The sequence below is a fragment of the Cynocephalus volans genome, chromosome 8, assembly GCF_027409185.1.
Source record: "Cynocephalus volans isolate mCynVol1 chromosome 8, mCynVol1.pri, whole genome shotgun sequence".
Taxonomy (NCBI): domain Eukaryota; kingdom Metazoa; phylum Chordata; class Mammalia; order Dermoptera; family Cynocephalidae; genus Cynocephalus; species Cynocephalus volans.
In genome coordinates, this window is record NC_084467.1 from 131581653 (window position 1) to 131725831 (window position 144179).

The window sequence follows — 144179 nt, forward strand, 5'->3', positions numbered from 1 at the left end:
CCACTCCTTTGTCCTCTGTTCCTTGTTCTCTTGCTTTTCATCTGCTCCCTCCCCTACTCTTGCCCCCTCCTGCGCTCAGATAGCTATCAGCTAACCCCCAGTAGCACAGTAGGGCTCTTACTTTGCCCAGGGCATTTTCTTAAGGCAATAAGTTGCTTTAGGGAACCAGGTTAGTGAAATTTCAGGCCATAACATTGCTGTGGAGGTATTTGAGATTGAAGGCTAGTTTTCAACATTTTTTAACTTCTGCCAAATTAACACATACCCAGTACTAACAACACCTACTGCAAAGCATTTTCTGCCCATTTTATAATTTGTCCTTCTGTGAAGTAGAAAGGAGTTATTCTTGATCCCATTTTATAGATAAGGACACTAAGCTCCAGAAAGGCAAAAAGGCCCTAGGGCACATTACCAGTACATAAGTGGCAAAAATGGTTTGGCCACATAGGCTTTTTGACGTCAACTCCCATGATCTTTCCTCTGTTCCTCAGTCTCAAGGTATGCTCTTCTTGAGTATTTTAGGGATCTACCCTACATTTTGGCATGACTAAAGCTGTTAACTGAGTCTCTTTCATAGGCATAAGATACAATTGATTCACTTCAGCTCACATCAATTTTTTTGGGATCCATACAGAGTTCTGTACTAAATACTGGGAATAGAAATGGAAAACCCAGCATCTGAACTCCAAGAGCTCACAGGTCAGGGAATTCTCTTTTCAGTAGTGCCTTCCCAGTTTCTTTTCAATCCCCTCCAGCCATGTGGAAGGAAAGCAAGCCAAGCTAGAGGTCTCACCTCCTTAAAGTGGCTTGGTCTTAGAAGAGAAATAAATGGTTCTAGAAATCTGGTGATAGGCTGCCGCCAGACCCTCATAGCAGAGGCACTTTTTGAGCTGCTTCTGTGGCTCTTGGTCTGGAAGAAGACCTGTGGTGAAAATGTCATGATGAAGAGCAGAACCTCACTAGATTCTCTTGAGCCAGACCTGTCTGTCTGGCAAGAGAAGCAAATGTGAGGGCCACTGATGCCAATCACACTTGCATGCTGACCATCTCCTGATTCCAGAAGACCTTTACAACTGACATGATGTAACAGAGATCTACTCTGGTGACTACATTTCCCTCACACAAAACTGGACCAAGTAGCCTGACAGGCATGGCTAGGACAATAGGAAAGAAAAATCAACCTTGCAACTTCTCTGAAAGAGCTGGAAGTCAAAATGGCATCCATTCTCTTTCCAGTGTCCTGGATTGCTTGCTTCGGAGGATGGGTTGGGGAAAGGGGCTTAGCCGTGGGTGTGCTTCCCTGCCATATCTCAAGGCCTCAGTAGATTTCTTTCTTGGACAACCATTTATTTTTCCCTTTTGCTCCATTTATTTTCTTGTGACACAATTAACAGTTTTTCTTGGCTGGAAGTCTGGTTAAACCCTTTGCTTTCCTGATGTCATGGAGCACTCTTTCAGGCATGTGACTGATACCCACATTCTCCTGGGGAGCATGGGTGGTGATATTGGCCTTTCTTGCTCAGCTAACCAGAATCCTGGACTGGAGCATCATTCTAGGCAGAATTTGGGAAAAAAAATCTTTCCTTCCTTTTATCTTTAACGCCTAACTTACCCTTGATCTCTTTCGTTTAAGAATCTTTTAGAACATATGAGATGGTGAGGTATTTGGGGATCTTAAACAATCAATACAATTTATTACTGCCCATCAGGTGAAGCAACAGAGCCAAAGGTCTAATTTACAAGTGACTCTTGATGTGAAACCTAATTGATTCCTGGAGAGACATGACAATTGGAACCATTGTAAGACAAACTCATTTTCTGTAAGCACCATCTTACAAATTCCACTCCCTACCTTGGAATCTAATCTTATACCACAAAAACACGCAGAGTAAGTCCAACAAAATGAACTAAAATAAAACACAGATATAAGATTTTCAAATATTTATAAACTATATAAAAAGAAATCCTGTAGAAAACTATAACAATTTTCCATTTGGGAGATTCTTTTGTCTCTTGGACTGAAACGGACTGGCTGAAGCTTCTTAAAATGTGGCTTCCATGAGTCTGGCTTGAAGTAATTTTTTTTCTGTGATAAATCTCCTTTTAACAGTTGTTCTTGACTGAAGGTGATTTTGCCTCCCACGGGAAATTTGGTAAAGTCTGAAAACATTTTTGGTTGTTATAACTTTGAGGTGGTGGTGTCCTACTGGAATTTAGTGGGTAGAGGCCAGAGAGGTTGCTAAATATTCTACAATGCACAGGACAGTTCCCCACAACAAAGGATTATCTGACCGAAATGTCAATAGTACTGTTGTATTGAAATTCTGCTCTATAGCAAGCATGGGCATTTCAAACTGAGTTAAAATTCAGGTCGTTTCTTTGAGGGGAAAACTAAGGGTTGCAAACTAGATTTTCAAGAATATCTTTCAGAGTCTTTAAGTGGTGCATGATGGGGGTTGGGGTGGGATGGAGAGGAGGTAGTTTTCTATTAGCTTCTTTAATGATCTCTTGCTCTTCCACGTCAATAAGTCAACTGAGTTTCCTGTAACAGCAATCCAGGTTGTCATTGCTCCCGATTGTTTCGATGTAGCTTTGGTTGTAAATACAAGTTTTGGTTATCACTCAGTGGGTTTTATTTATGGGGAAAAAAATCATAAAAATTGAATGTGGCTCACAAATCAAGCCAGGTATTGCCTGCATACAGACATAATATACATTCCCACATCGTTCTCACTGTTTTTCTTGGGTTGTTAAATTTCCTGTACAGCTAGCATATTGAATTTTCATAATTGCTACTGCATTTCTTGTCATTTATACTCGTTTCCCAGAAACCTGTAAATAGCTTATTGTTTGTCATGAAGAACAGACCCAAAGCTCTCGCACAAGCTATGAATGAGTGGTTAGCAGCGATCTCTGATGACAGCAATTTTTATTTAAAGCATTAAAGGACATCAACATCTGAAAGGGCCAGCACCTTTTTGGATGCTCCCACCCGCCCCTCCCCCCCGGAGGATTCTATAGTAATCAGTCCTTTGAAGAGGTTCTGTTAGTTTTTTCAGATTCAAGCAGATCCTTAATTGCCATTTTTCCTACTGTTTGAAATGTGTCTGAGTTTAAAAAAATATTGTAAATATTGAAGTGACAACACTTATCTTCATTAACTGAGTTCTTTTACTTTAAATCTTTTTCTAGTTCCTCATGAACATATGAACGTAAGTTTGGAAATTTTATTTTAATCTGTTTTAAAACCTTTGGAGCTAGGGTCCTTACATATGTGTGAAATGTCTGGATTGGAGAGTATGAAGTTTGTTAAAAATGGGTGGAAAAGGAAAGAGGCAAAAAGGGAATAAATATCTGGCCCATGGGCCGTAGGTTGCTCAATCCCAGTTCTAGAATATGACTTCCCCACCAGCAGGAATGCCTACGGGAAAGGAGCCATATCCGTTTTGTTTACAACCTTGCAACTGTGTGATGGTTAATTTTATGTGTCAATTTGGCTGCGCCACAGGGTGCCCAGATTAAACACTATCTCTGGTGTGTGTTTGTGAGGGTATTTCTGGACGAGACTGGCATTTGAATTGGTGGACTGAGTAAAGCAGATTGCTTTCCCAATGTGGGTGGGCATCTTCTAATCCACTGAGAACCCGAGAAGAGCAAAAAGGCTGAGGAAGCAGGAATTTGCCCCTTTTTTTCTTCTTGCCTGCCTGTTAAGCTGGAACATCGGTCTTCTCCTGGCCTTGGACTTAGATTTACAATATCGACTACCCTAGCTCTCAGGTCTTCGGACTGGGACTGAATTACACCACTGGCTTTCGTGGGTCTCCAGCTTGCAGACTTGTGGAACTTCTTAGCCTCCATCAGCATGTGAGCCAATTCCTCACGATAAATATCTATCTCTCTGTGTATCTATCTATATTGATATCTATTTATTTATTGATATCTTATTGGTTCTGTTTCTCTGGAAAACACTGACTAATACAAACTGATATCAAACAAAGTTCCTGACACATAGTCTGCATTTAATAAGTGTATGGTGAGGGAATAAATAAAATAATACCTTTTCACTGGAAAAAAAAAAAAAATGAGGGAGAGACCAATCTCTTCAAGGGAGGGTAGGCAGGCCTTTTATCTTTTTGTACATCCAGAGTCAGCATCAGGTCTGATATACAGTAGCTGCTCATTGAATGTGACTGATGAGAAACAGGAGGCACATTTACACGTGGATTTATGAGTCCAATGCATAATCTTTTTGTAATTCCTTGAAAGCCTGGGCGATGGGGTGCATGTACATGTCACATGAGAGGAAAGACACAGGCCTGGAGGGCCCTACTTTTGTGGCGATGTCTTATTGCTGACTGGCAAAGTGGTCACTGCAGAAGCCTATGTCCCCAGGGCCACTGGGGGCATTATGGGAAAGAAGACACTGCTGGGTAATTGCACTGATTACTAACGCTGCTAACATTTCTCTTGCTTAATAACCCACTTTTAATTTTACCCGTGGCAGTTCTTCGTTCTCACAACACAGCAATAATTAAATCCGTGTTCAGATGGTTGTAAATGTGCCCAGAGGTCTTAGGCAATGGGTGAATTATGCTCATTTAAGTTAGAACATAATGCTAGCATTCAGCCATCTCAGGAATAAATACTAATCACTGAAGTTCCTTTAAGTTCCACTGTATCCCTTTAGTTTCTGTTTCCCAACTAACAAGCAGGACAAGATTCAGGTGACAGGTTTTTATCTTGATATTACAACAGTCACTCCTCCCAACCATAATCCCAAGGTTTAGATTTCCAGGGTGGCTTATTCAAAACGGGACCAGGACATGTGTCTGTTTTTAAAGGGCCTCCCTTGTCTGACATTCCAGAAATCTGTTTTTTAGGAAATGAGAAAAAAAGGAGGAAATGAGGTACAGGGGACGAGCTAAGAAAAGTGTCCCTCCCATCCCCTTCATGTAGGGCACCTTCAATGGTGGATTGTCATGTGGCCGAGGCTGGGACTTTGTCCCTGTTGCTTACTTGGCCTCAGGGTTGTAAAGAAGCCTGCTGGTGTCTAGAAAAGACTAGGAGGAATGAACATTTTTCTGATTTGTGTTCAGGACTGGGATTCTGTCCTTTCTTTAAAGCACTCACTATTTCTCCCTGTTGACAGGGAACGTGGAGAAAGTTCTCTCCTTGGCCTTAGGATTTCACATGGCCCGGCCTGTCTCAGGCTGCTCGTGCAGAGCTTTATCATCAACCCCCTCACAGGGCCCGGGGAGCCAGGCAAACGTAAATAGTTTGCCAGCCCTGGCCCTGCACCCCATGCTGCTTCACGCCCCACTCTAGTTTATGCTGTTCCCGCCTCACCTTCCCCCTGGGATCAGGATCGTTCCTATTGTCAGAAGACCTGGCCAGGCCGGCCCCCTCTAGGCAGGCTCCTGAAAACCCCCTCTCCGCTCCAGCAGGGGAAAGAAGTTTATGGGTTTATGACACTCGCCCCACTCTGTTACTCAGTTTTCTCTGTACTTTCTGGCCATGTGTCCTTGTGGAACTAAACTGGATACATGTCTCCCTCATGACCCTCCTCTTGGGGCTGTTCCCGGGCTGAAGTCTTACCTAATGTCACCTGGATGTTGTAGTTGATCTTGCCTTGTGCACCTGGCCCATTTTCAAGAGACAGAAAGGAAATAAGTTTTCCCAGATGACCAAGTCTGAGGGGCAGGTGGTCACGGGAGCCACCATCAGAGTGAATGAGTTGGAGCTGGCTCGAGCAAGAGCCGGAGGACATGGCAGGGTAGCACACGGGCTGCCAGGCCCAGCAGGCCTCCGCCAGCACCCACAGATGGCGCTAGAGCCTTGGAGATCTGGCTGCCACGGGGCACTCCAGGGTGGAGGGAGCCAGAAGAGGAGGAGGGAGGCAGTGAGTCACTGTTTTTGTGGTTGATCAAGGACTCAAAACCATAGACAAGACCAGTCCCGGTGACGCTGGGGCAGCAGAGGCTGCCACTCACTGGTGACCTTTCATAATGGTAAAAGCAAAGGGTGAGATGAAGAACTCAAAGTGGGTGGGGGATAGAAAGGAGAGAGAGACAGAGAGAGAGAGACAGAGAGAGAGAGAGAGAGAAGAGGAGGAGGAGGAGCAGGTGGCAAGAGCATGGAGGGGAGCACTGAGGGGGTAGACACCGGGAGACACAATGAGAGAACAAAACTGGGTGGACAAAGGACAGAGGGAGCGGGGCCATGAGGAATAGGAAGAGCCTGCAGAAAGAGTGACACAGAGGAGACATTTGGGCAGAAGTGGCTTGATAAACACTAAGGAGACGAGGCCCAGAGAAAAGAAGACGGGCCAGCGGTTAGGAAAGCCGTGCCTCCGTGACGCCCACAGGACTCAGAAGACGCACATCATTCCTTCAGGATCTTTTATTAACGTATAGAAAATGTGTTTAAAAAAGGAACTATACAGAGGCTAAAAGCAACCAGGACTAAAAATACTAGTTAACAATGGTTAACAAGCAGAGGTTCCAGTCTTTGAGCTACAGTGCCATGAAAGGATGGGGGAAGCTGGCTCTTCCTGTCCCTTCCTCTGTTTTGTCATCTTTTGGTGTATTAAAGTGCACATCACCTGAGGAGCATGCACTCCCTTTTTTCTTCTTCTGTCCAGTCTTTCTTTTAAGTAAGCACTTTTTCAAGCACATTGTAGCTACAAAGTCAATAATTGGTCTTTGTTATTTTGACCTGAAAAGGCTGTTAAAGGTTAAAATGATAAACTCAGATGTGGAGGGACTGGAGGATTTGGTGTTTATGAATTCTCAGAAGAACAATCTAGAGACCACCAGGGGGGGGGGGTTTCAGCTGCCGGAGCCCCAGGTAATGACTCCTTCATAGTGACTTGTGTAGGGCACCTGGGAATTCCTATGATCCTGGAGAGTATTTGGGGTTGGAATAATTGGGAGTGTGTGTGGGAGAGAGAATGACAGGAAGGAGGAGCCCATGTATTAACAAGAATAGTCTCATACAGATGCTGAACATTTAGCCTGTGAGAGCAGGGTGTGAGTCTAGACCTCAGAGGGGGGATGGATGGGAAAGGGGCTGCTACAGGAGCACTGAGTAGACTGCATGTTTGCAGGCATCTTGGTGTCTGCTGCATCTAACATATAGGTATCCCCAAGCAGCCCCCATACTGGAAGGTGACCATAAAAAGCAGAGTTCTCTCCTGGGGAGATCTATTCCTTTCTATATAAACAACGTTTAATTAAGGGAAAGGAGTATACTTCAGCAGTTTTTGGTCTGGCAGCTAAAACTACCAAGTTACCAGGTACTGATTTCCTTCTAAATTCCCCAAAGAGGCAAAGAGAGCTGAGATTGTAGCCAACTGTCCTCTGAGCCCTCCATCCCCACTCCTGGGCACATGCGGTAGGTAAGCCATGGGGAAAAGAAACCAGGGGGAAAAAAAGATTAATTTCTCTCCTGCCTTCTTCTGGCCTCATTCCTCAAAAATTCTCACTGATGTGCCCCTACACGGAACCACAAAAGTATGTGCACTCAGGGAGTCTGGAGGAAGTATTCCAAATCAGTCTGTAGCCTGCTGGCTTTAGCCTGAAAATTCATGAGATTTCTGCATTCAATACTGTCTGTACTGGTTTAAATACATTAATGCTATAACCCTTTCTTCCAAGTTCTAGAAGAAAATTGATGGTCCAGGAACACATTCTATGTTGATTCTGTGGTTTTTCCCTCCCCAATCCTGGCTACACTGCCTGCTGCAGTTTGAGATGAATGACACTGGAATATCTCACTCTTCTAATGTTGAGAGAGAGAGTAGCTGTTACGTTCCCAAAGGAGTGGGGGAGTGGCGTGGGGGAAATTGTGCTTGTGTCCTGGTCCCTATCGTCCCCTCCAAACCCACTGTGGACCCTCTCCTTCACCTCTCAAATTGAAAAAGAAAGAAAATGAGCTGCCAGGATGTTTCTTACTCCTCTGATGGTGAGGTTGAGAGTCCCTGGAGTATGTGACAATTAAAGTGCAAGAATTCTCTTTTCTTAAAAGACAGAAGAGAGAAGAAATGGCATCAGAAGCCCATTTGTGAGAATATTAGTAAACTCCAAGATGGGGGCCGCTCGACTAAATAAATTCAAAATAGAAAAATCAAGGGCTTTAGAAATAGACAGAGAGGTTCAGACGATGGCTGTAAGTAGTAGCTGTGTGATTCTGGGCATGTTATTTAACCTTCCTTTGCCTCCTCTCCCTCTTCTGTAAGTGTTTAAACTTGACTCAGGCTTGTGGTGAGGATTTAATAAAGTAATATTTGTAAAGCCTTTAGCACAGTATCTGGTAAATAGTAGGCGTACGATAAGTGCTATTTCTCTTCATTTGGGGAGAGACAAATTAAAAAGCCTATACCAGACTTAATTTCAGCTCTCCTACTAATTTTTTTTTTTTTTGCAACTGGCTGGTACAAGGATCAAACCCTGGACCTTGGTGTTCTCAGCACCACGCTCTATCTAACCAACTGAGCTAACTGGCCAGCCCTCAACTCTGTTACTAATCGGCCATGTGAACTTGGGCAAGTTGCCTGACCTTTTTCTGCCTCCGTTTCCTCGAGAGGAAATGAAAGGATTGGATTAGATGATCTGGCTCTGAAGGTGTGCTCCCAACGTTTGCCTGTTGGAGACAGTGTTGAGCATATTAGTGTTCAATGATGGGATGTTAACAAGCAATACAGGGTCTCCCTCGGGGCTGCTAAATCAGTGATGGGAAGACATCAACAGTTCTTATCCATATGTTTACCTCCTGGTCATGCATCTGGACCCAAACCCTCTCTTGTGGCTTAGGTGTTCCAGGCCTGTTGGGTGTGTGGGTTGCTTCTCAGAGGAAGACGCTGCCTGACCTCAGCCCATGGTGCCCAGTGAGCCAATGCCAGTACCTGGGAGAGCTGATCACGAGGCTGAAAGGGTTAAACGTTTCTGAACTGGAAATTGAACATTAACCCAGCCTCACCACCCAGACAATAAAGAGCTGTTTTATTAAGTTAGCAAAGGAGGCTGAGTTTGCCGGAGGAACAAGGGCTGTGTTATCTGGATGCTCTGCAATAGCTTTATGAAGCTTGGGGAGGGAGGGAGGATTTCCTGTTTGGAGAAAATGCAACACTGTCCAAAGACGGTGAGGTTTGCCAAGGACATTTGGACAATAAAGTGCTGCAGGTGCAATGAAGTCATATTCCAGGCAAGGGGTGACCTTGAAAAATTAATCAGAATGCTGGAGATGACAAATCAGGCGTGTGACTGCTGGTGAAGAAAATGTGAGATCCAGGCAGGATTGGTTGAGCAAGGAAAGAAAGCCCTCTGTTTCTCGTTTCCTGTGCAGTGACAGGCCTTCTGTGCCTTAGTTTCCCCTCAAGTGAGGTGGATGAACTGACAGGAGTTCTAGTGGAAGGTAGGAGGCCAGAACTTGAGAAGCCAGTGCTGGCAACTCTACCATGGCCTCTCACACCTGGTCTCTGCATTTTTAGTGTGAGGCCATCTGTAGAAAGCTGGCTTTTAATCTCCAATGATCCAGAAGCTTTTTTAAAATTTAATTTTTTTCTTCTGCCCAGTGGCTCTCAAAGCTTGAAGAACACAGACTGGCATAAACAAATCCAGCGTGGATACAATTAGAATGAACCAGAGCAATTGTTTCAAAGTGGACCTGAACTTACACCATCACGTCGTCTTAAAGCATACTAGCGTTGTTTTCCCTACTTACTTTTGCAAGTTTCCATTTGGTGAGTGCTCATTTGGCCTAGTAGTGTCAAAATGCTCCAGTGTTGTTGAGAGCAAACTTTATTGCATGTGTGTCATGTTGGGGTATGGAAGAAGTGAAGGTTTGGGAGGGCATTAAGCCGAAGATCTTCAGAGATGTGGTCGAAGGACCCTGCAGTATAGCCAATGAGAGGCAACAGGCACAATCCAGAAGTGAACCCTGTGACTCACCTTTCCTCAGAGGGTGGAACCTCTCTGTCTTTATTACCTGGGTGGAAACAGACCATCCAAGGGAGTTAGGCAGGGCTGAGTGTGCAGCTCCTGGTATCGGGATGAGAGGCAGACTTCTGAACGTCACAGATCCACCCCATTCCTCTGAGTCCCAAGACTTTTCTTGAAGTCTTGGCAAGTTTGAGGCGAGTGAAAACAAATGATTCCACCTTCACTAAAGTGAAGTTTGTATCTTCCAGAGGTTCCTTGTCAAATTGTTAAGAGTGAACAGTGAGATGCAAGTCGAGGTGGAAAATGCTCCCACCCCCACCCCTGCCCTGCACCCTTGGAGAGAAAGAAATGGAACTAAGGAATTAGATTGAATTCTGGTGATAGCAAAGCAAACAGTAGAAAAGCACATATACTGGTAAATGGCTCCACCTTTCCTGAAATTCCGGGTGGAGGTCAAAACAAATAATTTCATGCCCCATGAATATTTGCAAATCCAGGTCAGCAGCTAGTCTATTTCAACACCCTCAGCTTGGTGCATCCAGTGTTCTTACAGGTTCCATTTTTTTCTCCAGAGGAAAGGACAAAGAGGAATTCATAAACTCTTTCTCAACTAATGCTTTTAAAAGAGCTCTTTGAAAAGATTCCATAATGACCTTTTGTTCCTTAATGTACAGCTCTGTTCTGGGATTAATTAGATTTTTAAAAGTAAAAATGTGATGGGGAGAGTTTGGCTTGGCATTGAGCTCATGGGCAACCTTGGTCCTTCAGGTTTGTCTTTGAAATAACAGGTTGCTGATTGGTTCCCAGGTGGAAGAATCAGGGTGTCAGGTGTCTTACTTTATGAGTAGTGGAGTAAGGGAGTACTCACTGTCCTCAACCCCCATGATGCTGCGTTATGTAGCGTTTCAAGAGGCGGCTGGGTGTTGTCAGCATCACCTAGTGGTCACACTTTGTCAGTCCCCCTCCACGGTTAAATCTGGTCTATGGTGGAGGGGGGCGGGGGGGCAGCAGTTTCCCACAGATGTGTCATCCCTGCCACCCCCTCTTCACACCTGACTCCTTCACCTTCCAGAAATAACCCTGGAGAGTGTTAGTTTCATCTATTGGAAACTATCTTTGTATGACGGGAAATGCAAAAAGAAGAAACTGCCTGGATCTTGGGCCTAGGCAGTGAGTCTGCTGTGGTCAGTGGTAGTTGTTTTTGTTTCTGGTATAGATGCATATCCTGACGTGTCTGCCATGAAACAGCCTTCTGGGCGGCATCCACTTCTATTCATTTTGAGCCCCTCGAGGGAAGCCTTGGTGTGCTTGGGGGGTGCTTTGTGAGTATTGATTAATGGATCCACCTTTAGGGCAAGCACACGTGCTTGGAGGACCGGGATAAGCCAGGAAGGTTAAGGAGCTTCCAGTCAAATCGACCACAGGCCTGGGGAAGAGAGTGGGGCACAGAGTCTTTTAACAATGGTGAAGACCCTAGGAAAATCATTCTACTTAATAAAAAGAAATCCTTTTATAGAGGGTTGGGTGAGCTGATCTTTAAAGTCCCTTTCTTGCTTTAAAATTCTTTAAAATGAATCTAGGCAATGCTGCTGATACTATTTATAAAAATATTCCATAGGGTAAAATGGTTCCAGTAAAAGATAGGTTTTGGTTTCCACTGATGTTTTTTGACTTTCACCTGAATTGATGGCACTGTACTCTTTTTCCGTTTCAGTTCCCTTGATGAAGTGGGCTGTACTGGCATTTCCCAGGTCCCCGGGCTCCACTTTTATAAACAAAATGAGTTCAGCCTCTTATTTTGCATTCTCTTTTCTGCGATGTGTGTGTGTATGTGTGTGTGTTTTACTTATGACTTCTGAATCTTCCCTCCCTGCCTTCCTTCCTTCCTTCCTTCTTGTACTTAAAACTCGGCTCCTGGTGAATTTGCATTACTTAATTGTGTTCTCTCAACAATGCCAAATTCAACTCAGATTTTCAGGCCACAGCAAGCACTATTGACTGTCAAAACAGAAAGGAAAGTTACAAATCTTTTTAGTCTAATCTCTCATCCAACAGGTGAGGAAACAGAGGGCCAGAGGTGAAACAACCGTCTGTGTCATGTAGCTAACACAATGGCAGGAGATGGCCCATACCTCAGTCCCCAAGTTCCTCGTTCGGTGAGCTTCTAACTATCCATTGATGTCCCACTCTCCAACTAAATCTTATCTAATTTATAGCCTTCTTGAAAGAATTTATTTCCGTTTCTTCCTCCTCCTAGTTTTTTGAAGCCCATGCTGAATTGAGAAATGAAAATACCAGCTGCATTTTTCAGCACTGGGTATGTCAGTCACATCCACACCATGGCAGTGGACGAGGCCTCGGAAGCTGCTAGAAGGAGAGTGCCCACAGCAAATGGCAGGCTGACTTCATCCTCATAGCATTAGAGGTGTGGTCATCGGCTCAAGGGACTGTCCCTTCCTGGTTATCAAAGTTCGGTTAGAGTGTGGATGTTTCCATTAGAAAATTGCCAACTCTCAGGCTCATTCAGTGACTGGCTAGAAAAGGTATAAGATGCCATAGTTTGACAAACATGGGCTTTACAAAAAACATAACTGGGGCCTTAGAACAGGAGAGGAAAAGGAGATGGCTGCTGAGGGATGGGTCATGGATTTGGGCAAATGCTGCAGGATGGTTGCAGCTGACATTTGATCCAGAGAAGAATTTGAAAGGTCATGACTTCTAGAACCTTCAGCTCTCATGGGCTTAAAAATCCAGTCATGCTGGTGAAGACATCACATCTCAGGAAATGGGAGGTAGGCCCACAGTCCTTCCTACGTACCTCCAGATGTTTAGATGCAATTTCCTCTGACACTTTTCATTTTTTCTCTCAAAGGCAGAATAATAAAAGATGACAGAGAAAAGCTTCTCATGATCTCACCTCATTAAAGAGGTCATTTTTGTTTCCTATAGTACCACAAAAGAGGACAACCCCCGTCCCTCAAAAAAAAAAATTTCACCTTTTCCCAGTGATTATCGGTCAGGGCAATGGCTTGCTGGTCATATAACTTGCGTTTCTGACTCTTATTAAGCAACCCACACTAAGGAGAGCTTGGCTGAAGACAGATATGAGACCTTCAATTTGCAAGTCAGAAGAAAAAAATCCATGACAAATAGAACTGGAGATACAGAAAATGGAACTAGGTGAGATCTGTTTCTCATGGGACTGGTAATCTCTAAGGCAGGTGCCCTGATTTCTACTACTTCTGTCCTTCCCTCAATGCCTGATCCCAAAGTCCTGAAAACAATAGTCTCCCACCTCCCACCTCCAAAGTTAGTTACTGTCTGTCTGACCTGAGGGCAGGGCAACAGTTTGTGACTCACAGGGACACAGCCTCTGTGCAACCCAGGCCGGGAGCCTGCTACACCTTGGACTAGATTCCAAAACACTGGGTGGGCTTCCAGGGTTGTGGCGTCTAAGATAGGATGAAACTAGGCAAAGGACCGATTGCAGCTGGAAAAGAGCCTCTACTCTTAAAAGATAGCAGGACACTTGGCCGGCAAGAGCAAGAGTGTTAGAAGATGAAAATCTTTGGCCCATTAAAAAGGACTTGGGTTGTTGGGACAGGGTGCGGCTGACCTGTTTCCTCTAAAGAGGAGTTGTTGGCAAAGCTCTCTTGTTGAGGCTTCTTCTCTGGGCTGGCGTGAGAACCTGGCCATGACCAGATTACAAATACCAGGAAGGTGAAGGGCATCTCAGAAGGAGGGCAGAAAAAGAAGGTGTGTGCCTGTCACCACAACGGTCTGCACTCCACAACTTGCTTTTGAATTGGTCTTTAAGAAAACTTCCCGCATTTCCTCCGTGGTGGGAAAGGAGGGGAAGGTTAAGGATGACTGGGTAGGAGGGAGACGCAGACCGAGGGCCGGGCTCCAGGGCAGCAGAAACCATGAGCAGATGATGGTCGACTGATTCCTGCCACACCCCCACTTCCTTCAAATACTCGTAATATGTTGCAAAGCACATTACTACTTCCCTCCCCCCAGATTCATATTATGAAATACAAACAAATGACAGAAAAGATCGGCTGGCTGGCAGCCTCCCACTGCTCAGAACGGTAAGGATCGCCGTTTCCTCCCCGCCGTGAGACGGTGGCTGTAGGGGCGCATCTTCATTTCCACAAAGGGGATGGAGAACTCGTGGCCCTTCCAGTGGTACCAGTTGATCCCCTGGACATGAGAAAGACAAGCATATCAGATCGCCCTTGCCCTCCGAAAGAGCGCCCACTTGAAGAGAGAGGCGGGACTGATGGGAGCAGGGAATCCAAGATGGGGATTTAGCTATTTCCCATGAACGTGAAGCTCTGTGGTTAAGTTTCCAACAAGGCAAAAGGAGCAGAGTCTCTTTCCAGCTTTCCCCTTACACACGCCTATGGCCTGGCTCTTTTCTGGGAACATGTGGCAGGTCATTCCTATTGCCAGCTTTGTTTTAGGCTTTCAGGAGTTGCATGCACCTGTAGATGGCGGTGAATTTCAAAATCCCAATAGTGTGGAAGAATTTTGGAGAGAATGACTGTGTTTGACTGCTCACTCTCCATGAAAGACTCAGATGGTTTTCACCTAGGATGACCAGCCATCTGGTTTGCCCAGAACTAAGGCATTTCCCTGGATGTGGGTCTTTCAGTGCTAAAACTGGGAAAGTCCCAGTTGGTGCAGCTGGTCTCCCTAACACCCAGCCAAACCTGTAGACATGTAGTCTCTGATGGGGGAACATAGACCAGTTTACACTGGTATTTCTCTTATCTCTCTCTGGCACCCTTCTTAGAGTGAAGTTGAGCCTGTGACACTGTCCCCAGAATCGATAATCTCTTCATGAGCTCTGCCAGATGAGGAATTGAAATGGGACTTGACTGAGCATCAAGAGATTCTCCGGGTGAGTTCTGGCTCCTGGGTCAGATGCTTTGCTTTCTTCCTCTGGCTTCTGCTCTGTCCTGTCTTTATCCCTGTGCCTGCATTACTTTTCTCTTTATGACAGTTCTTTCTCAAGACTCTAAGTATTTCTTTTTAAAAGGAAAATGTAAGACTCGCATGTGCATTTAAAACACAAAGCAAAGGGACCATGGTTCCGTAGCTCTGGGCCATTCAGGAGTGGCCGGCCTCACCTACCTGACTGTGCCTGGACTCCCCATATTTCCCGTTGAGGTTGGTCCGGTGGCAGTTCTTATACCACCAAGCTCCCATGTATGACATGGCACAGTTGGTAACTGCAACATCATTGTCTCTGTCCTTGGTGGAGAAAGGGCGTCCCTGATGATAGCTGAGGGAGTCCCCTGCAAAAAAGGTACGTTTGTGAGACTGCCCCATTTGTCACTCTTTTATCAGGATTTTCTGGACATTCAACTCACTTGCAGTAAACCTGGCCTCCACTTATGGAACCTTCCACTTACCTCTCCCGTTTCCCTCCTGTTTCCACCCCGTTCCTTAGCCTGGCTGTGCAGAACTCTTACTCTGCCTAACCCCTGGGGCCAAGTACTTCCATGCTGCTCTCCCATTTCCTCATCCCCTGAGCTTTTGCTGAGAACTCTGTCCACACAGCCCCACCTCATGGCCTGTCTGCTTGCTCCAGGCCTGCAAGGGGACGTAGAACACCTGGGGTCCCTTTGTCTCAGAGGAGACAGTGCTGAGCCATGGCCACTTGGACCATGCTGAGTCACACTGTGCAGCCTCAGCTGGGGCTTCTCCTTGGGTCACCAGTCCTGGTCAGACCACCCCCAAAACCCATGTCCAGAACTTAGTGCCACATGTGGAGAGGGACCTTAACGAACTAGAGTTCCTGTCTTAGGAAACAGGATGGTGAAAAAATCAAAACCGTGGCAGAAGAAAAGTGGTGGGAAAACGGCTGCATTTTGGAGAAGAGCAGGCTTGAAGGATCTTTGATCACTGTCCCTAATTTTTAACATTTCCACCTTCTTTCACCCTAAGCCACATTCATATCCTTTATCTTAAAAATTCCTGGACTAATCCTGCTCTCTAGTGACCCTTTCTTTCAGCATCAGTTCCTTGATTCTGCTGTCTCTCCCCACATTTCTATCCTCTCGCCCCTGCTTATCCCTCTGTAATCCTCACCTTGTCCTTGTTACTCTCCTGGAACAATTCTTTCCAGCTCCATGCCGATGGGGCTGGCCGCTGTCTCAGACACGCTCCCCACATTGGTCTTTCTGTCCTCCCCAAACCTACTCTCCCTCCCCATTTCTGTCTCCTATCACCACCTCATTTTTCAACACATTAACTAAGACCTGGTTTTCTCTCTCGAACCACGGTCCAGATTTATACCTTTCTCTTAATCGCAGCATTAGTCAAGGCTCCTATTATCTCCTATCAGGATTAATGCAGCAGCCCCTGGCTGGCCTCTGCATTCCTCACTCAGGTTTACTTTATCCTGTTTATGGCTGTCACGCTGGTCTTCCTAAAGCCCCACTTCCATTATGCCATCAGGACTTACAGTGGCTCCCCACTGCCCACCGTGTTAAGACTGAATTCCTCTGCTCCCTCGGTTTCAAAGCTGTCCAGGGCCTGGCTCCAGCCCCTCCACCAGTCTTCTTTCTATTCCCCCTGAACTTACACTCTGCCCTGGTCAGCCAGGCCCTTCCACATCAGCCGGGCCCTTCCAGCCTTTCCTTCCTCCGCAGTGACTGCTCCTTCCGTGGCTCCTCTTCCAGAATCTGTTTTCCTCACCATCGGGATCCCTTCAAATGCTGCTGCCTTCATGAAGCCTTCCTCCACTCTCCAGAACCCCCTCCCCTGAACGCCCCTTAAACTGGGAATGAGAACCATTTACTGTGGGGTGAGTTACTTCCTAAGTGTTCCTTTTAAAACTAGATGTTTAGTTCTTGCAGAGGCTGTGTTGTATGCATCTTTTGCGTCTCTACCATTTGCCCCATAAACCTTTAAAAGTTGCTCACAACCTCTTATTGATAACCTGATTTGGAATTTTCAGTCCTCATCCAAGTGGAGTCCCCAGGGAGAGACTTGGATGTTTGCAGCCTTGAGAAAGGGGGAGCAGGAGAAGGGACTGAATTTGGATTGGAGGCCCTTGGGATGGACTGTTGCTACAAGTAGTGCTAATAAAAATGAGTAACAATTAGAGATAAAGGCCACAGGTTTCAGGTAATGTTAAATGCCAAAAAGAGAGGGGATGGGCCTTTCTTCCCTGGCAAACTTCTGGTCTAGAAGGAACATCCATTGATTGTGTGGAGTTACCTAGAGAGAGGGGCAGCCTCAGCTTTTCCTGCTTTTGAAGATGATGAACTAAATACTCGAGGTGAGGAATCAGACCATAATTAATTTATGATGATCAGCTCAACATTGTCAGTATTTGTCTCTGAAATGTGAGTTGGAATGCAGTCCAAAAACTCTGTTCTTTCTGGGGCCCGGCAGGGAGATGGAGCTGGAACAGAGGAGGCAGGGGCTGGGCTCACGGTGGACAGATGAAAGCACAGGCTTGGAGCGGGACGGAGAGGAGGGAGGAAGGGAGACATGTAAGGAAGTGGGAGGGCTCACTTGTCTTCCTGTAGGAGAGGTAGGAATGGCTTTTCTATAGGCATAATTCTAATTTTAGGGAGTGAATAGCATCAGGTTATTTTTGAAATGATTTAGTCTGACATCTTGTTTAATACGCTCCATTTCAATGGCTATTTTATGTCCAAAGTGTGGCAAATTGGACCTTTTGTTGAGATACTTCAGGCTGGTCTGATTGCCATTGGGAATGATCTCAAATATGAACAATAACAAAAGAAAGCGCGTCTTCTCTTTGGAGTAAAAATACCTGGCTGAGCAGAGTAGTAATTGAACAGATGCAGTAATTGGAAGGGCACATCTTGATGCTCTTGTTAATTTCAAGAGGCATAAAAATGTTGCTAAAATTATATACCAGCATTTAGCCCTAAAATTAGAGTTAATGAAAGGGCCAATAATTCCGTGTACCAAACAGTTGAATATTTGGCAAAACAGGTTTTTATGAAATGTGTTAGGACAGAACACAGGAAACAGATTGGCAAAGCCCAAGGAGCAGGCTGGATGTTATGTTCAGATAAAACTATTAATACCACAGATCTTACAGAGATGGTTGTTCTGCTTAGTAGAAATGCCATAAAAATCTATACAGAAAACCTGACCATGTATGTAGTTCTCGTGGAGGAATGAAAAGAAATGTGGCCAGTGAGGACCACTCACTGGTGTCATTTGCTCCTGGATGTGATGTTGTGATGACTGCTGATGGCCAGGGCAGGGGGTGAAAGGGCTGGGGCATCTCAGAGAATGGTGGATCTATATTATTTTTGTTAGTTCAAAGATGGTTTTCCTAGATGTCATTGCAGGGGAAATTTCTACATGGATAATAAGTGATTCTGCTCTCACTGGATAAGAGCCCATATTGATTACTCTAGACAAGAAAAGCAATCCTATGCTCTCACATTGCACTTTTTATTTTTTTTAACTTAAAAGCATTTTCACGGCATTTATCACTTTTTTTCTTGGCTAGTCTGTGAAGCAGGGCAAGCATTATTATTATTATTTTCCAGATGAGGAAACTGAAGTCCTGGGAAATTGATTTCAGGTCACCTGAGTGGCTGGGGAGAGCCAGGACCAGAGCGACCCCGCCACTCGGCCTTCCTCACTGGCTAGAGGGAATTCACGAGGGGCCCCGTCCTGCTGCACGCCCGCTGCCCGGGGTCACCCAGGGGCCATAGGTACCTGCAGTGCCATTGTAGCTTCCCAGGCGGAGTTTGTACAGGCTTCTGCTGTCCTCCACAGAGAATCTGTCGTAGGAAGCAAAGGCGGCCTCCTGGCCATCCCGCATATCCACACGCAGCTCATAGCGGCCCTGGGACGTGATCCTGTGTATGTTGTCCAGCCCTGTGGAGAAGAGCGGACCATGCCCTGAGTCTGGCCCCAGCAGCCTTGGAAATGGGAGGAAAAATGCGACTGTGACCATGAAACAGATGTTATGGGGAAGGAGAGGGGTATCCAGATGGTGTTTGTCTTCAGCCCTCCCCAGGTTGTTGTCAAATAGACCCTGCCAGAGTCTGAATTTCCTCCTGCAAGGAGGTCAGCCCAGGTGTGCTGATGCGTTTCCACTACAGACAGCTCAGGGGGCAGGGTCCTAACATCCAGTGCTGACCCAGTAATTGACAAGCCCTGAGCCTCAGGATTCCTGGCCCTGTCCCCTGCCACTTTCTACACCCAACCACGGTATTGGAAGAAAATGATAAGAGGCATTCCACGGGTATGAGTCCTTTGGTGTGAGTGCTGAGAAACCAGAGGTAGAGGTGCTGCTCAGAGGAGTTCAGGGTGTCCGGGATACCTGGATATCCCAGCACCTACTAGCAGCCTGCAGAGGGGGCTCTGTCCACCTTTTATTACACTGCCCCTGCTGTTCTCAGCCCCAGGCCTCCTGGGGCTCCCGTGGCCAGGTCAGACACTGTTGTTCTCTGCCTCCTGACTCAGTTCCTTTCTCTCTAATCTCCCTGCTACATCTTGCTCTGCTACCTCTTCACTGGTCTTTCTGGCCCATTATCCCCACTCACCTGCGCTCTCCTTGGTCTCTGAGCTTTCTAGGCCTTGGTCTAATAGATTCTCGTAAAGTGAAAACCCCTGTAAGTGCAGAGTTTAGGTGAAGTGCAGATCCCTCTTGGTGATATTTTCTCATATATATTTTCCTGTCTGTTTGACCTGGTTGGCTTTGCCCCGGGACCCTCAGATTGTGACCAACCTGACCACACCCCAAACCTCTCGCCTTACATTGCTGGTGACCTCTGAGTCCTCCTGATTTCTATCTGCTCGTTGAACTGGGGTTCTCTTGCTTTGCTATGACATCTAACATCTATCTGAGTATGCCATGATTTAGAATCAAAGAATTGCAGAGATGGAAGGAAATTTAGAGATTACTGAGGCCAGCCTCTTTTTTTTGTGGAAGAGGAAGATGAAGTCCCGAGAGGTGAAATGATTGGCCTGAGGTCACCCAGATCTTTTGGCTTTCCTATCCCATCTGAGATTTGAAGCTTTACCTTGATTATAAGTAGAAGGCTGTTTGACTGCTGTTCGCAGAATTGCTGACCCACAACCTCCCCCAGATGTGTGCTTGCGCAGATGTAGTGGATGCTGGTGGTGCCATGCCCCGAAGCCCTTAGGTGGACCCATCTCCAGCGGCTGGAAGTGTTGGCTGCTCGCAACTCACAGCTGCTTTCTTCTTGGATAATTAATTGCCCTTGACCAAATGGGAGTCACTTCATCCTGGAAGCTACGCTCTCCCTCCCCCATGCCTTTGGGCAGACCTCCATCAATGACTGATGAGGAGGGTACAAAAGCAAAGCCTCCTTGCCCCAGTGGGGACAAACTCTGAGCAGCAAATCATGATCCAGAGCTTCCCTGGGATCAGACTGAAGGAGTCTCTAGACAAGACCATGTTTTTGCAGTTTCCCCTGATCTATCCTGCTTCCCCCATTTCTCTTCTCTTCAGAGAATTCCCCAACAAATCACTTGAACAAGAATCCCTGTCTCAGGCTCTACCTCTGGAGAACCCAACTTAGGACATAAGCCATGGGTCACAGTGTACCCCCAACCTGTGTATTGCTGCCAGATTACACATCACCTCTATCCAAGAGCCCTCAATGTTCCTATTAGCTGTATCATCAAGTCAAGACTTCTCTTCCCTACTTTTAAGTTCCATAATGTGCCTTCCCTTCAACCCATCTAGCCTCATTTTCTTCTTTCCCTGACGTGCACCTTTCCTCTGGTTGGATGGATTTCTTCCTGGTCCTGAGTTTGCCTGTATCAAAAGGATTCCTGCCTTTTCTTTTTTCTTGTCTCCTTTCTTCCTTTATTCTTCCAACTCATCCCTCAATGCCTTCTCCATGAAGCTGATCTCTTCCTTCTCTGAGTATCTGTGGCCTCCTTACAAAGGTTAATACGATGTTTCCCAGTGTGCAATGGCATCTCTGAGGATATGGGAAGTACTGTAGGAATAAGGTACCAAATAACCTTGGACATACAGGGAGAAAGGTATTTCCAAATTCTGTCACAGTCTTTCTTAATAGATGAAGGAGAAACCTTACCCCGATATTAACCTTAGCTTTTGGTCTCAGTTTGGTTCTAGTACTTGTGGTGTGTTTAACCTTTCTAATCTCCGTTTTTAACAGCATCACCAGCAGCAGCAACAACAGACTTAGAGTTCCTGTATTGAATGATATTAATATTGTTTTCGTTGCCTTTATTTTCAAGCCTTCCTTTTATTTACGGCACAGGATAATTGGCTTTCCATTTTTGGCAATGCTATAAAGTTTCTTTAAAAATAGAATTAATTCAATGAAGTATAGTATATGTTTGACTTCTGTCCCAACGTTTTTATATGGTCTTAACCTTGTGTATTCATTACTCACATTGACAAACACAGATCTGGGTATCTAATAGGTACTCAATGCGCTCTTTTCATTGATTGATTGATCTCGGTACTTTAGGCACCTCCTATTCCCCAGGCACTGTAATGGGTAATGGCAGTAAAAGATGAATATGATATGGTCTCATCCTTAAAAAAATCTCACACAGTATAGTCAAGAGAGATAGAAGGTAAAATGGACACTATGATCTGGGCCACAAAAGAGGGAGTGGTCAATTCTCCCTCGGGCAATGGGTGAGAAAAATGGTTAGGACAGGTTCTGTGGAGGAAGAGGTGTTTAGCTGGATCTTTGAATATACACAGACGGGCCCCACAGTGTATGGGGAAGGGGGCATTGGTTGAGAGTGCTCCCTGCAGAGGAAACATCAGTGATTCTGATGTTTGGAGTCTGGGGTTGGGAAGGCGTGGGGGAAAGAGCAGGTGAGGTATCCGTGGTAGAGAGCCGGCTCTGGGGTAGCTCAGAGAGGGCCCTGTACCTGAGCAGAGGTGTTTGGCCTTCTGGTGGTAAGGAAGAGTCACTGAAAAGTTTTACAAAGGGAGTTAACCCCTGCTCAGATGTGGGGTATAAGGAAGATCACCCCAGTGGCCGTGTGGACAATGGGGTGCTCCTGGAGGCAGGGAGGCCAGTTTGGGAGGCTGTTATCTGGGCATCCAGGAGAAGATGGTGAGGCCTGGATGAGACGATGGTAGGGGAGACAAAGAGGAGACCACACATGTGGAACAGGATGAGCTGCTGTTCCCTCTGCCTCCTTCTCTCAAACCCTGTGAAAACCTGACCCAGAGGGAGATGTGGGTAGGAATGAATGGACTGCTTTCTGGGATTGGCACCACCACCAGCTGCCTGGCCTGGGTGTGTGTTTACCTTCTCACCCCAGCTTGTTCTCAGTCTGTACCTCCTGCTTGTGTCACACCTCTAGGAAATTGCCAGTCACCTCTAATGCCACTTTAGTTTTTTTCCCTCCCTTTCCAAGTCAGGTAATAATATTCTCCAAAGAACTATGCGGAGTGACCGGCCTCATTCCTCTGCTGACCTGCAGCCTGGCTGCCCGGCTTCTGCTGTGCTCCTTGGCTCCTCCCCCACCACACAGCTCACTCCCATTGTAGTGGCCTCCTGTCGAGGCCCATCAGCATAAGAGACTATTAATGAGGATGGGAAGAGACACAGCAAAGAGGAAAGCACCACAATAAGATAAAAACAGATCAATATCAGAGCCACACAGAACAAGAGGTACTGAAAGCAATTCACAAGCTGTCCACTGCTCCACAGAGGCAGGCTTCCTGATAATCCCAGATGGACACAGAAAAGAGAGAGATGGACAAAAAGCCAGAGCAGCGCACCGAGGGAAAGCAAAAAGGACGAGTTACCCAGCCAAAACTCATCCTCCAGGTTCCCGAAGCCAACACGGTAATCAGTCCATTTCCGGAAAAAATCAGTTTGGCCATTCTGCCGCCTCTGAAATACCTGTGAAGAGAAAGGGGGAGAAATGAGGAGATGCTAAGGAAAATAAACTGTAATGAGTAAGATTGATGTAACTGGGTTTTGTATCTGCAATGACAAAGATGCCCAGATAAGGAATATTTCAGAACAGATCTCGATATTTACACAGCAATTTTTGTAGGAGATACTCAGAGCCCTTCTCTAATAGTCTGGGGTGCGATGTTGGCACCAACTGGCACCCCTGCAATGTAGAAAGGATTCAGGATACATATCAAATCCCCAAGTAGTCAGGAGAAAGAGACCTGGCTCTTAAATTAATCTTTCGCACGGCAGAGTGCAGTAGAAAGCATAGGACCAATTTCAAATCAGCGAGTAACTGTCCCTCTCCTATTGCAGGCAAAGCAACTGCGTATCGTTCACTTTCAGAGCTGTTTAAGTGCTAATTTCATTTAACCTCAGACACATCAGCCTCAGCTTCAATTTCCAATTATGCTTTAAGAAGGAGGCACAAATATGTCAGAAATATAAAAAAAAATGTCTCCCAAGAGTAGCTGTTACGAGCACAGCCACCATTTAACCTGTTTTGCACCATGAAAAAGCCAGCACTGTGTGTTAGCTGCACTAGAGCGGGAGACTGCAGGAGGGTGGAGGGGCTGAGTTTCCAACCCGCACTGATTCAGATGATGCTGGATGTTTTAGGGCCAAGCTGTGGCAACTCTCCCATCTGCACAGTAGCCTGCGTTGAGGTGGGGCCATCTGTGAAGCTACCCTTTTTCTTCCACTCTGAACTGCCCTATCAGGCATGGGAGGCACTGATGCTCCCTGAGAGCTGTGGCAGCTCTGAGAAGAACAAGGATGGAGTCAGGCGTGGCCTTGGTAACTAGAGGTGGCTCTCCATGTTCTGCCCTCATCAGCTCTCCCAATGCAATCCCCAGTAGAAGTATCCTAATCACCTCACCACAGAGAGGCTCACCTCCTCCTGCAGAGGTGCCCCTCCTCCACTGCTTTCTTATAGCTGCAGTCCTCCGCAGGCAAGATCCCTGGGTCTGCCTGAGCCACTACTGCCTTTCTCCAGCACCCTCTTGCACAATTCCTCACACAGGGAGCAGGGGAGGAGGCAGTAATCCTGGAGTCCCTTCACTGGGCCAGGCCTTAATCTTCTTATTCCTTTCTCTGCCTGGACAAACTTGTGATTGGGCTGCTGAACGAGGGTCCTGAGGGCCGTGAAGAGCCCCAGGATGGACATGTAGGGGGTGGATGAAAGGATGGTCAGGAGGATGGTGAAGTTTGGGTGGACGGTGCTGAGCTTGGTGGACTGGAACACTAGGATATTGGCATGCAAGGAGAGCAGCCGCATCTACTTACAATCCAGCCGCCCCCGTCGGTGGTCATGTCACAGTACACTTGCAACTTCCGGCTTAGCTCCCCATTGAGGAAGATAGTGTAAACCCCACTCAGAGAGTCTCCATTCATCAAGTGCTGGGCACAGTCTTGAGGATGAGGGAACACCCGGCCCCCTGCACAGGATAAGAGGCAATTTACAGAAAGGATCCATATTCTCTCTATGCGTAAAGGCCCCTTGCATCAGAGAAGGTTTTAGAGGGCCTCATGGTGCTTCACCAAGAGCTGTAAGAAATCCTCAAAGAATCTCAGACAGTGTGTGGGTATGAGAACTCTGCATCAGCTTGCTTTCCCCTTCATCAACTGATGTTGGACTTATGAGACCATATATAGTTTTACAGGATCTGAGCACCAAAGAGCTGCACTCATGGTCTGGCTCCTCCACTTATCTATTTATTTGACTTTAGGCAAATAGCCTGAGTTCCTTGGGCATCAGTTTTCTTATCAATGAAACGGGATAATAAAAATCTCCCCCGTTGCAGGGTGAAGATGTGTTAAGGCAGTTAGTGGTTGGTTACTCAAGTAATTACAGATGTACAAGCCAAAATAAATCACTGAAGGGTTGACCTTTCAAAAGGATGAGAGGCATCTAAGCAAAATCTTCTGTCATCTTCACAGCAGCCAACAAGGAATGCTCAAACAAGCTCAGCATTAGCAAGAAGGTAGATATCTATTCCCTGTACAGAATAATCTCCTGATTGGACTAAACAATCAAAGGGCCATATTTTACAGTTCAGTTTAAGTTTAAGGAGAGGGCAGGGGAAGTAAATTGCAGCTCATCTTTCAGAGAGAACAGCCCAATTTGTAGAACAATATCTAATTAGATGAAAGAGAAGCTTAAATCATGTGTCTTGAAGAGCTTAGCTTCAGGGAAAATTTTAATGCTTAACCCACAAGCCAAGAGGCAGGCAAGAAGAGAGCCCACAGGAGGAGCTCTTCTGGACTGCAGGAGTTGATAGAGCAAGGTGGAGGCAGAGCTTGCCACGTGAGGAAGGGTGGTTTGGGTGCTCTGGAAATAGAATGACCTTCTGAGGGTTGGAGTGGTTCTGCATCCTTGGACTGCCACAGTCCTGAAGAGAGGCTGGGGAGGGACTGCACACGTCAGTCACCATAGTGTAGCCTAGTGGCAGAACCAGTACACTACAGGTGTGATGTAGTGTCACTTGGAATGCCTGCTCGTGGGTCACATGAGGAAGGTGACATAGCAGCCTCATTGAAATCCCTGGTCATCTACGACCCTGTCCAGATCCTCAGTGAAGCATCCTGGGTTAGGAAGAGGTTGTGGAGTTCGGTAGACTTTATGCAAGGCCCCTCTACGGATGTGTTAACTCCTCCTAGCACAGTACTGTCCTTCAGCTTGCTGTCACACCATGGTCACGGGGGCACCCATTTAAGGTAGTTTAGAACAAAGGCATTGCCTACTTCAGGCATGGTTGCCCCAGGGAATAAAAATGTATTTCTATAGAACTTGTACTTTGCAAAGTGTATTTTTATTTCCATTTAATCCTTGCAAAAAACTTAAGGCAGATTGGTATAGATCAAATTACAGAGAAGGAAACTGCTCTCAGAAAGACCACATGACTTACTCAAGCCACTTGAACTCAAGATTTCAGACCCCAAGTGCAAAGTACTCTTGGCACTCTACTAACACAGGAAATACATGAATGCTGTGGTTTACTGGAGCTCTACATCTATCCATACAGCAAAGGATAAATTAGTATCTGTATTTATCTTATAAGCATATAAAACCCCCAAGTTAAAGTTACCTCAAAAAGTTCTACGTTTGGGCCGAGCCCGTGGCGCACTCGGTAGAGTGCTGCGCTGGGAGCGCGGCGACGCTCCCGCCGCGGGTTTGGATCCTATATAGGAATGACCGGTGCACTCACTGGCTGAGTGCCGGTCACGAAAAAATGACAAAAAAAAAAAAAAAAAAGTTCTACGTTCAAAATGAAAGAAAAAAAGAAAAACAAAAAACAGTTCTATGTTCAAGTTAAATATCTTTACCCCCCTCCCCAAACTTATTTCCTTAATAGCTGCAGAAACGCTGTTAACCTTCATCTCCAGCATGTCCCAGAACTCTTTGAAGTTCTTGACCTACCTATTCCTAGTGGTTACAATTACATATCAGGGGATAGGCATGTGTTGCCTCTGTCCCCTCTCCCTGCTGCTTTTATTTCCTACTATTACTTCCTGGCATCTAGGCCATTCCTGACTTGGTCTCTAGAGCAACCAGCCTGTCGGCTTTCCTTTCTCCCCTCTTCTCTCACTGTCTGTTTCTCATTTTAGACGATCAGCACATAATTATCTAGGTCTTCAGTTCACTCCTACCTTATGCACTAACAGCCTTTTCTCCTGAAGAACAGTTTCTTCATTAAATCAACTCAGATTCTTAACCCCAAATTTCTTCCCAATATCCAGCAAAACTTCTCCCCCCAAACCAAACCTCAAAACAACCTCATACAAATATACATATAAAATCAAACCAAATTTCGGAATAGGGAAATAAATGATCTTACACAGGCTTCCTTACCTTGATAATGTAGACTATTTAGTATTTATACTTTTAAAGGACTTAAACATATTAGTTGCTTTACAGCTAGACCTGCTATAAACAAATATAGTAAACTGAAATGTCTTTTGGAAAAGGGAAGTTTTAAATATCTGAATGACTGTCATAAACAAGATATATTCATTTTTTTTTTAATGTCAAAAAATGAAAATAAAATCAACCTAAGAAAAAAGTGTTGTCTAAGGGATGCCGAAAGGTTGGATGGGATAAAGAGCCCATATTGTGCCCTGGGAGAGGAAGGACCACGCTTTCTTCTTCCAGGCCCGCAGCATCGAGCCAGTTGGTGGAGACATTCACTAAACATGCATGAGGCTGATGCTTGGGTGCTGGGGGCACTTGCCTTACCCCTGATAAAGTGAAAGGCCATCCGGTTGTTTATAGATTCCATGGACTGTTATTGAGCCTGTGGCATTCATAGAAAGACCATCAACAAGCATTTTGCTTGTGCAGACTATCAGAGGCAGCACCCTGGGATTTTCACATTGGGGGCCCTAGGAGAAGACATGACATTCACCATGTAGCCAATCCTCTCCAACCCACTGCAGCCTTCAACACTGCCAGAGTTTTGCCTTACCTCCACCAGTCCTTGATCAAATTATTATTCCTTTTCACCAGATGAGAAAAAGCAGAGGTTTACAAATAGTTCTCACACCAGGGACTTTATAAAAATTCAGATTTCTGGGTTTCATGGCATGTCTACTGAATCAGAGTGTCAGGGTGGGTCCTGGGAGTCAGTGTTTTACCAAGGTTCCTCAAATGAGTCTGAAGACAGCTGGACTTGAACTCCACCATTTGTCTGGCATATTTTCCTCTTCTCCTCGGAGAGGCCAAGAGGTGGAATTGGTAACTAGACAGTACCCCAAGAAGACCTGTGGTCTTTCTCTGCCTAGATCCATATGGTTTGGTGGATAAATAGACTGAATGTCTGTGTGTCTCTCTCAATCTCTGTCTATGTATGTGCCTTGCTCTTTCCCTTTCCTTCTCTCTCTCTCTTTCCCAGTAGATATGTACTGAGTGGGCTGGTCCCAAGATTTAGGTTGGATAGGATGGGAAGGAGATGGGATAAGAGATTCTATTTGGCCTTGCATTTAAGCCTTGTGTTCCAGTTTTTATCACTTTGTTCTGCTTGGGGGGTTGTTGGACTTTGGCTTGCATAATAACAAAGAACACACTGATTCCTGTTCTGAAAGAAAATAAAATCAACCTAAGAAAAAAAGTTTTCAGTGTGCAGGTGCTGGAGTTTCACACATTATAGAAGATTGCCAGGTCAGGTTTCAGGCTTTCTTAGATCGCTGGATCACTATTTAATATGATCAAAAAGTCACTTTTAATTCTAACATAGATCATCCCAGTAATTTTTCCCAAGGCAGAAATTTTAGGACCAAGAACAAAACTAGAAGCCTTTTCTTCCCTTTGGTGCAGTAACCAGAGTGTGGCCTGACAAAGAAGGATTATTTTTTTTAAGCACAAGCTGTGGGGATTACCAAGTTAAAAGGAAAGCAACGCCAAGTGATCAGTACACTGAAATGTCTCCTGGTTAAGTGTTTCTGGATGTAATTGTGAGATCAACAGGACAGGGCAGTTACTGGAAGAATTGCTCCAAAATTGGCTTGTGTTGGACATCGGAGGCTGCATGCTGAGTGGAGTGGAGCCAGCTACATACGTGCCACGCTGCACGATCAGACATCACCCGGCTGGGTGGGCGTGGAAGAGGAGGCTTTGACCCTGTGCTGCCCTGACTTGTTTTGGATCCTTGAGTGCAGTCTTTAAAATGCTCAAATTCAATAGCTCTGGAGAGCGTCTGTCCACTGCCCTCTCCTATGGCCTCAGCATCAAACTGAAGCCAGGAAGTCAGCATTTCCCTCTGAGGACAGCCTCAGCAGGTTCCTCTATAAATGCAGAGCAAAGTGTGTTGTTCCATAGAGGCATAAGTGACCACCTCTGGCTACAGCATTTAGATTTGTTTTTCCAGAAGTATGTTCAGCTTTCCACCATTCCCCCTTGTCAGCATTAATGACCCACATTTGCAAAGTACCTGGCTAACCTGTGGGGAGCAGTCTGAGTCCCTGGACAGGGCAAGGTTACCTGTTCAGCCCATATAGGCTGTTGAACCTACCACCTTAGCCTCCCCACAGCATCTTCCAATTCATTTGCCTGTTTATTCTCTTGTGTATTCATTCAATAAACACACAGGGAGTGTCTGCTGGGTTCTAAATACTGGGCTAAGGGATGGGAATATAAAGAAGAAAAAGACACAGTCCTGCCTTTCAGATTGCTCACACTCTGATAGGAAAATAGGCAAGTAAAATCTCGAGGCTAAGTGCTCTGGGAAGGAGATTAAACACAGAGAGCTATCAAAACATGGATGTGGGCATGCAACGAAGTCTGGGGCTGGCAAAAGTGTGGTGAGAAGTGGGGGTCGGGATAGAGCAAGGGTTGGCAAGTGTTAATTAGAAAGGACTTCTTATTTTAGAATCTGGTGTAGAAGTTAGGCACAAATTGGAGAAAGGTTGGAGAAGGGTGTTCCAGGCTTGTGCAAAAGCATGGCTCATTTGGGGAACTGAACGTTTAGCAGGAGACAAAGCAAAAAGTGGGTTGGATTGATGATGGAGAACCCTGAGGAGGTAAGCAGGGACTGGATCATGCCACATAAGGACTTGGACCTACTGCTGAAGGCCACAGGCTGAAGGGTCCATTGATGAACTTTAAGCTCAGTTGCTTAAAAAGATCATTCTCACTGCAGTGTGGAGAATGGATTAGATGGAGATGAGACAGGAGTTGGGACCCCATTCAGGAGATAGTAGTGGGATCCCGGGAGGAGCAGTGAGAACAGCCTTTAAGGAAGCAATGGGAGCAGAGAAGCAACGGAGCAATAGACAGGTTTGATTTGTTCATCCTAAGCAGAGCTGCTGAGGAAGGTCCTGAAGCTCTGTAGACCACCTGCCTTCTCCCCAAGGGCAAGAGCAATAGGCATCCAAATCTTCCCTTCAAAGATCAGCTCAACGTATCCTAATAGTAGAGAAATGTTCTGACATAATTTGTCTTATTATTCCTCGGGTTCACTTATAGCAAAAGACCCAATTTCAAGGCAGGTTAGGTTGATCACAGACTGGCTCCCCTCTGTGTCTCTTGATTCAATATGGCAAGGAACAGGTTGGGTCGTAATAATGTCTTCCTGCTGCCTTCTCCATACTTTAACCATGTAAATGTGATTCAATCCCATCCTATCTCTCACTTGCCCAAAACCCTCCAATGGCTTCTTCACTGCAATTAGAATAAAATCCAAAATCCGTACCATGGCCTACAAAGCCCAGCTCTGTCTTGCACTCTTCCTCCTTTCCCATCGGCTTTCTTTTAACAGATTGAACATGCTGGACTCATTCCCCCCTTGAGGTATAGTAATTACTCTTTCATAGGCCTGGAATGCTCTTCTTTGTGTGATTCACACTCAGCATTCAAGTCCTGGCTCACATGTCTCAGTTCAAAGAGAAGCCTTTCCTGACCAGGAGACCAGGGTCTGGGACTGGAGGAGGCAGTGACAATCAGGGAAGGTCTCCTACTATAGGAGCTGTCCTAGAAGTTAGCTCTTCACACCTGTCCCGATTCTATTACTCCGTTTATTTTTTTAAAAACAATATCGCTACTTGAAATTGCCTCATTTCTGTTTTGTTGGCTTATTCCCCACTGCACTATGTGAGCACTATATCCCTCCTCTATGATTATGAAAAGAGAAATCAAAATTAGATTTTCTGAAAACCTTTGGGACAACACAATTTAACATGGGCCAGATCAAATCCTATACATAGCGATGTATAAGGTCCTTCTGTAACACTCACAATATCATCTTACAACCTATGGCAGGTTGTATTACTACTATTTGACAAAATTCAATGCCTCCCTGTAGGAGGATCACACATCCCCATCGTACTGAATAGTACAAACCACTCTATGTAAACAAATTCAACAACTTAGATGAAGTGAACCAATTCCTTGAAAATCACCATCTCCCCAAAAGTCACCCAATATGAGATGGGATGGGCTGAATAGTACAACAGCTACTTTTAAAAATTGGATTTGTAGTTAAAAAACCTCTGGAAAAAAAAAATCTCCAGGCCCAGGTGGATTTACTGGTAAATGCTGCCAAGAATTTAAAGAGGAAATGTCACCAACTTTACACAATCTCTTCCAGGACAGGAAATTTCCCAACTCATTCAATGAGGCCAGCATACAAATATCAGAAAAAACAGTACAATAAAAGAGAAAGGATGGGTTGCAAGAAAGTTTTGAAATTCTATTCTTGCTTCTTCTCTGTATTGCCACGGGGTAATCATTACCTACTCCTTCACATGTATTTGGTCTTTCTCTAATGCATACATTACCAGTCAGAGGAGCTGGTAATCCCAAAGAAACATCACAATCATAGGCCAGAATATCCATTCACTGAAGAGTAAGACTACTGTGAAAGAAAGACCACAAACAGTGTGACATCGATCACCTGATGCACACTTATTGGAATAGAATTTAAATTAAGCATGATAACTTTATGTAAGGAGGTAAGAAAAATGTTAACAATACGAAAATGAACAAGAAATCGAAGACTTAAGTAGGAATATTAGTTAATAGATAATATAATCGTTTAAAGTAAGAATACAGTAGATAAAATGAATAAAGGATTTAGATACAGCTAAAAAATAAATAAATGAATTGGAAGATCTGATTGAAGAACGCTCTGAGCAGATAAAAGAAAAGGATAAAGAGAAAAAACATAAGAAAAAGCTAAGAGATTCGGAGAATAGAATGTACATTCTAACATCTAGTTAATAGAAGTCCTAAAAAAAAAGAAAAGAAAAAAGAGGAAATGCTTAAATAAATAATGAAGATAAATGTCTCACAATTAAAGATAAAGCACCTTACATTTAAATGGCTCATAGAGTATCAAACTGGAGATTAAGTGATAAATGAACCCCAAGACATATAATGAAGTGTAAGACTGCCAAAAAGAAAGAAAAACATTCTAAAAGCTTCTAGAAAGAGCAAGTCACCCTCCAAAGAACAAGATTCAGATTGACATGAGACTTCTCAATGGCAACACTGCATATAAGAAAACAATGGAATAACATTTTAAAATATGACAGAAACAAATATCTGTATTTAGTATTTTACATCTGATCAAATTGTATTTCAAATGTAAGGGTATGATAAAGAAAAACTTTCTCAGGCATATGAGATTTCAGAAGGTTTGCCTTACAAAATGTGTTACTAAAAATTTAAAGTAATTATACAAATAAGCAGAATGACAAATCCTAGAGATACAAAAAGTAAGGGTGATTAACTACTTTATTTTTGTGTTAAATAAAAAGCTGTAATTAAAGAAGAGAAAAACAAAAAGTCTATCCATAACAATCCGGAGCCAAAATCTAGACAGAGTTTGTCTGGGTGGAGGTGAGGGCTAGGGAGTGCAGAAAAGTCCAGAGGAATTTGAGAACAAGCTCAGGTAGTTGGGATATTACAAAAAAGGTACAGTATTGATACATTTAAGAAATCGATAGGGACAAACAAACATGAATATGGATCTGAAATCTAAAAGCTGGTACTTTGAAAATATAAATAAGAGATATATCACTGTCAGGACGGATTAAGAAATAGAGAAGATAAAAAATAAAATGAAAAGGGAAAACAACTACAGATGCAGTAGAGATTAAAAACATAAAAAGTCTTTTGAAGAATTTTATGCTACTAAATTCAAATCTCAGATGATACGAATTAATTCCTAGAACGTTATAAAGGGCCAAAACTGGTGCAAGAAGAAATCAAGAACTTGGATAGTTCATTTTAAAAACTTAGATTAAACATCTCCCATTCCAAAAACAAACAAACAAAACAACAAGAAAACATGCCCATGTAGTTTTAGTGATGAGTTCTGTCCAAAATAAGTTCTTAAAAAAAAAGAAAGAAAAAAAGAAAGTGAAAGCTGTCTAACCCTTTTTAAAAAGTTAAATGAGGTTAGTGAAACATGGATTTCCAAACCCAGTAAGGAGGTATATGCAAGAAAAATCTGTGCAGGTCAATTTCATTTATGATTTGTAGATGTGAAAAGTCTAAACAATAACTAACCAAGTCTAACAGTGCATTGAAAATCATATTCAAGTAAAGTTTCTCCAAGAATTGTAAATAAATGTTTCAAAAAAATCTGTCAGTATAATTTACCTCATTAATAAGCTAAAGAATAAAAATCATGTCATTAACTAAATTGGTGTAGTAAAAACTATTTAACAAAGTTTAACAACAAAGTTTATTACGAAAACTCTTAACTTGGAATAGAAGAAATATTTGTAACTTAATAAATATTTTGAACCTCAAATCTAAGCAAACAATGTTCTTGCTCATTTTAGGTTAGCCAATTATATATTTTCTTTATTTTAGAAAAATTAAATAGCTATTTTTTTAATCTAAAAGAGGTTTAAAAAAAGGAAGATTTATCAAAGACGAAGCTTTAGTGGCATTCTCCTTGGGAACAGAAACAAGTCAAGGCTACCTGATATCACTGCGTGTCCTGTATAATATATATATGGAAATAAAAATAAAATAAAATATATAAGGTTCTGAAGTATAGAAATGTCATTATTTGTTAGCTTGTGTGATGGTTAATTTTATGTATCAGCTTGATTGAGCCACAGTGCCCAGATATTTGGTCAAACATTATCCTGGATGTATCTGTGAGGGTGTTTTTGGATAAAATTAACATTTCTTTGGGTGAGAGGAGGACTGCTAGTCAGTACAGGGGTCTGAACTCTTGACCTTGGTGTTACAAGGTCACTCTAACCAACTGCGCTAACTGGGCAGCCCTAAAACTGTCATTATTTGTAGGTTATATAAAACATTTACCTAAAAATATTAACAGAAACAATAGATAATTAGAATTAATAAGAGTTCAGCAGGATTGCTAGATACTGAGTCAATATAAAAAAATCAATAATATTTTTCTGCATCAGCAGTAATCAACTAGAAAATATTTTTGTAAAATTAAGTGGAAGTCTCAAAGCAATAAAAAAAAATTATAAAATGTTCAGAAAATAGCCAAGAACATAAAGAATGCTACAGGAAAAACTTTAAAACTCTACTAATAAAAGTAAGAATGACTTGAGTAAGTGAAGATATATTATATGCTTTTAGAAGGGGTGGCTTAGTATTATAAAGAAGTCAGTTCTCCCCAAATTAATTTTAAATTTATTGCAATTCCTATCTAAACTTAAGTTGAAATTTCTTTTGGGGAACTTGATAAACTAAGATGGCTATGGAAAAATAAAGGTCATCAAATGGCTAAGCCAACTTTGAAAAAGAAGAAACATGTTCTATAATATATTAAGGTATTAATATTAAGATATTAAGCTATAGACATAAAAAAAATGTAGTGTTTGTAAAAGAACAGATAAAGAGACCATGGAGTAGAACAGGGAGTTCAGAAGTCAGAGACAGATCATGTACATAGGGAACTTAATGTACAATAAACCACCATAAATCAATGGAGAACAGATGTATTGTTTAGTAAATTATGTTGGAAAAACTGGCTCACTATAGAAAGAAAAATGAAACTGCCTCCCTACCTAATGCCACATATAAAATAGACTAAATATAAAAAATAAGTCTAAAAAGTTAACAGAAGAATGCAATGAAGAATAGATTTTGGTCTCCAGGCAGAGAAAGACTTCTTAAGAAAGACTTCAAAAGCTCAAATAGTAATAGCTAATACTTACATAGTACTAGAACCCTGACAGAAAGAATGGACAAACTATATGAACAGGCAATTTATAGAAAAAGGAAACTCAAAGGCTAACACACGTATGAAGAAATGTTTAAACTCAAACTCATTATTATTTAAAGGATGCAACTAGAACAATGAAATATCCATTATATCTAAGCTATTGTCAAAAATTACAAAACTGGACATGTCGAGTCATTAGGAATGATGCATGTCCTTAGGAATAGGAGCCCTCATGTACTGTTGGAGGTAGTGCAGACCACTACAACCATACGGGAGAGCAGTGCTTAGTTAAATAATATAAACACATAGCCTATGACATAGCAATCCTCTTTTGGATGTATATCCCAAAGACTTGCCTCATTGATCCATAAGTGGACAGGTACAAGGCATATCTGCAGCACCATTTATGGTGGTGGGAGGTTGGAGACAATCTGATGTCCATCTTTGGGAAAATGGAGAGATAAAAGTGATGGGTACATGCCATGAAGTATTTTGCAACAGTTAGAAGCAAAAGACTACATATATGCATAACAACATGGATGGGTATAAAAAAACAGTGCTGAGTAAACATATGAGAATAGGGAATGAGTTATGTGACCCAATACCATTTACATACATTCAAAATATCTATACTCAAGACCATTTTACAAGAACATGTTTTTCAAAAACATGCAAACAAAAGGATACAAATTTAACACATCAGAATGGTTGCATATGGAAGGCGGAAGAAGAGATGGGAGTAAAAGGGCATAAATGAATAAATACAGGAAGAGACCTTGTTGGAGACTGATGTTGGTAATATGCAATAAACTGGGCAGTATGATTAATTCATACTTCTGATCTGACACCCATCCATTCATTCTGGAGAAGCATGAGCATGCCTTGTTCAAATGATATGATTGGCACCCTACTTCCTTCTCCACAGCCAGGTCCCAAAGAAAGGAGAAGGTGGACCTCTCCTGTTAGGGGTTTGCTTGTTGCAACGAAGCAAGAACTCCAGTTGTTTCTAAGTAGTGAAGCAGAGAGAAGTTCCATCAGCTTCCCACATTGTTGAGCTGGGGGGTTGTGTGGTGTATATAAGGGCAGGTAGCAGAGAATTGTGATCACCCATCAGGTTTTCCTTCCCACTGGAATATCTGATAACTATGTGGAATTCCATGATCCACCATCTGTTGTCCCAGAGTCTAGGGTTTGCTGATCTTCATTAATTTTCACAACCTCAGAAACTGAAGTTTGTGTTAGAGTAGACTCCAGAGCTTTCCCTAAAAGCCCCACAGAGCAGCTCTGCCTGGGTGTGGGATAGCAGGGACTGGAGCAAAGGTAATAAAAGAAAACGTCTCATACCCATCCCTGGGTACCTCTGCAAATGATTGTCTTCATTTAACCTCAAGGTCAAGACAACCTATTTTATAGTGTTCACTGTCTCTGAGGACAAGTTTTAGCGACAGCCTTGTTTGCTTTTTATAGTATTAAAAGAGACAATGAAACCTGCCTCTCAGACGATCACTCACCAAGTCACTGTTGCTCTGCGGGGAATATTTGTTTCCTCATTTATATTCATGTCTCTAAAAGACAAGTAGACCTTGGATGAAATTTCAGGCGACAGTAAATTATAAATAATGTATCCATATTTTTTCTCTTCCATACTACTTGTATTTAATTCCCCTCAGATTCTGTGCAAACATCAGAGACAAGCGGACAGGAAGCTATTAACGTGATAGGAAGAATGAAACGGGCTTATGTTGTGTGTCAGGAACACAACGAGGGAGGACATCTTGATCAAAAGAGGTTTGAGAGGTCTTGTAGCGGCCAGTTCTTTCGTTTTCTCTCTTTTTTATTTTTATGATTTTTTGATGTCTTAACTCTTTCCCAGACCATTAGGTAGGCATCTGCTTGAAATGAATGTCTTATCTTGGTCCCCCCAGGGCAAGGTGAAGGTTGGATGAAAGATGTCAGTGGATGAAGACCACTGTGGGGCCAAACTTTAAGCTCTGTTGTTCCATCAGAAGAGGCATAGAAAACACTCAGAAGGATCAGCTGAGATCAGCCCTTCCTAAGAATAGCATGCTGCTAAGTGGAAAACTCAGGTACTGTCAATGAAGTTGGAAAAGACGCTGGTTGCTAAAAAGAAATTAGCCGCTAAATCCATCTGCCCTGGTTTGCCTTCACAAAGGAGGCTTCCAGCAACCCTCAGACTTTGACAGGAGCAATTCATGTCTGTGCAGTCCAGACTGGCAGGACTCCAATCCCGCACGTAACTGAAGATACGGCTGTTTCCGTCCCTTCTTGGTAATATATCCATCCCCACACTTAGGAAGCTGATGCCCTTGTAGTCTCTTCCTCCTTAATAAAATGTGCTTGTCAGGGGTAGAAAGTTGTGGGGAGGGGGTGGCACAGCAATGAAGACTCATTAATATTAACATGCAAATGACTATGTAGCTTAGTGTAATTTATTCAGGGAAATTTGCATTGGGGTGGCAGACAGAGCCTGAAATTAGAGGGATTTGGGGCACTGTACTCTGCAGACTGTACCTCTTTGCCTGTGCCATCCCTGCGAGGGGTGTCAAGGATCTTCTTCTCTTTCAGCTTTGCTTCACCAGAGACCCCTCTTCTATGCTCTGTAGTTGGGATTTAACTATTCAATTCCACCAAGCACCAACTGAATCCTACCAATTAAATTATCTCATGTCTGCTATGTACCAGGCTTTGTGCAAGCTAATTTCACATGCATTATTTCTGCTCAAGAATTTTTCATGCTGCAACCAGTCAATTCAGTGGCTTCTGATAAACCTCTTAGACAAAGCCAACAGGCTCTGCATCAGTGACTTACATTTAAATTTGAGCTTTCCAATAAGACTCTGAAAAAGTTTCCAAACATGGACACATCTTTGCCATGTACTATGGTGGTAGTGGCTAGTCCTTCTCTGGTACCCCAAACTCTATATGGAGCAGCTTGGTAAGTAACTATACTTATTGCACGGGAAATTGGGCTCTTCAGTTTTCTCCTTTCTGAGTTGGTATTGGTCATGCCCCAAGAGCCCAGCGCCAACTGGATTCTTGTAAAAAGAAACAACCTAAATACATCCTGATGATTCCCTGCACTGTCCACCAAACAAAGCCAATATCCTGCCCTCCTCTCCAGATGTCCACATGAGTTATTAACCTTCTGCCTATTTGATCCTACTGACCCCACAGCTGGATTTGAAATCCCTGATCTAAACTATTGCCCACCCCTTGGTGCAGCTGCATCTGTGCAGGGCAATGATAGGCACAGACACTGGTACACCTTTCCAGCCCAGGTGGGTCTGGAGCGAGGCACAGCTGCAAGATACAGCACGACTTCAGGCATATTGTCATACTGCACACAACCATTAGCTGTGGCATCACCACAGGGGGAAGTAAACGTTTATCCTACACTGAGCAAGCATTGAAACCCAGGCATTCTGGGGATAAAATGACTAGCTTAGGCCCAATAAATATGCACATTTGGAGCTCTGTTTAAGTGTCTGTCATCTGTGTCCTTTTTATGAGATAGAAATTCTTAATTCAGTGGAAAGCTCCAACCCATGAGTCTTTAAGAGGTAGCTTGGAAATGGGGACCATGCATGACCATTTAATTAACCTGTGAATGTGCAGGGAAGGGCTTGAACAAGAAGAGGGTGACACTTTAGTTCTGAGTAAGACACCTTTGAAAGAGCGTGGAGGATGAGCATAATTGACTTTAGCCCCATAAAAGAGATCAAGTGTCCTCTAAGTTCCACTTGACACGTCTTGGATTCATGTCTTCGTTGTGTGACCAAGGTTTATTTTTATTAAAAAAAAAAAAAAACATTTGTTTTTCTGATTAATGTACTCACTGAAGACACTTTGAGATATGGAAAAATATAAAAAAGAAGGGGAAAGAGGACTCATTCACAATCTCACTACTCTATAGAGCCACTGGGGACATTTGGGTGTATCTGATTGGTGTCTTACTTTGTCACTCAGTGGGGAGGGCACGTGGGTGGGGTTGGGGGACTTTTCATCACCTCTCTGGGAATGGAGGGACAGGCTCTGGAGCATGGACAGGAACCCATCATCCCGGTGCTATGAGGTGGCAGGCAGACATGCGGCTAAGGATAAAAGACGTGCTTCCACTGGCCCCACACATGTGCACACCCACACCCCAGGATGTGGGGCAGGGAGAGAATCCAAAGTCTGGGCTGGGCAGTCTCACATCACAGACTGTAGAGAGACAACGTGGGAGGTGGCAGAGAGGAACGTTAACAGCGCAGACCCCAGAGCTGGAACATCTGGGTTCAAATCCCAGCTCTCCCAAGGAACAGCTATGGGATTTGGGGTGTTACTTCACCTCTCTGTGGTCCAATTTCCTTATCTGTAAAAATATAGAGAAAGTAGTACATACCACATAGGCTGTAGTGAGGATTAAATTAGACAGTACCTGTAATGCAGTTGGAACAGTGCCTGTCAGAGGGCATTCAAAGGTTAGGTATGAGTATTAAGTTATTTGCTGTCATAAACATTAGGACACTTTTATTCCTTAAGAACATTTCCCAAATATCTTCTGCTAACTTAAGTGAGGGAAGACAAGAGGAATAGCTGGATCTAGAAGTAGAAGACCTTGGCTCAAGTTCTGACCCCCGCCACTTACTAGCCATGTGAGTCTTTGATTTCCATGTGCCTCAGTTTTATCATCTGCGAAATGGGGATCCTAAGGCCTTCCTCACCTGTTGTTATAAGGACTGAATTGAGATCACAGAGCTTTGGGTAGGAGAAGAGTAGTAAACTTAATAATGAAAGTTTACTACTGCTACTTTGACTAGGTAAATCTCTGATTACAGGCAGCAGAGGAAGGAGGGAGAGAAGGGATTTTCTGCTGGAAAAACCCTCACAGAAAATCTGAACAAGAAGGAAACTGATGTCTTTATTTGGTGCACGTAGTTGGTCCAGATGGACTGGGGATTTGCGCTGCTGGTTCCTGTGGTTGCCTCAGTGGTGAAAGGTTTCCTAACAGGGCCTTGGGAAGGGGGAAGGAAGGAGGAGGCTGCTGAGTTTCTTTGATAGGCTCCTCCCAGGCGGTGTCTCAGCAGAGGCTGCTGAGGAGCCAAACGTCGCACAGGGGACAAGGAGGCCTCAAAGTGGCCGTAACTCCCTCACCTGTGGTGAAGGTAGTGGAGGTGATGCTGCTCCACGAGGCGTCCTGGGCTGCCTGCAGCAGCACCGTGTAGTCCGTGTTCTCTGACAGCCCCTCCAATCGGATCCAGGTGTCCTCTGCATCCACAATCAGCTCCTGCGAAATGAGCAGGGGAAGGGAGGGGGGAAGGGAGTGACCGGCTCACAATACGGGCAAGTGTGGGAGGAAGTCCAAATCCCACGGCCAGCTAGGTCAGCACTGCAGTGGCCATTGTCGTCCTCTCCATCCCCCAGTAGGAAGAAAACCGTGCCCACAAGCAGAGAGGACAGCTTCCGCATGAGATTTAGGCTGTTCCTATCTCACAAATGCACACTGGGATAAATTTAGGTACCCAGATTACCGAATCCAGTGGTTTTCAGATTGCACTGGTCTTGCGGAGGGCAGTGGAAGAATCTGAGGGAGCAGGATCCCAGGCCTCCCTACTCCCATCACACAGACTAGCTCTGCTTATATCTATTCCATTTGGCTTCTACATATGATTGCACATTGAAAAAGGAATCCACTGCTAAAAAAATTTGAAAACCCAGTGCTCTAGATGGATTGTTTTGACTGATCACATAAAACAAAAATGTGTCGTCTCTTTACTGTAGGCTATATAGATGTAGCCTTTATAATGCTCATCAAGAAGTATAAAAGCCTGTTGAATTTGGTATCCAGCTCATGATTGCTTGGCCTTGCTAGTGAAAAATCATTCCAATACTATGTATTTGGAAGATTCCAGTGTGCTTTGCCTCATCATATTAGAAGCGTCACCACAACCTAGTGAAGTTGCAGGGGCAGACACCCCCATCATTGAGAAGGAGGAACAGAGGCTCAGAGAGGGCTATTGCTTTGCCTCAACTTGTATAGAGAGTAGTAGTAGAGACAGGACTAGGACCCAGATCTTCTGGCTTGCAGGCGAGAGCTCTCTCCTCACCAGCAGGCTGTGCATCCATGATCGGAAACCTAGTTTGTTCCCTGTAGATTTGTTCCCCTCCCTCCAAATTCCACTGGTCAGTTTCCACTTGGCCTCACTTCAGAGAAATGGTCTTTCCTCTTTTCAGCAAAATCTCACCTTGCGGCTTCCATCAGCTGATTTGTAGGTCAAGACATAGTTCTCAATCTCTGCCCTGGGAGCCAGCCAGGAGATCAAGGCACTTTGTCTGGTGACTTCACTGGCTGTCAGGTTTGCAGGAGGGTCCAGCACTGCAAAGAGGAGAAAATGCCAGGATGTGCCTGTCTCTCCAGCTCTTCCCTGCTTGATTTTAGACATGAGTATCTACTCGCCCACTTCTGTGGTCTCAGGGCTGCTCACGTGCTGACCCCAGTTCTGGTTTGGACAGGAACACAAAGGGAGCTCTTGGGTCAGAAAATCATTATTCAGTGCTATGATCATACTTGCAGCTATTCCCTGCTTCTTTCACCTGGGCCTCTGGGCCTGGGAGTCTGACCCTCTATGTCTGGGACCCTGGCCTTATTAAACCTGCATGTCTGCAAATTCACTCTTGAACTTATAACATTCCCACATTTTACCTTTGTCTACTGTTCTGGTCATGACACCACCCAGCAGCCCTCTTCCCTAGATCCAGCATTTTAATATCCATCAGACTTTTCTGGGCCAGATGAATTCCAAGTACTGGCCTCTCTTAGCTCTGATTCTACTGCTGTCACCCAGACCCAGGGTGAGAGCAGAAAATAGACATGTGTCTGCTGGCCAGGAGCCACAGCTCACTTTCACTGGATTTGGGCTGCAGGCAACCAAAATAAGAACAGCTCATAGCTGCACTGTCCAAAGCCTATAGACTATAATCTAGTCTACCACATGGAAACTGATCATTTCTAAGGATCCACAAAGCCTCCAGGTATATCAGGTGTGTAGATCACCATGTACTCACAGGTAGAGAAGTTGGTGCTGATGGTGCCACTGGTGAGAGGCCCACTGGTGGTATACATGGTGACAGTATAGTGAGTACTGGGAAGCAGGTCAACAAGCTGGAATTCCTCACTGATTCCATCAACCAGGATGGTCTCTCCAGCAACTGAAATCAGATGAATATGAATAAGGATTGAATAAGACTACTCAACTTAGGAAAGACCTACCAAATCCAAAGACATTTCACAAGGATTTAATACTGAAGAATTTTGGAAAAAGCCTATTACAGGTTATCTAGCTTAGCATTTTATTCTAAACAAGGATCCCTTTCATCTCTTTTTACATTTTAATTGAGAAAAACAGTCCTTATATAAAGGCCAAATTGTTTTCTCTAGAACTTCTGCTCGGGTCGCTGGAGTTACAAAGAATAAGCTGAATCCTTTGTCTGCACTTTTCTTCCTACAATCTTTCCTAATCAAGTCCTCTGTCCTCTAAATGAGAAAATTTAGCTCCCACCTCCCATTACATTTACGTGACTACTCTAAAACCTTAGTGAGCCTGGATGCTTTTCTCTGGACAGGTAACAGTTTATCAGTGTTCCTGCTGAAATGCAAAACTCAGAAGAGAATTGAGAATGACAATTGAGATGCACTGACCAATGCGAAAAACAGGGTCAGCCTCTGCTTCTATTTCTGCTATTTATATTAATCCATTAGGTATTGGGACAGCCGTGTGATATTGTTGTCAAGTGCTGAGATTATTACTAATCAATGACGTTGTTTATAACCTTCCCAACCCTTCCCCCCAAAAAATCCCAGCTGATTTTTTGCACCCATGGGCAGAGCTGTGCGTTTATTTGTACTGTGTTTTGCCTTGTTGATTAAGTTTTGGACCACTGTTTCAGCTTATTAAAATATTTTTTCATTTGGATTTTATCAATCACAGTTTTGTTTTATACACAAATTGGGTAAGCATGTCTTCTCTGAATTCATTCAAGCTGTTGACAAAACTGTTCATTAAATCAGGGCCAAGCCCTCTGTTGGGCAATTAGTGTACTTCTGAATCATCCAGCATTTAACAAAGTTTATCGGGTACATCTCCAAACTAGGTAGGGCATGAGATTTCAAGTTTCTTGTGGTCTAAAGGCATAGAAAGGCATATGAACAAGTTAAAACCCAAACTCATTCTTTGGAAGAGCATGCATAGGACTCCGTCTTTTCAATATCCACCTTTGCACATCCTGCCGCCGTCTGTGCTCCAGCTGTACCAAACTGTGTCACCTCCTCATGCTCCACATGCTCTGTCTCACCTCTCAGATGCACTCAGCCTGCTCTTTTTCTTGGAGTTCCCTTCCTTCTCCTCTTCGCTTTCTTTCACTTTATCTAAGAGCTTCTTCCTTTCTTCCCCTTCACACCCTGACCCCAAATCATAGTGGCCTTTTGAATGAGTCCCACAGTCTTCTGTGCTTGTCTGAATGATGACACTGCTCACCCTGAGTTGTAACTATCTACTTCTCTGCATCACCACTGGAAATGAGTTCCATGAAGAGAAGAACTCATGTTTTGTTTCCAGATCCTTACAGCCTCGTAGAGTATATGGCCTATGAGTGGGCATCAAAAGTATTGGTTGAGTGGGCCGACCCTGTGGCGCACTCGGGAGAGTGCAGTGCTTGGGAGCGCAGCGGCGTTCCTGCCGCGGGTTCGGATCCTACATAGGGATGGCCGGTGCGCTCACTGGCTGAGCGCGGTGCAGGCAACACTGAGCCAAGGGTTGCGATCCCCTTCTCGGTCACAAAAAGGACAAAAAAAAAAAAGTATTGGTTGAGTGAATGAAGTTAATTGCTGTGATGGGGCTGGGTGAGGTGCATCTGACCGCCTTGGGGGAATACGGGACGCTTTGACAGAGGAGATAGTGTGGAAACTAAGACTTGAAGGATGGGTTTTGTAGGCAGACAAGTGGGGAGAGAATTTCCTGGTGGAGGAAACAGCATGTGCAAATTCATGGAGGCTTGAGAAAGCATGGTGAGAGTTAAGAAATGCAGAATCATGTTCTGCATGGAGGGGTGGTGGTTGAGATGAATTGCACATGCACACAGATGATGATATCCACTCCTTGAGGAGGGTCATTCAATTGCACAGTTCCAGCTAATTAGAAATATGATCCATCATGTATTTTCCATCTTAACTAAAGACTAAGGGAGAGTTAGTCTTTTCTAATGCATTGCTGAAATGTGTTAGCAGATTTGCCAAAAAAAAAAAAAAAAAAAAGGATATAGAGTGGTTTTGATAAAATTTATTCTCAGTGAACCTGTGCTCATATGTAGTAATCACTAATTCCTTTTCCAGTTTGTTTAATAGTCTGTTTAGTTTTTACTTTCTTAAGCTTTGACAGTAAGATTATTTCTCTGCAGCTTACAGAATTGGCTTTCTCTGCCATTTCTGAAAATCAAGACATCTGTCTGCCTTTTGTCTTATATCTTTGTTCTCTGGGTTCCTGAATATAACCCACAACAATTCTGTGATCACATGTTTAATTTAGTCAGGGAAATAGTTTTCTCAAACCTAGAGATGTGGAGTATTCAACACTATTTTGCTTTTGGCTTCTCTATTCAACTTCAAATAGCATAAGGTGAACAAGCATGATGGAGACATTGGAATTTGAAATTACATGTTGATTCAACCTTTTGGGCTAGATATGTGTAAAGAAGACCACACACACTGTAAGACATCAGGAGTGTGAACCCTTTGTCACCTGTTATCGTGTACTATTTGCTCCAAGATTGGGCCTATGACTTCAGTGTTTTTCTTACACTGTAAATAGCCATAAAAATCTACTTTCTAGTCTTTAACATTTGGGGGCATGTCTAGCACAATCTGAGTTTTGACTTCCTAGTACTGTTTCTCTGTTCTTGTATTTTCTCTTGGTTATGTGCCTTTTTTGCACCTTTCAGGTTTGGCTTTCACGATTCCTATAACTGATCCAGTTTGTAGAGTTTGGGGATAGCATGAGGGCTTTATAGTATAACTGAAGCAGGAAAATTGCTAGTTTTTCCCTCAGATTGACAAAATGTTCTGTTTCTTCACTTCCATACTGCTCTGCAGCCCCAGTCCCCACCATCCCCACCTGCCTGATGCACAGGCCTGCAGACGCCCACCTGCCAAGTGTGTGAGAATAATGACGTAGTTCTCAACTTCACCCACGGGCGCCTTCCACTGTAACATGGCTTCTGTTGGAGTGATGTTGGTAGCAGTCAGATCCACAGGGTTGTCCATGGCTGAAACAGAACAGGAGAAAATCAGTTAAAGGTAGGAGGATCTGCAGGAGGGAAGAGCAGAGAACTATCTCAGAAGTTGCACTCATGATGCACGTCTGCTGCTATGCTGGACGAAATCATGACATAAGAGGAGGTCTCTTCCCTTTCTCCCCTTCCAGTTCCACCAGCCCCTGCCTCTTCTCTCTTTCCTCCTTCCTCTGAAGTATCCATCTTTTCCTGATGGCCCCATCTCTTCCTTTTAATTCATTCATTAACTACTTATGTGCAGAGCACTGTGTCGGGGGCTATGGGGGATTTCAAAGTATGGCTGCTGTGTTTTAGACATTTAAATCTAGATGGAGAAACTAAGAACACACGGAAATTGTTATAATCCTTTAGTTAATGAGATCATCATGCTTCCCAGGCTATTTGCACTTTCATAAATGTAAAGTTGTGCCTTGGGGAAAGATCTCTGTTGATGCATGTCAGGAAGAGTGGTGGCAGCCCCATGAGGGCAGGGGTATTCCCAGTGCTGAGAACTTAAAAAGTCCTCAGTCAGCACTTGTGGAATGACTGCATGGGACTCAGGTTGCCTCTACAGTCCTATCTGATTATTGAATTCTTGCCTCACTATGAACAAGGCTCCTTCAGGATTGAGTCCTGGGTATTCTTTTTTTTGCATTAAGAGTCAAGGGGGGCCAGCCCCGTGGCTCACTTGGGAGAGTGCAGCACTGGTAGCACCGAGGCCACGGGTTCAGATCCTATATAGGGATGGCTGGTGCGTTCACTGGCTGACAACACTGTGCCGAGGGTTGCGATCCCCTTGCCGGTGGGGGGAAAAAAAAGAGTCAAGGGGATTCTTACAGGCTTAGGGGGGCCAAGAGTGCCTGTCGGGGGAATAGAGTTTGGTTGTCATATAACCATCTTCCCATTCTTACTTGTCCATGCTCTAAGCCTTCACTTTATTTACCATGCTTCCCTTCCATAAAGTCGGGATTTATTTTAGAAATGAATGGATGCTATTGCCACAGTTTGTCAGCTCAACCTAAGCATCGTGCAATTTACTTGTGGGAACCAAGATCTTCTGCTGACCTGACTCTGTTCTCCAGCTGAAGGGTTATTTTGTTTGCCTATGTCCTTCATCAAACAGCAACAAACAGAAAATATTTTTATAATTTTAAAATTTGAATTGTATCCATAATCTGTTCTTTCAAAGAGTTCTTCAAATGCAGTCCTTATGAAACCACAATTGTCTTGATCTCTCTGAGACGTGTGTGGTACCATGAGATGGGCATGAACTTCTGAAGGAGTCCTCATTTCCAGAAGCTGCAAATCACAGACCTCAAGTTAAACAACAAAATAAGACACGTCTGGGGGCAATCTAGTTATTGGACATTGCCAAAGTAGATCTGCCTAAACCTGAAGGAGAGCAGCTCGGGTTGGTGCACCACTGAATATCTGCTTTAGAGGTACCTGCTGCTTATGACTAAGAGCCCGAGGAATGAGCTTTTGACTTGAGTTGCTGCTCTTTTTTACCTTGGGGGAAAGAGGCTATTGAAATCCATTTCATTGTCCTCAATGAGAAAAAGCCTAATTTCCTTAACATGAATTTCTAGGACTTCCAGGAAGGTGGAAAGGGGGCTTCTTTTGGCTCATTGGACATCACTTCTTGTCAACATTTGTTGATATTTTAATGGTCACAGATAATTTGGTGGATAGGGCAAGAATGAATAAGAAAATATGGCTAGGTTATCCACAGTCACAGGCCTGGAAGGAGACTAGGGAAGATTAGACTATCTTGTGCTGTCTTTAGAAGAACTTTGTTTCTGAACGAATATTTCTTTGGCCATTGCCTTAGAGATGCTGTTTCTGAGCTTGTGGAAACCTCTACAAAAGCAGCGAGGAATCCCAAGCTACATTTTCCTCATTCAGAAAATACAATTCTCCAGGGAAATTAACCTTGGGAAATCCACGTGTTCTCCTAATGAAGCAGGCTGGATGTTTTCCCACGTGCTGTGGGAATGACGGTTTAACTAGGAGTTTGGTCTGGGAATTGAGCACAGAAAACTTTGGCTGTGCCTTCTAGTGACTTTCACAGCAAATCTTTGCTAGTTCTGCATGGTGGGCTGGCTGAGGGGCCAGCAACAGAGGGCCAGTGGAGGTACTGAAGGAGCCCTGTCCTCAGGCCCATCCAGGGGGCTTGTGTTCCAGAGAAAAGCCATGGGATTTGGACTTCCCTCTCCCACTTTCCCATACTGTGAGCCGGTCACTCCCTTCCACCTCCCTTCCCCTGCTCATTATGCAGGAGCTGATTGTGGATGCAGAGGACACCTGCATCCGATTGGAGGGGCTGTCAGAAAACACAGACTACACGGTGCTCCTGCAGGTGGCCCAGGACTCCTCATGGGGCAGCATCACCTCCACTACCTTCACCACAGTGAGGGATTTACTGCCACTTTGAGGCCTCCTTGTCCCTGGAGCATAAAGCAAGAGTAAATGCAGCTACTTGGTGATTTCTGGCCATATATGATGAAGAATTTCATGACCCCAATTTCATGTTACTGGAATAACAATGTTTTTCTTGTCTTAGGTTAAGCATCTTTCTCTGAGTCCTTTTAAAAATCAGATGGAATGATTCAGATGTCTGTTCTGGAATTCACTGCCATCATGTGTCTTTGAAAGGGCCCTTTTCATATTGGAAGTCCCATGAAAATTTCTAACCTAAACCAGCAAGCCTCCTAGAGGGTGACTCTTTAAACTCCTAGTATTAGAAAGGAATATGAGGGACAGAGCGGGGAGAAATGGTTAAGTGCCCTGCATGACACAGTGTGTCGGAGGAGCACCCAGGAACGGAGGCTCAGAGCCTGGAACTGGTGTCCTCTGTGTAAGGCATGACATCACTCTTTGCCTCTTCTCTTTGCTGAAGGTCCTCAGGCGGGTTCTGAGCTGACGCACAGCAGGGACACATGCCTACCTGTGTGCACGAGAGTGCAGATGCGCTCGCTCTCTTCCCTGCCCCGCACGCTGTTGAGGCTGATTTCGTATTCAGTAGCTGGGTACAGCCTGGTGATGGTGAATTCTGTCACAGTGTTGGGCACCACTGAGCTGTCCAGCCGACCCACTAAGGGAGAGCAAATTTCACAGTTAAAGTTCAGTGGCTCTCTCAATGTGGTCCATGTAGAGCCTACAAAGGAGCTCCCGATGGCACTTTGTCTTGAAGCATGGATGGACATGGGACTCAGCACTCACGGGGAGAAAAGATAAATGGTTGTGAGCTGGGAATGTTGGAGTTTGAAGAGACCTTGCATGCTGATCCCACCCCTGCATTTTATGGGCTCCCTGGAGCAAAGACCATTGAAATATGTATTAGGTGATTTTTTAACACGCTAGTCTTCTCTGAGGCAATTACATCAAGGCGGTGTAGAGGTCTTGGCTACAAAGAGTGGTCTGTGCAGCCCAGAGACAGGATAGCGTGAAAAGCTGTCCTACCCCCTCACTGGAAGTGAGTGTCCCCTCTGCTTCATTAACAATGCCACATGCACCAGCAAGAACTGGCAGGATGTAGGCGAGGTCTCAGCCAACTTCCTCTGACTCATAAGTTGGCTGGAGTGGCAGAAACAGGACCACGTCATTGTGGTTCCCTCCAAGGCTCCATCTGGCTCTTCTGGGTCTTTAGCCATCCCCCCAATTCTGGTCTTGGACTTTATTCTCTTGGGAAAGTACACATGACCCTGGCTCTTAGCTGATCCTTTTAGGGCTCTGTTCTCACTACACGCCTAGATAATAGTGACTAGTTCCCTCTGCTGGTGAAGGGCCTGCTTTCTGGGTGAATGGGATCAGACCCTTTTTGAGAGGAGTTGGTGACTGCACCAGGGGTTTCTTGGCTACTCCTCACCAACTCACTCTCATTCTGATGGAGCATGCCATGGAGGGGCGCAGGGAAGGGAACGCAGACAGGGGCTGATTCCTGTGGGATACGCTAGTTCTTCCATACTAATCTTCACCTGCTCCAAATACCATTCATCTTTGACAAATCAACTTCATTACCTTGGGTGGGTCGATATGATACTCGGTAGTAATCAAAAGATGCAACAGGAGGGCTCCAGGAGACCATCACTGAGTCCTTGGTCACATTGCTAATTGTGATGTCTTTAGGAGGATCAATTCCTATGAGGATCCAGGCGGTTGTGGGAAAAAGACAGAAAGCACAGTGTGAAAAAGGAATTCCCATCCCTGGTTTTATGTTGAGCAAGAGCCAGTGGTGTTTCAGAGGCAGAACAGGCCTTGCTGAGTAACACGGCATCCTTAAAACCATGGTCAGGCTGATGTCTCACCTGCAACCTTGTAGGTGTGGCCAAGGCTGTGTTCATGGAGAACATTTTAACAATATGAAGCCAAGCTGGCAAGGTCTGTGCCTGTGCTGCAAATATTATCTATCTGAAGCACAACTAGAAACTTTTCTCTTAGTTTGTATGTTTTGTTTCAGAGTAACATAGTCATTTTCTCTGGGGAAACTTCTCTTGTACAAACCCAAGTCTCCCTCTGTCTCTTATTTTTAGCAGCTACCTTTGGTTCAATTTGGGAAAACTGCCTGTTGACTATAGAGGGATGTCAGAGCACAAGTCCAGAACAAATCCACTTTCCTAAATTGTATTTCATTTGTGCTGTATGCTTTTTTTTTTTGACAGCTAGGGGATTGCAGGGTTGAGTCAGCTGAGTGTTGTAACCACTTTTCCAGTTTGTGAATTCTTGTCAATATGAAGGAAAGTACTCAAATGCATATGTCCTCATCCACGTGTACCTGATATTTGGGATTATACTGGGGAATGATGAGATGGGAATGATTCACCTCATCGCAGAGGGCCTGTGTTTTCCAAATGTGCAAATCAACCCTATTCTATGAGTGCTAGTCACCACGTGGGTGCATGCTAGTAAAGTGTGATTCTGAGGAAGCATCATTTGCACTGGTGACCTTGCTGGGCAGTCAAGAGGTGGCTCTCCAGAACAGAAGCAGGTGTCTCCTCACTCTAGAGGGCTTCCTCCTGGAGACAAGATTTCTCCAGGGCTTTCTTCTAGGGCCTGGACGAATGCATTCAAGCCTTCCATATGGAAATTTTGGGTCTGTCCTACCTTCCAAATGGAAGTTTCCCACCTCGTGATCTTGTGCAGCACTCGAAGAAGTAGCTGTTTCAGAACAGCTCACTGACCCTCTCTAGCCATAGAGGCGATGCCTTACTCTTTGGGTGTTTCTCTTTTTAAATTTCATTGACTTGTCAAAGGCTACTGAGAACCCCATTCACCACCTGCTGTCAAGTTCTCCAGGCTCACCTGTGGTGATGGAGCCTACGATGGGCTCAGAGGTCACTGTGCCGTGGACAGCCACCAGGTTCACAATGTACTCAGTGGCGGGCTGCAGGCCCATCAGGACAGCATGCCTCTTGGTGGCATCCAGGGAAACCTCCATCATCTCTTCCTCTTCATCCCGGGGGCTGTAGTTCAGAATGAGTCTGTCTGCCGGGGGCGATGGGTCACTCCAGGTGATGTTCACACTGGAGGAGGTCACATGAGAAAAGTGCAAATGGGAGATGGGGCGGAAGCCTGCAAAGCAGAGATGGATGGTTCTGAAACACGTGTGGGGTGGTGGGGCCACTGGGCTAGAAGGGCCACCTGACTGATGGGATCTGTTCTCCTTGCTAATAAGGGCTACACCTTCACCCGCTAACCCACAGCTTCCACCTACTCACTCTCCAGGCCTGTCCATGTTCTTTTTTCCAAGCCATCTACTGAAAAAGGAATTCTGGTAAAACCAGAGATACCTCTGGGGGTTATTCATAATACTGACCCAGGATTTAAAGGCTCTCTCCTGGAAGGAATTGAACATAATCCCATGGATCCTCTGAATGCCCACTGATTTAGCGCAAGCCGAATCAGAACCATGTCCAGGCTCTGGGAAACCAGACATGAACGTTCAGGCATGCAGCAGCCTTGCTCACCTCTCCTCTCTACTTCCAACCATTCCCTGTTGATGTACTCATTCATTTTTCTCTCTCTTCTTTTTCTACCCATCTCTTCTTTCTCTTTTCTCTGAAGGAAATGGGGCTTTGCAAAAGTGGGTTGTCTGAATGACCTTCTCCTGCTGAAAACCACTGATCCCTGCATTGGGCTGGGCTCCCTATCACCCTGGTACCTGTGAAGGCATCCACAGTGGACTCCAGGCTCTGCTGCCGACCCCTCTCTGCGGTGATGGAAATGATGTACTCTGCCCCAGGCTCGAGATCTGTCAGAGTGTATGAGGTCCTGTCCCTGGGCACAGTGACTTCTGAGGCGATCCCAGAGGATGGGGTGAAAGTAATTCGGTAGTGGTCAATGGGGCCAGTGGCTTTGGTCCAGATGAGGGAGATGGAAGTTTCTGAGGAGGCTGTCACCATGAGGTCTCGGGGACTGTCAAGCTCTGTGGATCAACATAAGCAGTTTTATACAGGTTCCTCAGGAGGGCCAGTGTTTCTGAGCTATCAGCAGGCCTGCTGACCATGAGCATTAGCCTGTTATGGCTGACACTGATCCAGGGGCTTGGCAGGCAGACAGACAATTTGCAGAAAGGCGTTATGAGCTCTGATACTCCTGGAGGACATCCACCTCTGGGACAAAGGTGGCTGCTGATTTTCAAGCTCCCCATATTCATTTTCTCCCAGGCTCTCTCAGTAGGCCAACCAGGGCAAAACAGGAGCCACCATTAGATAGGGATATACGTTTCCTGGCAACAGCACTGCCCCGCCTCCCTCCCTCCCCCATCCCTGAGGTTGTTCTGACTTGGCCTAAACGTGGGTGTGCAGGCAAACAGATCTGAGGACTTCTGAAGACCCTTTTCCATCTGGCTCTCTAGAGAGGTTGTCTATGCTAGATTGAACCTTGGGACTGGAATTGGTCCAATATCCTCAGCCCAACCTAGGCTGTTTGTTATCTAAGATACTGGAGTGACTTTGAAATTTACACAGGGTTTGGAAGCAAAACTGTTGGATCCAGGGCAGCAAGAGTCCCAAATGGACTTTTATACTGCCCTTGGATTTAATGAGTTGTTCCAAAGTCTAGAAGTCTACTCCAGTGGCCTTTTTGAGGGCTTCTGTGGTACAGAGTAAGGGACACCCCATTCTGCCTGCTGTAGGATGGTCTGGATAGAAAAATGGCCTGTTATGGCACCAACCTATTTGGGATTTTCCACCTCTGCTTTGCACAGATCAGATCTGGGCAGTCCTTCAGACCATGGGAGACCAAGCACAGATCTACGGGGACGAAGGTGAAACTCCATCCTGCATGTCACATGTCAGAGGTTAGTTATAGGGTGGAGGTTGTTGCTAGGCTGATAGTTGTCACCAGAGACCTGTGAACTGGGGGGCATTGCCTTCTGACTAATCCTTGCCAGGACAGTCCTCCGTGGCTCCTCAGGCTTACAGGCTAACCGGGTCTTCTTCCTCACCCATCCTCTTACTCACCAGTCCTGGCATTCATGGTGGCTGGCACGCTTTGCTGTGAGTTCATGACGGCAGATATTCCAATTCCATACTCGGTGCCAGGTACCAGATCTATCAGTAGATGCAAAACCAGGCATTAGTGTGTGTGTGTTGGGGGTGTGGAAGGCTGAAAGGAGGGAAGAGAGTGGGCTTAGACTCTTGTTCAGATCTCATGTTTGGTCTTCCCAGAACCCCCTCCTAATTTTACCTATGAGGAAATCCCAGTTCCACTACTGAGGAAACCCATACAACGTCAATAGGAAGATCCAGCTGGTGCAGACCTTCCCTCTTGCTGCCTGTTGCCCTGGGAAGGCAGTGAGGCTACCCTTGTCAGTGACCTTTAGAGGTGCTCACCTGTGGAAGGTGTCCCTGTGTGCTTAGAGTCTCGGGTTGGCTAGAACCAGTGAAGGGGTTTCTTGTTAAATTGTGAATTGGGGGAGTGTGTAACCAAGAGGGACCGTGTAGACATGGGCCTTTAAAGCATTTCTTGAACGCTGTGTATGAGGACCAAATTACACCTTTTATAGATAGGAGCTGAGGCCATATGGGGACTCCTGGGTCCCTTCTAGAGAGCAACCATAGATGAACTTTTTCTCTGAGCACAGGGCTGTCAAGCCTTTAACGTGGTGGCATACAGAAGCCCTGTTGCTGTGGGTTCCCCAGCGAAGTAATTCAGGCCTCAGTGTAGTTAAAGCTATGGATCCAATTTTAGGATGACTTCTGGGGAACTCTGGGAGGATGGAAGAAATGCAAAAACTGTCCAACTAAAGGGTGTAAACCTCTCTGGGGAAATTCTTTTGGGGCTGAATACAAAGGATCATGAGAGGCTCCCAGAATGTCCGAAATTCTCTAAAGTTTCTGCTTACCCTATTCCATGTTCATTTTCGGACTAACTGGTTTGACTGGTGTCTTAGTTTTCTATTGCTGCTGTGACAACTTAACCACAACTTAGTGGCTTACAACAACACGAATTTATTATCTTACAATTCAGGAGGTCTGAGGTCTAAAATGGGTCAGCAGGGTTGCATTCCTTCTGGAAGCTCTAGGGGAGAATCCGTTTCTTTGCCTTTTCTGGCTTCTAGAGGCTGCCTGCGTTCCTTGGCTTACAGTCCCTTAATGCATCCTCAAAGCTAGCAACTTAGCGTGATCAAATCTATTTCTCTCTGACCTCTGCTTCCATTGTCACATCCACGCTGATTCTGACCACCCTGCTTTCTTCTTATAAGGACCTTGTGATTACATTGGGCCCACCTGGAGAGCACAGGATCATCTCCCCACCTCAAGATCTTTCATTTAATCACATCTGCAAAGTCCCCTTTGCCATGTAAGGTAACAGATTCACAGGTGCTAGGGATTAGAATGTGGACATCTCTGGGACCATTTTTCTATTTTCCATAACTGGCATCAAACCCATCCTCATTTATTGGGACTGGGATTGTAGAAAAATGCAACAAAATCAAATTATCATGCCTGGGGCCCTCTGATGGTCATTCTGAGTCTTTCTATAGGCTCTTTGTGGGACCTTGTGTGGCTCCCCAGAACCATGGCTGATTACAGTGCTATTCTGTAATTAAGTAACTCTTGTGCTTTTCAGAATTGAATGTGTTGGGCTGGCCCGTGGCTCTCTCGGGAGAGTGCGGTGTTGAGAACACCAAGGCCCCGAGTTCGGATCCCATATAGGGATGGCCGGTTAGCTCAGTGGCTGAGCGTGGTGCTGACAGAATTGAATGTGTTTTGGAGTCTCACCACAACCTTGTGAGGAAAGTGGGAAGGCAGTGTTTCTCCATCTGTATTAGTTTCCTGCGGCTGCTGTTACAAATTTCCACAAGCCAGGTGGCTTAAAGCAACAGAAACTTATTCTCCCACAGTTCTGACGTCTAGAAGACTGAAACCAAGGTGTCAGCATGGCCATGCTCCTCTGAAGGCTTGGGGGAGCCTCCAATGCCTCTTCCTAGCTCCGGTGGTCACCGGCAACCCTTTGGCCTTCCTTGGCTTGTAGCTGCTTCGCTCTCATCTCTGCCTCTGTTGTTCATGACCTTCTCCCTGTGTGTCTGTGTCTTGCTCGCTTCTTCTAAGGACACCAGTCACACTGGATTTAGGGCCCACCCTAATCTGGTATGACCTCATCTTAACTTGACTGCATCCATAAAGACCTTATTTCCAAATAAGGTCACACTCACAGATTCTGGGTGGACATGAACTTTTGGGAGACCACTATTCAATGCAGTACACTATCTTTTTATAAAGAGAAACTGAGGCATAGAGTAGTTCTGTGACCAGCTAGAAATGACCCCCAGGCTTCAGATCTCAGGGTTCAGGGCTTTCAGGAGGACTGGTAGGCCCCATCCCTCCCCTCGCACCTTACCACCTCCCCAGAGAAGCTGTGACTTTCCTGGGATCCCTAATTTTGAGCAACCTTTCCAAAACAAATGGTTTGGTTTAGCCAAGCAGAATGTTGCATGGTAGTCAGAGGGTTCCACACACCCCCCAGCCTGAGTATGGCTTCAGTATGGCCATGCAATAAATAACCCTATGCTTGAGAATGGCAGAGCCTACAGGGTTTTACTGGCCGGGCTCCCTCAATGGAATGCAGCCCTGAAGCCCTGCCCGGGCAGGCATCAGAATCAGCCCTCTTTTTTCCTTTCTTGAACCAGCTTCATCCTTTCCCAATCCTTAATTCTTTCTTTCTCTAAAGTGGCAACAGCAGTGGAAATAGACTGAAGTTGAACAGACTTTTAAGTCTGACATTCCTATGTTTATATTCAGGCTCTGCTACCCTCTACCTGTCTAACTTTGATTACTTAACATCTGTGAGCCTCAGTTTCTCTAGAATGGAAATGATAATAGTATATATTGCAGGATAGATACGGATTAAATGAATCAACTTGTTTAAAGTGCAGTCCCTGGCTCATAGTGACATTATTACCTTACACAGAGAACTATTCCAGAATTTTGAGCCCTTTTTTTGTAGGTGGTCTTATCAGTTACAAGAAGCGTCCCAGGGAGGTACAGGTTGGTCCTAGGTATACTTATGGTTGTTGGATTGCTGAGGCTTAGCCTGTTGGCTCTGATGGAAACCAATGACTTGGGGAGTTCAGGTGCTAGTGAGGAGCTCGTCCCTGGCTGTGCAGATACCTGTCTCTAGATTGAGTGGGTGATTGCAAAGCCCCAGATCTGTTCAAAGAACACATTTATCTGCATCAATATGTTCAGTGAGTCCCAGATACATCCTTGGTTGGAGAAATTAGAGTACCTTTGGTTGGAGAAATTAAAGTACCTTTGGGACATAAACCACTTTTCTCAGGCAACTGATTGAGACCTTCAATTGTCTATAATGGAGTAGAAATTCTCCATCGTAGATGAAGGGCGACAGATCAAGGGAGTAAGACAGAAATTATATGTTGCCAAACATCTGACATGTAACATTTTCATTTGAGTTTCTTATTTATGAAGCTTAAATAAAATGTTCAATAATTTACAACAGAATCATCTTTTCCCAGAAAACTGCAGAGCAGAATTTAAAGCACACTCTTGCTAGGTTTTCTGTCTAGGGGATTGGGAAGTGGGACTGGCTTACAGGTTTGTGCCTGCTGCTTTCCTTTGATTTCCAGCAGCTTTCTTCCCGAGCTACAAGTGAATTGTTGCTCTTCGCCAGCAGGTAAAATACAGTTCCACTGGCAAAGAAAATGTGCATCCGAGGCACATTCAGTGCACTTATATATCAGCACTCTGAGTACTCCTAGGGATTTCTCTCTTTTTAAAGATTCCATTGCTCTCTATCAATGCGCCCTTTATCCTCCCATCCAACTCCTGCAAGTGGTAGCATATAAATGGCTCTGTTCCTTTTCTTAACGATAGCTCTGAAAATTCGTCCCATAGGAAACCACCACTCTCCATCCTTATAGAACTTTCTTTGTTCAGCTTGGAGGCTGACAATTTTCTCAACTCTTACCTCACACCCATTCTCCTCTGAACCCCTGAAGCACCTAGTTTATCCACTTGACACGTATTATTGAAGACCTCCCTTGTGTTGGGCACGAGGTTGTGTGTTGGGGATACCAGAGAGAGCTGAACAGACATCACCCTTGCCCTTTGGGGGATAAAAAGGAATCTGTACTGAAAAAGTAAGTTAATGATTTATTGAATGCCCATAATATGTCAAGCACTGAGCTACACACACTAGGTAATCTAGAAAGATAACGAAGAAGAAACAGAGAGAAGAAAGGAGGGGCGAAAAATGAAGGAGAAGTTTTGAATGTCTGTTGATAAAGAGTTGTATAGTTATAATTAAGCTTCTTAGAGATCCGTGTATGTTTTCCTATTTAATTCCCTGGCAGCTCTGCTGAAAGTGTATTGCTGATGAGCAAACAGATGCTCAGAGAAGTCCACACCTTGACCCAGGTCAGAAAATGAATATGTGGGCACTTCAAATAGTTTGTGGGAAAATGGAATTAAAAGATAATATGAATCTTTTCTTGAAATTGTACACAATAAAACTAGGTATAGAGCCCAAATCTCTTATTCTTTCTGATACCTCATAGCTTGGTTCCTTTCCCTAAGACCCTTACAGGCTGGTAGGGGGGAGGGGAGTAAGCAAATTGGAATTTGAGAGTGATTTGGTTCTACATCATGGGCTGCTAAGAGCCATTCCAAAGGGGGGCTGAGATCAGCATGGGCTGATTTTTTTTTTTTCTTTACACATTTTCTAGAGAAGGGACTGGAGGTGACCCTCGAAAGCTAGCTATATTAGGAAAGACAGAGGGAAGGAAATATGCACTTCTCTGGGGGTCAGAATGGGGCATGGCAAGCAGTAACAGATTTAATTAGGGCTAGAGAAGAATGGGGACTAGCACCTTCCCACCTGCAGGGCAAGGACCATGGTGATGAAGTCAGAATGACCCCCCTCACCCCCCCGCCTCCATTCAGGAAAACTCTTCTTCAGCTTGCTGCTGCTAGCTGGGAAAGTGGTGAGGAGAAGGAGGCCCAAGAAACCAAGACTGCTGTCTTTTGCCAGCAAAAACATGAATGAGACACTTGGGGTCCACAGGCTTGCTTGAGTTCAGGTGGACATGTGGAAATATGGACCCTTTGGGCTCATCTTCCAAGTATCTTGGCACTCAAGTCTACCAAACTGGGTTTAGGGACTTGATTGGCCTTAGTGCACTGAACACCTGCCTTCACAGAGAGGGACCCACTGAGGGCCCTGCCCCCAAGGAGCTTGCAGTCAGTCTCTTAGTTTTTATATCAATATATTATTATATTATTATTTTTAGTTTTCATATTAGTCTCCTCACTTTGGGCCAAAGGATTTGAATTTTTTTTCAGTATATGGCATAGTGAAAAAATATATGCAGCACAGAAGCAGCATAGTGGTGGTGGAGCGTATTGGGGAGACTTGCAAGAGAAGATATCTGGACTGGGTTTTGAAAGATCTGTGGGGAAGGCATTCCAGGCAGAGGGAGTAGCAGATTTGAAGGCAGACTTGGCAACATTATTTATGAAAACCAGGGACCTAATGTAGGTCCCCTCATGGGAAAATTTTCCGATGGTGGAATTTGGAGAGCAGAGGTTCCATAGATGGGGAGATATCTGGGGACACAGGATCTTCTGAGAGCCTCTGAAATCACATCAGACAGGCAATAATCTACTTTTTAGTTAAATGGAAATCTAAGCTCCCAGGCTCCCCACCTTTTTGGATAATGGTAGGTGCTTCTTCAGGGTTCCCTGAGTGAGTCAACCTTTCCAGGACATCTCCTGCTTTTTTGGGGTGTGCGTGATGTTCATGTATCAAGAGAAGCAGTCAATTCCATCCTGATTTTAAGGAAAGGACTGGCCCAACAAACCCATATTTAAAAAGAAAAATAATATACTAGGGAATGTTCTCAGATGGAACTTTCTTGTTGCCAGTAACATTAATGAAAAGCAGGCTCATCACCCCCTGTGCTACGGGAACATCCCGTTTCTGAGTATTTACTGTAAACAAGCACTGCCTGCTGAAGAAGCTGAAGCAGAAGGTGAAACATTCCCACCTGGCTTTCTCCTGGTTCCCTTTTCTCCAGACTTTGAACACAAATAAGGGGAAGACGCGCTTATGTCCAGACTCTGAGGAGGAGGCCTGTAGAAGCCTCTGCCAGCTCTCTCCTCTTCCACTTGGGTCTCTGTAGTCCACTCTCCACCTTCCTGCCCCCCAGAAGGTGGCACCTTGTTTAGATGGTGTCTTATCAGAGTGACCACTTGGGGGCACTGTGACTTCACCCGAAGGAGGCTGAGCACAGCCTGGCCCTGGCCCCCAGGCCCAGCGCCCAGACCCCTAGTCCTCAGAAGAGCCGGGTCTGGCGCTCAGTTTGGGGTTTGTGCGCTGGTGCGCCAGGGGAGTGCAGACAGGGTGATGTGGACATGGACCGCCTTGGTCCGCACAGATTTGCCAGCTGGACTGCTTGTGGAGTCTCGGGTTTCTTCACGGAAAGTCCTCCTGTGGACAAGCACATTGCCTGCCTGGGCACCTTGAGGAGCCCACCTTATTGTCACTAGATCCCCATTTGGACCCTGAGGAAAAAATGTGGGGGTTGGTTTGTGGCCCCCATTCTGTGACCCCAGCACCCACAGACCTTGAAGGTGGCAGCTCACAGAGCTTGATTGGGACACGCGTGCAGACGTGAGCCTGGCAAGTGTGAGTGAGTGTGTGCGTGTGTATGTATGTGTGTGAGTGTGTGTGCATGGCTGGCTATGAGTCTGGGTTTTCTTGCAGTCCTCCCTTGCCTCATGTCTGCAGGAGTCTTCAAGCCCCCAGGCTTCCTAGGCCCTGCTGGTAACTTTTCTGATTAGCAGCTTGCTGACTGGAGGTGCAGGGGGAGGTGGCTGGTTGGGAGGTGCCACCATGAGGCACACAAGGGCACCCTGCAGTGAGTGAGGGAGGCACTGGGGTAGAGCCCAGTGCGCACATGGCCATAAGGGACAGCTCCTTTTGCCTGTGTCCTGGTCTCATGGACCCTCAAATGTGGGCTCTGTTGATGACGGAGGACCAGGTGGGAGAGTGTAGATGACTGAGGTGAGCCCCTCTCCCCTCCTGGGAAAACGCGGCAGCCAGGCGCCCTTCTGATGACAGACTGGAGGAGTCACCTCAGACACAAAGGCCAGGGTAGTGTTTACAATTTTCATTAGTCCCAGGCAGGGAGGCTGGTATTTTGACTAAATTCCTTTTAGGGACTGAGAGTCTCCTTGCTTCCCTCTCTCTATCTCCCTCCCTCTCTCTATTAGGAGTTTTCTATATGGTTTACTGGGTTTTGTTACTACCCAGAAAGCAGAGCAGTGCTGCCAGTCCTTGTTCCATGGTGTCAAGTTCTAATCTGGGGCACCTTGATGAATCTGTAAGGTGTGTGACACTCGGTGGCCCCTTTGGGACTGCAGGAATGGTACAGGGGCCAAGCAGACATCATCCAGCCTAAGAGGCTGAGCCTAAAAAAAAGACTCGTCATTAAGGACACAGAAGCCACTAGCAAGGAGAAAGAAAAAAATCATTGCAGACACAGAATCTATTGTTCAGAAACAAATTTGTACTCCAGAGGGAATTCTCTGGGCATTGCTTACAGAGAATAATGGGGAAAAAATGTTTAGTACTTTGTGCCCATCCTGAGCTCTGTTGCAAAGGGCAAGGCTTGTGAAGAAGGAGGTTGGGGGGGTGCTTGCTGTGAGCCCTCTGAGTGACTCAGAGACCCGAGAGTCAGAAAGAGCCTGGGTTCCACAGCAAAGAGGAAAAAGGTGGCCTCTCAGACAAGGGCTTCTGCAGGGAATAGCAAATGCAGGTGTCCTCCAACTTTGAGGGTCAAGAGTCAGTTATGAAAATAGAGGGGGTCTGAACTGTGCCAGGGAAAGGCCAGGCTGCCATGGATCCAGGTCTGAGCTTTGTGGGAAACAGATCAAATACTGGGTGCTCCCTGTGTGCCAGGCTCCATCCTAAGTGCTTATGTGCAGAGATATGATTTCATTTAATCCTCACAACAACTCTAGGACATACACAGGATGTCCTTCAGACAAGGAAATTTGCCCAAGGATGCACACCTACCAGGGTGCTGTCAAACCTGAGTGGGGTGACTTCAGAAGTTCTTGCCCACTAATGTGCACATGAATTACGTGGGGGGTTTCTAAATGCAGGCTCTGATTTGTAGATCTGTGGGGACAGGGCTCTAACATCTCCCAGGGCAATGCCCATGCAGTGGATGCCATGTCACACTCTGAGAAGCAACGGTCTACACCGCTGTGCCACGTCATTAAAGGAAGTCATCCTAAACCGTTCGTGACCTCACAAACCTCCTCATGTTGACACTATGAGGTAAGTGGTATCATTCCCCCTTTACAGATGAAGAAACAGAGGGCTTAGAGGGGTTAAGTCAGTTGCCCAAACCCACAGAAATTGACCAACCTGGAGGCAGAGTCCAGAGTCTGGGCTTTTAACATGTGGCACAGAGCAAAGCATTCAAACAAGACTGGGGCCGAACACAGGCCACAGAGGCGGAAGAACTCTCCTTCTTAGGGCTCAGGTTGGGGAATGAGGGAGAAAGGACACCTGCTTAGATCTGGGATCAAGCTTCTCCCTTTCCCCGTTCTATTCTTCATGCCCCTTACCTCTCTTCCCCCAGATACTGCTGCAGGAGAGTGAGCAATGCTCGTAACTCGTGTCTCAGCCAGTACAGTTGTATGCGATTTCCTCACATGCCTATAAATCCCTTCTTAAATAACGTAAAGCTATTTGCTTTTGTAAATCTCCCCAGCAGTAGCTCCCTGGGATAATGATGTGATGTGATGTGATGTGATGTGATGTGATGTGTGTGTGTGTGTGTGTGTGTGTGTGTGTGTGTGTGTGTGTATGATTTCACAAGCCCCACTCTAACACAAAAAATCAACCTAAGTGCACTACTCAATAATAATTTTCCCATCCCTCATAGGTCTGCAGCATTTAAATCTGGACTGTCCCTTTCATTTTACTTCTTTGGGAGAAGCAGCCATGGAAGGGAAGCCTTCCAGCTGGGACTTGGAAGAACTGGCTTTGAATCACAGCTGTGCCCCTCGCTAGCTTTGTGAACTTGGGCAAGTTTCCAAACTCCCCGAGCCTTAGTTTCCTCATCTATAGAATGGGGATTCTGACAATACCTACCTCACATGGTTGTGGTGAAGATTAAATAAGCTATAACTATGTGAAGGTGCCTGGAATAAGGTAGATGATCAATGAATGTAGAATCTCCATTTTTCCTGGCAGTGAGAGAATAACTAGGACATGACTGGGTTCTCTATATCTCTCATGGTTTTATGGTGTATCCTCCATCCAAACAACTAGCCATCAGTTTTGTAAAACTGCTAATTGCAAATCAGCCTGCAGCTGTAGGCGGGGATGGGCTGTGTTTAGAATCTGTTCCCTCCTGTATCATTTCAGTTTTTTGTTTAGCTTTAATTTTTGTGACTGTCTTCAGATCTCTGCCAGGCCCTTACGCCAGCTGGTCTGTCCTCTCTATGTCTAATTCACCCCCGCTGACCTGCTTTCTCAGCATATCTTTCCATCTCCTTGCTGTGTTTTCAGGAGTGTGTTTGTCTGGAAAAGCCATTTGTTATATTTACTTTAACTGGCCTCATTTGGCAAGGCGGTCTGGGATTTCAGCTTGGGAAGAAGACAGCTTTGATTATACTGCCTTTGTTTACTGTACGCACTCTTCGCTGTGCATCCCTTGTCTACTAAGACAGCAAATACTTTTGCAGAAAGCCAAGACACATGTTAAACAGAGTCTCTGTCTTGAGCACACTGGCAGCCCCTGGTCCACAACTACCTCACATAGCATCTCTTTCATCTGAAAACCATGCCCCGTGCTATGGTTCAAACGTGTCCCCCAAAAGTTCATGTGGTGGAAAGTTGATCTCCATTGTAACAGTGTTGAGAGGGCGGGGAATCCTATTACATCATTTGAGAGGTGGGGCCTTTGAGAGGTGATTACATTGTGAGGACTACACCCTTGTGTATGGATTGATTCATTCATGCAGCAATGGTTGTGGTTTTGATGGCTTTAAAAGGAGAGAAAATGAGGAGGTTAGCTCTCTTGCTCAGCCCATTCTTGCCATGTGACACCCTGCATTGCTATGATGAAGGTCCTCACCAGATGTGTTCCCTGAACCTTGGACTTCCAGCCTCCAAACTGTAAGAAATAAATTTCACTTCCTTATAATTATCCAGTTTCAGGTATTCTGTTACCAACAACAGAAATGGATGAACACACCCTGCATTTCCACACACTTTGCTGAGTCCAGCAGGTAGGTTTTCTTGGATGGGTGTGCCAAAGTTCCCAGGAGGAGCACTGACAGGGTCCCATACCCCTGAGAGGACAGAGAACACTCCCCAGCAGGCACCAAGTGGCCTAAGGCACTGCCTTAGTCCACCACCATCATCTCCCGCTTTGACTCCAGCAACAGCCTTCTGACCATTCTCCCTGCTCCTGGCCTTGCCCTCCTCTGTACAAATCTAGTCATTGCACTGCCTTGTTGAAAATCCTCCAGCGACTCCCCACTGCCCTCCAGAATAAACCCAAATCCTTTACAGGGTGTATAAGGCATGACCAGGATCTCACCTCATCTCTGGCCTCTTGCAGCCTATGCTCCAGTCCTAGAGAACTTTTGCAGTTTCATGTATTCATTCATTCTAGGACCTTATACATGTTAGCCACTGTGCAGGACCCTGGGGATTCAATGATGAGCAGAAACAAATATGGGAAGTTGTTTCCAGAGCTTTAGGTCTAGGGTGGGAGACTGGCAATCAAATAGCTGTGCCCACGTATGTAAAATGCCAATGTGAGGAATGCTAGGAGGTAGGTGGTAACTGGCAGGGTGAGTGCAGGACAGGAAGCTCTGACCTTGGCTGGGAACCAGAGAGGCTCCCTGAGAAGTGACAAATGGCTGGGAGCTGCAAGGGAAGCCAATGTCAACTAGGTAAAGAGGGTGGTAGAAGTGCCTGTTGGGGAGGGAACAGCATGTGCCAAGCCCTGCGGCAGGAGGGACTGAAAGAAGCAGACTGCAGGCCTGGAGCACAGAGAGCACTGGTGGGGCAGTGGGGCGTGGAAACCAGGCAGGGCCTGCTGGGCCACTTTAAGGGTCTGGGGTTAGCCTAAGAGCAGTGGGAAGTCCCTGGAATGTATGCACAATGCGATGGCATCATCAGGAATGCACTTTGAGAAGACCACTGGTGGAGTGAAGAGAGGGACAGACGGGGCAGGAGAGAACGTGGGGAGGTTATTGCAGTGGTGGAGGTAAGAGGTGATAGTAGTTTAGACCAGGAGATGGCAGTACCGTGGACACATATTTGATAGATACATAAGATTAAATCAATACGATTTGCAATGGGTTAGATGTGGAGCGGGTAGGTTGGAGAGAGAGCTGTGAGAGTGTAGACTCAGTGACCTACGCGCCCCCAAGAGATAGGTCTTACTCACCTGTGAGGGTGGCCCTTGTGGTTGGACCGATGCTCTTGGGGACCAGCACCTCATGGTATTGCTCACCAGCCAGGGTGCTATACACAACCTTGTACTCCTGAACCTCAGCCTCGCTGTTATCCCACTCGAGGTCAAGGCTGCTTGCCGTGCGGGAGCCAACCCGCAAGTTCTTGGGGGCATCAATCTCTAGAAATAGACAGACATCACCAACATCACCTTTGTGGTGCATATCGGACTTTAAAAAGCTTTGGGGTGAGAGCCCCCACCCCTGTCCCTCTGCCTCACATGCAAGGCTGCCCTTGAGTTTTTGGTCTGGCGTGACAAATTCCTTGGAAAGATTAGAGAGTTTTATTTGGAAGTCAGATATCCTCGCACTTTGTGCTTCTCTTTCTGTTCAAGAATTCCAGTAGTGTTCTAGAAACTTTAAAATGAACCAGTTAATATCACAAGCTTAAAAATAAAGCAAGGGAAACCCTGGTAGAAGAAAATCAGAGACGGCTCCTAAGTGATTAAGATGGAAGAGAGGGACATCCAATTTGACCACTAAGCGAAAAGAAGACGGCTGATATCAAGATTTTGAAGCATAAGCTGTCTTCCCCTGGGCTGACTTCCAGCCCACAAAACTTCCAGACACTGCTGGAAGTTTTGTGGGCTGGAAAATTAAGAGATGTTTAAAGGATGTGATGTAGTGAAATGAGTGTGGGCTTTGGAGTCAGGCCTCGGTTTCATTCCCAGCTCTGACACAGTGATGGGACCATGGACAAGTATTTGAACATCATGGAGCCTTGATGGCCACCTCTGTAAAGGAGGCAGATAATTCTGACATTTCAGGTGCTTGTACATAATAGATCTGCAACATAACCAGTGCCATCTTAGATAAGCACCAGCACGAAATAGCCGCCAGCCTCATCTTCCACTCCAGCACCAAGACCCTCCCCCTTTCCCTTTAGGAGAAGCCTCCTGACTTAGAAACTACTTTCCCACTTCTGCATCGGTGCAGTTCTCCACCCAGTTACATCAACCTAATGGTCCCTGCCCTCATACATTTCACGCCCAAAAAGTAATATAAACTCTTGCAAACCCATTGCTGGGGCTGTCCCCATTTTCAGGGCAGCCCCGGGCTATCTTCCATTTTGAGTACAGCCCGGCAGATTTCTTTCTTTAATAAAGCTTGAACGGTACCCGGCATCTCGGCTCTCTTTCCTTCACTACAGTTAGACTATGCAAATGAACTGTGTGGCCCGGTGCCTGGTGCAAACACAGGTGCCCAAGATGGCTCACTGCCTGTTGCCACCGAAGCTCTTCCTGAGGTTCACCAGCATGGCACTCCCAATACTTGCTCTCTGGGAATCCAAGGATTCTGAAGCCATGAAAGAAGCATTGCACTGGGTTCTCTCCCACAGTCCTGGGGGGCTGCTTCTCTCTCCAAGACTGGCCATCTCCTCAGTCTTATCAGGGCAGAAACAACTTGCAGTGTAATAAGGTACTGCCCTGAAAAACTTCCACTTAAAAAATTCCAGATAGTTCTTGTCTTTGAGGCTTGAATTTCACTTTGGAGCGAACCATTTGTTCTGAGAAATCCTCCTTGCAAATAAATGCGAGGCGAGTATCCACCATTGTTCTTGTGGAAGACTGGAATGCTGTGAATCAATCTGAATGCAGAGGCTTGGGAGTAAGAAGTGTTCTGTTTAGTGATGTAAATTGGGTGAATCTTTTAGCAGATTTATGTCCCTGCAGCTTATTTTTCTGAGAAAAGTCTTCTCACTCAATGTACTTTAGCAAACCAGATAAGGTGTGTGTTCTCTCTCCAGCAGTTGGATGGACAGAAGAGCTTGGATAGACACACATGTGGAGGGACGGCCGGGACCACCCGCCCCTGAATCGCATGCGTGGGGAGCAGATGGTCACAGGGACCAGACTGGGCTTGGTATGCATGGCCTGAACTGAACTGGAGCAGAAAAATGTTAGAGTTAAAGTTAAGGTTGAGACCTGTACCCAGTGTTCTTCACCACTAAAAAACTCACACCTTGGAAATGTTAGACTATGGTTTTTGTTTTTTGGTCATAGGGCCTGTGCCCTGTGGATAGGGGGCTGTGTTTTCTCTAAAAGGACCAGACATTTCCAATGTCAAGGACCCTAAAAGAGGTAAGTCTTAGAACGAGGGCTTGGATGGTAGGTCTTAGAAGTGAGGTTGTTGAAAGGTTAGAAATCTTAGATTCTCATTGATTTTAGAATAGGGTTTTTAGGTAAATGCATGCATGGGGCAAAAGCCCTGGACAGGGGGCCACAGCCCACAGATAGTGTGGCAAAAGCCCATCTAATCAACTCTTAATCACTGTTTAGGTATGGGATTGTATACTTTAATGTTTTTAAAGATAACAGGTGGTTGTCTTATGGATCCTGTTAAGAGATTTTAAGAATTGCTGAAGGGAAAGTTGTGGAAAAAATGTTTGCTAGGGGCAAGCTGTCTGTTGGGGAATCTTTAGAGATAATAGTATTTAGATTTTATCATAAGAATGTAACTTTTGCTTAAGGAGAGGTCATACTGTAGATAATGAGCCAGTTTAACCAACTTAGCTTTTCACTAATCGTACTTTGGAATGTCACATTGTTAATTTTACTGATGTTACTCGTTTCCATTATTAGGGTATACTTAGCCATAGATAACTTTTGTAGCATTGCCCATGTCCGTATGTCCTTTTGTAATGATTGAATCCACTGAATTTTCTTGTGAAACTTCCTTGTCTTTACAATAAAAAACCAGAAGCTCACTTTGAATCAGGGCTGTTACATTCAGCTTTCTCCTTCTAACCCAGGAGTTGCTGAGGTGCGGTCCCTCTGGGCTTCTCAACACATTCACGGTGCTTTGAGTGATCCTTTTTTGAGTCTCTGTTACACAGGGAGATGTGTGACATGAGGTGACCTTGTTTGCTCCCCCTGACCTTGAAGCCTGACCTCTAGGAGGGGAAGCTGCAGGACAGCCCGTGGGTGGGTGCTGAGCTGGTGTCTGCAACACGTCAGCAGGACAGGCCTGAGGCAAAGACAGATGTCCAGTGGGGTCCTGCGGAGGGACTTGGGACTGAGGACTCCGGTCATAGCCATATCTAGACTCTGAAACATAAATTGGATCAAATGATTCCTCTCCTTAAAACTTTCCTGTTGCTCCCTGTTACAAACCCCTAATCGTGGCCTGCAGGGATCTGCGTGGTCTGGCCCTGCCTGCTTCTCAGACATCATCCGGTAACACTCTTGCCTCTTTTCTACTCCTGAAACACATCAAGCGTATTCCTACCTCAGGATCTTTGCACTGGCTATCACCTTTGCCTGGAATGCTCTTCTCTAGGTCCTCACATGGCTTAGCTCACTTAGGACTTAGTTAAAATGTCACCTCTTCAGAGAGGCCTTTCCAAACCCTTCATCCAATGTGGCCTTCCTTCTATATCATCCATTCCACTCATAGTACTCATGACTGAAGTGATCACATGTTTCCTTTCTTCCTCATTGTCCAGTTTCCCCACTAGAACGTAATTCATGTGAAGTAGCATCTTGTCTGTTTTATTTGTTCTGTAGCCTCAGTGCCCAGAACAGTGCTTGGTACCCAGTAGGTGTTCAAAACATACATGCTAAGTGACTAAATAAATATTGTCAGTTGTCTGTTTTGTTTGCTACCTTAAAGCCTTTAGCAGAGTCTCGTTAAATATTGTAGCTGTGGGCTTAGAAGACGCTTGGGTGAGGTGGTGCAGGGAGAACAGCTTTGACCGAGGGCAGCTGGTCTTTCAAGGGCAGGAGCCCTTTCTGCCGTCTGCAGCCAGAATCTTGTTGAGCTGGCAGGTGCCATCCATGTTGAACTTGCGAAAGGATTTCCTGGAGGATCCCAGAGTGGAATCATTGCCAAGAAGGTGGGGGCTTGAACTGCTGTGACTTGGGCCTTCCTATTTGTTTTCTAGGGCTACTGTAACAAGGTACCACAAACTGGGTATCTTAAACAATAGAAATTTATTGTCAGACATCTGAGATTAAGGTGTCGGCAGAGCTGCTTGCTTCTGAGGGCTGGGAGGGGCAATCTGTTTCATGCTGTTCTCCTGGCATCCAGTGACCATCTGATGACCTTTGGCATTTCTTGGCTCATAGAAGAATCAGCCGGTCTCTGCCTTCATCTCCACATGGCATTCTCCTTGTTCGCATCTGTCTCTGTGTCCAAATAGTCCCTTTTTACAAGGACACAGTCATATTATCTAATTATCTAATCTTAATTTACTTATCTGCCAAAACCCTATTTCCAAATAAGGTCACATTCACAGGTATTGAGGATTAAGATTTCCACATCTTTTCAGGGGACACAATTCAACCCCGTATCATCATTAAAGAGAAGTCAAAGCAGCAACCTCCTGTTGGCCAAATGCCCTGTTGCCTGCTTTTGGTGCCTTGAGAGACATGGGCTAAGGGAAGGTCTTTGGTGGAGAGAAAACAATCCCAGGAGCTACCCCCCCCCCCCCCCCACGAGGGCAACTGAAACCAGAGGGTTTCCTAGGGCTGGCTTCTCCCCAGTCACCAGCCTTGCTGTGCTTCGATCAGGGCTCTTTCCTTTTTCAGAGCAGCTCTATGAACAGGCAAATATCCTACTCACCATGCAGGAAGCAAATCTCTGTTTTAATTGCCTGTGCAATTAGTGCACTCCTATTGTCGAAGCCATCACCTGGAAAAGCTCTTTGGTTAATTTGAATTTAAGTGAAGTTCTGAAAGGACTGAGGGCCCTGCTGTGAGGGTCTGGGCACCCTCTCATCACTCAACTACACCTGCCAACCCCGGGCCTAGACGATCTATCTCCAAAGTTGTTTGTCTCTCTGCCCTTCTTCCTCCTCACCCTCCTGGAGCAGAGGGGAGCGGGTCTGAGGTGCAGGCTGAGGCTGCATTGAGAAGGCAGCCACCTAACTGCTGCCAATCCACCAGGCAACTGGAAACAGAGAATCACACAGCGACAAACTGAAACTCAGGGGGAGCTCCTAGGAGGTGGAATGTAATTGTCTGGATTGGAATTTTCCTGGGCCACTGGCCAACCCTGCTTCCATCCTGTCGGCCTGAACATCAACAATTTGCTTTTCATCACACTGCTCAAGAGCTCTCTTCTCCTTCTTTGCCTCTTCAAACTCCTTATCAGAGCAAAGCACAAAGAAACCACTTTTCAAACATAAACTATCTTGAAATTAGGAATAGAATGCAGGACTCATGGCCCACAGGAGATACCCCGACCCTAAGTGAGTGGTGTTGTGGGGGTGGGGAGGAAAGGCTGACCTTGAATAAGCCAAGAAGGGACACCGTGGGATGTCCTTCCTCATGATCTGTTCTAAACATTTTTGGTTAAGTGAGGAAGAAGAAGGAAAGAAATAGGAGCAGAATTCAGTTCTTTTTTCAAGGAGCACACTCAGTCACTGGGGATCTCAAGATATGTTTGGTGAAAAATCCCACTGGTCACCCCCTGGGTTAAGGTGGGAAGGGGGTTGGACAGAAATCCTAACAGGATCCCTTTCAGAATCAAACCCTGCCTTCTCCAGCTCATCAATGTCTATACTTGCTTCCTTTTAGGGGGGAAGCTTTTCCCCCTCCTGATGTTTCCTTCTGTGGCAGGGAGGAGGCCTATCATAAGACTCCTGGCCTCTTTCTTTTACTGGGGAAGATGGACTTACCTAAATGGTGAGATTCACGGCAGGACCTGGGCATGGCCCTTCCGCTCTTCTCTCCCATGGGACGGGCTGCCCCCAGGGATCAGCCATTGCCTATTTCTCCATGCTGATAGTCTGGACCTGAGTAGTCTCCCACCTTCTGCCCCATGGGGAGACTTGCCCAGGTCCAGAGGGGCCATTCAATTTGCAAACCCATCTGGCTGTCACACTGAGCTACATACTCCAATCTAGAAGATACTTTGGCGTCCATCTGTCTTACTCTTTGTCTTACCTATCGGTTGATTTTAAACACAGATAGAGCAGAGGGATGCTATTTATTGAGCCTCCTGGAAGCCTCTAGACTTACTTTATCCTGTAATTGGCTCTTATGCTGCAACCCAGGGTAGGATGATCGAATTAGTGATTCTCCTAATTTACCCTGTCAGAAGATGCTGGTTCTTAGATCTTACAAATGTTATCAGTTTCTTTTGATCCCTGGGACAACTTGCGAGTTGGCAGAGACATTCCTTGACATGTGATCTCCCCAAGGCAGAGAGGCTGAGACAGAGAATGTCGATTAGCTAGAGACTCAATAACTAATCTGATCACAGGTCCCTGTTGACCCAGTAAGGGTGCCAGGAAACCTGTCTTTTGGATGGAGCCTGTCCTACTTGCCCACTAACTGGACAGACTGATGGGAACTGAGGGTCAGGGAGCAAGTTATGCTGGGGCCTGGCCTTTTCTGACCATTGGGGAAGTTCTTTAAAAGTCTCAACAGCCTTGGGAAAGGGGGGTGGTCATCACAGCAAGGCAGGGGGTATTTTTATGGGCTTTTTCCAGCCTCCCATCTGTGGGAATCAGGCCTCATATGAGCCTTATTGTTAGCACTTCCACATGGCAGGTGAGTCACAGAATCTGTTAGAAGGTCTGCTGGGGTTGTGCAGGTGGGCTTTGGGCAATGCCATGATGCACCACCATGGTGGTGTAGTCATTGCAGATTTATAGAATTATTACAACAATTTCCAGCAAACGGCAATAAAGTATCTTGAGGAAGGGGCACCTTCTCTTGAACCCTCTCAAAATTGCCATCTGGGCTAGCAATATGGATGCTTAAATGTCTTCAAGACAAACTTGGCATTGTACAACTGAGAAATGTGAGACCCTCAGGGTGAAGGGACTTATATCAAGTCACAGATCTGGCTGGTAGCAGAGATAGGATGAAAACCAGCTCTCCTTGCTGCAGGTGCACTGCCTGCTTCCCCTCTGTACTATGGTGTCTGCATCAGCAGGAGCCTGGAGCCTCTCGCTTCCTCCTTGCAGTGTCTGTGATCACGCAGAGGCCCAAGCATATCTCCTCTCACTCCACCCATACTCCTCCTGCCATGACCACAACTCCAGTGGCCTCCACCCCTCTACCCCCACCACCCCCTTACCTGTAGTAAACTGGGTGGTCGTGGAATCACTCTCGTTGGTTCCTCGGACTGCGCTGACAGACACCTCATAGCGGGAGCCAGGCCGCAGGGCCTGAACAGAGTATTGGCTCAAGGGGGGCTGCAGCCGGAAGGTGGTCTTCCCACCTTCCCCGCCCACCAAGCCATATTTCAAGAGAATGAAATCGACTTTGGCTCGAGGTGGGGTCCACTCCACAAAAGCCACGGTGTCAGAGACATCTCGAACCAGGATCTGCGTGGGCCCATCAATGACTGAATGAGAAGGATCAAATAGAATAAAAAGTGGGATTGAGAAATAAGCCTTCAGTGTCAGCTCTCTCCTTTCCTCCTTACGCTAGTCTGGATGGGTATTAAGATGCCATTTTACAGATGGGGAAAATGAGGCACAGTAGGATAAAATATCTTTCCTGAGGATACGTAATTTGGCAAGAGGGGAGCTGACAAGGGAACTCAGTTTCCCTGAATCTTGGTCTAATTCTCCTTTTACTAGGCTGTGGTTTTCAGGTGCTGGCATTTTCCAGTCTTGGCAGGGGAAGGGCACTTACTGGCTTGGGAAAGTCATCCTTGTTTCCTTCTGGAGGTAATGGGGCAGAGAACTGAGGACTAAGCTTGGGGTGTGTGCCTGGTGCTCAGCCTTAGCCTTACTTACAGCCCTTAGGAAAGACTAGGAAATGACCTGCCCTGTCTAAACATCCAAGACTTCCAGCTTGGTTGCCTAAGATGACATCATGAGTATCCAAAAGTTGTCTCTGCTCAGCCACACTAATAGCCTAGTCAACCCAGCTGCTAAGACTGTAGCAAAACCCAACAGACATTTGCACTTGTAAACATGAAACATTCCTTCTAGGGAAACTTGCTCCTTTGAATAAAAAGAACCCCAGCTTTGAAACAGTTTCTTGTGGGTCATTTTTTCCCACCTGTTCTTGCGTATTCCTGAGCTGGAAGGGCTCTGCAGTCACACATATGTCTTTGAGGTTCCCCAGCATGTGTCTCTCATAAGCCCTGGCTTCTGGTGCTGTGCAGCTGAGGGACACCTAGAAAAGCTGGCTGGTTTCCTACAGGGCCCACCATCTGTGGTTCCAGCACCCACATGGGGTCCTGCCCAAATTGAATTAGATGATGGGAGGGAAGGGACATGAGGGAATGTAGAAGGAGAATAGAGAAAGAAAGGGCTTAATGAGGAGAACAGAAAATGATGTTCTCAACTCCTCATGGGACGTCTGCATGGCCAACATGCCCTTTGAGAATTACCCATCACTTGCTAAAAGACTAGGCCCAGCCACCATGTTCACATCACTATTTGACTATGCCCTCTGGCTGGAGGTGACTAGTATTAATATTGATTTTCTTCAAAGGTTTGGAATTAAAACCAGAAACTCTAGTTCTCTAATTAGCTTGTGTTGGGGCCTGTATGGCAGGGCTAGTGTGGTTATTCTCTACCATACTCACATAGAAATAGAAAACATCTGATATAAAGAAGCGGGGGTTGGGGAGAGAGAGAGAGAGGCAGAAATGAGTGACCATGTGGAGCTTCTAGAAAGATACAGAGAGTAACTCGATTCCTGAAGTCCTGTTTGCTGGTTCAAGTCTTTTGTGAGGCCCGGATACATTTCTGGCCCTGGGGTTCCCATGAGACACTCTATATCCTTCCAGTAAATTTTCTCTTTTGCTTTAGCTAGTTGAAGTAAGTTTATCTTCCTTGTTACCAGAGAGTATGTCTTGACTGAGACTTTTTTTTCTAACCAATCCACACTGGGCCACTTTCTATTCTGCATCCAGAATGAAGTGTCTCTCTCAGGACTGTCTAAGGCTTCTCTTGGACCTCTCAGTTTTTCAGAGTTGGGCCTTTACAACTTTCCACCACACCCTCTTTCTGGGTCTAGCCCAGTCTCATTTAATCTTAAGCAGCTTAGGGTTTTTGGTCTTGAACCAGCTAAAATGAAAATCGCCAGACCATTTTGGTGCCACCTGGTTTGGAGTTAAAATGAAGTCCAGGCTTTCATATATAAGGTAGTAATGGGATTAACAGCACACATCCAGACGGTTTCTTTTTAGCAGGCTGCTCCTGGTGGTTTTAGATAACTTGGGCCTTTGAAATTTAATTTAATTTAATTATGAAATGGGGGAAGCAGCCTCCTCAGTGCTGTATGAGCATAGTGCCTGAAACATGGTAGACACTCGGTTAATGAGCGCTGAGTAAATGAAACGAATGGATGATCCTCTTTATCCATGAGAAAGAAGGGGAAGCATTTGAATGAACTGGAGATTTTTTAAATAAAAGGTGTGTAGAAACTCAAATGACAACATAAGCCACATAAGGCTTTTGTCCTTCAACTCTTTAAATCCAAAATACCCTAATCATAATGGATTGTCCATATTAGTATGTGATTATGTAGCACAGAGGGCTCTAGCTGCAGGAGGTCTTGTAATTTGCATTCACGAAATGGCCTGCCTGGAAGGAGCCAGTCTGAGTGGCTGATGAGGATGCAGAGCTCCGCAGTAGGGGGCTGGTGTAGGTCAGACCCTCGCAGAAGGAAATAATTAAACAATTGTTTCCTGAAAACAGCAGACAGGGTTGGGAGCCAGCCATCCTTTCTGCAGCCTCTCTTGGTTTCTGCCCTTTGGCTGGCCACTTGGTAGCAACGTCCCATCCCAATCAAGGAGGTATCAGCTTGCTTTCAGTTTAGCTCTAATTTCTAAACAAACACAAGTTCTACTCAAAAAGTAAATTGGAATAAATGTTTTTCCATTTCTTCATGACTGCATATAATGCCAAAATATTAACTAGGACCTTTTTTTTCTTAACTGGAAAAAATTCTGTCTGGCTTTACCACACATTTCTAGATCTGAAACTTTTAATTTTAATCTTAAGGAACCCCCAAATACTGCAAATTTTGTAAAAATATGGTTTGAATGTGAGACCAAGGCCAGGTTGGACTACCTTCTCTAAGCACTCTCAACACTTTAGGAGGAACATACTCTTCACTATAACGTCCTCTGTCCTCTTATGAACCATCTTCTCCTGCTAGCCTTTTGTCTTCTACTAATGCTTTCTTAATATCAAATCACATGAATGACTTGGGGACCCTGAAACAGTCCACATCAGAAGAGGAGAATCCACACATGCTGTTGTTGGGGCTCTGAACACACTACACCAAAGTACTGATGTGCTTAGTACTTTGAACTAAAGGAGATTGGAAAGGGCCTCAGGAGCAAGGTCTTCTGACCTTCCCCATCCTCCTGTCTCCTGCCCCGCTTTCTCCTCCCTAAGAGATTCACAGAAACCAAAATCACTCTTCCCAAGGTGGGCCATAGAAAGCGAGCCAGAAAACCTACAAAGGTCACTCTCTCCCTTCTCCCTTCTTTGTTAAAAATCCTCATTCCAGAGGGGTTGTGGCCCACACCTGGGAGGAAGGAATGCTACACAGAGAGAAGAAACTGAGCAGACAGGTCTAGCTGGGTTCTCCACCCTGCCCACCCAATCAGTCTATCAATCTTAGATCATACCCTTTGTCCAATCACATTTCTACCTGGCTGTCCATTCTTTATCGAACCGAAGCATAAAAATAGAAAATTTTCACTAGGTTTTTGAGTCTTCATTTCTGAAGACTCCTGTGTCACTTGAAAATTTGATTAAATAAATTTGTTGTGCTTTACTTGTTAACCTATCTTTTGTTATAGGAGTGTCAGCCATGACCCATAGCAAGGAAAGGTATCACAGCTTTCCTCCTTCTACATTATTAAATGTCAACTCTTCAGGTTCCAGCACAAAAAGTTGTGGGAAAACTCCAGCCAGTGTCTTTCTGGAGAGATTCCTACAGAACACTTTAGATTTTATGGCTCTGGGTTTTCTTTCAAAATCAGAACAATGGTTTTAAAGCATTTTGGGGGGGGGTAAAATTTTTTTTTGATGAACAAAACCTTAAATTGCTATACAAAATATAAAACAGATCAAGGTGAAGCTGCCCTGGTTGGAGGCATGGAAGAGGGAGAAATTAGAGGCTTGGGTCTGCACCTGATCCTAGCATGGAGACACTCCCATAGAACCCTCATGCACTAATGGAACATAAACCAATACCACAATAGTTATAAATCAGTATTTTCTAGACTGAGCATAAGCCTCATAACCTGATGCTCTTTAGTTTGGATCCAAGTAGCAAAGTACGAATCACTAATCCATGAACATGGTCTCATTACAAAGTGTTGTGATTCCCTCTTCTGGCCAACTCGTCCTTACAACTGGCTTTCTGGGGTGGCAATTTCTGTTCATGAAAAATAAAGTCATACCAATATTCACCATTCTCAGTGTTTGTTACTGACATCAAAAATTGCTTAACTTCTGAGTCTCAGCTCTCCCGTCAATAAAATCAGAACTAAAAATAATACCAGATGCTATTTATAACTTTTGAGATATTCTTGGCCAGGGCACACACACATGCATCACAATTGCTAATTTACAGCATTGAAGTTGGACATCCTTTGTTAGCTAAGATAACAATAAGGTGAAATATGACACAGATAATGGATCAGTCCTGGAAATATAATGATCTTGAATGAGTCAGCTGTGGAGATGAAATAATAATGAACTTGAGTCATCACCTTGAACAGCGACCCACTCTGTACCTGCTGACTTTGAATGACTTTTTTCCTCCTGCTCTTACTTCTATATGTTCTCTGGATATGTGTGTCTACACTAAGCACTAAGCACTCACTCTCATCAAGACAGGGCTAATCGCTTTGTGTGCTTTATCTGATGGAATCCTCATGTCAACTTAATGAAGGAGGTGTTACTGCTCATCACTGTAAAATGAATTGAGGTTTGGGAAGGTTTAGCTTTTTCCAAATCTCACAATAGGTGAGAGCAAGTCAACTCTTGCTGGTTCCAAAGCTCATGACACTAGGTTGTTGACAAATGAAGCTTCTTTATGAGTAAGATCAGAAGAACACTCTCCCAGATTTCTGTGCTTGCAAGGATGAGAAGTAAGGAAGATAATCAGCTAAGCATCTGGTAGAGAGCTCCATCTCCAGGTCCTAGCTCTGGGAGGAATCCTAGCACTTCTTTTGTCTTTCAGGTTCATGGGCAATTCTGTGGTTCCTTTTCCTGAGTGACACAATGGGGAGGAGTGTTGGAGGCACTCACTGGTGGAGACGCTGGCTGAGGTCGGGGGACTGCGGGCTTGTTCTTTCAGAGCCACCACATTGACAATATACTCCTCCCCAGGCTTTAGTCCTGTCTGGTTAAAGGACGTCACATCACTGGGGAGCTGAGCAATCACTCCTCCTTCGTTGTTCTGTGGGGTGGGGAGAAGCAGAGAAAGCAAAAGAGAAAAGTCATTGGGAGAGAAATCCGATGAAAGATAAAGGTGTGGAACATTGGCTGTGAACTGGGAATTAAAAATGGGGCTACAGCTATTCCCAGCATGCTGACAGCTAAGTGTGTGGGGCCAGGAACAGCTCTCAGAGGGCTCCAGAGGAATGCCACCACTCTATGAGGATTTGGCAAATGGAGAACGAATTTTCAAGAACATTTCTTTGGCCTCTCCTGAGTTTGCTGAGTTTGGCAATAAAAATTAGTCATGAGGTGATGCAGTGTGGTTCTTGCCAAAGATTGAATGTTTGATGGTTGACGTTAACATCCATCAGATTTTTATTTTGAGGGGCATTTATCGTGATTAGCATGCCCCTGGCTATTTAGAAGAGTATAGTTGTGGGTGTTTGTGTGTAAATGATTTTATATATATACACACATGACCTCGTTCAAACAAAGACATTCCCAGTTTTGTTCTGTTTTGTTTTGTTTTTGTTTTGAGAGAGAACTGTTATTTTGCTGTATCTGCAGTTTCTCATGGTGTTACATTGGGTTCAAACCTGTCAATGTCTTATTTCCCTTTCACTCAGATGAGTTAGGACTCCATGACACAACCAAATATGAAGTTCAAAGAAAGGAAAAAAAGGAAGCATGGAACAAAGAAAAATACAAAGGAGAGAGGGAGGAGACAAACTGGTGGAAAAGGAAATGAAAAAGAGCAACTTGGTGATGTTGGGTCCAGGATGCATTATTTTCTTTCTCTTTCTTTCTTTCTTTCTCTCTTTCTCTCTCTCTCTCTTTCTTTCTCTCTTTCTCTCTCTTCCTTCCTCCCTTCTTTCCTTCCTTCCTTCCTCTCCCTCATTCTCTTGCTCTCTCACTCTCTTTCTTTCTTTCTCTCTTGCTCTCTTTCTTTCTCTCCCTTCCTTCCTTCCTTCCTTCCTTCCTTCCTTCCTTCCTTCCTTCCTTCCTTCCTTCCTTCCTTCCTTCCTTCCTTCCTTCCTTCCTTCCTTCCTTCCTTCCTTCCTCTCTTTCTTTCTTTCTCTCTCTTTCTTCCTTCCTTCCTTCCTTCCTCTCTCTCCCTCGTTCTCTTGCTCTCTTGCTTTCTCTCTATCTCCATAAATCACAGATCTTCTATGAATGTCCTTGGAAATGGAGGAGACAAGGACCTTTTTGTGGCACTGCCCTTCTCCTTTATTCTTTGGTTTCTATTTATGTCACCCAAAGTGCCCATATGTAATTTATAGCCATACTCTTATCAATCAGTGTGATAAATATTCCCCCCCCCATGGCCTCAATCTACAGATCACAATAGTTCTCCATGTGGCCATGTGTTTGACCTTGGCATGCCCTGGCCAGCCCCTGTTTTATTTAGAGTTTTACATATTGGATGTAAAAACAGTAGAACCTGGCATATCATATTGGGGTGACATGATTCTTTCTTCTCTATTGTAAACCCAGTTTCCTGCCATGCTTTATCGGCCATTTAAACTCAGATAAGACATATAGTATTTTATAGAATGTCTGTTTAGATGTATTTAGCTTGCCAAGATATGACCATACCCACATAAGAGAATGGAGCATCCTGGTTTAGTGAACAGAGCCCTGGAATAGGAGATAGAGATCCAGGTTCTCATTGTAAGCCTGTCTTCATAAGCTAAACTAAACTAGACATGAAATGAGGGGTCATACTCTGTGAACTTGAAGATCTCTTGTAGTCCCAACAGTCCATTGCTCTAAGAATCTTGAAGTAAAAGAATGGTGAAATCATAATCTCGTTATCCAAAAATGGGTCATTTTTCATTAAGTCTGATGAACGACTAAAACAACGGTCTTTGAAGTTTTAAGATGGAGACAGAGGGAAGGAGCATCGTTGAACTTTATATCCCCCTGAGAGGTATAGTGGGAGAGAACATCAGCAGGGCCAACAAATGCTGGAAAACTACAACTAGGCAGGTCCCTGTGGCAATTTGGAAAAGTTAGTTTCAGGATTAATAGGACACTGCCTTACAGAGTAGAAAGAAATCTTAGGATACTTTAAAACTCACAGACCAATAATATAATTTGTTTAAGGAAAATGTTGTTTAATTAGTAGGTTACAGACTCATTATGACTAATTCAGGAAAGCCAAGGTGCTTCTGTGCTGCATCTAACATTCAATCTCTACGGAAGCCATGCGAATTGACTTTTGGTGCATCTGTCTGCACAGAATGAAGCTGGGGGCTGACTATGGAACTAATTTGGTTGGGCTTTCCTTATGTCCTAAAGAGAAGCCCCAACTTTTTGAGGGCCTGGTTTTCATACTAACAAAAATTATAGCTCACCAAACCCTAGAGCTGTCTCAGCAGAGAGCTGGAGCTGGTGGCTGCTTCCTGCATCCTCCTGTTTTCCAAGGCCAGGGTGCCATGCTTGGGGCACCCTTTGTGAAAGAAATGTTCTAGAGCCCAGATACCCACAAATGCCCCTTGGTGTCTTTAATGGTCCAGAGAGAGAGATTGGGTGGTGCCTTCCTTGCTACCCTAATTTCAAATTGAGGTACAAATACTCCAAATAAGGCTGTTCAGCAGTCTGCCAGGTGAGCATTACCTTTGGAATGAAGCTGATCTCCCATCCATCGAAGGAGAACGAGAAGGACTCCCACTGCACTTCCACAGTGGTCTCTGTGATCGTCTTGAATTGTAGCCCTTGAGGAGTGGAGAGATCTGGAACATAGCAACACAGGTGACAATGTCATGGCTCTCCCTGGCAGGGACAGAGAGCATCGCCTGGTGCTTTGTCTGGTGAACTCCCTCCACAGCGTGGACGTGGTGGTTTGTTGTGGACAGTCCCAATCTTAACTATGCACACAGTGAGCTCCAGGTGCAGGATCTGCCTGCTGCATCGCGGCCCTGGTGCCCAGCATTGGTGGAACACATGCGTAAACTTAGACACCATCTATGTAAACAATTTGTATGCATTCTATTACATACTAGGTTGATGCTAAAATACAAAAGTCACACTTTCCTTTCCTTACGAATGTGAAAAATCTTGGCATTTGATATATAATCTAATGCCTTTTTCAGAGAACTTGAGCTTTGTCATTAGAGGCTTTACAGGAATCCTGGAGGCAGTAGATACAATGATTTATGTCAGAGCTCCCATTTCATGTACAGGAAAAGGGAGGCCCAGAGAAAGTTGACTAAAGATGTGGAGCAAGCCAATTTCAGAAAAAATGCTAGAATGCTTTTCTTGATCATCTGATGTGCATGGAGAGTATCTTGTTTAGCTCAAATCATGAAGTCTAGAGTGGTCTGAATTTTCCAGTTTCATGAACACAAGCAAAACAAAGGCATACACAAAGGACAACAGCAGATACTGGACTTTTTGCTCTTGTTTCTCTTCCCTTTTTCCAGTTGTTCCTTCCTCATCGTTCTCTTCCTCACGTACGTTTGCCTCACATGTCTTATTTGAACTTTTCCTCTCTTAATCACCCTCTTCCCCCCCCCCAACCACGCACATACACACACATGCACAGGCTCAGTGAAGTGGAGGTGTGCTTGTCCTAATGGAGTTCCAATTACCAGCCCTGAAACATGACAGCATGACTTTTCTCCGTTCTCCGGGGAGCCTGCTCCCATTTCAGCATTGCCTCTCACGGGCTATTCCCATTGGGAAACTGACAGATTCGCATCCTTCCTGTTTGGAAACTTTCTCTTGCTTCTTGGTAGAAAGGCAGGGCTGGTTCTGAAACCACTTGAAGGCGTGTCAGGTGAGTCTACATGATTTTGTCCTTGTCACCTGGGAGCTTGCCTGAGGGATGCCCTGAATCACACAATAAATGCTGCAGGAGATGGAAACCTCATCACCACATGAACGTGTGGATCAGAGTGGAGACACTCGGGAGTCAGGCCAGGCACTTAGGTGGTGACTCATCCCAGAGCAAGGTGGGAGAAGCAACAGATGGTGACCTGCCTCTCTGCACAATCATTGCAGATATTTAAAACTAGTTCTCAGGCACCAGAGGAATTATAAAAAGGGTCAAATATAAACAGAGATAATTATAGGCATATTAAAAGAGTCAACATTCATAGGGAGAGACCAATATTATAACAGGATTTCTATCACCTGAAAAGCAAAGGGGCAAGATGACTTTTTAAAGACTTCCCCCTCTGCCTGTCCCTATACCTATATCCTTCAAAGCTCAATTCAAGTCCTTGGGCTTCCATGAAACCTTCAAGGCCAACTCTTCCTACCTTTTCTTTTTCTGAACTTTTATGGCATTTGTTACCCAAATACCATCTTGTCATTTGAGACCTACAGGAAATGGACTCAACTCTCTTTTCTTTCTTTTTTTTTTTTTTTTTTGTGACCGGCTGCACTGAGCGCACCGGCCATCCCTATATAGGATCCGAACCCGCGGCGGGAGCGCTGCAGCGCTCCCAGCGCCGCACTCTCCCGAGTGCACCACGGGGTTGGCCTGGACTCAACTCTCTTATCTCTTCTCTGGTGATAAGTCCTATTTACAGACCCAGGGGCTGTCTGCATTCTAGGGGGCTTATGTTTCCATGGTCACTTCTTGTTAATGCTGAAATCTCTGCATTACTCATACCCCATGGCATGCGTGTTCTCTTCTCTCTTCCCAGAATTTGATAGGATACAGCCCCTTTTCCTTGATATCACCAAAAATCTCCCACATAAGGCATACAGGCATTTGTGTGCATGCAGGTTTTGCAGTAGATGTGGGGTGATGAGAGTGTAGTGTGGCACCCAAAATGCTGGGAATTTCTCTTACCTAAATCCCTCTGCTTGGCTTTTAAAATTCCAAAGAATACAGGCTCACTGTAACAATTTAAGAATTCAGAAGTATATAAAGAAAAACATAACAATGCTTTCCTATCTCCTTATTTTACTCTTTGATATAGTCAGTGTTAATAATTCGTATCAAATCTTTTATATTTTTCTATACTTAAATAAACATATACAAAATATAGATACATACCTCTAGGAGTTTTCTCCTGTTATAAAGAAAAAAAAAAAACTGTCTATTTCATATGGAGAACAGTTTAGCTTGCTCTGTCTCTCTTGTTCTCTCTCTTTGCACTTAATCTTACCAAACTATGCTCTAGAGCCTCAACTTTTATAACTAAAATGGACTATCAAGATATTTTGCTAAACAAAAGACTGTGAAGAAATTATAGCACCTCTCTATCAGGAAAAGTGGATGTTGTCAGCTGTGGTTTTAAATAAGATTTTTTTTCCCACTCTGCTATACACTCACCATCTGTAACATATCATTTAGAACTTGCCTACTATACATCCTATTTCTTATCTCTTGGTTTTGAATCCCTAATTAGATTCAAATTTTGCATAAGTCTCATGCTTTACTTGACTTCTAATCAGAGTCTTGCTTATAACAAGACAGTACTCAATAATTAAGTACTTTTTGTACTTTTGGTTCTATAACTTACAGAAACTGTCTGAATTTGGAAACTCTCTTAATTGGAAGTGGCTTTTTAATGATATACCCTTTCCTAAGTGGGTCACATCTGAAGTTCTTCCCCTCAAGAGCAATGACTATTGCAGGCATCCTTGAAGAATTAAGAAAAGACAGTACTCTCATGAATGCCCATGATCTCATGTAGGAGAAAAGAAAAATGAAGCAGGACAGGGTAATGGTACGTACGGGTGGCCACCTTGGCAGTGATGGGAAGGCTGAGGATGTTGCTAATGACAGCGTAGACGCTGATGTTGTAGGTGAGACCTGGCTCCAGCTCCGTGATGGTGACACCACTCCAATCTCCAGGCACCCGCTGCTGGAGCTGGAGGCCCCCCAGGGCCGTCGGCTGGTAAGAGATCACATATTCCGTCACTGCCATCGGCCCGTCCCATTCCAGCTCAATGGACCTGTCGCTGATACCAGCCACTCGCAAGTCCTCTGGAGGGGCAACTACCAGGAGGCAATACACAGATAGCATGAGCTCAGAGGATTGCCTCCCCCATCCTGGACTCAACTTTCTTCCTCACACTGCACCCCCATGCCATGTCCTGTGTTCTCCTGGGCCCAATGGCTTTGAGTGATTTATAACTCCCTTGTGGGCAGGTTCTCATCTTTTTTGTGCTCAGTACCCAACTCCCCATAGAGCCATGAGTTAGTGGTGTGCTGGAGTCAGCTTCTAGTGGCTTGTGAAAGCTGACTGTCAAGATTTCAAGAATTTTGCAAGGCTGATTGTTAAATAAAGCCATTATTAATTAAATTTTATAAACATAAGTAAATTATGTTAAAAATAAAGATAATACTCAAAACTCATCACTTTGAAATCATTTCACTACATTTTACTGTTATCCATGCCCTTAAGGTAATTTACCTGAGCTGTGTCTCTCTGCAAATGCTATAGGATTGTGTTCTCCTGCACATCTGTTCCTAGCTGCATGTTTAATGATGTCATGTTGGTAGTGTGAAGTTGGCCATGGAGACAGTATTTACACCATGGAAACTGGCAAATGCTACAAATCAGGGCTTTTCATTTCTTTTTTTCTTTCAGAAAAAAAATGACATATTTAACAGCACACCACTGGCCAAAATTTTTGGTAGTTTAATAAATTACTGTCATCAGATTACCCTGGGAGCCAATATCTGATTTGGCAAGTGGAGATATAGACTCATTCTTGGTTATCTTGCAAAATAAAAGAAGCCAAAATGGTAAGTCCCGGATACCATGGTCTGATGAAGATATTCAATAATCCTTTATTGTAGTATTTTCCCTTTCATAAGGACATTATTTAAGTTTTGAAAGAAATGTAACTTGTGTTAAACTATTTTTTATTAGCCTTGATCTTAGGGATGATAATAAAGAAGGATTCTTGAGGGCTTTGCTTTTCTCTCTTGTCCCACTTTGCAAATGCTGCTCAGAGTCACCAAAGGTTAAACCACACCGAAATAACCTTACATGTATGGTTCTCTTGGGAAGTGAAGATTGGCCAGTGATGTGGGCATTAAATAATGGAACCTTTAGGATTAATTAGGAGGCTAACTCCAGTGTGTCTGTAATTGGACCTGCCCATAGATTAAATCAAAGATCAGGCCAATATTTAGATGGTCATAGTTAGCTTACAAATTTATATGTAGTGGAGGTTTCGATTAGTTTAAGAGTTGTCATTGGTTTTGAATTTCTCCTCTGGGTAATCCCATCATCTCACCTGTACAAGTGAGTAGGCCTAGGCTTCTGCTTTCACAGGCCTGTGCAGATGGAGAGTCCCCATCTCCTTGTGCTCACAAATGCACCCTCAAATCCTTAGCAAAGGCAGAGAGGTGAGGAGCCCTTTAAGTTCTCTCAGACTCACAGGATAGAAATTAGCAGCACATATTTGCAGTGCTGAACATTTGCTTTCATGGCTTTTGCCCCAAATCATTTATTGTATGAAACAGTTTAGTACGCAGAGCTTCCTCTGATTGAAGATGGCACACGTTGACCAAAACAAAAAATTTAAATTTCTTAATTTTAAATTTATAAAACTAAAGAAGTATAAATAAAATTTAAGTAATTAAACTTTCAAATGATATTTTATTAGCTTGCATCATTTATAATTCTGGCATTAGTAAAGCTTTGAACTGCACTAAGACCTTTGGGACAGCCTGTATAATGCATACAGAATGACTCCTGGACCAAGGGAAGAAGAGCTGATATATAGAACCTGTCAGGGTTTTGCACGATTATACATTTATTATGCATTAGGCACAATGCTAACCACTTTTACATCAATTATCTCATTTTATCCTCTGTCACTAGAGATAGGCATTATTATTACTCCTATTTTATAGATGAGGTGATAGGGTCACACATGCAGCAAACACAGAAGCTAGGACTTGAAACCAGGCAGAATGACTCTGGAACCTCTTGGCCAATATACATTACCACTTTACATTTATATAGCATTTCACAGTCTATAAAACATGTTCAGATACTCCATCTAACTAGCAGTTTGGAAAACCCTTTAATAGCAGCCCGATGAGATAGTTCGGGTAGATATAATTATCCCAACTTCTACAAACGAGGAAACTGAAGCCTGGGTTAAGGGATGTGCCAAAAGACAAGGAGTTGGGTCACAGCAGAACTGATTCTCCGAGGGCCAGCCTGTGGCTCACTTGGGAGAGCATGGTGCTGACAACACCAAGTGAAGGGTTAAGATCCCCTTACTGGTTATCTTAAAAAAAAAAAAAAAAAAGAACTGATTCTCTGACCCAGATCTTCTATGTTTTGCATTCTTTACCCTACAATTTGCAGGGCAGGTTATGGACTGCACCACATGCCTTATTTCAAATATACACAGCCTCCCAAAGTAAACTACATCAGGAATAATGCAGATGATCTTATAAGATGGGGTCTCCAGAATGGTGCTCATCCTAGAGGTAAAAAACTCTTTTAAGAAAGATTCTCTGGCCCCCCTCTCTCGTGATCCAACACACTAATTCCAAATCTCTTGGGTAGGACTTCTCCTGTCATAGTGACAGAAATGGTCATTCCAAATTTCAAGTTTGGTGACTTGACAACTCTTAGGGCATTTGGGACAAACCAGTATATTCCTTTTTTAGTTTCTTCTTCAAGAAAATAAATGACAATGGAGGATTATTTAAGAAGAACATTTTGGGATTTTAAAGCAGAAAGAAGTGTAGAAGATTTTTTTATTGTGGCAACTTAGCTCACAGCCTGAGCCTTTGGTTCAGACTGAGAAAGCAGCAACAGGTGTCATTTGTGGTGGAACCAACTTGGGAGTGGTGGCTCAATGCAGGAGACCACCACCACTGCCCTGTAACGCAGCGGTAGCTGTGTTCACTGGGTGTCAGTAATCTTCATAAAACAACATATTATTGAACCATAAAACAGACTATAAAAGAGCCTTGTGCCTTGATTCAATGAATCTATGGTGGGGGTAAAGTATTTTTAGTCTAACTTTCTTTGGCGTTGCAACTTTGAAATTGAGGAAGGGCAGGCTGTTAAATAGCAGTAAAATGTGACTTGAGGAATTGAGGTTGTTTATCTGCAAAGATGCCATGCTGTTTACTTTTTGAATCTTGCATAAACTTTGCACTTATGTGGTAAGAGTAGTTGGAATTAGTCCCATGGTGTGTCTTGCTCCAAGGAGCAAGTGGTTTCAGGAGCCAAAGGTTGGGCTGGCTGCCGTCCTGACAGAGGCAGAGGTTGATGAATCTCCATAGGTCTGAGTGGAGTCCAGGGAACAGCTTTCTGGATTGCTTCAAGACCCTGCTCTGATGGTTTTTTTCTCTTGCTGACTTATGGGGAGTTTTGGCCAGCTCACTGGCCACGTCCTGCCCTCACCGCCATCACTGGGGGCAGATGCGGATAAGTGGTTTAATGTGCTTCTCTACACCAACTCCAACACCTCATTTTTAATTATTTGATAAGGCTCAGCTTTAATATTAAAAGGCGACGCCATTGCATATGTAGCTTTAAAATTTTTATTTTTCAATTTCATTCTACTTAACATCCCGAAGAGGATTAAAAAGTGCTAGAAGTTGGTGGGAGACCAGTGTTCTCATTCTTACTCTGCCATTAATTAGCTGCCTGGCTCTGGGAAAATCTCTCCGACTCTCTTAAAAGACTGCTGCTTTTTAAACGAGAAGCCCAGAGCAGCTTCTTTCTAAGGCCTGTTTTAAGTACTCATATTCATGATTTTTTGGTCTTATTATCTTTACACAGGCACAGAATGGAGGCAGAAAGCTTGAGATTTTGTCCCTTGGCATACTATGGGCACACATCAAGGCTAGGTGTCAAACGCAGTGGCCTTGAGGATGCTATTCAATTGCATTCAAGCGCTGGAGTCAGAGACCTAGGGGGCCTCAGAGTAAAATCCACACAGTGGGCAGCTATTTTCCATGCCCTGGCCACAGAGAAAAGAAAGACCTGTAAAGAAGTATATTTTGTGGCTCTCCGTGTTTTCACCTTCCTAACTCTTCTCTCTCCTCTCCTCTTTCCTGTGGGCAATGGAGCAGTTGTGCTGCGCTGTGTGCACCTAGTCGGAAATGTCAAACAGTAGATGAATAGCCCCTTCTCCTACAGCCTTTTCACAAAGAGCAAGCGGAGTAGCGCTTTAGATAATGACCTGGCTACTTCTCCGGAAGAAACCTGTGACACCTGGTTGAAAAGGTAGGCACTGAGAACAGCACCTCCCACGATGACTGGTGGATCCTGGGTTGCTATAGAAACAGATGGAGATTATGCAACTGTCCTTCCTCACATGCTTCAGGAATCTGTAAGGTAATTTATCTGGGCCTGCAGAAGTCTTCCTCAAGCAACACAGAGGTCACATGTCGGTGGTAACACCTGCTCATGGTTTGGACTCAACCCAACTGTAGCTTTCCTAGCAGCCTCCCCGAGCTGAGTGGGAGGGTTTATTTCCATTTCAGATTGGACCCTGGCTCAGATGAAGATTTTGTTTGCAAATGGACACATGCCTGTAGAAGAACAGAGTCAAGAACATGACAGGCGTGTCCAGGCCACCAGGGATTGAGTTTATTAAGAAGCATGTGTGCTGGGCCGGCCCATGACTCACTCGGGAGAGTGTGGTGTTGAGAACACCAAGGCCCCGGGTTCAGATCCCGTATAGGGATGGCCGGTTCGCTCGCTGGCTGAGCGTGGTGCTGACAACACCAAGTCAAGGGTTAAGATCCCCTTACCGGTCATCTTTATTAAAAAAAAAAAAAAAAAAAAAAAAGAAGCATGTGTGCAATAAAATAGCATTAACGTAGCAATAGCCCAAACTGACCATCCAGGTGGAGCCTTGCGGAGCGTCATCCTCCAGTTGGGAACTAGGACCATGCTTCAGCCTTGCTTCCCAGCAACTGAATTGTTTGGATTCAGAAACGATAAGGCGTAACTTCTGCTTGAATTTCACTTTGAAACAGTTGGTATAATGACTATATATTTAGAAAGGTATTTCAATTCTGCAAACAAGATTGGCAGGCTAAATGATATAATTGAATTTGGGAAAAAATTAAGGAACATGAAAATATTTTTTTCCTAAGCAGCGCATTATCATTTTTCTTTTCGTCATTGCCATTGACCTTTTAAAAGAATTTAAGCCACAGTCGCAGGTGCAAGAACCTCGTCTGCCATCCGTGAAGGCTGGTGAAGCTGGCTTCCGGGATTTCTTCCTTACACTCATGTCAAGTGACTGATCAGAAGATTCCTAGAATCACTCAATTAGAAGGTTTTAAAAAGTTTTGCTATTCTTTTTTTTTATCTTAAATCTTCCCAGTGGAAACTCTGAGTCCTAAATGGAAAGGATCAATTACATGATCTGCACTGTTTAAGACACAAACATATCTATCAGCAATAGTCACTGATTTAGTCAGAAGAGAATGAACAATAGTGAAATAATGAAAATAATCTGATTTGGGGCAAAAAAAAGAGAGAAACCCACCAAAACCAAAAAATAAGCAAAGGACAAGAATCAGCCCCAATGAGAAAGCAGCATTATCCCCACTGTTGGATTTAGGTCTCCATTTCAGGACATCACCGTTCTATCAGCTTCCACAGTGCAGACTACATATGTGTTAATTCCAATGTGCTACAGAGTCATCTGGAACAAAGTGAGTCATATTCTTTTTATTCTGTACTAGTTGTTAGAACGTTAGTTTTGCTGGATACCTTTATTGTTTCTTCCTATTTACATTTAATTCCTTGCCTACAAACACTCTTCTCCATGTGGACACTAGATTATTTCACAAATCAATAACACCTTGCAATCTGTAACCTCCACGACAGCCAGAGAGCTTCACAGGCTAACCACCATTTCTTGCAGTAGCATTGTAAACGGCAGGGGTCCCTGGTTTGTGGCAACAGGTAAGAGAGATATTTTTGAGCAGGTGGAACTCTTGGAATCCCTCTGAGTTAGAGAACAGCCTTGCCTAAGGTGGTCCTGTGACCTTTCCCCACCCTCCCCCACCTCAGGGAAAATGGAGTGTTATTGTCATTTCACCACAGCCTGTGATCCAGTCCCGGGGTAACATAAAGCACTCAGCCAGAACTTGACCTTTTCTGACTTTCTCCCCTTCCACCCTTTAATCTGCTTTATCAATTGTTATTGACTCAAGAAATCAGCTCACTTGGAAATCAAATGAGAACAACCCAACTGGGAATGACTCTGTCTAAAATTCGCCTTCCCTACCATCCCTCTCCCCACTTAACTGGAGAGATGCACCCCACGGAGTTCTCCTTCCTACCTGCCGAGCAGTCAGGGCCCTGGTAGCCCTCTTCACAGACGCAGATCCCCTCCTGGCAGTGCCCACGCCCACTGCAGGCGTTCAGACACCTCCGCTGGCTGCAGTCCTCGCCCAAGTAGCCCTCCTGGCATACGCAGGTACCATTGGCACATCTCCCCTTCCCCGAGCAGTCCGCTGGGCACCTCAGCTCCCTGCAGTCCTCGCCTGTGTAGGGCTCCTCACACACGCATTCTCCGTCCACGCACAGCCCCCGGGAGCTGCAGTCTGTCGGGCACCGGAGTTCGGAGCAGTCGTCCCCGCTGTATTCGCTGTCACAGATGCACTGGCCGTCCACACACACGCCACGACTGGAGCAGCCCAGAGGGCAGTAGGGCTCTGAGCAGTTCTTGCCAAACCAGCCTTCGTTGCAGATGCAGCCGCAGGACTCGAGGCTAAAGTTGCCGTGGCCACTGCAGTGGGGAATATAGTCCAGTTGTCCTGGAATGGTCAAGGAGAAGGTCAAAGGACAGCAGTGGTCTCTCCTGTAAATGGTGCTGGGGAGAGGTGGGCAGAGACCTCTACTCATTCTCTGATTAGATTTGCATTGCTCAGAGCTAAGCTCAACATACTTTGGTACATCTTCAATTTCATAAATATTTTCATCTAATGTGGGATGTGCTGGGGGCAATGATGGATGAGATATAGTCCTTTGTCCTCCAAAAGCTCACATTCAGGGCGTCTTAAATTGGCTTCCATAGAAGTAGACCTTAGAGGAAGATTCATGTGAGTGGCTTCTTGGAAGGTGGTCCCAGGAAAAACTGGTGGTGCAGAGGGGGGATGGGGAGGGATGGGGTGAGAGCCAAGTCCCAGGGAGAGTAACTTGGGTTCAGTCCCACAGGGCACTCTGGAAACAGGGCAGGTCACACCCCATCAGGGAATAAGGACTGTCCCTGAGGGCATGTAAATTCCCAGGCCCTTCATTCTCTCTTTGGGCAGGCCAAGGAGGTTCTGCTGGCTGTGGGGACTGAGAGGGATCTGAGGGGATGGAGACTGAGCACTGAGTGGCTATGCAGAGGAAGGTCACATGTGTTACAAACCCGTCCTACTCGCCCTTCCTGCTATCCACTCTACTTCTTCGTCAAAACTCAGGGCCAGCATTACTTCAAAGGCTTCCCAAAGCCTCGGTCTCATTTAGTTACCGTTCGCTATGTTCAGGATTCCATGCATATCAGCCCTAGCCCTGACCGCAGTATAGCTACGGTGGTTAATCTATCCATCTAGCACGAATCAAACACAATTATTACACAAACACAAACTGAATACCAGCTCGGCATCCTTCCCTGCACTTGGTCCCAAGGATGTGAAGTACAGTAAGTTATGTCCTTGTTTAATTCTGCCACTTCATGCAGCCCCATGGCCTGAAAAGATACTACACTGACATTGCTTAACTTAGATCTTCCTTGCAGATTTGTTTTCACGTCTGCCAGGGATCCTGGTGGCAGGCTGGTAAAAATCCACTTATAGAAGCCACCCTGGCTTCCTGACCAACACAGAGTCCACGTCCATGGAAATCTATGACTCGTCCTTATTCTCCAGCTCCGTTGGAAAGACGAACTGATCTGACACTACTCCCTAAAGAACAGGAGACTAAACAACGGGACTTCCTCTTCTTTTCTTTGGATGGTTTACTTACAAAGCTGGTGATGGGGAGGAGAAGGAGATGAGAGAAACCCATGAAATATTTTATTACTCAAAGACTGCCTCTAATCTTGCTGTGTCTCAGGGTGAATATGCCTTATATCCCTCCAAGCTGTGGGCCATCCGGGCTCTGTTAAAATCTCACCCCTGCCACCTCCTGCTTTCATCCCTGTGAAAGCTTTGAGATCTCGGACGAGATCTTGGGGCGAATGCTTGCACCCAAGATAATCAGACAAATGCTTCTTCTCATTAAAGAGCTGAATCGTATGGGCCTAAGGTAGCTTTTGAGTGAGAAAAGGTGAGCACAAAAGGGGACCAGCACAATTCCTGCTTGTTAAGGGTCAGCTGATAACAGCTATTGCTTACATGGTGCTGACTAGAAATCAGGCTCTCATCTGAACAGGTGCTTCTATATGTAATGACTCCTTGGGGCTCTAGTCTATCACCACTAGTGGGTGGTAAAGAAAGGCCCAGGTTATGTAACCTAGGAAGTAGCAGAGCTAGGAATTGAACTTGGGGAGTCTGGGTCTAAAGACTTCATCACTCAGAGATAAAGAGTAACTCATAAGTGTTACTAGTTAGGGGGTGGGTGAGACTTGGGGTAAAACCCCTGAACATTCAGCCTTTTGGAGGGTGGAATAAGCTCTGTGAGTGCATTGTTGGTGACAGCACATGTGTGTGTGAGTGTGTATGTGTGCACACGCATGTGTGTTTGTGGAAGGGGCAAGGGACAAAACTTCCATCTTGCTGGAGAGGATGGGGACAGGTCCTCTGAGAGCTTAAAGACTGTCATTTACTCAGATGGGAATAAGGCTATGACTGACTGAACAGAGCGTCTGCGTTCTCTAGTCCCTCAGGTTAACATGGATAGATATCAATTCAACAGCCTGTGAAAACCAAAGATGAATGAAGACAGACATCAAATTCCCCACCTGCCATCCAAGTTGCTGTGTCGAACTGATGTATCTTTACCAGACTCATCCCCCCCAAATCAGGTTAATGTATTTCAGACTGGCTAAGCAGTGGAGAGAATCCCCGAACTGAATCTCCCGGGAAGGACTGCATTTAGCTCTTAGGGACATTAGCCCAGAGCTACAGACTAGGGCGCTGTTTTCCCTGGACCATGTGAAGAGAAGCAGGAGTGCATTGCTCTCTGTCATTCGTCCTCCCTCTCTTCCCAGCCCTCCCTCCCCTCTGGAGACCACGGTGCAAGCTCCCCGGACTGTACCTGTGGCAGCGCTTTCTTGGCAGCAGCCGGTGCTGCACTGGTCCCGCAGTACTGACACCTCCCTCTCCAGCATCTCGATCCGGCTCAGCAGATCCTGCAGCATCTGGGCCGAGCCGGCACATGGGCAGACCCTTTTGGGGAGGTTGATCCTGTGGGTGAAGGTGACCTGGCTCTCGTGGTCTGAGGTCTGGCCCGTGTACTCTGCCAGAGTCTCGTCTTCAGCACTCACTTCCTGCTCAGCAGACGCCTCCAGTCCCGATGAGCAGAGGCTGTCCAGGGGCACGTTAATGTTGTACACGTGGTGGAAGACCACCGGCTGCTCTTTGCTCGATGTGTTGTAGTTGGCCACGCTGCCTGCCTCCTCCCCTGCCTGTCTCTGGACCCTTTCTGTGGTGACTTCTAGCTGACACTCCGAGGCCTTGAGCATGGAGCCCAGAAGGATCAGGTTGACGCCAATGAGCATGTTCTTCAAGACCACGGTTTCCCCGTCCACTGCCATCCTCTCAGCCAGAGCTCTGGTTCAAGCCCAGCCTGCAGCACACAGCATGGAGTTGTGGGAATCTGCAAGAGAGACTGAGGAACGAGATAACCTCTGAGGCGAGCGCCTTGACACTAGGGCTCTGCATAATCCTACAGAGTTAAAGAATAGGAAACCAATGATTTCTGAGGGTGGTGTTGGGAAGGGACAATGGCTGCCAAGGTGATGAAGGCCCATGACTTTGGTCCCTAGAGGACTGGATCCCTGAAAATAGATACTGCCTCTGTAGAAGGCCACTTTGTTTTCCCAAAAGGCTTATCTAAAGCAGGAGTCTGACCCCCATGGTAGACATGTGGTTCCTAGAGTACACACTAGGGCTACGGGCTGGGGACTTTGCAGATAGACTATCCCTCTGCGGACTCAGGCCTTCCTTTCACTTCTGGGTGAGAATTAGGATAAGTGGGACCATGGAGCCTAAGGTGCACTCTCCTATTTCCCAGATATTTATTATCAAGGGGCTCTACCAGCCACTTCAAAATAACTTTTTCATTAACTCCTCTAAGCTCATCTGTTCAATACAGGTTGACTTTACAATAACTAACCAGGCAAATTATATAGTTCCAGTTAATTGTGTTTGTTAACGATCCTTGGATACATTTGTGATTATCTGAGACCATGTGAGCTGAACTTTCTTTTAATCTTCTCATTAGTACAGTCCCAGGGATCTGTGACCACAGGATGCCTTTCTTCCAAGTTACTGTTTAAATTGCTAAAATAATAAATTAGCTTCTGTGCTGGTTACCTAGTCACCAACAACCATAGTGTACAATAAATTCAAGGTAATGCAAATCAGTTTTACAAAAATTATATTCCCTTTGTTTTCTCTGTGTAAAAGAGAAAAAAGACTTAGAAACTTTGGTTCTAAAGGTAATGTTGGAGCTACTAAGAAGATCAAGAACGAAGGGACCAGGAGAGAGTAATTATGAGCCTAAGAAGAAGGTAACAAGGGCATCCGACATCTCCTGAATGTGTGCTGTGTATGGACTATGCTGGGCACCTCCCATCTGATCTTACTTGACGCTCAAGACAACCCCATTGGGGGGCATTATGACCACCCCCATCTTAGGATGGAGGCAATTCTTCCTAGGGAGACTGAGATTTGAATGCAGGCCTGACTGACTGCAAAACCTGTGTTCTTAACTACTATGCTCCAGGGCCTTTCTTGAAAACGGTGTGCAATTTTCTCTTATCTCTGATAGAAATTGTATAAATCCTAGGATTTTCCCAAGAATCCTGAGATTAGAAAATTTTGTGAGGGCAAGATTCAATATTCCTTCCTCCGTGAGCATTCATTTCTCCTCATCTTTTCTTCATATATCCCCCCAAACGCAGGCTGCATTAATGGTCATTCTTCCTTGAGCCCCCGTCCTACAAAACTTGCCATACCAGACCATGGTTTTCTTTGCCTGATTCTCTCCACCTGCACTGTTAAGTCAATTTAGGTCAGACCATGTCTTATCTGCAGCATGTGACCGTGGTTCTAGGACAGTGGAAGTACTCAGTACATACATTCATTGTCAAATGAATGCACGAGTAGATGCATGGAAGGATGGAAAGATGAATTCATGAGCAAACACTCTGTGAACAAAGGGTTGACTCATTCTCCAACTTATTCCGTCCCTCTCCATTATCCTCAAGTTACTCACTGTTTCCTTCCATTTTAGTTCTGGGTGATGTCTGGGGGTTGGTTTTATCAGGAGTAACCTGTATTAGTAATTAGTATAAAAGCCACGTCTTATTACTCAGCCCTCATATTACACACTGGACTATAATTTTCCCTGTTTCCTGTTTCCTTATGCAGAGGAAGCAGAAAAGAGCAAAGCTGTTGAGACCATGGACTCTGGAGCCAGACTGCCTAGGTTCAAACTTCAGCTCCAGCAATTTCCAGCTGTGGGAAGATCACTTGACCTCTCTCTCTGTGCCTCATTCTCCCCATCTATAAAGTGGAGATAATAATGGCATGTATCTTATAAGATTGGAATGATTATTGAGTCATTATCTGTATAATACTTATCTAGTACCTAGCATTAACTGAAATGAATAAACATGGTTTGCGGACAAGTGGAATAATTATTCTCGTTCTCCACCTAATCAAGGACTGCCCATAGGAAATGTCTCATCCATCGGTGGACAGAAGAAAAGCCCAGTCCTTAGCATACTCTTGCCCAAAGATGGGTGAAGTCCCTGAGTGATGTGGGAGATGGCAATCTGTTGGTCACTTCCAGATGAGGCAAATCAACCTTAGTGTAGGTGGAGTGACATGTCTGGACAAAATTGTCCTCATGACTGTGAGCTCTTCCCCAGCCCCCCTCACCCCCCTCCAAGGCACTACTTGCCTTCCCATTTTTAGGTGCTCAAGGCATCCTTGGAGTGTTACTTCTGCCCTTTGGAAAAGCTTCCAGGAATGGTTCTGCTGTCAGTCATTTGCACACAGAAGGGGCCTTGGCCCTCTCTCTTACTGAACTAAAATTTGCTTACCTGATTCGTGTTGATGTTTCTTCTAAATACCTTTTTGCTTCAGGGAATTGTAAAATGATCATATTACTTCTCATAGCACTTAAAGTAGCTTTTTTGCTCATGGTAAACACTCAATAAATAATTGAATGAATAAATGATATTTTAAATGAAAATGAAGAGAAGTGACAAGAAAATTAAGAAGGAAAAAATGTTAGTTTTTACATTTAGGTCCAAAACAATAGCTACAAAATTATAGAGAGAAGGAAAGGTGCAGCTTTATGAGTGAAAAAATCCCAAATTTTATTCAATAACTAAACTTATTCTGAGTCAGTCAACAGTATGATTTTTGTGACCCCTGAAGTCTTTTATTTAAACTTCGGCTTTCATAATTGGAATATCGAGTAAAGGATAGACAGGGGTTACTCTCTGTCTACTGCAGTGACCATTGAGCACTTCTGGGTGGCCAGGACGTTGAAGGACTAAAACTCTTGTCATATGAGAGGAAAGAATTTAGCTCTTTGGTCCAAAGATATGAAGACTCAGGGAGTACATTTGTTTCTTTATCATTTATTCATCTGACGGATATTGTTTATTGAGTACCTATTATGTGCTGGTCCTTGTATTCATAGAAGTTATATTCAAGTGTGTTGGGGGGAAGCAGGAAGGAGAGACAGACAATAAATAAATACCAAAAATAATTATGTACGTACCATATGTAATGCATTATATAATACAAATGACACGATACTGAATATATGGCAATGGAACATACATCAGTGTGTGTTTGTGTCAGGAAGTGGTAAGTGCTGTGGAGAGAAATAAGAGAAGACAAGGGAGTGGAGGAGTTGACGGGGTGGGGGTCATGTTGATATTTACAGCGCATGGTCGGGAGAGGCTTCTCTGATAAAGTGACAGCTGAACAGAGACCTGGCAGAAGTGGGGTGGTGAGGTGGGCAGAGGGCCGGGGAAGCGCAGCCTGGCTGCAGGCAACAGCAAGGGTGGGGCTTGGGGTGGGAGTGGCCTGATGAGTGTGAGGGACAGCGGCTGGGGCCGGGAGAGTAGGGCCAGACATGGAGAGATGTGGCCAGAGAGCAACGGGGCCGGACCGTGGACAGCCCTGTACACCCCTGTAAGGACTTTGGCCTTTACTGCGGTGTATGGTCACTGTTCTCAAATGCATCCACCTATCCAACAGTTATTATGACCTAGTCCTTGTCCTTGAGAAATGCTCCATCTCACAGAGGAGATGAAAACACAAGTAAATATAATGACAATGCAACATGACGATTACCACAACTAGCGAATACACAAAATGCCCTGAGAGGGCGGGGATGGCACAAGCAACTCTGCCAGGAGCAGCAGGGAAGGTTACGCAGGGCAGGTTGGAGGGCCATCAGGGCCATCTGCCAAGTGCTGCGTGCCTGGACTATGTTGTCCAGCCCCCTCTGGGCTAGGTGAGGCCATGTCACTAGTTCTGGCCAGTGAGCTGTGAGAGGAAATTGTGTATGCCACTTCTGGGATGATGTGTCCAGTTGCTAAGGGGAGACCTTCTAGAACTTTCTCCCCACCACATGGTGACCGGTGTTCAAGACGGTCACTGATCTGTCAGTCTGGGTCCCCAAGTGACCACTATAGAGTCCCCTGGCTGACTCATGGTGGATGCGTAGTGTGTGAGAGAAAAAAAAACAGTTCTTTGGTTTCTGATGCACAGATTTGAGGATTGCTCTTCCCATAACCTAGTCTATCAGGAGATAACATCAAACTGGATTTTAATGAATTACTCTTTAGGTAGAGAAGGCAAAAGTTATTCCACACAGAAGAAATTATACTCACTAAAACTCTGATGTGTGCAAGAACATGGCTTGTCCAATGAATGCAAATATTTGAAGGGCTCTCAAATGCTAAGGGATTGGATCTTTACATGGTAAAGGGTCGCAGGGAGGCAGTTTCCACCAAATGGGGGGTTCTCATGTAACATATTTGGGCTCAATATAAAGAATAGTTTTTCTAATATGAGAGTTACTGGGTTGTCATGATAGGTAGGTGAGCCCTGGTCACTGGAGGTGTTCAGGCACAAGCAAAACACTGCCTGGGGTTTGCAAGCATCAGATGAGAGCCTGGACTAAAATGAACATTAGGGTCTTGGCTTTTTTGGTACTTTATAAATTCATGGTCTTGGTAAGCTTTGAGGAGTCTACCCATGATAATATGGTATTAATTTCCCAAGGCTGCAGTAACAAATTACCACAAACTGAGTGGCTTAAAACAAAGCTTTATTCTGTCACAGTTCTGGTGCCTGGAAGTCCAAACTCAAGGTGTCAGCATGGTTGGTTCTCTCTGAGGGCTCTGAGGCAGAACTCGTTCCATGCCTCTTTCCTGGCTTCTGGGATGGCTGGCCCTCCTCGGCACTCTTTGGCCTGTGGATGCGTCACTCCAATCTCTGCCTCTATCTTCATATTATGTCCCTGACGCGTATTCCCTGACACAGTTGTCTTCTTACAAGCACCCCAATTATACTGGATTAGAGGCTCGCCCTACTCCAGTATGACCTCACAGTACCTTAGCTGACTATCTCTGCAACGATCCTATTTCCAAATAAGGTCACATTCTGAGGTTCTGGGGGTTAGGACTTCAACATATCTTCTTTGGGGGAATACAATTCAACCCATAACAAATACCCATAAGTAGGTGAGCCAAGCTAAGCCTTTTCCTTATATTATCTCACTTATTCTTCACGGCAACCCTATGAGCTAGGAGGACTGGCATTAGGAGTCAAGATATCAGCCACTGGTTTGGCTCAGGCTACAACCTCTTGGAATGGGGCGTCAATCAATCAGACTTGCTGCAGACAACCAGTAGGGCTCTAGGGTGATTTTACTATGATGGTAGGTCATCTTTATATTTTCATATTTAAAATGAAGAAAATGAGCTTCAGGAAAGGACAAGGAGCTTGACCAAGATTGCACAGTTAATGAGCAGAGGAGTCAAGACTGAACCAGATCTTGCTGACCATACTGTGTGCTCTTCACTGCTCTTTCTCCGCCGGCTTTAATTAGTGGCCACATATCATTCTCAAAAAGACAGAGCTCTTACACATCAGTACTCTCCTCTCCCAGGTTCAGATTTAGGACTTCCTGACAGCGATGACTTTTAACTGAATGTTTTCTCCTCCAGTCCAGGCTACCTCCTCAGAAATTGCGTCAGTCTCTCCCCTTTAAGACAAGGCTTGTCTGATGGCTCATTATTTAAAAGTGCCTGGCCTACACTGTATGCCAAGAATCAGAAGAAATTCTAGACCAGTAAACGTTGATCCTAGAGGAGTCGGGGACATTGTTTAAATTTGCCCTTTCTTAGGACAATTCTCCACTGAGCAGTTATAGAAGACAAGGGCCTTGAATGGGCTCCTCTGGCTTCGTTCACTTCTCTGAACTCCCTCTGGTGTGTCCCCACCTGGCTCGGCCACAAGCCACTGTTAACCACACCACAGACCACTTTGCTTCTCTTACGCTGTTTTCCTGGGGAAGGCAGAGAAAGAGGGTGGGACGCATTGCACAGGTGCTCGGCTTGTCTCACTTCATCTAAAGCCCACCAAAGGGGGAAGGGAAGTGAGATTAATGCTTATTAAATGCCTACCTCATAAATGTGCCCTGAGTTTTGCCAAGCTCATGTCACTTAACAATGATTTCAAAATGCTTTTTCTTTCTTGTGTCCCTGAAAGCTTCCTTTTCTAATTCCATTCTCTACCTCTGCCTGCTGTTGCTCTGCACTGCAAAGGATGCTGACGGTTCTGCAGATGGTCTCTTTGTTTGACCCTGTTCAGTGATACTGATGGGTGGAATTTTGCAACTTCCCATTAGGAAGTCCTGGCCCAAGTGCTGCATTAGATATCACTGTCTCATTTAGAGGGGGTCCTGCCTGTTCCAAGACCCATGCTCTGTCTTTGGTATGAAGTGGTGAGAGCACATTTAAGCCAGATGCAAAACCTCTGTCTCCAAAGACAACTCAGGAGGCTCGAGAGGACAAGCAGAGCCTCCTCTCTTCCTGTCACTGTCTTCCTATAGCTCAGACAAGTCACCAGACTAGAACTAGTAAGGCTCTAGGACTAGAACCAAAATGGGCCAAAGAGATAAACTGATAGTGAGAGAAGGAAGATGCGTGTCCTGAATGCGTGTCCCCCCAAATTCATATATTCAAATCCTCACCCCCAAGGTCATGGTATTAGGAGGTGGGGACTTTGGGAGGTGATTAGGTCATAAGGATGGAGCCCTTATGAATGGAATTAGTGCTCTTATAAAAGAGGCCCAAGAGAGAATCCTTGCCCTTTCCACGATGTGAGGGCACAATGAGAAGGAGCCTAGAATCAGAGAGCAGCCCTCTCCAGACTCCAAAGTTGCCAGTGCCTTGATCTGAGACTTCTCAGCCTCCAGAATGGTGAAAGATAAGTTTCTGTTTATAAGTCACCCAGCCTATGATATTTTATTATAGCAACACAGGCAGACCAAGACAGGGGGAAAGGGAGAAATCAGAGAAGGAAGGAAAAGAAGAGAGGGGAAAAAAAATGAAAGAGTGCCAGGCAGGTGAGAAAAACAGAGGTGAGTTCCACAGGCAGAGTGGGAAAATATAAACCTGGGGGACAGATAATGCACCCCAGGTTCAGCGACACACCAGCAATTGGGAATAAGGCAGATAGCTCACGACCCTACAAATGAGAGTGCAAGAGAGTTGCAGTAATTCGATAGATTGATACTCAAGAAATCGGTGTGGTTCCATTGATTCATTTCCCCCACTCCAGCTTCCTTATCAATATAATTATCATGGCCAGCATCAGAGGTGTCTCTGGGCAATTTGTAAGAGGCAGATAACTGCGGTGTCCTCCAGGCTGATTTAGTGCCGTGTTAATGAGGTGCTCACTCCTCCCTAGGGGGCCTGTGGGGAGAGGCTTGGGTCACCCCAGCTTGGCTGGAGCTTGTGCCCCACCTAAAATTCTTCTTAAGTGGTTTTTCTTTCCCTTTCCCTCCCCCACATGCCCTCCTCTGACTTTACTTCTTCACACTGCAGAGCTTTTCTAAGGTGATAGAAAAATATTCTGTGAGCCGTCACCTTTCACAGACAGAGGAGAAGGGATGACAGAGCTGGTCTGGGGATGGGAAGTGCGGAGCAGGAGGGCACACATGCAACCCCAAAGGACCCACATGGAAACTACATCTTTGAGCTCTTTTCCCTTTCTTTTTTTTTTTTCCCTAGAGTCAGAGAGGGGACTGAAGGGACAAACATGGGCAGAACCAGAGAGTATCCCTCTCCAGACTCCAAATTTGCTGGCATCTTAATCTGAGACTTTCCAGCCTCCAGAATGGTGAAAAATGTTTCCCTTGTTTATAAGTCACCCAGTCTATGGTATTTTATTATAGCAGCCTAGAGAAAAAACGGAGAGAAAAAATGAGAGTGTCAGGTGTTGGGCAGGTAAGGAGAGATGGCCTCCCAGGGGGTGGGTGGCCAGTGCTCTGTTTGGATATTCTGGCTTCTGCCAACCTGAGTTCCCACTGTGTCCCTAGGGGTGAGTTATAAACCAGAACCATATCTGTAGAAAATGACACTCTTCTTCTGTGCCTTTTTTTTTTTTTTTTTTAGTTAGAATTAGTTTAAAAATAGTTCCCTTCCTGCCATTGGGATGCTCTGTTGCTTGGAGAAAGAGGGTAATTAGGAAAGAGGAGGGTGTAATGTGATTACAGCCGGCCCCATTGTGTCAGGGGAGGTAGCATGGGGCTGTTGGAGGACTTGGGCTGCTTGTCCCCATCAGCACTGGGTCTTTATTGGACCTGGCAGATTTCTGAAAAGAGCCCGAGGGCAGAAAACTCCCGGCAGGCAGACAGGACTACACAGCTGGCCCATAGCTGTCAGAGAGGACGTGAAGGGGGTGTGGTGATATGTGAGGTCAGGCTGGGTGTCATCTCCCACCGGCCAGGCTGCCCGATACCCTGAACCACATGTACCTGGATGTGCCCCCATGTTGGCATCTGCAGGAAGTGTCTTGGGTTCAGAACTCGGTGGACCCATATTCACTTTTCGGCACACAGGGTCAGCCCAGCAGGTTTGCAGTTTTGTGTCAGTGTGGATTAGAGCAACCGCAGTGGCTGGGACATGGAATCTGGCTTCTGGTCTTGCCCTCTGGCTCTGTCTTATACTAACCAGGAAAACTCTAATTGAGCTGACCTCTCAGAGCAACTCCTTCTTCATCTGAAAAAATGGGATCTTGAATATCAATCAAGGAAATGATGGCAAGCGAGTAATAAAAATCTCATGATTGGAAGTGAGTCTGAGGTCATCAGGTTGGATATTCCCACTCTGCAGTACAGCCGGCAAGGCTGGACACATTTCACCACTGGGGGGCGCCTATTTCTTTTTGGGCAGCTATGGCTGATAGAAAGTCTGTCTTAAAACTTGAGGTCTAAAATTTTATGATGCGTGATCTAGGTTTCCTACGATTTTTGGTAAATGGAAATCCCATTTAGGGGAGAATTTATGCAACTTTTACAGACTCGAGAGAATTTTTAACATCTGTACAGCTTTTGACAGTTATATACACACACACACATTTATATATATATAGCTCACTGATATATATATATATATATATATTCTTATAAAATTCTTCCTATTTTATAGATGAAGCTTAAAGTATGGGAATGATTTGCCCAATTGCACACAGTAAGTTAGAGCTAAGCGAAGTCCTGAATCATATTACCAGACTCCCTCCATCAGCTGCCTCTATCCTTCAGAAGTAGGTAGAATATAAACAATAAATTCCTAGTTAATCTCTACCATTTTGGTCAAAAATTCTTCCAGGAGTCTGACCTTTTGCTATCATCAATGTCTGTGTTTCATCTGTGTTTCCTGAGTTTGGGGCACAGTGTGTCACCATTTGCTATTCAGTTATTCTTCCTGAAAAGCCATATTACCTTTCATCTCTCTTTTCTTTACATCTAATAAAGCCTCAAAGTTCCTTTGCAAGAAAGGTTGCCAGCCTGACTGCAGCCCAAACTGATGGTTTCTATTTCCTGCCCAAGATACCCCTTAGAACAGATTGAGAAACTGGTGCAGAATATAAGTGGTTTCTGCCCTCATGGGGTATATAATCTAGTTGGGAATACTAGACTAACACACACAAAACTGAAGTTCAAGGCTGTATAAGGAAGGCCATGTTCAGGTGTTAAACTGAAGATGACTCATTTTAAGTTTAAGAGGCATTCTGAAGGTGAACAGAGATCAGTGTGGGAGAAGTGACCAGAGAAGGCTTCCTGAAGAGGCTGTGTCCAAGTCCAGATGGAGGGATGGAGCTGGAAGGTCGAGAAGAGTGTCGGGGAGTGGGGAGAGGGGGCAAAGGGTATAGGACATGCAGAGTCAACTGGAATCCTAAAGCCAAATGCAAGAAAGTCTGGCTTCTGAAGGGACCATCTTCGGTTTTCATGGAGGGGTAAAATAAATTAAAACTAGAATATGAAGACAATACATATATACCTCATATGTGCCTGTTAGATAAGGGGTTGGTCACATATTAGCAGTGTTTCCAGAGCTTGATGTCCACAGACCAGTGGGTCCGGGAGGCCACCCCAGGACCATGCCAACTTATAAACATGGGCCCAGAACTTCTAATTAATTGTAACTGTAAATATAGGAACTTATTGCTTGATTTTTAAGACATTGAAACAAACAAATCTTAGGAGTAGTCATCTTTAAAAATTTTACTCACCCACATCCAGTATACCAGATAAATTCATCTACTCTAAAAATAACTAATGACAGATTCAGATATCAAATTCATGCTGTTTCCAATTATATGATGTAAGTGTATTGGAGATGATACTTCCAGGAGTAACTGAATAATTGCTTTCATATTGGATATCCACTAATTTCTTCAGATGATGTGTATGTTGGAGGTGGCAACTTATTTCAGTTCGGCTCTAGTGGTCTAAAGCAGTTATATACTTCATTGTGTAAATGATGTCTTTTAGAGCATGAAATAGCACCGCTCTGACCCAAAGACTATAAGCAGGTGAACTATATCTTCCAGTGCATGAAATAACAATTATTTTCTACATGAAATCTGAGGAAGCTCTCAGAGTACTGGTATATGGAGCACGACTTGCATAATTAAATTCAGTTACATACATTGCATGCCAAGAACTGGGCTAAGTTTCATTTGAGATTCAGGGGTGGGCTAGAGAATTGCAGGCAACTCCCTGTGTAACTGGGAGAAAGGTATTCACATAATAAGAATAAATAGCAGACCACGGTGAGTACCATATCAGAGATATGGGAAATTCTTCCAGGAGCTCAGCAGAAGGAATCGTTTCATTTGACTCTGTAGACTCTCTAGAGAAAGGTCAATGGAATAGGTGGCCTTTGAGCTGGGTCTTGAAGGATGGGAAAGATTTTGGAAGGAGTTAGTGGAAAAGGCAGTTGAGGGTGCTGGAGCAGGGAAGAGTGAGCGAGATCATGCATGAGGAGGAAGGGCATGGTTCCTGGGTGCTGGAACGCAGGGAGTTTGTGTTCAGGGATGAAGGGTACTAAGAAGGCGTCAGAGGCCTTGACTGGGTCTTTTAAAATTTGCTTTGTGTCTGTGGGCTTGTTGAGCCATCAATGTTTTCAAAGCAGGGCATGACATGATTAAGAAACCCTTTACATCTGCAGCTTCAATTGGCCCCAAAGATGAATTCCAACTTGAAAAACACTAAAGTGTTTTTTTTTTTTTTTTGCTTGCTGTTTATCTGATTTTGCAGTTGTTTCGTCAGTAAGGACCTGATTAGCCTTCCTCATTACTTTAGAGAGTGTTTTTCAGGGGATTTAACTTCTTAAATTCCTTTTCTCTCTTTCCTGATGAAATGAATTTTGCTCTCTATTAAGTTATACTGCATCATTTTTGTTCATTATTGTTAAAAGGGGGCACCAATAGAATTCAAATGTTGTTTTATGAACTGCTAAATCCAGAGTATGCATTGTAAAATATTGGACTTTTAAATGTCTTCAATCTGAATAAAGACGAGAACTGACCATTTAGTTACGTACTGCTGCCTTGCTGACGGATGGGGAATACAGACGACCAAGCGTAGCTGGGCTACTGAGGCGGCGGTAAGCAAAGCACGTGCCAAGGGTTCCCAAAGTTCTTGTGAGATCCGTATAGGGTACAAAAGAAGCCCACCGAGAGGATGCAGAACGCTTTAGGCAGGTTGGGGTTTATACCTGAAATGACTTGGGCATGGTGTCCAGTTCACTTTCCTCCCCCAGCCTTCTCCGTGCCCCGCCGTGCCTGACTCTTTCTCTCTGCACGCCCGGGTCTGGAGTTCTTCATACGCCCCTCCAGATCCTCTCTCCCCTCTTCTCCTCCCTGAGAAGGTTCCCTTAGCTTCCCATTCCACCAAAGGGAGCCCCAGCTGCAGAGCTGCAGCACAGAGAGAGTCTTCATTTCCTCCCTAGGAGGTTGCCCAGGGCTGGCTGTGGCCCACAGCTGAAGGGCACTGCTTCTCTCAAGGTGACCTTCCCTACATGACTGACTCTCTTTCCAGGTTCTGGGAATCTCTGACCCACTCCCCTCACCTCTTTGGGGGCTTAAGAATGACAACATCTCAGCTTCTACTAGTCCCGGACCACCTGGGTCTAGTACCCTCGCTGACCGACCCGTGGCTGTCCAGCGCTCATCCCAGCAGGTACCCACAGGAACCTGGCTTCTTGGGAAGGGTTGTTGACTCCAGATGTTTCCTCCTCTCCACAGCTCTACTTAAAACTTACCTTTTTCTCTGCCTCATTCCTTCAGTAGTCAAATGCCAAAATAGTACAAGATATAGCATTGGCAATAAATTAATGCCTTCTGAAAACCTATTTGGAAACAGTAGGCCTTAAACCATATATAATGGTGACATTTTCATCTTAACAACAGCCTTCAACTAACCTAACAGTGGACATGGTTCAGTGTGGCTTCACGCTCAAACAGAGAATAAGATTCATTGCCTGTAAAAGGTTTCAACACGTTTTTCTCACATTGATCTTTCTATCTTTCCCCTTTTGAAAAGCACTAAAGTGAGTCAGAGTAACAGGACATCTGGCATTTGAAGAGCTCATTCTAGTTTTCAAGTTGTTTTTATAAATACAATCTTGATGGATCCTTCCACCAATTCTGTAAAGTATGTAAGGTGGGCATATTGCTCCACTTTACACATGTGTAAACTAAGGCTCATTTCTATGAGTAACAAGCCACATAGTTGGGACTAAAGAAATAAGATTTTCTGAGGGTAATCTATGCTACCTCTAAGAAATTTACAGTGTAAAAAGGAGTCTAGCTCACATCTTATTTAGTTTGTTTCCCTCACAGGGAGACTGGAAAAACATAGTGACATTAAAAAAATAAAGGAAGAGATTTATTTATTTATTTATTTATTTATTTATTTATTTATTTATTTATTTATTTATATTTCTCAGCAAGAATATGTTCTCTAAATTTAAAAAAGTTTTAGACTTTTACTTTCTCCAGTCTCTGGACATTATAGGTGCTTTAATGAGACACCAGCCGAGGCAGGGGTAGGGGAGCTAACCCACATTGACTCTAAGCTGCAGAGCTGGAGGTGGGGTGGGGTCTGACAGCCAGTGGGAGAGGGGAGTCAGTGCAGAGGGAAACCTTGCTCTGTTTCTCTCTACGGATTTACTCAACTACTCTCCTACTCCAGGGTTGCAGGACTATGCCCCAGGAAGCTCTCAGTTTTCCCTAGCAACAACTCATAACTTGATCCTTTCCTTGGAGTTTGTAATGAGAAAACCTATCCCTTTGATCCTAGTTTGCATTATCAAACAGGACTCCTGCAGGGAGATCATTATAAAAGCGTTCCTCCTGCTGAGCAAGACACCAGCTTGATTCACTAAATGGAAAGCCCAAAGCAGGTGAGCTATTTTCCAGAGTGGCTCTGATAAGTTCCCATGCCTTATTCATCAGGGGTTGTGTTTGAAGATAATTATGAGGTACGCAGTGACATGTCCTTCTACTGTTCGGAATATTACACCTTCATTAGTCTAGACCGAAAATGTGCTAGAATGATCCATACTTTTGATGTCCAAGATGAGTCACAGTATTAAGTCAACAATGAATATTTATTGCCTTTCTCTGGAATAACAAGATCTCTGGGTTTTTCCTCAAAGACTGAAGACCTGGGACTAGTGGTGAGGTTTGTCCAAACCAGCTGCATTTGATTAGGAAGGGAAGATCCCCACCACCTTCAGGCTACGCTGATAAGATACAATTACACACCCAGAGTTTGTGCATTCTGCCTCCAGCCAATATGCATTCAGGATTGAACTCTGAAGGAAAGAAAGAGTTCTCTTTGACTGACACTTTTTTTTTTTTTTTTAAAGATGACCTGTAAGGGGATCTTAACCCTTGACTTGGTGTTGTCAGCACCACACTCTCCCAAGTGAGCTAACCGGCCATCCGTATATGGGATCTGAACCCGGGGCCTTGGTGTTATCAGCACCGCACTCTTGGGAGTGAGCCATGGGCCGGCCCTGACTGACACTTCTGTAGTCCAAACACCTGCCGGGCAGGCTTCTAAGGGCTTTATATATTAACTCATTTAATCCTCACAGCAATCATAAAAGCTATTATTGTCCCCATGTTACAGATGAGGAAATCAAGGCACAGAGAGGTTAAGTGACTTGTCTAAAAAAAATCTCAAAGCCTTTAGGTGAGGTGCCAAGATTCAGACTTAAGCAGACTGGCTCCAAAGTCATCTTTGAATGTCAAGGGATGTATCCAGTAGATCGGGAAGCCTTCTTATGAGAAAGAATTTGTGACAATTATCTCCCTCTCTGAGCTCCAGCAGAACTTGTTATTATACTTATTGCAATAGTTACCTGCAGAGTTGTTTGTTTCCCCCCTGAACAGAGGATCCCTACAGGGCAGGGTCTATAATCTAGTTATTTTTATCCCACATCTGGCACAGAGCCTGAAGTGTAGTATGCACATACATGTGATGTGTTTCCAGTTATCCTTTCCTACTCATGTATCCTGCGTAGTCCCACAAATTGGTCTTTCCTGCTTTCAAAGTCTCTGAGCTTTTCCTCTCTGCATTGTTAGCTGGGAAAACTGCTGCTGGAGTGTGCAGGCTGACCCTGCGAGGACTGGAACACACAGTCCTGCTAGCCATCAGCACAGTTTATTGTTAGGGTAATAAATGTCCTGCCTACCCCCTTTCTAGCCGCTCTCACTGGTAGCTCCAGGACTGTAGTTCATCCTGCTCACTTTTCTTTTGATTACTGCTGCCTGTCTCATTGTTTCCTATTATTGGCCTTGCTGCCTGTCAGGCCATCCACATTCCCTAATTGTCTTTACCTGCCACATGTCCATCTTCCCAAAAAGCTGGTTCCTCTAATTACTCAGGCCTGTCAGTCTCTCATGGATTTACTTGCTTCTCCTTTTAGAAATGAAGGAGCAATCTGTGGCCTTCTTCGCCCTTGGACTTGATGGAGGTTGTTGGCTATGAGCCGGGTCATAGATGGTTCCCTCCAGGGGAGCCACCTCAGGGAGATTTTAGAGACGGGCCATTGCCTGCTGGGCCTGAACCTGCTTGGGAGACACAATGTCTGTCTATGTCTCCTGCCACTCCCATTCACTGGAATTACAAGCTTGAGCAAGCCACGTGACTGCTCTGAGTATGTTTCCTCATCTGTGAAGTGGGAATTATTTATAGTGAGAATCAAGCATACGTGAAAGTATTTTATAAATGGTGAAGTGGCACATAATTGATGGAAAGGCATCAGCAGTCTCGATGGATGAAAAATAAAGAAGCGTGTGGTCTCCATCTCTCTACGGGTCAGAGGTTCATTATGGAATATCCAGCTGTGGGACTGCCTTTCCTCCTCAATCATCACGGGGTGCTAAATTAATTGTTGCATTGAGCACATCCGAGGATGCTTGGGAGACTCTGAGTGACAAATCTCTTGATAGCATTTGTGGTAAGTCTTCCTGACCCTCAAGTATAGATAAGAACCATTATTTCATGCGGATGATCAACAGCCCTCAGAGAATGGTCAACTCTGTTTCCCACAGTGGGGTTGGTTGATTAGTATGGAAATTGAGATCTCAATCCCCTAGGAATCATAAGGATTCTTAAATTACCCTTGGTTGTTCCTGGGCTGTGTGATCACTGAAACTGAACTCTAAGAAACCGAAGGGGCAGCAGAGGTGAACCTATTCACCTGGCTACGGCAGCTGGGCATAAGGCCCAAGAGGCCAGCATCAAGGTCCAAGGCCACAGTGGCTGAAATGGACTGAGTGTGAGGCTGGGCAAGACTGAGGTGGGTAATGGAGCACATGCAAGATGTGGCCAGGCCAGCTGAAGTCCACAGAGCTGGATCAGAGCCACCAGGGTCAGAACCAAAGGGAGAGGGGGCATGTCAACAGAGCCCAGGTGCGCATCCCATGTGTCCCGGTATCTAGGTGCTTGTGTGCCAGCCAACTCTGGCTGTAGGCCTAGAGAGTTAGAATACTAGCACCAACAGCCTGAAGCTAAACAAATAAGCCTATATTTTTTAAGAAAATGTTTTTTCTGATTAGAAAAATAGTACACATTTATTATAGAATAATTGGAACATACAGAAAAGTTGTATTTTTAATACCCTGACCCAGCAGAAGTCACTGATTTTAGTGTATTTTTTTTCGCTGGGTTTATTTCCATAATTGAGATTGCACCCTATCTGGAATAGATACTTTAAATCAAGTTCCTCAGGCTTGCTATCTTTGTAGAAGCAGAGCCCAGTGACTCTGCCCTTATTCAGGGAGGCTCGGAGAGCAGGTGTAAGGCCGACCCAGGTCCATGATGGCCAAGGGCTGCAGGGTCAGGAAGGTCAGACAGATGCAGGTCTGGCCAGGCAGTCGTGGTGCTGGGCAGACCCCCACCAGGAAACAGCTTTTGCGAGTAGACATGTGTTTTAGTCCGTTTTGTGTTGCTATAACAGAATTACCTGAGACTGGGTAATTTATAAAGAACAGAGTTTTGTTTGGCTTACGATTCTGGGACAGCTGCATCTGTCATGGGCCTCAGGCTGCTTTTACTCATGGCAGAAAAGTGGCAGGTAGCTGGTGGGTATAAGCAGATCACATGGCGAGAGGAAGCAAGAAAGAGAGGAAGCAAGAGAGAGAGAGAGAAGGCGCCAGGGTCTTTTTAAGCAACGAGCTCTCGCGGGAACTAATAGAGCGAGAACTCACTCATTAATCCCCCCTCCCCCAGGGAGAGCATTAATCCATTCATGAGGGATCCGCCCCCATGACTCAATCACTTTCTAACACTGCCACATTGGAGATCAAATTTCCACATGAGTTTTGGAGGGGACAACACATCCAAACTCCATCAACATGATAGATGGGGTGGGGGCAAGTCCCTGAGCTCCCACCCTCCACCTTGCACTGGCTAGTTCATGCTAGAGGCACTGAAGCTTCGAAAGGAGTGAGGAAGGTACCGTGCCCAAGTCTGAGCAGAAGACAGAGGCTGCCTGCCTCTGGGTGGAGGGTGTGCTCAGAAAAAGCTTCTGAGTGTGGCTCAAACCAGAGGGCTCCAGGAGGGTTGCAGCCACCATTGTCCCTGTGAGTCAGGCTAGGAGGGGTTCTGCCCTCTTGAGAGATTCTGAGATAATTCTTATCCAAAGCGCTACAAACAGACCTCAGGGCTCAGGGCTCTGGATGTTATTTTGGGCTTTTCCAACCATTTTCTGAGATCCTGTATTAAGAATACTTGAAGTGGGAGACAAGACAGCACCAGTAGATGATTGGGAATCATCCAGGCCTGGAGTCTAGTCTGGCTGTACTAAGCTGTGTGATTGTGTGCAAGGGATGTACTTTCTCTGAGCCTCAGTTTCCTCATCTGTAAAATGGGAGTAATAATAGCACTGATCTCTCAGTGTTGTTTTAAGCTTTTAATATCTGATATGTATTAAGCACTTAACACAAGGGCCTAGCACAAAATAAGTTCTCTAGAAAAAGTGTTACCCCGGCTGATAGTGTTTGCTGAGGGGCTGTGTGGGACTCAAGCTGAATGAGCCCTTACTAACAGGGGCATTTTGATTCAAGTATCATGGGCAGTTCATGAGCATGGAATGGAATTGGTTTTTATCAAAATGTGTGATGTCACTTCCTGAAGCGGTATCCTCATCAGCTATAAAAATGGCTTCAGTGACAATGACTGGACAGGGGAAAGTGGCAGCTGGGAGCAGTGGTATGTGTCTCAAGACTTTTCCCGTACACACTGTCCACTACCACTGTACTTGAATTTGCAAAGACTAGCATTTTTTTCAGCATTCCCATAGACTGGGCCTGGGAACATAGAGCCCTTCTGGTCTTTCTTCTCTAAGTGGTGAGTTAGGTAAAAACAATGTGAGGCGCTCCAGTGCAGTGCTGGGGTTAAACAGCCATCACAGTGTGGGTATCCACAGCTTCCATGCTTCTATGGCCTAGCATCTGGGGTAAGGTCAGGACCACTGCCCTGGGTGGGCCCCAGCCTCTACCCCCTGTAAGGCAAGGGTTACTTAAACCATGGCTTCCCATGATGCTGTTGCTGAGTTCTAATTCAACCTAGAGCAGGGCCTTTGACCCCTAGAGAAGGCTGCCTCAGGAGCCTGTTGTGCTCAATGAGCCTCAGCCTGCAGGAAAATGCAGCAGTTGTGTTTTTCTGTTTTAATTACCTGCAGGGACAAAGTGTTTGGAGTCATAGATCCCCTGAATAGTCTGGAGAGGTAACTTTTCCAGACATGCAGACATGTGCTGAAGGAAGACGCACACATCTCCGTGGATAAAATTAGAAACAGGATGTTTCATTCGCCTGTGAGGAGACCGCTCCTGCTCCCCAGGATATTGGGGTATTGGGATACTGTGTGTGCTCCTCTGCCTTCCCCTCAGGGCCCAGTAGCTTTTGTGAGGTCAACATGCAGGGCTGCAGCTGCTTTCTACACCAGCCTCTGTACTTCATGACTCACAGGCATGGATCAATAGACAGCGCAGCTGCCCTTGTCGCCTACTTTGGTACAACGTCAGGAGAGGCTGGAAAGCTTCCATGGGCAGAACTTTTAAGTTACAGCACTGACCTGACTCATCTCTGAATCTCCCTGGTCAAATACAAATCTCAGCCTTTGTTGTTTATGCCTGGACACTGTGACTCAAAGAAGTACTGTCTCATCATGGATAATTTAGAAAAGGGGCATTCAAGCACTTCTACTGTATTGACTGTAAAATACCTTTTGCTTTATAACCCGATATCTAATACATCTATAATTATTATCTAACACACAAAAACTATATACATAGATACACTCAAGGGGTCTTCAGAAAATTCACAGAAAGATTCATAGTATCTTTTAATTCTATTTTTTTCCACAAACTTTCTGAAGAATCCTTGAGTGTGTGTGTGTATATAAAATCGAAACCAAAGTTTCACAGAACCGTGTATACCTTTACTAAATACCATGCATTCTAATCCAATCCACTTATTTTATTCTTCTTCAAAAATATACAGGTTGTAACCCACTAAATTGGTTTCATGATCCACTAATACATCACAACCCACAATTTGCAAATCATTGCTTTAGAGCAGTGCTGTTCAATAAAAATATAATGCAAACCACTGAATGTGCGCTGTATATGTAATTTTAAATTTTCCAGTAGCCACACTGAGCCAGTAAAAATAAACAGGTGAAATTAATTTTGATGATATAATTATAAAGATAAAATATTTTATATAGCTAAAATATCATTTTGACATGGAATAAATACAAAAATTGAGTAACGCAACCACTTCCTCCATGGAAGGAAAACTCTAAACTCTATCCAGAGATGAAGAGGCAATTAACCCAGGACCAAATTTCAAACCGAAACGTTATGGGTAAATCTCCATTCTCACCCTGACACAGTACCTCCATCCCTCGGCTCCGGCTGATGAACATTCTTCTCTCCTAGAAGATAGAAATTACCCTTTCCATGTTCTAATGCACTGGCTTTAAAAGTGTGCTCCTGAAACCAGCAGCCTCGGGAGCATGGGGGAACTTGTTAGAAATGCAAAAATCTTGCGTTCATTGCAGAGTGACTGATTGAGAAACTGAGGGCGGGGCGGCCCTCTGACTGGTGTGTGATAAGTGTGAGAACCACTGCTATAGTGCATAGAGTATCTCAGTGTGCTTTGCTATTATACATAGGAATCGCTTGTTTTGTAAAATGTTTTGATTCCATTTTTGTGTTTCTTGTATTCATGTACAAGTATTCCTTTCTTTTGTGAACTTATTAAAAATCAAAGCCCATAAAAAAAAAAATCACTCTTCTGCTGATCATACTCAGCAATTTGGGAGGAAAATAGTTGCTGGGATCCTGGCAAAAACATTCAATGAAGCTGATATCTTTTGAATCCTCTTAGGCATATAAATGAGAAAATGCCAGGTCAGATCTCCAAATTGGCTGCTAAACTCCTCTTTTTCCCCAAGGCCAAAGGGGCTATAGACCCTCAGGCTTTAAATCTTGAGGATGAAGAAGTTGCTTTGCCCTCATGTTATTGGTCCACTTTTCCTATTTGTTAGCAGGCTGTTAGCCCTTGGTGGCCTGAGCCTAACTTGCCAATTTGGTTTTCTTGGAGGGGCGCTTATGCTTCTCAAAAGGACCTTGTTTACCAGGACTCTGTCTGTGAAACCTTGAATAGTTCTCTGCATTTAAATCTGGATTAGTCTTGCAACTATAAAACAGTATAAGACTAGCCACATTTCAAGCTCTTGATAGTCCCATGTGGCTGGTGGCTATAGAACTGGGCAGCGAAGCTTTAGAGGATACTTCAGGAAGGACCAAGCATTTATCACGGTGTTTACAAGTATATGAGGTATTGGCAACAGGTTCCTTCCTTCCTTCCTCCCTCCCTTCCTTCCTTCCTTCCTTCCATCCGTCCGTCCTTCCTTCCGTAGATTGGATGCTTCCACAACCTCACTCAAGTTCAATCCCCGCTGTAACTGTTGAGGGTGGGAAATCCTATTATGGTAATTGAAAGGTGGGGCCTTAAAGAGGTAATTAGATTGTAGGACCTCACCGTAGTGAATGGTTAACAATGGTGGTCAGGGGCATGGTTCTGAGGGCTTTAAAAGGAAGAGCATATGAGAATCTGCCTCTGCTCTGCCATTCTGCCATGTGAGACCCCTGCGTTACTGCCAAGGAAGGCCTTCACCAGATGAAGTTCCCCGGGCTTTGGACTTCCCAGCCTCTGGAACTGTAAGCAATAAATTTCATTTTCTTATAAATTACCCAGTTCCAGGTATTTTGTTATAAGCAACAGAAATGGATGAAAACCCTTCCTTCCTTCCTTCCTTCCTCTCTCTGTCTCTGTCTCTGTCTCTCTCCCCCACTGCATTTCCCAGGCACCTCTGCCGTGCCACCAAGAAATGTGATATAGCAGAATAAACTTGGATTGGTGTCCAGATTTATTAAAATAAATCCTGTCTTTTTTGTAGCTTTGGGGAGCAGCTGAGGGGAAGGTTAAGGAGAAGGATACGAGTAAACCTCAAGACGTGTAAGTTAGTGAATTGAGCAAACACTTTTTGCGCAAACAACTACTATGTATCAATAGTACACCAATGTCTTGGCATCACAGGATTTTTTGAGGGGATCTTTTCATTCGAGCTAGAAGCTAATTTGTTTAGAAATTGTCCCCCTTTGTCCTTAGTGGCCTTTCTTTAGCTCTTTCTATCCTAAGGAGCTTGTGTATTCCTGCATGCCTGCTGCTGACCAGGGAGTAAGCCCGGTGGAGACGTGGCTGAGAGAACTGATGTAACTAGTGTGGCTGTGTTTCAAATCCTGCTAAGTTTACTACTGTTGATGATGGTCAAAGTGCAGCTGACATTTACATCAGGCTTTAATATTAAAACTTGCTTACAAATGCATCTTCTGATTTGATTTTCTGAGCAGCCATGGAAGTTGAAAATATTATTACCCTCTCCATTTTATATATAAAGAAACCAAGGCTCAGGAAGGTTGAGTAAATTTTTCAAGATCACAGAATTCGTTCAATTCAACACATATTTTTTAAACACTTACCAGTCTCAATGTTACATGTTGGCGGTACAACAAGGAGTAAAGTTCCAGCTATTGGTTAAATCTGGACTCAAATGCCAATCTCTTTAGTTCAAATTTCAAGGCTTTTCTTTCATACTACTTCATTTACCACACTGTTCTCATTTTACGTACGTGGAAATGCTTACCACTTACTCGGTTTATTCTTGGGTTGACCTTACTAATCTATCATCTATCATCAATTACTTAAAAAATTAATTGGATATTCAGGGATAAAGTCCATTCTGTCCTCTATATTAACCAGCTACCTTTAAACTCATTTAGGATCTGAAAAATCAGACGACTCTCCCTTGGATTTTGAGTCATCTAGTTACACTAATATTGGCCTAAATAAAGCAGAAAGCTGGACCTAGAATTCAAGATTCTTTTCCTTCAGAAAATCCTCATCTTTCAATTTTTATAGCTAAGTCCTCAGAAGCATATTTTCATGGTGCTTTAGAATATTCTATGACATGGGTTGTTAATACAAGCTAAGCAAACAGAAAAAAAGTGTCTGTTGGGGGTTCCTTGTGTTCCATAAATTTAGGAATCATAGAATTAAACAGAGTTAAACAGATTTCTTTATGGAAGAAATTTTCAGAGGCTTGAACATTATAATGTGATTTGTGAATCACCAAGATAGATATAGATGTAGGTGTAAATATAGAGTTAGCATAGATATGTAGATGATGATACAGATCATAAATATAGATAGATACAGAAACAGGATGCAACATAACGTAGTGGTTGACAGAATAGATTCTAGAGTTGGACTGCCAGAGTGAACACCAGCTCCAATAGTTGCTAGTTGTGTGGCCTCTTTTGCCTCAGTTTTCTCATTTGTGAAGTGGACATAATACAGGTGTTGTGAGGATTAACTTAACTAATGCATGCGAAGCACTTAGAACAGAACCTGTGACATGATACTCAATAACTATTAGATAAAATTATTAGCTATAGTTAGTATGCAGAAAATCCAAAATGTAAGACCAAAGTCCCTTCTTTTAAATAGCATCTTATGCAACTGATATTACGTGGAATACTCTTTGCAAAATGCTTCTCAAGGATATAGAGCACAGGTTGTAACAGGTGGAGAAACTGGGTAGGATCTGGGAGCCACCCTCTGGAAGATGGGAGGAGAGTGTTGTCACTGGTTGAGGAAAGTTGCTTTCACTGAGGCATCTGGTCCCCACCATGGTAGTTTCATCTCTAGGAAGGCACAGGTTGGTAGTCCAAGAGCCCAACAGCCCAGGGATAGCAAGTAAGTGGCATACGTGTCACTACTTTTGACTCCTTTCTTCATGACAGACATTGCTAATCTTAACACAGCACTTCATGCAACCCCACAAAAGTGATGGAATTTGCATGTGAGATAAAACCTACTTTACATCCCTGGGTCCATCCTCATTTGGTAGTGAAGAAAGTAGCAGCTGGCTGCTGAAACCCCAACATGTGGGTTGAATAATTAATTCTATTGAGCCACCAAATTTTCAATTTAGACTTGGCTCTGCTTAGTGTCTGAGGAAGTTAGGTAACAACCAAACTCATGGTAGTAATAGTAACAATAAAAGTGAGAAAAAAATTGTTGGGGAGGTTGCTGAATGGTAACTTGGATGACCCTTAAAAATGAACTCCTGAAAAAGGAATTAAGTCAGGGTTCCTGAAGCAAAACTTAGATAACAGACTAAGTGAGAACATCTGCTTCCTTATATCAGGCTAGAAGGATCATTCTAGTAGTCGAGGCTGTGTCATATTCAAGAATAGTTCCCCCTACTCGCCACTCCCATCTCTGTGTACTTGCAATGGATACAGACTCCAAATACGGAATCAGAGAGCAGAATTTAGAGGCCACCTTAGATCTTTTTATTTGACAGGTGAGGAGGCAATCCCAGTTAGCAGCAGAGCCGAGATTAGAACGTAGGTCTCCTGATTTCTGGTTCCATGTTCTTTCCTTTGATTCTGCCTTACACTTTTCCTTTACCTCTGAAGAGTACCGTGTTTTTCTTTGGAATCCTTCAAATTTCATCTCTACTTCCCTTTCACTGTCTTCAGATAAAACTTGTTTATAACTACCATACAAAGAAAAGAGGGACCAACGAAATGTCATTAAAGGAAAATTATTACTGCAGTAAGAGTTTTTTTTGTTTGTTTTTAATTTTGTAGTTAAAAAAATGCCATTTTCTACAAGAAGGAAAATTTTGTTTTAACTCTACTCCAAGTGTTTTGGAGTCTCTCTGGGGTCCAATTTGGGCATCCTCATTTTGCATGTATATATATATATATGGACTGGGGGAGTTATTTGATCTCCTCATCTGCCTGTTCTCAGAAGAGGACCTATTCCAGGAATGCAATCATTCAGAACTCCCCACAGGGCCTGGGGAGCAGCCTGCATTTTACATAATCATCTGCATGACATTCAGCATGGGACATTCTCAAAACTGCCTTTTCATTTGGGGTCTGTACCAAAAGGACCTTTAGGGAGGAATAAATCAATTGGGAAAAAATCAGAACCTGAACCTTACCCTTGAAAGTTTTTCATATAAATTTGTTATTTAAAAAAAAAAAGTATTTAGGTTTATGCCTCAACTATGTGGTGCTGACAAACAATAGACATTTTCTCATATATTTATGAGTATTATCAAGTGCCTGCCATATGTAAAGAACACTGGTGTTGACAATAATATAAAATAGGTTTAAGAACACAGTCTCTGTTCTACATAAGCTTAGATTCTAACCATGGTGATATCCAAGATGACACCCTCCCTTTTCCTCTTCTCTTCCTTCCATGAGGGGTTGAGTCAGCATTTTCTCAGTGCTTTAGGTTCTAGGAAGGTCCAGAATAACAATAATTTAATTGGAGCGGGCACCTTTCATCCCAGGTGTCAGGAATGCTTCCGCCGATGAGGAAGTTTCTCTCGTAATGGGGCCAGGCCTCAGACAGAGCAGGAAGAACCAAGCTCCCTCAGCACAATCGCTGAGGGGGGCAGTGACCGTGGTGATGGTCTTCTGGTTCCTAAAGGGCAGGGCCAATGCTGAGGAAGCAAATTCTTGCCTCTGTGAAAGGTGATTTCTTCACAGGTAACATAGTAAGGGGATCAGCCAGTCTTCAACTCTCACCAGAGACCCACATTCCTCTTGTTTATGGACTGTAATCTCTCTCTCTCTCTCTCTCTCTCTCTCTCTTTGGGCTACCAAGGGAGGTGAGAACATCAATGAATGTTCTGCCAAGGCATGAGGTGTTGTTGCCCCAATGGGCAAGATACAAGAAGGAATCACGAGTGGGCCTCGTCCTGTGGGGAGGGGTGCAGAGGGGATGGGGGTGCTGACTGGGAGTTTTGGAGCAGGGGCTGCCTGCCACAGGTGGAGGGGGCACCCACGTAGAACACCACAGAGGCTGGTCTGAAAGGGGTCGTCTAAGTTGGCAGCACTGTCAACACTTGAGATGCGCCTGACCCTGCTGTCTGAGTACTGGTCTGGAGAAAGCTGATGGTCAAAAGTAGCCCGATGATGGAGAGATCTGGCTGGGCCCATTTTCTAGGCACTGCAGGAGAAGGGGTGGGAACACCTGTTGTTACAAGCAAAAGCTAATAACTGCACCTGGGAAGGTGCAGAAGAAAATCCTGGGCTCTAGAGAGAGGGAGCCAAAACTTGCCCGGGGAGCAAAATCCACACTTAAGAATGGGAAATGGAAGCATGCTGAAACAGTGGCTTACATCTTCCCCCTCCTTTCTATCGCAATCTCTTCATTTCCCCTTTTTCTTATTCCCCATTCTCTTTTCTGCTCTCCTTTCTTCCTTTCTTCTCTCCCTCCTTTCATTTCCTTTCTCTCTCCTCCTCAATCTTTCCTTTACTGCCTTCTGTCAGTACTTCCATTCTTTTAGGGCTTATTCCTCTTGCTGAGAACTTGCTATTATTTTAGGTTCTGTGGTATTATATTAGGAGCCTAGGGTCCTCTGCTTCTCATATGATTACAACCTAACTGCAGCCAAGACTGCTAGACTCCACCCAATATTCAATCTCCTCTTCTCTCTTGCTGGCAGACACATGATATTATTTGGGACCACACTGCATCCAACTAAAAGACTACATTTTCCAGTCGTTTTTGTTAGGAGTGGCCGGGTAATCAAGGTAATGGTCAATGAGATGTGTGTAGAGTGTTATGTGGGACTATGGGCATGAACTGGAGCCCCAGAAGCCACTTTAAAGCATGCGGTGAGCTTGAGGATGGAAACTATGTGGTACGAAGAGTAGAGAGAAGACAGAAAGAGCCTGAGTTCGTGATGACACTGTGTCCACAATACCAGCCCTGAACTGGATGACTCTGGACTTCTTATACATGAGAGAAAAATAAATTTTTGTGTTGTTTAAGCCATTGTTAAATCCAGTCTCTGTTACTACAGCTGAACTCAGCCCTAAATGATTCACTAATTTCATAAAAAAGTATTTCATGTGCCCCACTACTGTATTAGTCTGTTCTGTGTTGCTATAACAGAAATACCTGAGACTGGATGATTATAAAGAACAGAGGTTTATTTGGCTTACGATTCTGGGACAGCTGCATCTGGCATGGGCCTCAGGCTGCTTCTACTCATGGCAAAAAGTGATAGGCAGCCAGTGGGAACAAGCAGATCACATGGCAAGAGGAAGCAAGAGAGAGAGAGAGGGAGAGGAGGTGCCAGGGTCTTTTAAACAACCAGCTCTCATGGGAACTAATAGAGCGAGATCTCACTCATTAATCCCCCCACCTAGGGAGAGCATTAATCCATTCATGAGGGATCCTCTCCCATGACTCAGTTTCCAATACTGCCACATTCAGGATCAAATTTCCACATGAGTTTTGGCAGGGATGACACATCCAAACTCTATCACCCACTCTTCCCCTTCAGATCCTTACTCTTCTGCCTTCTCTATCTGGTAGGATTCAATGCTTTGACGGCAGCCTGGCACTGCTGTATTAGATGGCTCCACATAAGCAGTGCAGCATTCCCACCTCTGTTCTCTATCCAACAAACCATTCACAGGCACAATGTGGACTTTGAGGAGTTGGGAGCTGTAGCAGCTGAAGGCTGAGTCCTTTGTATTCATAGCAGAATCTCCTATAGAAATGTCATATGGGGAAGCAAAGGGAATCTGTCTGAGGCTGTCACCAACTGTCCAGTAGCCTGGGCAAGGCAACAATTTATGAGGTGCCTTCAACACTGAGTGGAAGAGAGGGCTTCATCAAGCAGATTTTTCTGACTTTGTTGTATGTACATTCACAAAGTAATTTACAGTTCCCTTGGAAACATGAAAGAGTTTGGGTCTAAATTTAGAGTGTTCATTCTGAGTTGATGTAATAAGCTCAAAGAATATTCAGAATGAAGAAATGTGGGACAATTCGCCCATAAATCTATAAACATCGAGCCTATCTATTGGGTCACAGAGACCACAGTTGCTCCTTCAAGAGTTTGGTACCCCCTCCCACTGCTCATAGTCAAGGGGCAGAGAGGAGGTGACTACTTCTTTGTCTGTTCCAGGAACTCTAGTCCTCAATGCATTGGTTTTTGGTTTATTCCTTTTCCTTCTCAGTTGTGTTAGGCTCCATGGGATTTGCCATCTGTCTTCTCTTAAATTGTCTTGCAAAGTGTCTCAGTGTGTGGTCCCAGGGAAGCAGCATGTGAAGTTCTCAGAATGTAACCAGATGGCATTTTCAAGATTCTTCCACATGCTGGTTTCCCAGGGAACGTTCTGGCAGCCTGTGAGATAATGCACATCCATCTTCAGACAGCAGGTGTGAGGCAGAGAACTAGGAGGAGTGAAGACTCCAGATAAGCTCCACCTTGTATGATGACAACATATGGGGTATTGACTGTCCCTGCAAACACTTCTCTTTCCCTGGGCCTGATAATTGATCATCTCTTGCCTGAATTGGATTTGAGTCCTCCAACTGATCTTGTTCTGGTTCCTGTGTGTCTCCCTCTGAGCATCTTCCATGCTGCCAGGAGGTGATCTGGCCAGCACCCTACTCCATTCCCCCCTGCACTGTAGCTGCTCCCAGACACCCCCTGCTGGACTGTAACCCTGTGACCTCTGTGCCATTTGCCCAGTAGTTGGCACACTGCCCATATTAATTCAAAAGAAGTTTACTGAGTTTCTGAGTGAATAAAACCATCTTACAACCTTGAATTGTCTTCCTGCCATCTGTATTCCAAGCTCGTTAATTTGACAATGAAGATGCTCTATGATATAACTCTGTTTAGGTCTTCAATCTCATCTCTTACCACTCTTGGCCTCTTGGTTTATGCGTAAAAAGATGGTATGCAGTTTCCTATCTATTCTGGTTCCTACCATGTTTTGGTACACAGCATGGAGTTTTGAATTCTCTGAATTTGCTCCTGCTGCTCCTCTACCTAAAATGCCCTTGACAGTTCTTCCCTATTCCTTGCTTCCTTACTGCTCTCACCCCACCACATGTATCTTACCTAGCTAATTCCCCCTTAATTTTAAGACTCTGACATCACCTCTTCCAGGAAGCTTTCTATGATCCTCCCCAGGCTGGGGTAATTGTGTCTCCTTTTCACTCGACAGCCAGCTCTCTGTCATTACAGTTTCTACACTGCCTTGTGAATGCATTTTTTATATTTCTGTCTTCTCTGCTAGACTGTGAGCTCCTTAAAGGCCAGAACTGAGCTTTTAATTCCATCCCCTCAACACATGTTCATTGAGTGTCTAGTATGTTTTAGACACTGGGGATAGTGCAGTGAATAAAGTAGCTCCTCAAGAACTTACACTCTAATGGTGGAGGAGAGAAAAAATATATATAAATATATCAAGTAATGATAAGTGCTAAAAAGGAAATTAAAAATAGAGTGAATATGGATATTACAGCAGTGCTAGGAGGTCTAAGGACACCTCTACTGAGAAAATATTTAAACAGAGACTTAAAGGAGGTGAGAGAACAAGCCATGCAGATATCAGGAGGAGAAACATGGCAGGTGCAAAGGTCCTGAGGTGGGGTTGTGTTTGGGATATTTCAAGTATGGTCAGAGGCAAGTGCGTGAGAGGGGGAGTGACACAAAATAAGGTCACTGGGTTGTCTGAGAGCAGCACCAACTGTGTAGACCTTTGGAAGTCATAATAAGGAGTTGAATTTTTCTCTGTGTAGGATGGAAAACTATTGGAGGGTTATGCACGAGGAGTGACATGAACTGACTTACATTTTGAAAGATCACTCTTGCTCTTTACAGAGAGTGGTGTAATGGGTGCAGGAGGGGTGCAAGTTAGAAGTAGTAAGACCAGTTAGGTGGTTGTTGCAATGGTACAGTTGAGGATGATGGTGGCTTGGACTGGGGTGGTAGTGGATGAACAGGTGTGTCATGGTCAGATTCTGCATACGTTTTGAAGGAAGAATTAATGGGATCTGCTGATGGATTAAATATAGTAGGTGAGAGAAAAAAAGGAGTGAAAGATGGCAGCAAAATTTTTGGTCTGTGCAAACAGAAGATTAACATTGCATCAACTAAGATGGGCAAGAGCAGGGATTAGGTTTAGAACAAGGAGTAATTAAAGGCTCAATTGAAGACACACACAATTTGGGCTATTAGAACACCAGGAAATCATATTGAGAAGCATGTTGGATATGTTAATCTGGAATTCAAGGGAGAAGTTGGGCTGGAGACGTAAATTCAGGAGTCATTTGGCTATTCATGGAAATAGGTGGGGTGAGTATAGGAAGAAAAAAGGGTTCCAAGGACTGATCCTTATGGCACACCAACAGTTAGAGATGTGACTGATGAGGAGGAACCAGCAAAGGAGAATGAGGGGGAGCAGCTACTGAAGCCGGGGGGTGGGCAGGGGTGGGGGACAAGAGAGTGGATTCGTGGATACCAAGTGAAGACAATGCTTCAAGGAGGAGGGAGGATTCAGTTGTGCTAAGAGCTGTGAGCAAATCCAATAGATGAGGACTGAGAATTGACCGTTGGATTTGGCAATGTGGAAGGCATAAGTGACTTCAGAGCACAGGAAAGTGGATGATGCAGAATAGAGATGACATGCTGGACCGATGTCCCTGAGTAGGTGAGAGAGTATGGGATCCACTATTCAAATGAAGGGGTCTAGTTTTAGACAAGAACCTACTTGCTAGAGAGAAGGCATGTTGGTAAGTGAGAAAGTCGGAGTGCATAGAATTTCTCTTCTGATTGCTTCCATTTCTCAAAGAAATAAGAAGCCAGGTCATCAGCTGTGAATGAAGGTGAGTGCATATGTCTTATTCACGTCTGTGTCATCTCTGTGTCTCCAGCAAGTAACATGGTACCTGGCACATGGCTGGCAGTAACACAGCTTGGTAAGTGAGTGAACTGAAGCTCTGCCAAATGACTTGACAGGTTTTCTTTTTCCCCCTGGTTGTCTGGGAAATATAACTTCACTCTAGTTTTCAGAACACTTGTTGGAATTATGCAAGAAGAGAAGAGGGAATATCATGTAGAAAACAACATGCTTCTTGATTAAAAACGTAATAAATTAGTGTTTGCACATTATAGGCATATGGTGTATTTATATATAATATATAGATTTGTATGTACTTTACATATACATGCTCTAAAAAATTAAACCAATTTAAATAGCTGTTAGCAATACCATATATATATTAAATAAGGAGGAAACTCGTCTTAGGTAATTTCTTCTCTGTTATAGACATGGGTAACATTCTGCCAGCTGTAACAATACAGGTACTTTCAAAAGACTGTGGGCAGTCAGGTCCACGGGAGACCAGTGGAGGAGATGTGGGGTTGGTGGTTGGGGGCTCTAGGCAGCCCCTGGAGCTGCATTAGAGAAATGACTACACCTCTTCCACCTAGTCCTAAAACTGGCCTGGGTAGGACCATGCCGTTTTCTCCCTTCCCAGCTGATGCTTTCCCACCAGCTCCTTTCTCAGTGACTTAACCCAAATGTTCCTGATACTATATCATATTGCCAAGAGAAGATCACAAGGAAAGGCTTGTTAAAAAAAAAAAAATCTAAAAACTGGGGTGGTGGGGGTTAGATAAGCAAGAAAGAGGAGTGTGAGTTACTAAAAAACAGAACTGAAAAGTTCTGTTGAAGCGTGACGTATTTTGCCTTTGGAAGTCTTCCCAGCCTGGAACTAGCTGCAGCAGGAACAGAGAGGGCAAAGCTGCCATCTGTTGGGTGACAGGGGAGTCTCTGGGACTGCTGTGGCTTCAGTCTGCAGAGGGGCTGCCTGTTTATCTTCTCCCAAGTGGGGGCTCTGGAGGAGTGTAGCAGGTACGCAGCACAGTCGAGTTTAGTTTGCTTCAATGACTGCATTTTTTTACTTCTGATTTTTCTCTGGGCTTTTTTTCTCTTCCCCCTTCTCCTTTAACCAATTTGTAAGATTCACTGTGAAAAGCAGGCAGCAGAACATGTAAACTAGCCTCATAAATTGGGATGAGATGACTCCCATCAATCTGACTTATAACTACGAAAGTGACAGAAGACTTAAGCAGAAACAAGATGAAAGTGAATGAAAGAGGAGCGGCCCTGGGGTCCTGCCCTGCGGAGAGCTGGGAGACGGAGGAGAGACAGGCTGAAGTGCTGATGTCCAAGCCTAGGGATCTGAAATTATTTTGACTGGACTGAAATTATATTGTTGGAACATTGAGAGGGACAGGGTGATCCTGAGGTGGCCTTAAGAGGCGAGGAGAGGTTGTGTTTGGGATCCCTGAACTATGACCAGATACATCATCTACGGAGACAGATGCACACAGAGCGACTGGAGAGAAGAGGAGAAAGCTTTCTCCTGCATGCGCCCTGGCACGCTCAGCCATTAGCTCTTCTGCTTCCCAGCATTGAAGTCTAAAAACTATGAAAAATCCTAGCCACTGCCCGAGACCATATTTATTCAAATCAGCCAGAACAGGTTTCTAAAAGCAATTGTCAACACATCAGAAAGATGCAGGGGATCTGGGAAAATGTAGTCCTGAAGCAAATCCAAAACAGGTTATTACACTCAAAGACAATTGATGCATATGCAGGCTCTGCAAATTTACCTGTGTCGCATACACTGTTGTAAAATACCCACTCCTTTCCCAAGTGTCCGGTGCTGTTTTGGTTTTAGAAGGCTGTAATAAGTGCCAAATGAGATGTAAGCATAGTAACATACTTGCCCGTGTATATTTACAGCACATTCCTGCAGGCAACTTGTAGCTCAATGGAACGTGTACTCTGTAGTATAATTTTTCAATAATATTACATGCATTAATAAAGGTAATTCAGAAAAAGCCCCATAAAGTCATTTGACTTTTTTGCCAACTGCCGGAGTAATAAAATGCCTTTACATTTTGCTGCAGTAGAAAAGCCGTGCCCTTCTGCTTGATTACGTTAAGTCCCTTCAGAGTTTACAACTAGATATTTGTGTGTCACTTTATTGCCACCTTATTTTAAATTGAACTATGGATTTCCTGTCTCCGTTTGGCACTATCCTTACAGTTTTGGAGAAAGGCATCTTATTCTGCTCAGCAGGAAGATCAAGAGCATGAGCCCTGGCCTAGACCATCCCATTTCTACCAAGTGCTCCTGATACTTAGGACTCATAGGTCGACCAGATCCTTCAGTCAATGCTCAGCAAATGTTCACTGATCACCTACTATGTGCTCTGCTCTGTGATAGGGACTGTAGGGATACAAAAGCAAGATTACAGTCTGGGGTAAGAAGTTTTAAAGAAGTTTTGCAAAGAGTCTGGGGTAGAGGGAGAAACATGGCTGGTATGTGTTGCAGCTTCCACAGATGATTGCTACATTTCTCTGCCAGAGTCAAGAGAAAGGACGGTAGTGGGGTGGATCGGGAGGACTTAAGAAAGGAGTATAAACAGGGGGATGCTGAGATTGATTGCTCCTTGGTTTGAGGTGTGATTTCCTCCTTTGCAACTTTCACAACCTTCAGGAAATTTTACTATCTCTGCAAATGCTCTGTTTATGGGTTGATTTTGCGGGGAGGGCCTCTGCAGGGGACTCTTACGGAGGACTGACTGAATTTCTAGTTGTTTTGAGCTTGAGGCAGAGGGGCTCATGAAACCATGTCTATGGGAGAGCTTTAGGCTTCATCTGGCCACGGACTTAGGCTTCATGTGGCCATGGGGTCGGTGTCCATTAAATCTAGATCTCTCAGGATACGGAGGCCTCAGAGAACTTCTGGGATATATCCAAATCGGAGACTCTAATCAAAATCCTTCACCCTGGTAGGAAAATCAAAACCAGCACACAAAGCCAATGTGTCTGATAGAGACAGAATATAATTAAGTGGTTAAGAGTCAGGAGAGAAAGGATTCCTGAAAGATGAGGAAGGGTTTTAAAGAGCCTCTTGATTTCCTGACCAAGCAATCTGAGACCTTTTTAAAGAAGGAAGTGAGACCTAATGGGGGCCTTAGAAAATCCAAGGATTTGGCTCAGCTGAAGGGAATGTAGGTGCACGCCAAGACAGAGGTACACATACACACATGCACTGCAGGTACCGGAGGCGTGGCCAGCTCACCACGGGAGCCTTACCCCTTGGTTTATGGGCTGAGCTTCTTGGGCCCTGATCCCTGTGAACTGTTTCATAGGTTCCGACTTAAACCTGTCCTTCACACACCACCTCCAAGAAATAACAAATAGCCTGGTTCATCCATTCATTCATTAAACAAATCACAGACAGGTAGCATTCTTATTGCTAGAATTACAGTGGTACAGAATACAGGCACAGTCACTACCATTCCGTCCCATGGGAGAGACAGAGGCCTAGTGTGTAAACTCACAACCAAACAACTCTTAATTGTAATCGGTGGCCTGGAGGAAGTCAACAGGATGCTGACATTGAGACTGTCACAGGGCAAGCCGAAGCTACTTCAGAAAAGGTGCTCAGGGGAGGCCTCACTGAGGAGGTGATATTTAAACTGGGACCTGAAGAATGAAAAAGGGAAATTCATGCAAGAGTGTGGAGGTGGAGGAGGGAATGGCCAGGGAGAGGGGAAAGCGTCTGCAGAGGCCCTGAGTTGGGGAATAATTTGGCATTTTCGAAGACTCTTAAAGACCAGTGTGACTGAAGCATAGTTAGTAAGGCTGCAGGAAGGGTGAGACAGAACTGGAGAGAGAGTTGGACCAGATCATTGAAGTCCTTATGGGCCAAACAAAGGAGTTTGGGTTCTATTCTGATTGCAATGAGAATTTAATCATAGATTTTGAGCAGAAGTTTTAAACCTGTTCAAGGATTTTTTCATTTCTTGGTCTCTCTAAAAATTTTCAAGGATAAATTCTCAGCACTGTACAGGTGTGTACATGCCGTGGCCATCTATGCTAAAGAAAATGATATGAACTTGCTAAGGCCTGCTCATTATGGATTCCCAAACAACCAACAGATGGATAACAACATTTAGTCATTGCCGACTGGTAATTACAGTGTATATTTAAAGAAGAAATAACTCCATTTCCTGCTTCAAGCTCTCTCTTATGAAATGGAGAACCAATATCTCCCAAATTGTATACTAGAGACGTGATCCATAGTTCCCAGAACTGATAGAAAACTCCCCGAGGTTAATAATTCACGCGTGACCTGTGATTGCAGTTGTAAGTTTTATCTGTTTTCATTAGATGTTCTCCTTTATTGAGTTTTCACAGTACACATCAGTAGCCTCTCTGTGCCCCTGTTTGAAATAAGCTCCTTGTTTTTAAAATGTTCTGGACTATATAATTTCATTTGAACCATTATGGGAAACACATGGTTCCTGTGTGCCCGGCTTTTTAAATCTTTTCACACTGCTGTCTAAGATTGTGGTTTGGATATCGATCCCAAACTTTCCAGGTCTAAAGAATCGTGGCTCTCACTTTCTAAGGAATCAATTTGCCTCTCCTTTTCATCTATTCAGTCTTTCTGATCCTGAGAGGAGGGTTTCTAACTCAGGGCATTTTGCAAGAAGGCATTGCACTTACTTTGACATGAATGAAGTCCTTGGTGTATGTGCAGCAAAAGAGAGTGACATATCAGCCACTGTGCCTGATGCTGGCACCCAGGGACCTGCTGCATCTGAACCAGAGTTTGGGGTCTAGCCTGGCTGAGTCACAAGCTGTGCTCTGTCACTTGTTCCCATGAGACACATTTTTCCATCCACAAAATGGCTGCTATTTTTTCTTTATTTTTGCTTTCTGGGATTCTATAAAAATTCCTGAAATAAGGTCTGCCCTGTGGTCATTGGTGACATAGTCTTACAGCTCTCATCTTTTTCTGTCTTTAGATTTTAAAGCCCATTGGAAACTATATTGCTTAAAAAAATAAGTCATAGGTATAATCTATAAATAGATATGTACATACACACAAATTATTAATAGTGGTCATCTCTGGGTGGTGAGATTTTAATTATTCCTTTTGCTTATCTATATTTTCTAACTTTTTTGGCCATGAACCTGAATTATTTGTATAATAAAACAGCAAAGCAAGGAAAACATTCCTCATTCTGTGTGCCCAGGTCAAGGAATCTGGTAGCCATGGTGAGCTGGGGAAAGGAGAAAAATGATGGCCCTTAAGACAGCCTGCAGGACCAGCCACCCCTGAGGCACCCTGGACATGTGGGGGGGGTGTGTGTGTGGGGGGGGGTGCGTGTGCGTGTGTGTGTGTGTGTGTGCGTGTGTGTATTCCAGAGGCTCAAAACCTTCCCATGCTGGTCCCTGGGACACAAACCCAGGACTCCTCATCTGGGATTTCCTCACACTTAACGTGGGTTTCTATCTTCTAGAAGTAGCGGGGTGAAAGGTGGGTGCTGAGAGGGTGGGGGGCGGAGAGCCCCGGTTCCTTCTCAGAGACCCACATCAGCCTTGAATTTGGTTCCCCTTCTTTCCCTGGTCTTCCTCCTGCTTCTCTGCAGATTGGTGGCTTCTTCTCCCTCTCTCCTCCTCCTCCTCTTCTTGTTTTATTTGTGCCCCCTTGCTGGGAGCAAGATGGGGGGTGCAGTCCTTACACCATCCGTCCTGCCTTCTTCCCGACCCTTGTTTACGGCTGGCACTTTCAACATCCGTTCCCTTCCGCTTTTGACTCTTAATAATCAAAGTCAAACATTTGGAACTTAGAAAACATTTTCTCTATAAAACAGCAAATCAAAGTTTCAGTCCTTTTGTGAACTGAAAGCTCTGGGACTAAGGCTATTGCCTCTGCCGTGACTTTTACGATGCCTGTTCTGAGAAATGATTTCTGTGCTTTCTCTGGTTTTTTTGTTCATTGGTTGTTTTTTGTTCTCAATTTTGTATTCTCTCTACTTGTGGGCAAAAGCTTGTTTCTGAGACAATGAAGGCCTTGGCTCCATGTGGTCAGGGAGGTGTGTGGAGCTCAGCAAAGGAAAATTCCTCAGTTAATATCACCCAATTTCATTCCAACACGTGTAATATGGGACTAATTATGTACCCATCTCTTAAGGTTGTTATGAGGATTTAATGAGATAATCCACCGGAAACCTTTAATGCACTGCCTGGTGCATATTTAGGGCTCAATAAATGTTACATGTTACTGTTATTACTATTGCTATCATGCTGCTCCTTGCTTTCCATTGGGAAAAGAAACCAGACTCCTGGATTCGCCTTTCCCAGCTGGCGAACAGAGGTGGCTTAGTGGTGAAGAGTGACCTCCGTCTGTGCTGTTCTCACTCCTGGCTTCTCTGAACCAGCTGAGCTCCTGAGCCCTGGCAGGCAGCTTTATCCTACCTCCCATATCCTGCTCTCAGGAGCAGTCAGGGGTATTACTGACTTGCAAGTCTGATGGCCAGTGGCCTACTGTGCTTCCCCGTCCACCTCTGACCAGGCTAAGGTGGATGATTGTATGTAACACACAGAGACCTAGGTGTGCTGGCTCAGCTTTGGAGCAGCAGAGGCAACCAGAGGTCCCCGGAAGAGGCAGGCCAATCACATACACTCCAGGAGGAAAGCAGGTGCTTCCGGGTTCCAGGTTCCTAACATTCACTTTGTGACCCCTGGAAGTCCACCAGCCAACCTGTGGTCTAGGAGTGTGCGTGGAACTGTTCCTACCCCAGAGACAGGCAGGGGAGCACAGGGAGGAAGTGGGATGTGGCTGGCGAGAATGGCCTGGTCTGTCACGGTACCAACACAGAGGGATGGCCCAGAAAATGTGGAGGCTGCCTGGGCACACTTTAGTCCTGCCTTGGGTCAGGAAAGATCTGGCTCCAATCTAAGAGGATTATTTTCCTGTAGGGTCCTGACATCTGACCTAGTGATCAGCCTGCTGGTATTGCCACCTGTGGACACATTTAAGTGCTATCAGATCATGAAAGGTTCTGCAAAGACCCTGAACTATCTTTTATTTGCAGCAGTAAACACTACTTGGAGTCGAATTAACCACCGTGTGGAAATTGCTGCCTGGCCAAACAGCCTGATGGGAGGACATCTGCAAACCTCCATAGATCCAGCTGGCAAAACCTTGATCTTCCCAGGGAGCTCTGCTGCTCCTTCGTTCTCACACACAGGCACACACACAAACACACGTGCACATATACCCTCAAACACACCTGCATGCATGTGCACATATAGGTGGACATACAGAAGTACATGCACATGCACATGTATACACAAACACACATGCATGCACATACACATGAGCATACATGTGCCCATGGCAATGCCCAGGGTACCCATGCACCCTGAGTATCTCAAGGACCATCATTCCTCCCCCTTTCCCTCTTCTTTTTCTTTCTCCTCTGCAGATGCTAGATTCTGGAATACATTGAGTGGTTCTGCAGACCAGTTAGGAGACATTTACATTTTGTGCTGGGTCAGTTGCTAAATGAATACCCCTGAATATGAGATACTTATGGCTGCCACCTGTCCCTGAAAAGACATATGTAAAGATTAAAGTGAAGGGGGGAACAAAAAAAGACAGAGCCCTAAGGGAATGCTGAGGCTTTACTAATATGCCAGAGGAAGGAGATCCGATCTGGTGGAGAGCATGCTGCACCCCAAATGAACTGAGCTGAAGTTTTGGAGAAATCCTCTTTCATCCGCTCTTGTAAGAGAAAGGAGAGGCCTCCCAGTTCAGGGGGCTGGGGGAATTTTGTCACTCCGTATCTGAGATTTGCGACACAGAGCCTCCCTCCTCAAGACTTCCCTCTCTGCAACCCAGAAAGTCTCAGTTTTTCTGGCCGACACAGATGGGCTTCGTCTGCAGCCTCATCAGCTACCTCCAGCACACTCAGGCTTTGCTTTGGCAACATCTGCTCATCCACCAGCACTGGCTCACTGTCCCACCACGCCTCCGTTCTCCCCCGCCCAGTCCACTCCCTCCTGGCTTCCCTTCCTTCTCTCATCTGCCTTTAGACCCTGGGCCTGTTACCTGAACCTCTCTCCTGTAGGAGGGTAAGCTCCCTCATTCTCTTGTCCATTGCCTGCATCTCCTGGAAAAACTTCAACGCTCCATTGACGGGACTTTCTTTTCCAGTGTACCTTACATGGGAAAAAACTATTTCCAATTTTGTCTTTGGGTGTCATGAAAGATTCATGGCCACTAGCTTCAGCTGGGCCCACCGTGGGGCTTCACAATTCTCTCTCTGTTTTTCTCCCATCAGACCCTCACTCCTCTCCCTAAGCCCTGGGAGCTTTACTGCAGCTCTATTTACAATAGCCAGCAGTTGGAAACAACATAAATGTCCATCAGTGGATGACTGGAAAAAGAAAATGTGGTATATTTACACCATGGAATACTACTCTGCCATAAAAAAAAATAAAATAAAATCCTGCCATTTGCAGCTATGTAGATGAAGTTAGGGAAAATTATGTTAAGTGAAATAAGCCAGGCACAGAAAGAGAAATACCGCGTGTCCTCACTCAAAAGTAGAAGTTAAAGAAAGAAAGAAAGAAAGAAAGAAAGAAAGAAAGAAAGAAAGAAAGAAAGAAAGAAAGAAAGAAAGAAAGAAAGAAAGAAAGAAAGGAAAGAAAGAAAGAAAGAAAGAAAGAAAGAAAGAACAATCACAATAATTTGTTGAACTTTCAAAAGGAGAAAACAGAGCCGAGGCCACCAGAGGTAGGAAAGGGGGAGAGGGGTTAGCAAGAAATTGGTAAAGGGCTGCAAAAAGTGATTACATTGTATAATGTTGAATACACTAACTATCCTGATTTGAGCATCACATACCCACTGAGGTATTGATATTCGATGCTGCATGTACACAGATATGTACAATCAATTTTGTTTCAATAATAGTAATAATAAATTTCTCCAATCGCAGCTTGTGGGACAGCTTCTAGCTTATAGTACATATCACAGCAGACTGGCCTGTTCACCCTGTTTACTTTCTAGACAGTGAGATCCTGGAGAACAAAGACTGTATCTTTTATCTCTGCAGCTAGAGTGCCTGGATCAAATTGAATGCTCAGCACATTTTGTTTGATGAATGAATGAATGAAGCCCATCCCTCATGGAAACGTGGATTTTGACCAGATGGACTGTGTGGGACAAAGCAGGGGCAGTGGCTGTTCCTAAAGGGACCTATGAAAATCCAGGGAGTCCTGAGAAACCATCTGCAGCATAGGGGTCTGAAAGCACAGCCAGTTGCATCCTTATAAAAAATGAGAAAGCTGTTGTCATCAACTGGCATTCCCTAGACTTTTAACTGCTCATTTTGGAGGGAGGGAGAGTCATTCCCTCTCTTGGTCTTTTTCCCCACAAAGCTAAATCCACCCTTAGCTTAGAGTCCTGGAATATTCTACTAGGCTCAAAGCTGGAGCAAGGCATATCTGTGAAGGGATGAGACCAGTTTTGGGCTCCCTTTCCCTCCCTCATATCTCTCCCTATGCCCCCTCTTGCTGCATCTGACCAAAGAGCTCAAATCTTAGAGTTTCTAAGCTAGAAGTGGCCTTATAGATCATCTGGCCTAATGATCTGCTTTTGCACTTGAGGAAACTGAGGTCTAAAGAGGTGTAAAGACTTCTCAAGGCAACCAGTTAGTAAAAGGGGTGATCTAGAATCTAGGCTTCCAGGCCTTTCGTCTGGTGCTCTGTGGGCCAGCCACATTGCCTCCGGTAGGGAGCTTCAGTTATGCCTCTCCTATGGGCGGTGTCGTCACTGTGACACCAGGATGGGGGGATACTTTCTCACAGGCCATCCCAGCCCTGAAGAGCAGACATGTGAACCTGCTGAACGTGGTATGATGGCTGCCATTCACATAGCCTATTGGAACCTGCCTGTCTCAGCAGCAGGTAGAGATATCTGTTCCCTGCTTGGCAGGATTGTAGCTCTTATTGATGAAAGAGAAACCAAGCCAAGCCTGAAAAATGACTTAGCATTTTGAACGTTGGAAAGACACAGACTAATGGGTTCTCTCTTAATATCTATTATGTGGTACAGTGACTTAGGTGCAGTTCTTTAAAGAATTGCTCTGGCTGTACCCAGCAGGTCTTGCCTGTCATTGAACTCTCTGGGAACACAAAACCTGATGTGGCTGAGAGTGGACATGTGCCTTGGGCATTATTGTATCATGTGTACCCCGCCATACCATACTGTTCCAGGCTCCCACTCAGAGCCAGCCAACGCGGCAGCCAGAGGAGGAGGAAGCAGGAGAAGCTGCCGAGGTGAGGATGTAATGGGGACCAACATGGTGCGCCTGGCCGCTCCCTTCCATCAGCTGCTTTTGGTGTTTGGTGGCTCCTCTGTCCTGCTGCACTTCCACTCTGATCTGTCAGGCCAGACATTGAAACTTTATTCATTCCACAAACATTTAGAGTGCCTCCTATGTGCCAGGCACTGTTCTGGGCTCTGGCATTCAGCAGTGAATAAAGCAGCCTGCTCCGTGGTCCAGCAGGGAAGAACAGCACACAACAGTGATGTTGTTCATATCAGGGCTGTAACCGTGATATAAACCTGGGAAACAGGACGTGGTGACTGCACAGGTGCATGGGGTCACTGCGGCTCAGGTCTACCAGACACCTGGATGGAAGGAAGGAGCTGGTCTCGCTTGGGTCTGGGGGAGAAACATTCCAGACAGAGGGAAAGCAAGCGCGACAGCACTAATGAGGATGTGCTTGTCGTGTCTGGGGACTGGACAGAAGGCTGTCATGGCCAGAGCCTGGCATGCTAGGCAGAGGCAGGCAAGAGAGAGAGAGGCTGGGCCCGTGGGTGTTGCGGACAAGGGAAAGGAGTCTGGATTTTATTCTTAGCTTGAAGCTTTGGAGAGCTTTGAGGGAGTGCGGAGTGACAGGAACTGACCTGTATTTTTAAAAGATGACCTTGTATACCCCTGCTCATGGCAGCATTATTCACAATAGCCGACAGGCGGGAACTACCCAAATGTTCATGGACGGGTGAACGGATAAACAAAACATGGCACATACGTATTACTCGGTCTTAAGAAGGAAGGAAATTCACATGCTACGACACGGATGAACCATGAAGTCATTACGCTGAGTGAGACAAGCCAGTCATAAAAGCAGGGAACCAGACGTTACTGTTTAATGGGTACAGAGTTTCAGCATGGCCTGATGAGAGAGCTCTGTAGGTGGATGATGGTGATGGTTGCACAACAAGCGCATGTACTTAATACTAGCAATATCTACACTTAAAAATGGTTAAAATGGCAAATTTTATGTTATGTTTATTTTACCCAAAATAAAAGAAAACAACAAAACAAAGATAAGCAAAAACAAAGACAACCCTGGCTTCTGTGTGGAGAATTTACAGCAGAAGAGAAGAGTGGAAGCAGAAAACAAACAAATAATCAGTAAAGAGGTAGCTGTAAAGCCCGGGTGAGAGACAGCAGTGGTTTGCACTGGGTGGAAGCAATGGAGACAGAAAGAAAAGGATGAAAATCACGGCAAACTTGCAGAAAAATTGCAAGGATAGGGCAAAAGCTCCCCAAACTCTCAAAAAGTATTTCAGATGCTTGCTGAAATATTTTGGAAATAAAGTTGAGCCAGACTCGTTGATGGGCCAGATGTGATTGTTGAGGGAGAGAGAGAAATTTATAGCCATCCCCTGGAACTATACAAAGCTAGGTGTGGAAGGGCAGCGGTCAAGTCACAGACCCCAAGTACCAGATGACAGAGGTAAGGCCCAGAGTGGTGAGGTGAGTTCTTCTGATACACACAGCAAATTCATGGCAGGGCCAGGATGTGAGCTCAGGCATCTGATTTGCAGGGGTTTTTTTGTTTGTTTTTGGCAGCTGGCTAGGGTGGGATCCAAACCGTTGACCTTGGTGTTGTAACACCGTGCTCTACCCACCTGAGCTAACTGGCCAACCCTGATTTGCAGTTTTTGATCAAGGGTGAAGCCACATTTCATCTTTATAAAAAGGTCAGGCGGTGGTGAAGAAGGGGAGGGCAGGGTCAGTTCCCCAGGGATGGACCCTGTCTTCTGCTCTCAGGCTTCTGATTGTCTTCTAGGGAAGGGGAGGTGTGTTTTGGCATGTTGCTATTGAAGGCTCCCAACAGAAGCTCAGCTTCTCCGTCTTCTGCATGAGTCTGGCTTTCTGTCTGTTGGGGCTGGTAATGGGAGTAAGAAGAACTTGTTTTTAAGTTTCAAGGGTTTTAATAGACAGAGCCTTCCCCTACCTGAAATGTCTCCCTATGCCACAAATGTCTTCCGTGCCTCTGCCCCAGTGTGTGAAATTCCCATCATTAGGATCATTCATTCAGGTTACAAGCAGAGGTCAGGAAATGCTCAGGAGGTGCTGGCCATGCTGCATTCATTAATTCATTCATTAATTCACAGTGTGCCAAACTGTATGCTAAACACAGGGTGACAGAACCAGGACATGCTCTCTTCCCCACCACAGGCATTCTGATAAGGCGGGGAAAACGTGTGCCTTGCAGACAAACGGAGCACTCTGAGTACCGGTTCTGTCATGTTTTAGCTACGTGACTTTGGATCAGTAACCTACACTCTCTGAGCCTTGGTTTCTTTATCTGCAAAGTGGGAACTGTGACAGTTTGAAGTATGGTTGTATGCTCTTTTACAATCCTCCCATCGAGGTGTGGGGTCTATGTCCCTCCTCTTGAATCTGGGCAGGCTTATGATTGCTTCAAACAATAGAGTATGGTAGAAGTGATACTCAGTGAGGCTTCTGAAGCTGGATCATGAAGGCCATGAAGCTTCTTCTTTATTCTCTGGAATGCTGGAGCCACCACACAAGCCAGCATGCTGGAGAGGTCACATGCAGGCTGTTGGGTTGACAGTCCCAGTGAGCCCAGCCTGTGAGTCATCCTGGCACATGGGCCAGACATGCGAGTGAAGAAGCCATCAGGAAATGAGTTCTCCAGCCTGGCTCTTCCAGCTCCAGCCATGGTACTGACCAGAGACCAGCTAGTTAGGGTTACATCTGCCATGCTTTATCCAAATTCCTGACTCACAGAATCTGTGGACATCATGGAATGGCTGTTATTTTATACCACTAAGTTTTGGAGAGGTTTGTTACTTTGACAACCAGTACAGGGCCAATATTACATTCCTTAGGATTAATGTACATTTTAAATGGAAAATGAAGAAACCTATACAGCATCTAGCCTATTTTAGGGTCCCAATAAATAAGAGTTTCTCTTTTCAAAACAAAGATCCTCACCGTCTAGCAGCAGAAGTGGGCATGCTGACTAATAACTAAATACAGTGTGTAGCCATTCATAACAGATTTGAAAACTAAGTGCAAAAAAAAAAAAAAAATCAAGGAGTTCTTTAGTTTTGTGAGGATTTGGGGAGAAGGGGCTGGGTCAGGGAAGACTTCAGAACAAGACATTTAAATCAGACCCTGAAAGACCAAAGGGGTTGTTTGGAGTTTACCAGCCCGAAAAAATGGGGGAGAGACATTCCAGGGCGAGAAGCAACAACCTGAGTTTGGCAAAAGTCTCCAAAATTGTTTCTCTACTCCCAACTGGGTTCCTTGTCAGGCTTATTTAAACAGTGCAGCCAGAGCAGGTCCCTGAGATGTAAGTCGGAATCTGTCACTCTGTTCCGACTCCGGCGGTTCCCATTTTGCTCAAAGTAAAAGCCAAGGTCCTGATGATGGTCTGTGAGTAGAGTGACCATATAATTTATCATATGAACTGGGGCACCTTGAGAGTGAACGGGGGCACTATTAATAATTCTACCGAGACAAGAGGCCTAATTCAGAATTGTCCTGGGCAATCAAGATATATGGTCACCCTACCTACGTACCAGCTCTAAGGCCTGTAGCATCTCCTTGATCACATCTTCCACTGCTCCGTCCCCTGTGCTCACCCCAGTCCAGCCATGCTAGCTTTCCTGATGATTCTTGAATATACCAGGCAAGTTCCTGCCTCAGCTTCTCGGCACCTCCAGGTCCCTCTGCCTAGGGCGCTTTTCCCCTGGAGAGTCACAGCCTCCTTCCCTCACTTCCTTCAAGTCTTTGCTCAGTGTTATTTTTTGTAAGGCCCTTCCTGGCCACTCTGTTTTAAATGGACTCCCCCAACAGCCTTCTCTTCTTCCTTGCTTCGTTATTCTTCATGACACCCATCACCGTCTAATGTACTATATAAGTTACTATTTATTTTATTAAGATTTTCATCTGCAAGTTCCATACAAGAAAGGATTTTTGACTATTTTGTTAGCTGCTGAGATAAATGTCTACAACAGTGCCTGACACAGAGCAGGTGCTTAATGAACATCTGGTGAAAGAATTCCTAAGTAAAAGTCATTGACTGCTCTCCTCAATGAAATACAGTTTAACAATGAACAGTTCAGGCAGTTTGGTCTAAGTATACTGAAAAATGTTTTGCATGAGAGTTTTTTTTTTTTTTTGTTAGTAGCTTTTGAAAACAGCCAAGAGCCATGTCTAAAACAAAATGTATGGCCCATGTTCAGTACAATTTTCTGTTATAAACTTTCCCTCCACATCTCTTAGTACCATAAATTATTATAGCTGGAAGAAATCAGCTCTAAAATTCTATGATTCTAAGTGACAAGCTCTATTATATCTTAAAAAAATTGAAATGATATATTTTCTGGATAGTAAAGAAAAGTGGAGGTCAGGGTAATAGGGGGAAACTGAGGATTTGGGCAATTTATGAGTCAATTTCTTGGGCTGGCAGACTATTGGGATTTCTGCCAGTTGCTGATGGGGGCATTTCAATCCTACCTCTAGCTGCTGGAATCATACTTCCTCCATTTCTTTAGCTCCCTACTAAAGTCTGCAGATTCTGGTAGATAAATTGTCAGTAGTCCTTCCCATTTCTGAGGCATTAAGCTTAAATCCTGTTAAGGTTCCTCATATATTAAAAATAAAACTTCTATTAACTTTTCCCCTGTCAGTGCGATCAGAGTTAAATTAATTTTTAACACTTGGGTAGAGCAGCAAAAAAGAAATGTACCCCCCGAGCTGCCACACATGGAATGCTGGTCGCTGAGGGAGACAGGACCAGTAGCTGACTCCAGAGAAGCTGCCGCACACTGCTTGGATGTGTTGGGAGGGGCTCGGTTCCCACAGGCAACACTCGGGCAGTATAAGAGATGATGATGGTGGCCGATGGGCCATGTGTAGGTGGATTGCTAAGCGAGACCTTGAGTTGGGCCTGCTGAAATGGCCTACCAAATCAGCCTGCCTGGCTTTTCTCCAATTTGGTCATGTGGCTTCCTCACTTCTGGAGATGCTCTGTGACTCACCCTCCGTGCTCAGGGCAGTAGCTCATTTTTGAGGCTAAATATATGGTGTGTGAGAGCATGGGTTTTACAACCAAATCTGTAATTGAACTGGTTGTGATCACTTAAAAGCTGTAATATCTTAAGCAAAAAAACTAAGAAAGAGAATAAAAGAGCTACTATTTATTGAACACTTACTTTGTCTCTGGCAGTGGGCAAAGATGTGAGTGTATGTGCATAAAATTTATAATATTATGTTGATTATATATTGATAATTATTATATTATTTATATATATGTGAAAGAGAAAGAAAATTTTCTCATTCAATCCTCCCTTGTACAATTAAGTGTTATATTCCCACTTTTCAGATGAGGAAACTAAGATCCAGAGAAAACAATTGACTTAATAAAAGGCATGCAACTGGTAAATGACAGAGTTATTGTTTGGATGTATGTCTGTCTCAGTACAGAGCTAGTTAGTTTGGTCTTCCAGTCAAGATGGCAGCATAGACAGTCACCAGCCTTACTCTCTCCCACAAATCAACCAATTTACAATTATTAAAAGCAACAACAGCCAAGCTGGGACAGCTAGAGATCAGGGGACAAGGAGGAGAGATCTACAGTGTGCATGAAGGCAGGAGAAGCCATGATGAGAGAAAGAAAGAACAGCTCTGACCGTTTTAAGCCCCAGCCACATCCAGGCTGGAGCTGCTGAGCACATGGAACAGGAAGAGCTGGCAAAACTCACAGCTGTGCCTTTCAGATGAAGTTGCTTGGAAGTGGCAGGGAAGAAGAGGGCCTTGGTGGCCCCCAGGCCAACATGACCACTAGTATGGTTCTTGTGCACCCATATAGGAGCAAGGAGCCACAACAATTACAGAAAAGGAGCCACTTAGAGGCCAGTGAGTCATTGAAAGGGACCAGAGCATGGCCCGTCCCATGGGAAGTGTTTGGAGCATGGGTGGTAGGGGAGACTGGGCCCATCAGAGACCACCAGGGCACAGCAAGGACAGCTGATCTGTCCCCCAATCAGCATAGTACCACTCACAGGAGACTGGTCAGGAATATAGAACTGCAGAGGGAGCAGTTTGCTGAAAAGACAGACCAGAGTTTCCACACGACGCAGGTGTAGTGGGTCTCATGAGAGCCAGAAGTATCTACAAAGTCAAACATTGAAACCTGAGCTGCACAAAAAGCCTTCCCCAGGGAACCAGCAGCAAAGCAGCAATTTAGCTCAGCCATGGAGCTCAAGCTCTGGTCCCCACAGGAAGTTCCCCCATGTTAGTAAAAGGCGAAAGATTTATGCAATCTGAAGAGAAACCAGAGTATTCCCCCATGTTAGAAGTAAGCAAAGGACAACAGATTAGTTCTGGTGCAGATTTTGAATGGTGGGAAAAACAAATAATCCAACACAGAATTGGAAGAAAAAACAAAATACCCACAGACCAGAGACAAAGTTTGATATTAACTAGTCTCACATCACCAAAGAACACCTATAAAACCTAGAAGGACCAGAATTCCCCTGGGCTACCAAGCCAGGGAGCGGGCAGGGCTGGGAGCCTCAGCCATGTCCCCCCGACCTGCAACCAGCCCAGCGATGACCACCGAGCCACCACAAGAAGCACCCTGGGCTCCCAGGCTGGTGTTATGGGGGCGGCGAGGGCTTCAGCCACACCCCCCTGACATCTGCATCCAGCCCAGCAATGACCAAGACACCCCTGGAAGCCCCCTGGTCTCCCCTGCAGGAATGAGGGGGCTGCCACAGGCCTCAACCCTGCCCCTGCTCCTTCCTCCTTCTCCCACCCTATTTCCTTCTCCCTCCCCCTAACTGCTCTGCAACAACATTAGAGAATGTAAAAAAATATTAATAAATAAGCTAAAAAAAAAAAAAAAAAGCTAGTTTAACCATGAGGCTAAAATGCAAATTATTCAAAATCTTTGATTCTAAGTCTCCAATTCATAGGCTCATTGTGAAAATTAGAGAAGAAAATATGTGTGAAGTGCTTAGCAAAGAGTCTGGTGCAGAGCCTAATAAGTGTTAGCTTCTATTGTAGTAGTAGTAGTAATTAGATTCCCTCTTTCTTGCAAGTCCTGAAAAGATCTTCATGCTCAAATTAATTTCACGACTATTGTACACACCATTATACCATGTATTTTGGAGAGAAAGTAATAATACCATAGATTCATTCATTCATTCACGTGTTCAATATATATTTATTTAAAGACAACAGGATCTAAGAAGGGCAAGGCATGCACCCTACCTTCAAGGAGCTTACAATCTGGTTGGGGTGGACAAATATACACACAAGCTAAAATAAATAATAATTAAGGCAATAAATGAGCTAAGCCAAATGAGTAAGCTTTGAGGAGGGGAATCACCATGGGCCAGATAGCAGAGCTGAGTTGAAGCTGGGGTCTAAAGGAAGCAGGATTTGGCTTTTAGGAGAAAAGATAGTCAGGACACCTTAGTCCCAAAGTCAAGAAAATACTTTGTGTACCATCAGGCAGTCAGTCCCTCCGAAACGAAACTTTAGTTTTGCAACCTCTACTCTGATATACACAGAACTGGACAGGAATTCAGAGAATGTTTCATGGAGGTCTGATCTGAAGTAGGAGAAAAGTGCCTTCTTTCAAAAGAAGTGTCCTATAGCTTAATAAAAATTCTCATGAATATAAGGATTATATTGTCGCTCTCTAACATAATACACAGACCACGACCAACACCACCACCATCAACATCATGATCATCGTCACCTCCACTGTCCCCCCCACTATCATCGTCACCTCTGTCACCCCCACCACCCCCCACCACCGTCATTGCTCTGCCCTCTTCTATTCCCACCATGACAACCCCTGTCATCACCAACACCTTCACCATCACTCCCACCATCAGTATAACCACCATCCCCTCTGCTGTCACCACCAGGACCACCATCGTCATCGCTTCTACTATCACCACTAGCACTATCACCATTACTACCATCTCCTCGACCAGTATCATCTTTATCTCCAGCATCTCTACTACCACCACTACCACCACCATCTTCACCAGTCAAAACTCCTAACTTTGAGCCAACATGCTTATGAAAATGAGTGGTCTTCATTTTAAGGCTTACACGAATCCAAACTGAGTAAGAGATTTATTTCTTCTGTTTTCTAATATGGGAGCTGGCCTTGATTCCAAACAGACCTTTTGAGAACACCTTTCCTATCCTGTGATGATTTGTTAAAGCTGATGTTACAGAGGAAATGCATGGAAAAGTTACTGGCCTTACTCTGAACCAAGGTTCCCAGGTCCTCAAGTGTGCCTGGAGAGCTGAAGAGAGATCCAGTTATTCACAGTTCCAGCAGGTGGGGTGGGAGTGGTGACGGCCAAGGAGAGGAGAGCCTGAGAAAACCTGGCAGGCAGGGACTGTTTCTCTCCCATCGAAGCAGCTCACTCCCTTCAGGCAATAGACAGCTCTGACTTCAAGCCCTAGACAGGGATACAGCTGCATGAGTAATGATGCCCAGAAAGATTCTATAAGTGGTTTCTTTCATCTCCTATTGAAATGAAAGAACGAGAGAGAGAGAGTAGAAATGAATTGTATTCCTACTGCAGAGAGTTCATTTGATAAATAATGTATATAGAATTTGCAGTAATAACTGCTCTTTTCCGATTCAGCATGTGCGGGTGAGTTTTGACATATATTCTCTGTATTTCTAACAGACGGGGACTGACTGGTGCCTGGACTGGCATTAGGAAAGCCAAGGCAGACTGCTAACATTTGCTGTCGTGTCAGAAAGGTTAATCTGGCTTTTCCCTTGAGCTGCAGGCAGGGCGCCTTTGCCTGTCAGTGGAGGTGTGGGAGAGGAGGTGGGAGACGGATGGAGGATTTGTCTTGTTCTGGGCTCTGAGGAATGGGCAGTTGGATGATGTGTGCCTGAGGGAGAGAGGCCTGAACTCAGCTGGGCAGGGAAACTGCAACTGGAAAGTCTTGTTCCCTGCTGTCTTCTGCTAGCTTCTTTCCCCTTAGCATCAAAGCAAGTCCAAGAGATCCACTGGGCTCTGGAAAGAGTGCAGAGACATGCACCTGAGCTGTCCTGGTGACTTCCCCAAAGGCCATGGGAGGTCCCTCGCTCCCACACAGAAGGAAGAGGCTCCAGGATATTAGAGAACTTTCCTGATTCTCTGCAGTTCTCCCTCTAGCAAGCCTGGGATTTCAAGGAGACAAAAGCTGGGCTCATGTTGAAATATTAGTAATTTGATTATCACATGTAACTTTCCATTTTGCCCCTAAAACAGTGAGAAGAGCTCATATGTTTCTACAATGTGTTTTGGCTTACAAAGTATCCTCACACATTACCTCATTTGATCGTCACAATAATGGGGCAGAAATTGTTACCCCATTTTATAGATGAGAAAACTGAGGTTCAGAAAAGCCTAGAAACCTGTCTGTGGTGGCAAAGAGGATAAGAGGAAGAATTTACTCAACATACGTTCCAGTTAGGTTTTCTGACTCTAAGGTCAGTGCTTTTACTAATGAAGGTTGGCTCTCTAGAGACACTTCTACAGAGACCTTGTTGCTATGTGTGTGTGTGTGGGGGGGGCGCGTGTATGCACAGGCACATACATGCAGATGCATACACAACACATTCACGAATATGCACACACACATTGTGTATGCGTCTGCACATGTGCACACACACGGAGGCACACACTTGCAAGGCTGAAGCCAGAGGGGCCTTCCCAGTAGAGGAGGGTTTCTGTTATTCCATTTGCTTTCCTTTGCTTTGGTGAAAAATCACTCAAAGCTTCAAGAAATCCCTCCCTGGTCCCAGATGGATGGGTGGAGCAACCAGGGAGCCCCAGGAAATGATTTCCACCCTGCAGGGGTCTGCAATTCCGGAGAGTCATGACCCATGGCCCCTTTTAGCCACCAAGCTCCAGATGGGGTTCATAGCAGTCGGTGACTACAATTTGCTGGGTCTAAGATTTATAGCCCTCAGTGTCCAGGAAGAAGTAATTTACCTCACAAGAGGCACAGCTTCTGCTCCCAAGAAAATGTTTTTCCTCCCCTGGCTCATCTTAAATTTAAGAAATCACTCTGAAAGGTTGAGAAGGTGTCTACAATTTTAAATATTAGGTTCACTTCAGCAAAAATTAGATAACATTAATGTCAGAGCTGAATCCCAGCTTTATCAGAGGTTCTGTTTTTGATTCTCCACTCAATCTACAAGGAACTTTCCATGAAATAAGAGAAAATGAATTTCCTACATCCGTCTTCTATTTTCCTCCCCACCCTCTCCTGTTTCTGTCCTTTACTTTGATTTCTTTCTGCAACGTCTCTTGGGAAATCTTACCTCTTCATATTTTGGGGTGTTTACTGCTTTGGCTCATAATTTTTTTTTCCATCAATTTTTAGTTTTCTTTTCAATGAGACCTTTTCTTTCTACCTCTGTGAATTCTTAATGGTTTCCTTCTGATAGTCCCTTATTTCTGCCAATTATTTTGTTTCTTTTCTCTCATGCCCTGGGCCTTTTCTTTGTCATTACTTTTGCTCTTCCTCTTCCATCCTTTGCAGGGAGGTGTTGTGGGCAGAGTGGGGACTTGGGATTGACGTGAACATAGGTTTGACTCTAGATTCTATCACTTTAATAGCAGCCTGACCTTGGTAAGCCACTTTTACTGCTCTGAGAGCCTCGGTTTCCAGGTCTGAAATGTGGGAGTCATATACCTATGACATAGGATTGCTTTGAGAATAAATGAGATCCTGTTTCAAAGCACCCATCCCAGGACATGACACATGGTAGGTAGGCACAGAATGTCAAGTACCTTCATCCCTTTCTCCTTGGACTATGAAATGTGTCCACTCCCAGTCCTTTTCTGATTCATAAATTCACCTGGATTAGGCTGCATAAGTTATCAAGCCACATAGGGTAAAAATGTTCCTAACTTGGTGTATGGGAAAAATCACAAACAATATGGGTTTGATTTGATGCCAGCTCTAATGAAAACAAAGAAGCAACTTAAACATGAAGAAAATGATGAGGCTGAACGAGTCAAAGGATCTGTCTCCTCTCGCTCTGTGTGTGTACTGAAAACATTTTGATAACTGGGGAAGAAGAAAAGTCAAAATGCACCCCTCAGTTTAAACAAGCTGTCATAGCCTGTGAGATAAAGATGCACTTGTCCACAGAAGCCAGTTTCCAGACACACACCCTCATTATGCACCATTTAATAATATACACAGGCATTCTCCCGAGTTCTTATTTGGCAGCGGCCGACAATCTGAGAGCTGAACTTACTAACTTTGTGTATTTGGATTCTGCAGTAAAATAAGCAGTCTCAATATTTGGGTTCACTGGGAACCAGTTCTGGAATTGTAATGATGATTAAATGTGGTAACGTCCTTGATGCCTTAAAACTTAGTTAATTCGTATTCACAGGGTGAGATTAATGACTTGCAAATAACATCACCCCTCCCAATGATAACAACACCCCATCACCTCCCAGAATAGTGACAGCAACAAGACTAGGACAAGGACTGCTGGTCAGCGAACATGAGTGATGGCTGAGAGGGCTGCAGGGGAGTGGCAGAAGTTTGCACCCTCCAGTGTTGGGTTTTTTGGGGGATGCAGTTAATAATATACTTTGTCAATAAGATAGTTTTTATCCATTTGACACAGTGATAGACCATGTTTTAGAAATTGTTTTTGTAGAATGTAGAATTGTGTTGTTGTACTTTTATTAGGGGAGAAAACAGGACAACGGTAACTTACTAGAAGTCAGGGGCCAGAGCAGAAGGGTAGTTTTCTCCAAATTGTACTGGATAAGCTCTCCCTTAAAATATTCTCTGTTTACCTACAGGGAGTCTAGAGTCCAAAGCAAGAGTCCTGGAGACAGCAGGTGACCTTTAGGTAGGGCCTCTTTAGGTTCACTTACTTGAAGGTTTAAATGAGCTCTGATTCCTCTCTGTTTTCCAGAAATTTCAGCCCCTTCCTGGTTTTACTTCATAAACTCAATCAAGTATGATCTTGCCAGGATCTTTAATCTTTCTTCTTTCACCATCCTTTTGACGTACGCTCTTGTCAAAAACCAGGTCATGGGAATTGATGGTCCCCAGCGTCACTCTCTTCCACAAATCAACCAGTTTACAACTATAAAAAAGCAACAA

General features: G+C 44.7%; 1 protein-coding gene across 1 annotated transcript; it reads right to left on the bottom strand.

Moving 5' to 3' along the window:
* Positions 1-14021: 14021 nt before the first annotated feature.
* Positions 14022-91845, bottom strand: TNR (tenascin R). The gene is made up of 21 exons (XM_063106391.1): positions 91347-91845; positions 88442-88918; positions 81884-82147; positions 78808-78923; positions 76057-76207; positions 70899-71168; positions 63806-63991; positions 52323-52412; positions 51020-51283; positions 50161-50430; positions 48880-48999; positions 47807-47953; positions 44734-44853; positions 41602-41745; positions 40782-40912; positions 39691-39823; positions 24167-24318; positions 22729-22825; positions 18663-18824; positions 15078-15241; positions 14022-14141 (listed from the first exon to the last, which is right to left on the bottom strand). Exons 1-21 carry the CDS (start codon positions 91843-91845, stop codon positions 14022-14024), a joined length of 4077 nt encoding a protein of 1358 aa, XP_062962461.1.
* Between the last annotated feature and the right edge of the window lie 52334 nt (positions 91846-144179).

Coding starts and splice junctions, on each gene's coding strand:
- TNR (XM_063106391.1), bottom strand. CDS start 91,845: ATGGCAGTGGACGGGGAAACCGTGGTCTTGAAGAACATGCTCATTGGC. Junction 88,919..91,346: donor CCAAGAAAGCGCTGCCACAG/GTACAGTCCGGG, acceptor TGACCATTCCAG/GACAACTGGACTATATTCCC. Junction 40,913..41,601: donor CAGCACCAACTTCTCTACCT/GTGAGTACATGG, acceptor TCCTCTTTGCAG/TGCTGGACCCTCCTGCAAAC.